General features: G+C 37.8%; 1 protein-coding gene and 1 non-coding gene across 5 annotated transcripts; one reads left to right on the top strand and one right to left on the bottom strand.

Annotated features, from left to right (window-relative positions):
- Positions 1-31,556: 31,556 nt before the first annotated feature.
- PTN (pleiotrophin) lies at positions 31,557-140,222 on the top strand. Of its 4 annotated transcripts, none has more exons than XM_045388325.2 (6): positions 31,557-31,810; positions 42,236-42,390; positions 113,099-113,214; positions 114,428-114,601; positions 116,720-116,881; positions 139,495-140,222. In XM_045388325.2, the coding sequence occupies exons 2-6, from the start codon at positions 42,380-42,382 to the stop codon at positions 139,545-139,547; spliced, it is 516 nt and encodes a 171-aa protein (XP_045244260.1). In that variant the 5' UTR covers positions 31,557-31,810; positions 42,236-42,379; the 3' UTR covers positions 139,548-140,222. The 4 variants fall into 4 exon arrangements, with proteins under 4 accessions (XP_045244260.1, XP_045244259.1, XP_005550933.1 ...); XM_045388324.2 differs by having other exon boundaries at positions 139,492-140,222; XM_005550876.4 differs by lacking the exon at positions 42,236-42,390.
- Positions 87,126-87,203, bottom strand: LOC123572630 (small nucleolar RNA SNORD81). Its single transcript, XR_006697184.1, has one exon. It is a non-coding gene; the product is annotated as a small nucleolar RNA SNORD81 (small nucleolar RNA).
- Positions 140,223-144,179: the final 3,957 nt, after the last annotated feature.

Genomic DNA, 144,179 nt, shown 5'->3' with positions numbered 1-144,179 from the left:
TAAAATTGCATCTTTTTTTCTGAAATATTTAAAGGCCATGACCCCAATGCAAAGGACATGCAATGTTCCTATCTTCCAGGTCAAATAATTTCTCTTACATTTTTAATTGCTCTAAGTTATACCACATTTTAGTTTGCTTTGTATTTGAACTCTTTGATGGTTTTATGAATTTTTTCCTCTGGGTGTTTGTTATTGTCTCTTTGTTCTTGTTAAATGATAAAAAACACATATATGCAAACTTTTTTTTCAACATGTGACTAATATCATTTAGCTTCCTGTTTATTTTTGGAATTGATTCCATTCTTTCTTCTGAAAACACTGGCTTGTTCTAATTTTGATGCATTGTTTCATAGGCATGGTATATACTTATCACCCTAGGATTTTCTTATCACTTCTTGACTCACATATTTCTTAGCTTCTTGATTTGCTGGAGTATAGCCATAAATTACTTCTTAAAACTAGGCCCTAGGGAAATAAATTTTCTGAGTTCTTACATGTCTGAAAATGTCTATTTTGTCCTTAGAGTTTGTCTGGTTTCAACATCATTTTTATCAGCAATCCAGAGAATTTTAATGAAGGAGAAGAGGGCCCATGTGCCTTGTGAAAAGTAGAAGTTAACTCACAAATATAACAGGTTAAAATCAACGAGTCACACGTTATAAAGCAAAATGATTATAAAAATCATATTGAACAACTTCACTTTATAGAGAAGACTGTGATTTAAAAAGATTAAAACATTTCCTAAGACTACTCAGCCGGCTAGTGATAGGTAGACTTTACCAAAGCACAGGGACTCCTCATCTGCAACTTGTATCATAATGCCATGTTCAAATGCTTTGGATTCCACCTGAAGGCACTATTAAGGTAAATCAAAGAGATATTTCTGGTAAAAGAATATGCTGAGCCAGAGGAGACCTGAATTCCAATCCCAGCTCTGCTTCTGAGAAGCTGGACCTGTTTCTTCCTTTGCTTGGACCCATATTGCCTTGTGTGCACAATAAGAATGTAGGATTAATGGTCTCAGGAACTCTCCCTTCTCTCAAGTGGTGGAATTCTCTGAAGGGGATCTTTTAATAGACAACTAATTATAAAGAAGGGAAAAGCTTCAAAATTATCTATATTCAAGGACCTCACACTGGAAATCTCCACTAACACCAGCCCTCAAAGTGTATTGTTTGAATGATATTTGTCATAGCATTCATAATTGGTTGGTATTAAAAATGCAAAATTAAAAAATAATATATCTACACTCTACAAGGGTTAAAGCCCATAGCCCTTGTAGACTGCAATCTCCTCAAGAAATTTTTTGTGTGTACTCATTTTATGCTGTGGAAAAGAGGACAGGAGAAAGAAGAGGAGCCTGAATGCTTTTGTCTCGGCTGTCTTAGTCAGTTTACCTAATTCTTTTTATTCTGACTATGAAATCCTAACCTACAGTTTGCCTCAATCCTTTCTTTCCCCTCTATCTTGTAAAGATAGAGTCAGCCCCATGTTGCTAGTTCATTGATTCTATAGGCGATCACTTCAAAGGCTTAAAAATAAAGCACTCAGTTTCATACACATGGAAAGGACCAGAATTTACACGGAACACAGATGCTTAATAACTGTTATGTGTTACAACTGCATGGAGGATGTGATAATGATAGGAGGAAAGGGGTTTCCCCTTCTCCGATCAGTCTAATTAGGTAGTGGGGTTTCTTTTCTGCTTGGCACTTTCTGAATCAGTTTGGACAGACCTACATCGCTATTACAAACTGGGTGATTTTGGTCATGAAACATTCTTTCTGAGCTTCAGTTTCCTCATCTGGAATATAGAAAACAATAACATCAACCAAATGAAGTTGTTGTGGGCATGAAATGAAATATCAGCCGGAAAAATGCTAAGAACAATGCTGAGTTCATAGTAAATGTCTGATAAATTGTAGCTGTGGAAATATGCTGGAGATGACTACATTGTTGAAAGCCTTATGATATTTCTAGAGCACTGTCCTTTATGCTGTGGAAAAGAGGACAGGCGAAACAAGAGGAGCCTGAATGCTTTTGTCTTGGATGTCTTAGTCAGTTTACCTAATTCTTTTTATTCTGACTATGAAATCCTAACCTACAGTTTGCCTCAATCCTTTCTTTCCCCTCTATCTGGTAAAAATGTTTTCAAAATGAAAGATGTATAGATTTTGACAGTAATAAGTAAGGTACAATCCTGAAAACTTACATTGAGAGAAAATGTGGAATAAATATGCCCAAAAGTTTGAAATGAAAATAGAAGGAAAACAATCATCAGCTTGTCCTAAACCTAGTTTCATAATATGTCAGTCTGTGGACTTCATTGCTTTAAAAAGAAACCACTGTGCTGTCTCTTTCAAAATGCAGGGACACACATCCCATGTTGACTATTTAGTTTTCAAGTCTTTGAATAGCTTTCTTATTCTAAATTTGCCTGTTTTGAAACTATCTTCATTCTTCTGAGAATCATCAGATTTCCAAACTCAGATGTCTTAGAGCCAAACTTTTCAAGATTGTTTTATAACATTAAAGCCTCTGACAATATTCTAGTTGTAGTGATATTCTATAGGTACTCCAGATATCCCATAGGGTTCAGTTTCAGTTTCTGTCTTGTCACAGTACTGGAAACCTATCTTTACATTTCGTCTATCCATAACTTTTCATCTCAGCTCTGGAATTACATTTCGCCTGTCTCCTCTGAATTTAGTTTCCTTGTACTTCCGCAGAAAGAAAAATGCCTCCCTAGCGCCAAGTTGAAGTTTTAAACGAGGACTATAATATGTTTACATGAATTAAGGTCTTTCCATTGTCACTGATGATGGGTATGAAATACAGGTTTTTATGGCGGTTTTCAATTACCTGTGCAGAAAAATCAATGGCAGCAGCTTGTGCTGGCTCAGTGAGCTGTTGGCTGACTGTAGGGAGAGGTTTCAGCTGTTGTGTCTGCCAATGACACCATCATTCCTCCAACAGAGGCCAGTAAGACTGAGATTCTCAACTCCTTTGGCAGTTGCCCCGTTAAAAAGTACACACTTAATAACCAAATGTGAAGTGATTGTTTAGGTTGTCAAGAGAATGCTTATACGGAAAGTGAAATCTTCTAACCATAAACCAAATTTAATTCATATCTTTCATTCTATTTATCTTATATAAAAAGAAGTAGGGACTTAAGGTTGAATGAACAACAACACTAAATTTCATCAGAGTGTTCCACAGTAGTGCTAGTCATTTAAGAAGTCCACTCAAGAAAAATTGATTTCTCAGAGATTTATTAGCTCTATTGTAATTTTTATTTTTGAAAAACTAAACAGGCTGTAGTTACCTGGGTCATAAGCTGGTTTATTGTACACTGTGATATAAATTGTTTGAACTAGAAACCCCAAATGGGTGTCTCTGGTTGACTCTTATTTTATGCCTCCAGTGAATTTTGCCCTTTGATGTTAATGTCCTGTATAGTCTTCTCACACTGACTTTGGTTTGTCCCTTTTGCTAGTCACTGGGGCCTGTCCTTCGGGTATGTGCCTTCTTATAACCCAGCACCATGATGAGAAAGCCCAGGCTAGCCACATGGGGAGACATGCAGGAAAAGATGCCCAGCCAGCCCGCATCTGTTTTAGCCATCTTAGTGATGGCATCATCAGATAGGTGGTTGAAGAAGCCATCTTGAATATCCCAGTCCTAGCATGTAGCAGAGTAGAACTGCCCTGACAAGCCCTGTCCAAACTGCAGAATCATGAACAAATAAATACTGAATTCTAAAGCCACCAAGTTTTGATTGATTTGTAATAGCAATAGACAATTGAATCAGATTCTCAATATCTGAAAAGAGACAGCCCAATAGACTTGACTAGTTGTGATGCATCGTTTATGTTAATGGGGTCAATTTATTCTGCATCGCCAAAGTCCCCATTTTGAAAATTAAAAGAACAAAAACAAACAAAAGCAAACAACTAGAGTACAGAAAAGTTAAGCTAGAAATTGAATTTAAGTCTCACAGTCCCTCCCAGTATCTGCTTTATGTTGACTCTAGCGGTCTCTAATACTTTCATGGAAGTAGATCGTGATGAACAACATCTGGAACATAGTAAATGCTGAGTTAGTATGAATTTATTATTATTGTACTTTTTCTTCTAATGTTCATCTAAAGCCATCGGATCCATGATTATATCCACATCAGAGCATATAGTATATGCTGATAATAAAGTCTTTGAGAGGAAAAGGGTGAAGGGAAGGTCTGAAAATACATCGGTAGGATAATGGCTCCATCTACTTTCTCTCCTCATCAAAACAGCAACTGTATCAGTAGCTCCTCCCTAGAACAGAGTATTTCATCTGAATACTCTGATTCAAGGGTTCTGCTTCAAGTCTTGATGATGACTTAGGGAGCTGCAGTCTCATTTTTTCAGAGCACTTAGATTCCAGCTTATATTTTTTCTTCTCCCTTTATCTTTCTCTCTCCTCTACCCTTCTTTCTTCCCTGTTTATCTTCCTTCCTTCCTCCCTCCTTCTTTCTGTTTTGATAGAAAATCAATCAATGACTTGAAGGAGTTTTAGGCTCCTAATGGAGAGCTACTTTAGACTCTTGGGAAGGAGGGAGCACGGGGTTATTTATGAGTTTCTAAATCCCGGGTATGTCAGCCTGAAAAGCCTCTAACTGTGGAGGGTGGGGGGGTCAAAAAAAATCACAATATTTAAGGTTAAACTACTAAAAGTTATTTTATATTCTATGTCCTTTCTTATGATATAGCTTTGAGGTTAAAAAAACAGTTTTGACATATTTTATCAAATTTACTATTTACTTAACATGGTTAACCAGTAATATTCTAGTTACTGAAGTCATCATTATCCAAATCTCTGTAGTTGTAAAGATGCATAAAATCAAGAATCAAAAGTTGCCATGACCTAGCACCATTCACTTTTGAGCACATGGCTAATAAAATTAGTTTCCATTCAAAGAGCCTTCTGTTCCTGGCACAAACTTCCATCCTCAACCAATCAAGATCTTATTGATCAGTCTCTTGCTAATTTTTTGAATGCTGTAATGCCCTAACAACCCAATATACTACAAGAAAAGTCAATTATAGAGACAAATCATGAACTTTTAAAAAGATAGAGGACAATGATGGGTAGTCTGTGGATATGAGAATAATGTGACTAGCAAAGAATATGAGGAAATTTTGAAAAATTAATGAAAGATTTACATATAACTAGAAATATAATCATGCTGCAGAATTAAAATGTGAAATGAGGCGTATTATATTGTCCTATATAATGATGTTGGATGAACAGAAATGAAAATGTAAAAAATAAATTAATGCTTGATTTATTCTTTGGGTTAATAATCAATGTTTATTTGTAGTTATGATCTAAATTTGATAAATAATATAAACTATTTTAGTTTTGTTCCTCAATATAGAAATCCTTAATTTACAATGAAATTTTGGCCCCTTATATAAACAGATATTTTATGGGTTCCAATTATTCTCAGATAATGACACCCTCTTGTTTATACTAATGGTATATTTAAGATTCAACTGGCAATACAAAGAACAGAGAAAGATGACCACTTATTGAGTGTCTTTTATATTTTGTGATGTGCACTAACTACATATTACACTTATTTTCTCGTTATTAATCTTCACAGCAACCTTCCATGGTAAGAAGCTATCAAAAACCCCATTTTATAGATGAGGAAACCAAGGCTTAAAATTTAAGTAGCTTGTATAAAGTCAAATAGTTATGGTGTGAAAGAGAAGGAATTATGTTTGTAAGTTGTTTATTAGCGGTATTCAAGAAGGAACAAGTAAATAAACCACCACCTTACTGCTCAATTTCTCTGCCAGTTGAGAAATTAAAAATTAATGAATGAATAAATGTATAAAAATAAAACAAGACAAAGAAAATAAGAACCCCAAATATTACCTTTATTACTGATAAATCTTTATGTTGGAAATTGTGGTTGCTATGGAAGGCCCAGTAGCCTTCCTCTTAGTGACTTCTGGAATGAGGCAGTCCACAGGATGACGTTACACGTGTTCTCTAAATCTTCCCAACTGATATGATTTGGCTGTGTCTCCACCCTAATCTCACCTTGGATTGTAGTTCTCATAATCCCCACGTGTCATGGGAGGGAGCTGGTGTGAGGTAATAGAATCATGGGGGCGGTTACCCCCATGCTGTTCTTGTGATAGTGAGTGAGTTCTCATGAGATCTGATGGTTTTATAAGGGGCTTCTCCCCCTTTGCTCAGCAGGTCTCATTCCTGCCACCTTGTGAAGAAGTTGCCTTTCTTCCCTTTGCCTTCCAGCATGATTACAAGTTTCCTGAGGCCTCCCCAGCCATGCTGAACTGTGAGTCAATTAAACCTCATTATAAATCATCCAGTGTCAAGTATGTCTTTATTAACAGCATGAGAAATGACTAATACCCGACCTTGAAGTCCAAAAGAAATGTGAATTAGTATAATTGGGATTTTAAAAATTCATCAACAAGAGATATGGCATTGACTGTTCAGGAAAAATGAAGCTTTTAAAACATACATCCAGACTTTAATAACATTTCATCACACACACAGCTCATGTGCCATTATCAGAGATAAAACACTTGGCTGAATGAGACATTGATACGACTTATTGGGAATACATCTTGTGCTCTTAGTAAGTGCCTCTTCTAAACAGTATGATGAAAAAGTGCTTGAAATAGTATATTTCTCACCTACTAATTTTACCTTATTGAGCCAAAGAAATAAAAATGTTATCTAAAACAGTGGTCCCTGACTGTTTGGGCACCAGAGATTGGTATCGTGGAGAACAATTTTTCCATGGACTGGTGAGGTGCAGATGATGGTTTTGTGAGGAAACTGTTCCACCTCAGATCATCAGGCATTAGATTCTCATAAGGAGTGCACAGCCTAGATCCCTTGCATGTGCAGTTCAAAAAAGGGTTTGCACTCCTCTGAGACTGGAATACCACCACTGATCTTACAGGAGGCAGAGCTCAGGCAGTAATCTTGCTAGCTGCTCACCTCCTGTTCTGCAGCCTGATTCCTAACAGTCCATGGACCAGTACAGGCTGTCGATGGCCCAGAGGTTTGGGATCCCTGATCAAAATACATAGTCAAGTTCACTGTATATGAATTAGTGATCAATAGATCTTGAGAAGAAATTCTGAATTTGTGTGGGAACATCAACCCAAAAACTCAAAGAGACTGGAATAGAAAATAAAATGGAAAGAATACGACTGTTTTAAGAATGTTAGCACAGGCAGAAGCAATGAAGTGATCTGATGAAATGAATAGTAAAATAACAACTTTTCCATCACAGTAGCTTTTTATTAAAAAATAAAATCGCTGAAACTCAATACAGAAGAAGTACTGAAATTCAGCATTAAGTAAAAACAAAACAAAACAAAAAACCCCACAAAAGTTGGTACCAAAGACATTTTTTGGGGGGAAGAGAACATCATGTGATTACAATTTGTTCATCCTGTTAAAGGTAGGAATATCTGTATGTGCCATGCAATCACTGTAGCAAATGTGTTCATTGGCTGCCCCAAAGCCTTGCCTTCTCCAGCCCCATTTCATTTGCCTGGCTCTTATTACAGAGGCTGAAAAAAATTCTATCTATCTTCAGTTTATTCAATTTTCATTCCAGGTCAGGTCACATATGAAAAGAGGGTCTCCTAGGAGCTTTTGGGATAATTTCTCCTTTTTCCATTAGAAAGAGGTACTCAAGAAGGAGCACTCTTAATACTATCTCCTGAGATGCAGCCATCATGAAACTATAAGGAACAGAACAGCAAGCAACTGACACCAAATAGGCTGTGAAATCTTTGAGATGCTGAATCAATGCAGCAACCACTTATTTCTGAAAGTCTTGCTATGTGAGGCATCACTATTAGCTAGGTTTTTCTTTTATTTAAAGCTGAAAACATTTCTAACTATTTCTAAAAGTGAAGGTCATATTTTAAAATGAAACTTATCATCTGAATTCCATCATGACTTTTCTCTGTTTCAAAAGGCAAATAAACACAATGATTTGTTTCCCACAGATCAAAGTGTTACATGATGTGGCAAACATATAATAAAAAATTTGGGAATATCACTAAAAAGAAATGGAGTACATTCTGGGTCTATCGGACTCAAACTCTAACTTGATTGCTTCTAGCTGTTTGACCTTACCTGAAAGTTAGTAATAATAAGAATCATTTACATCATAGGATTATTGTGAGAATTGCATGTGATATTTTTAAATTGCTAACCCCCATGCCAGGGAGATTACAATGATTTTACCCTCTTGTTATTATATACACTTGAATTAATTTGCAAAATAAATGTTCAATTTTTGTAGTCATTTTCTTTATATCAAATTGTATTTTTTTTCCAGTTTTCCAGAAAGCCTTTATTTACTTCTTAAATGTACTAATTTTCCCTTTCTTGACAAAATTCCCATGAGTGCCACATTTTTTTCTGAGTAGTTTTCAAATGCTTTAGAAGTAATCATTGCAGTCTTTTTACCTGTCTCTCTCACTCATCTACTTAGGATGAAACCAAATTAGTATAAGGGAAGTGGGGAAAAGGGTACATGATGGGGGTATAAATTAGCTGGAGGCAGTTATCCAACCCTACATATGTAAAAACAATTCCAGAGAAATTTCAAGTACCTAAGTAAGGGAGATTTCAGTGAGGGTGTGAAAATGGAGCAGAAGTTAGGGCACCATTGATCTTCTCACACATATAAACACAGGGCCAAAACAAAACAAAACAGCACTGGAAAGAAACTGACAGAAATATGTAAAACAAATAACAATAACTTCCCCTCTCCACAAAAAAAAATAAAAATAAAAAAAGCAGATTTTTGAGACATTGAAATTGCTGGCCTTGGGCAATAGAAAAAAATCTGCTTGCATGCCAACTAAATATTCATTAGGAAAATTATTAAAATGGTTTAGAGAACGGCATGGACAGTGTGAGTGGTAAGAGTGAAGAGTGACTGGAGTGGGAACAGGGATTAGTTAAGCTACCAACTTGATCACTTCAGTAAAGAAGATTTTTTGGTTAACAAAGACATGGCTTCCCTTTCCTCTAGTATACTTTGATGTAAGAAACCACCAAAATTTGGTTACTTCTCAGAGTAGGGGAGAAATTAAAGAATTAGTCATTAGCAAAGTTTCTCTTTTTCACTTTGGATTTAGAATAGAAGCATCAAAAGGCACCCCATTTACTATGGAAAACTCTAGTTTGGAAAGATTTTTATTATGGAGTTTGGAGCTTCTAGTATAAATTAATTTGGAGAGGCATTATAAATGGGCTGATTAAATAAATTGGTTCATGATTTTGGATTATTCATTGAAAACACACATAAAAGTTGAATATCAATTTGTCAATTTGTGTCATGGTATATACTTCTAAATTTTTCTTGAATACTACATTCTCAACTTGGATCTCACACAAACATCTGAGCTCAACATTTCTAAAAGTGGACTCATTTCTAATATTTCAATTCTGTTTTCTGGCTCAAAGGTTGGCACCATCAATCACAAAGTGGGAGTCGTAGGGGTGATTCTTGATAATTTTGTTCTTTCAGCACTCATAGACAATCATTCACTGTTTCTTATCAATTCTTTTCTCTCTCTTCTGTTGTCCCTCCAGCAGCATTTCTGGTTTACTTACTTAGATCCCCAACATTTCCCACCTGGATTATTTCAATTGGCACCCATGAGATAGGAGGCTGGCGGGACTTGTTTCCTGGTCATGACCTCACTGATTTAAGCAGGATCTGGTCAAAACAGATACAGTAAAGAAGTCGAGGCCGGATGCAGTGGCTCACACCTGTAATCCCAGCACTTTTGGGAGGCAGGTGGATCACCTGAGGTCAGGCATTTGAGACCAGCCTGGTTAATATGGTGAAACCCCATTTCTACTAAAAGTACAAAAATTAGCTGGGTGTGGTGGCATGCACCTGTAGTCCCAGCTACTCAGGAGGCTGAGGCAGGAAAATTGCTTGAACCTGGGAGGCAGCAGTTGCAGTGAGCCAAGATTGTGCCATTGCATGCCTGGGCAACAGAGTGAGACTCTGTCTCAAAAAAAACAGAAGTCAACCAAACCCAGCAGATGGCAGTGACCTCTAGTTGCCCTCACTGCTCATTAGGATAAAGACACCCCAACTGGTACCATGACAGTTTGCTAATGCCATGGCAATGGGCCATGGCAATGGCCTGAAAGTTAGCTTATATGGTTCTGGAAACTCCATATCCCTTTTCCAGAAAGTTGTGAATAACCTGCCTCTTAATTAACATATGATTAAAACTGGATATAAATATAGCAGCCAACAACCCACACATTGACAATGCAGGCCACACTCACTATGGGTTAGCTTTGCTCCACAAGGAGCAGTACCAGTACAATAAGAGTTGCTTTCTCTCACCACTGGCTAGCCCTTGAATTCTTTCCTCAGTGAAGCCAAGAACCCTTCCAGGCTAAGCCCCATTGCCTGCCCTGCATCACAATGGTGACAATGAAGGGATGAGACAAGATGGCAAGGTGGCAAGACAGCTATTGGTGATTGGTGAGATGGTGAGACTGCAATCAGCAGTTGGCAATAAGCAAGGAGACAACATGTTAAGACCAGTGATCTGTGAGGCAATGAGTAGCCAGCAACAGATGATGAGACAGCAAGTGGCCAGCAAAAGATGGCAAGACAGATGATCGAAGCTGCAGAGCTCCAACACAGAGGCTGTAGATGCAGAGCTGCAATGTTAGCCAAAGTCTTTCCTCAGCGCCATTGGCTTTCCTGGCAGGTGGCGGCAGCAGAGCAGAGTGAACAGGCAAGTGGCCACAGTGCTGCCTCGTATCATACTCACCACTCTGGCCAGTTGATCACAGGACCATGCCCCAATTCCCTCATGGCAGCCAAGCCTGTCCAAGCCAAGGAAACCTGGGGAGGAGACTCACCTGAGCTCCACATTGGAGAATGGTTAGAGCCATTTTGGCTCATGTGGATTAGTGAGTGACCCCTCTGCCCCTCCTTCAATATTGGGTGAGCAGGAAATAAGGTCTTTGACTAGGTAGTCAATTTGAAGTCACCTGCCATTTGGGGGCTCTAGACAGAAGCACAACTAATCAGCTATGACAATTGGTCATTTCTCCTCTAATGACATTTTTTTTTATCAGTTATTTTATTTCCCCCCTGAAATATATGTTTTGTTTCCAGATTTTGCTTTGGCTCCCTGCTCCTGTGTTTGTATAGTTGTTTAAGACAGGATACCTGATTGTGAGAGTGTTCATTCCAGGATTGTGGGTTAGAGGCCTACCTTCACTGTTGGCCACCTTGTACATGCTCTGGAGCTTTGGCATTTTGACTTGGAGACCTACTCTAGGGAGGCATTGTGGGTTTGAGGATACCCACTCCAGGATCATTTTGATTCTTGTTTTTTTCTGTTTCCTTCCCTAAAGTCCAAAATGCTTAATCCTGCATTTTCCCTTTTCCTTCTATGTTTCGGTTAATGAAAATACTTCTTTTGCCATATTTCATGGAGAACACAGTAGTATCCTACTTCCCACTCATATTTCATAATCCACTTTCTTAATGCTTTGTTATCTATATTTACACATTCTCTGCAGGAAGTGGGAATTTGAAATGGAAAGTGATGAGAGCTAATTTATTTCCCCTCTCATTAGACTTAAAAAACTTCCATGTCTAGTAGAGATGCTTGTCAGACAAAGAAGCAACAGTGAGCATCCTGAAGGACCTGCCACTAGGGTGCCTTTTAGACAACTGGACCAAATTTAAATTAGAGGGTGATATGGTTTGCTCTTTGTCCCCACCAGAATCTCACCTTGAATTGTAATAATCCCCATGTGTTAAGGGAGAGACAGATGGAGATAATTGAATCATGGGGGTGGTTTCCCCCTTACTGTTGTCAAGATAATGAGTGAGGTCTCATGAGATCTGATGGTTTTATAAGGGGCTTCCCCTTTTGCTTAGCTCTCATTCCTCTCATTTGCCTGCCACCATGTAAGATGTGCCTTCCCTCCTCCTTTGCCTTCCACCATGATTATGAGGCCTCCCCAGTCATGTGGAACTGTGAGTCCTTTAAATCTCCTTTTTTTTTTTTTTTTTTTATAAATTACTCAGTCTCAGATATGTCTTCATTAGCAGTCGGAAAACAGACTAATGCATCTTGAATAATTCTCATCTTGAATTGTAGTTCCCATAATCCCCACATGCCGTGGAAGGGACCTGGTGGGAAGTAATTGAATCATGGGGGTGGTTACCTCCATGCTGTTCTCGTGATAGTGAGAGAGTTCCCATGACATCCGATGGTTTTATAAGCGGCTTTTCCCCTTCTGCTCAACACTTCTCCTTCCTGCCATCATGTGAAGAAAGACGTGTTTCCTTCTTTTTTTTTGCCATGATGTAAGTTTCATGAGGTCTCCCTAGCCCTGCATAACTCTGAGTCAGTTAAAGCTCTTTCTTTATAAATTACCCAATCTCAGACAGTTCTTTATAGCAGAATGAGAATGGGCCAGTACAGAAGGATTAAAAGAAAACAAACTCATTTTCTATTGTGACATCATTTGGGTCCAATACACATTGGAAAACCAAGAAATTAGACCCAAAAATGGTTGTTTATGTCATAACACTATTTTACAATTGGACTTATTATGTAAAAAGGAAGGAAAATGGGGAGGGATCCCTTATGTAATGGCTTTTATGGCCCTTTACTGGACAACTGTAGGATGTGTTTGGCTCATGTTACTTTCAGACACCAAGAAGCTGCACCTAGGTGACCCCTCCTAGTTATTCCCCCTTGATGTTCCATACTCCCCTGGAGCCTCCTCTGTCTCCCAATTCTAAGGGGAGGCCCATCAGTTCTCTAGTGCAGGATTCCACCACAAGGTCATCAGGCACCCCTTCCCCTTATCCAACTTGCCCCAGCCTATACCTCTCACTGCTCGAGGAAGTAAGCCTTATCAGTACCACCAGGAGGGGACCCCTATATCAGCCCCTAAAATGAAACCTGTGTCCATTGTGGGAGGTAGCTGATGGAGATGGGAGGGACAATCAATCAGAGTACATGTGTCTTTTTCTATGTGTGATTTGGCTTTATGCAAGGAGAACTTTGGCCAGTTTTTGGAGGATCCAGGGAAGTTCATTGAGGAGTTTGTTGAGTTGACTATGTCATCTGACTTAATTTCACATGATTTACAAAAATTATTGTCCACCTGCTGTACCATAGATAAGAAACAGAAGGATCTGAGTACTGTCCATAAATATGCAGATGGAGTGGCCACATGTAACTTAGACCATGCCAGTTATCATGTGGAAGGAGATACAGTTCCAGACATGGACCCTCAGTGGAAGTACCAGAGGGTTTCCAAAGATCTCAAATGCAAAAATCACATGGTAACTTGCTTAATAAAAGATACGAAAAAGCATGTAGTTAAGCCAGTTAATTATGACAAGATTAAAGAAGTAACTCAGAGAAAGGCTAAAATTCCTGTTATATTTTGAGGCCATTTGGTTAAGGCATTCAGGAAATATACTAATACAGAAACAGACTCCCAAGAATGGCAGACTTTCATGTGTATGCATTTTATCACTCATTCTGCCTCTGACATTAGGAAGAAGTCATCAAAGGCAGAAATGGACCTCAAATTCCTACGAGCCAACTCTTAAACATGGCCTTTAGAATTTACAATGAGAGCAGAGCAGAGGAAGAGGAGAAAATCAAAAGAAATAGGCAAAATACAATTGTTAGTTACTGTTTTAAGCCCCCTGACACCTCAGGACTACTCAATCCAAATAAGTGTCCCAAGAGAGATGTCTGGGATGTTCAGATAAGAACCCCTAATCCATCAGCCCTTAAGCCAGAATCAATATGTCTTCTGCAAACAAGAGAGCCATTGGAAAAGGGACTGCCCCCATTGCCAAAGGGAGCCTTGGCTACCCAAACCCATCATTTGCAAGGGAGCAGAGGATTTAAACAGCCCAATATCTCCCATGACTCCCATTAGATACCTTACCATCTCTACAGAGGAACTTTGGGCAACCCTTGGTGTGGCAGGTAAAAATACTAAGTTATGACATGCTCTTTTTGTGAAAAAGACTGTTTTTGCACCACTTAAAAGTACTTAAAGGTTAAATAAAATTATGGACATGAGAAGGTGACTTATGAAATAAGGCGGAAAGTAACTAGTAAGTACGAGAGAGAGATATATGAAGAAAGATAAGGATATGAAGGTGTATTTTTGGTAAAGGATGACATAAATGTAAAAGAATTTTGTATGAGAAAGGATCTTGTAAGATAAATTATTGTCCTACAGTAAAATGACTGGTTATTTATAAAAGAGGTGGTATAGGACTAGTCAGAAAGTTCAAGTATGTTGTAGATGGTCTGTGTAAGTCATGATGAGGTTCATGAAGGGGGATTTATGAAGGAATTTTGTGTACGATTAAGTTGGCTGTCATTCAAAGGCAGTTGTTTAAAATAATCTTTCTAGAAGATAGTCTCCTATTTTAAAATAAGGTTTTCTTAAGATATAGATTTGCTGTTAATAAAATTTCAAGAAATTTTGCTTTTCAATACTATAACCTATTTTTTTTATTACATTTCTCAGATTCATATCTCAGAAATTCAACTGTCATGTCTCTCTACTTTTAACATATTTTCCTTTTGAGAAAGTCTAAAATAACTGTCTTCAGCTTTTTCATCAGCCTTTGTAATTTATTCTTCTCCAGTTCTAATGGTTGTTATAGGCCTGATGCTAAAGTATTTTGCATTAGAGGACTATAAAAGCAAAGTTTTCCTCCAGTATAACTTGATTCTATACTCTTGTTTTTTCTTAACGTGTAACTTTAGTTTTGGCTGTTGGTTTTTTACTTATATTGCTTAAAACAGTTTTAAGGGTAAATTAGTGCCTGCCTACCTCCATTTCTGTCTGGCCTAAAACATTTAATTGGCTATAAGAAACCTGAAAAATTAATTCAGGCTATGGCAAGAAACAGGATTGGACATTCCTAACTATGCCTCCCATTGGAATTTAGGCCAAGTTCAAAAGGTCTTCCAAGAGTATGGAAATTGAGTTGCCCTTTGCCACAAAGGAAAAGATTAGCTCCCCTGCTCAACCAGGAGATCTAGTCCCAATAAAAACCTGGAAAGAAGGATTTCCTGAGGATCAATTACAACTAAAATGGAACAGCCTATGTCAGGTATTTTTAAACACCCCTAATGCTGTTAAGCTTCGGAGAATCACTAGCTAGGTACACCTGTTCAGGATTAAGCCTGTTTCTTATGAGTCCCCCCAAGTTCAAGAGGAGGACCATTACCTATATTAATAACTCTGAACAAATGGAGATTAACATTCAACCAAATGATGAACAAGCTACCTGGATACATAGATATAACCAGGGCACTGATCCCAACTATATCTGGTCAATTATTAAAATTGCCTTTCAAAGTCTTACCAGGTTTTGACTTTTTCTAGGACCTTTGTTATCTATTGTGTTGCTACTAATTTTTGGCCCTTGCTTGTTTCACCCCTTTGTAAAGTTTGTGTCTTTTGGGTTACAACAATTCCACATAAAGATGAAGCTGGCAAAAGGTTTTGAACCCATCCCATCTTCTGACTTGGAAAATGAAAACATTATGCCTTTGGTCCCCTTAGATCAGGTATCCAGGAATTGTTGCTCCTGCAACCTAGGAGGGCCTATGCCCATTAAATCAACAAGAAGCAGTTACAGAAGATGGACCTCTGTCCTTCTGAAACCTCCTAAAGATTAAGGAAGAGTGTATAATTTCTGAGGGGAGGAATGAGATAGAAGGCTAGCAGGACTTGTTTTCTAGTCAAGACCCTGCTGATTGAAGCAAATTCTGGTCAAAAAGGATGCAGTGAAAAACTCAGCCAAAATTAGCAAATGGCAATGAAAGCAACCTCTAGTTGCCCCACTGGTCATTAGCATAAAGATACTTTTACAGGCACCGTGACAGTTTACAAATGCCATGGCTGTGGACCATGGCAATGGCCTGGAAGTTATCTTATATGACTCTGGAAACTCTCTGTCCTTTTCCAGAAAGTTCTGAATAACCTGCACCTTAATTAACATATGATTAAAAGTGGGGATACTATAGCTAATATCATACTGAATGGGCGAAAGCTGGAAGCATTCCCCTTTGAAACTGGCACAAGCATGCCCTCTCTCACAACTCCTCTTCAACATAGTATTGGAACTTCTGGCTGAGGCAATCAGACAAGAGAAAGAAAGAAACATATTCAAACAAGAAGAGAGGAAGTCAAACTGTCTCTGCTTGTAGATGGCATGATCCTATATCTAGAAAACTGCATCATCTCAGCCCAAAAGCTCCTTAAGCTGGTAAGTAACTTCATCAAAGTCTCAGGATATGAATTCAATGTACAAAAATCACAAGCATTCCTGTACATCAAAAATTGTTGAGCAGAGAGCCAAATCATGAATGAACTCCTAATCACAATTGCTACAAAAAGAATAAAATACCTAGGAATACAGCTAACAAGTGATGTGAAGGACCTCTTCAAGAACTACAAACCACTGCTCAAAGAAATAAGAGAGGACAAAAACAAATGGAAAAACATAACACTCTCATGGATAGGAAGAATTAATATCATGGAAATGGCCATACTGCCCAAAGTAACTTATAGATTCAATACTATTTGCATTAAACTGCCATTGTTATTATTCAAATAATTAGAAGAACAAAACTACTTTAAAATTAACATGGAACTGCAAAAGAGCCTGTATAGCCAAGACAATCCTAAGCAAAAAGAACAAAGCTGGAGGAAACATGCTACCTGACTTCAAACTATACTAAAAGGCTATAGTAACCAAAACAACATGGTACTGGTACCAAAACAGACACATAGACCAATGGAACAGAATAGAGATCTCAGAAATAAGACCACACATCTACAACCATCTGATCTTTGACAAATCTGACCAAAGCAAGCAACGGAGAAATGATTCCCTATTTAATAAATGATGCTGTGAAAACTGGCTGGCCATATGCCGAAAATTGAAAGTGGACCCCTTCCTTACACCTTATACAAAAATTAACTCAAGATGGATTAAAGACTTATGTAAAACCCCAAATGATAAAAACCCTAGAAGAAATTCTAGGCAATACCATTCAGTACATAAGCATGGGCAAAGATTTCATGACAAAAACATCAAAAGCAATTGCAATGAAAGCAAAGATTAACAAATGGGATCTAAGTAAACTAAAGAGCTTCTGAACAGCAAAAGAAACTCTCATCAGAGTCAACAAACAACCTATGGAATGGGAGAAAATGTTTGCAATCTATACATCTGACAAAGTTTTAATATCCAGAATCTACAAGAAACTTAAACAAAATTTCAAGAAAAAAAAAAAAACCCCAAACAACCAAAGTGAGCAAAGGACATGAACAGACACTTCTCAAAAGAAGACGTTTATGCAGTCAACAAACATGAAACAAACCACAACATCACTGATCATTAGAGAAATACAAATCAAAACCACAATGAGATACCATCACACCAGTCAGAATGGTGATTATTAAAATGTCAAGAAATAAAACATGCTGGTGAGGCTGTAGAGAAATAGGAACACTTTTACACTGTCAGTGGGAATGAAAATTAGCTCAACCATTGTAGAAGACAGTGTGATGATTCCTCAAAGATCTAGAAACAGAAATAACATTTGACCCAGCAATCCTATTACTGGGTATATGCCCAAAGAAATATAAATCATTCACTTATAAAGATACATGCATGTGTATGTTCATTGCAGCACTATTCGCAATAGCAAAGACATGGAATCAACCCAAATGGCCATCAATGAAAGACTGAATAAAGAAAATGTGGTACATATATACCATGTAATACTAGGCAGCCATATAAAGGAATGAGATTATGTCCTTTGGAGAGACATGGATGGAGCTGTAAGCCATTATCCTCAGCAAACTAACACAGGAACAGAAAACCAAGCACCACATGTTCTCACTTATAAGTGAGAACTGAACAATAAGAACACCTGGATGCAGGGAGGGAAACAACACACACTGGGGGCCTGTCCAGGTGGTGGGGGGAGGGGGAGCATCAGGATAAATAGCTAATGCATGTGGGGCTTAATACCTAGGTGATTGGTTGATAGGTGTGAAAAACCACCATGGCACACACTTGCCTATGTAACAAACCTGCATGTCCTGCACATGTATCCTGAAACGAATAAAATAAAATGAAATGAAATAATAAAGTAAAATAAAATAAAGCGGGTATACATTCAGCCACCAATGGCCCATATGCTGTAGACTCTGGGCACACTGCCTATGGGTTAGCCCTGCTCCACAAGGAGCAGCACTGGTTCAATAAGAGTTGCTTTCTCTCACCACTGGCTAGCCCCTGAGTTTTTTCCTGGGTGAAGCCAAGAACCCTCTCAGGCTAAGCCCCAATTTTGGGGCTCACTTGCTGTGCTTCATCCAGGCTTCATCTTTTCCTTCTACTCTAACTACGCAGTGCAGCCAGAATGTGACCTTTTACAAATGCAAATCTGATATATAGTATTATCTGGCTTAAAGATATCAAAGCATTCCTATAAACATAAAATTAAGTCTAACTTTCTTAATAATACTGGCAAGGTTGCCAATGCTTATCTTTTCAGATTCATCCCCTACAATCTCTTGCTATGCATGTTACATAATGAAAAAATGGCAAAGCTATAAGAAGGAGTTAGTTGTCTTGTTTCAGTTTTGATTACTTTTTCACACATATGCTAAGATAGAAAGGAATATATATGCATATATATATATAGAGAGAGAGAGAGACTTCTTTCAATTCATCCTTTCATTTTCTTGTCTAGATTTCCACTGTAATCTCTATCAGTGTCAGTTGAAGACATCAATCCATTCAATATAAACGAATTAGTAAGCAAGGTAATATGGGTACTAAGAATTTAACTTCTTATAACAATTATTATTCATTTGCAGTTTGAAAAAAATGCAAAAATCTGAAAATCATATGCCAGAATATATTATGACAAGATTTATTGTGACAATAATAATATATTATGACATGAGAACAGGTCATGAGGTATTTACAATAAATGAGGTATTTACAATACTTTTAATTTTCAATATACTAAGCCTCACATTGCATACTGGATATATACTATATTCACCTCAATTCTTGGAAAGCTTTTTTCAAACTATTCAGAATTAAAATAAACAAGTTGCAAATTGTACATGCTCTGTTTTCAAGAGAAGAAAGCCTCAATACCAACTGAATGTGAATGGACACTGAAAGGTAACCACTCAGAAAGCAGCTGATTGAGGCACTCAATTACCACTAAATAATTCAGCATCTCTAATGGAAATCAGATCCAATGTTTCCCCAGTGAAGGAACAGCCTTTCTTGGTTACCCAATACTCAGCTAGCTACTCAAGAGCTTTGGAGAAAAACAATAAAGTAAAAGGTAAGAAATATTTTAATGGTGTTCACATTCTCTTGGGTGCTTTCCTGGCAAGAAATTCCCAACTTCCTAGCAGCTGCTGCCATTATGGGGAGACGTGGAGAGTGAGAGAAAGAAATCAATATTTAAATCTGAAACAGCCAGAAAGTTCAAGGAGGGGTGCCAGTATTAACTGGTTTGTGTATGTGTTTGGCCTTTCAAAGAAACCTAGTCTTAAGAGGAGAGAAGACATTTTAAGTAAACAACTCATTAGGAATCACACAGCAAGGTTTGGTTAGCTCATTACAAACACATTTAATTTAAGGAAGAATATTCATGTGAGACTTTTGTCTAGAAATTTCAATAATAGAATGAACTGTTGCATAAAGTAATGTGTTTTTTTCTCTCTCTCTCTCAAAACAGGAAGAGAATATTGATTTCCCAGTCTTGGCCACCAGCCCCACCTCTTCTCACTATAAGTATTGAGATGAATGAATTTATGTCTCTAAAAGCACTAAGCAATCTTAAAGAGAGTACGGCTTTATAAATAAAAGAGCTTTATTATTATCGGGTAGAAATGTTAGTGAGAAAGTTGGAACTCTTATCAAAGGGTGTTGGTGCCCCGACATTTGCTGTCAGCTCTGAAAAGGTGGCTGTGAAACTCATTGTATCCAATTCTGGTTGGCTTGGGGCCCAGTATACAGTGGGATTTCTGGCCAATGGCCCCGTACAGTGGGATGGCTGGCGCCTGGCCCAGGGATTAGAGTGCTTTCATTTCTTTGTCTCATTGATATTAGTCACAGAATCTCCCTTTTCATTTACAACCCACCCGCCCCCACCCCCTGCCTGCTGCCCCATGCAGGCGGGGGACAAGGGGGTGCAGAAGCAGAAGTTACTGCAAACTCTGAGCTCTTGTACCCCAAGAGAAAGAAGAAAATGTCCATTTCCAATTCAGCCATCCAACATCTGTATGTATTTTGTTATGCACATTTATCAGGAAGTGGATAGTCTGGTATGTCCTTGAAAGGAGAAGTGCCCTAAAGATATAAGATACTGCAAGTTAACCTTGGATAAACAAGGTATTCAGTATCTTACAGCTTCTTTTTATTTCTCCCTCTCTCTTCCTTTCTCTTCTTTCACCCTCCCTAATGAACTAGTGACTATTTTGAAATTTCATCTAAAAGAACAGTTTGGTGAACATAATTTGTGGGCACATTTTCTTCAATTCCTGGGTGTGTGTGTGTGTTTACGTGTGTGAGTCTGTGTGTGTACTCTTTGAAAAAAGCCATATATATCATTTGTTGACAACTTTCCTTCATGTCTTTCCTTTATATAAGCATATGTAATTGTGTATTTGTGTGCATGTATGTGGTGTATGCTTTGCACAATCCATCAGTAATAATATGCCCTAGAGCCACATTCTGCTTGAGTCTTGGAAAATGCTCTGCTGAGTTCCATAGGGTAAACTTTGATCTTGAATAATAATAATCTTGTCTGAGATATTTATGCCCAGAAACTGAAAGTAATTTTCTAAATAAAACCAAGAACATTAATTCCTAAATAGCAACTGATCTAAAAATAAACCACAGAGTTCCAATACATCATAACAAAGTGACCAAGCTTTCATCTCTTTGCCTGATTCCCTTAAAAGTCAATTTATATACAAATAGAAATATTAATGCCTTAAATAAGGTCTTAATTGAATACATGTAGATAACCTTGCTCCTTTTCATTACATTACAGAATTGCCATTAGTGAGAAATCAGTTAATTCCAGGTACAAAAATACTCTCATTTTCTGGAACCAGCTGAGTGGTAGAGGCAAAGAGGGAGAGAAGAACCATTAGATAACACATAAATGCCCTGATGAAAAGTTGTCACCCTCTTCATTAGAGGATTAAACTTTAGCTTCTTCAGCTATGTAGTAGGAATAATGATATCTAACCTTTCAGGGTGCATGATGTGCATTAAATGATAAAATGTATGTGAAAGACTTTGCAAAATTTACATTATTCAGAGAAGGCAGTGTTGTTGTAGTACTTGAAGATGTCAATATTTAAGGGGGTGTGTTCCTGCGACTGTATCTTTAAGGGCTTCTAAGTTCCTAAAATTGTAATAAAGTGTCTAGTTTCATACTCAGAACAGCAGGAATTTTAAATATTGCCAGTCTTATCATATTTTAGAGATAAGAAAATGAAGGTCAAGAGCCATTAGTGATTTATCCAAAGTCAGAAAACAACTCAACAGCAGATCAAGGGAATTCTACTTCAGCTAATTTTAACTCCAGATTCTTGTATCTGCATGCCTTTCAAAGGACAACTCACTGTTTGTCTTTTTTAATAAAGAGTGAGCTCTGAGAGAGGTAGTGCCATACTGGGCAGCTCAGTGTGGCCAAGTAATCCTAGAAAGGCTTTACGGTTTAGGGAGAACTTGACTAAAGGGTAGCATTTAGGTACATGTAGCAGATCAGGAAAGCCCTTATAGGTATGGAAAATAGTAAGAACCTATGAGGCCTGAAAAAGCACGTTGTATACAGAGGCCACTGGGGAGAGTTGCCTGGCTATGGCTATGAGACATAATGCACTGGAGATTGTACAAAAAAACATGTGCATTAGTAAAGGCCAAATTTTAGATAATTCCTTTCGAGTAAATTTTGCCTAATGCTATAAGAGTTTATAGTTTTGAAAGAAAGACTGACAAGTTCTTAATAGATTTCTTTTCTTTTAGGCTGACTCCATGCTTTACACATCTGCCAAATTAATCTTCCTAAATAGAACTTGCATTGTGTCAGTCTGTATTGGAACACTCCCAAGTCACTGCAGTGTCTATAATAAAAGCAAATTCAAGATCTGCCACAAGGTAAACTTCACCCCACCTCAGGTTTGCTTCTTGATCTGATCCCTTTGCTTCAGCCAAAATGTCCTATGAACCATTTCCAGAACTCCTCCTGGAGTTCTGGGGCTTCCTAGTCTAGAATAATAGACATCACCGACTCCACTCATCACATTGTTTCTAAACCCCCTTTTCAAAACCCAGTATAAACTCTTTCATTTCTATGGAGTCTTCTTTCATTTTCCCTAATCTTGGATGCTTTCTCTTTTGGACCAAGAAAACAACCTATCACTGTAAACTCATATGCATTTTTCAGTACTGCCATGTACGTAATCTCTTTGAGGACAGAGCACCTGCTGTCCTGGATGAGCTAGTCCTGAAGCAGAATCTCAAGAGGGCTGACTGGCCAGGCACTTATACACTGCAGACATCCTTCCTGGTTAATTCCAATTGAGTATCTGTTAATAATAGGAGTTCAGAGTCTACTTGGAGCAATGAACAAATAAAATCTATTTCTTAAAATGAAGAAACTACTATTGAAAGTCTCAGGATACAACTTTTCCTTAACAGAATGTATGTTTAAAGGATTTTTTACTTCACAGCATACTTTTTTTTCTCTCACATGAATGGAGTTCCAACTTAATGCAATATCTGGCCCAGAATGTGAGTATTTTTAAAGATTCTTTTTAATTTGATAAGTGATAATACAGTGTGTATTAATTACCAAGCAGCATTCTAAACATGTTAAATGTTTAATTTTTAGCAAAAGAATGCGACAAGGAATATTATTATCTTTACTTTACAAATGTTAACCTAAGGCACAGAGGGGTTAAGTAACATACCAAAAGTCACACAGATAGTGTGAGTAAAAGGCCTAGGCTTTGAAATCAGGCAATCTGACTACACAGTCAATGGTGTTAACCATTACACCATGTTATCTCTTTATTTTATTTTATTTATTTACTTTTTTAGAGACAGGGTCCTGCTATGTAGCCCAGGCTGGCCTTGAACACCTGGACTCAAGCAATCCTACCTCAGCATCCCCAGTGGCTGGGACTACAGTCTTGGGCCATAGTGCCCAGCTTATTTTATTTCTTAAATAAATTTCATTGAGATACAGTCAGGAATTTTAGTTACACACAATAAAATGCACCCATTTAAGTGTACAGTTTGATGACTTTTGACAAGTGTATATTCCATGTAATCACCACATTAGTAGAATATTTGGAAGTTCTATCAATTTCTCTCCCCCTCCCCAACTTGCAGTCCCAGGCAACCACTGATCCATATTTTGCCAGTGCAAACCCTTAGGGTTGCTTTTTCTAGAAATTCATATAATGAAATCAGCATATACAGTATGTGCTCATAAGTGTCTGGCTTGCTTTTCTCTGTGCAGTGTTTTTGAAGTTAATCCATATTTTTTCATTTATCAGTAGATTATTCTTTTGTTGATGAATAATATCTCATTGAAAGGCTCTACTAAACTTTAATAATATGTTCATCAATTGATGGATTTCTAATTTGGAACTATTATGAATTAAGATGCTATGGGCATCTATGTACAAACCTCTTTTTGGAACACATATTTCTGTAGAGCAAATACCTAAGAGTGAACAGTCTAATATGTCTAGGAAAGTCTAATCATATGGTAGGTGCATGTTTAATTTATAAGAAGCTGTCAAATGGTTTTCCAAAGTGGTTGTACTATTTTACATTCCTACCAACACTTGGGATTTCCAGCCCTTTTAATTTTAGTTCTTTGGGTAGGTGTGTAGGTGGCAGCTCATTGAAGTTTTAGTTTGCTTTTCTTTGACAGGGCAAATGAAGGTATGCATTTCTTATATGCTTATTGGCATTTATATATTTTCTTTTGCAAAGTGTCTATTGAGGTCTTTTGCCTATTTTTTGTTGGATTGATTGGTTTCTGATTACTCGGTTAGCTTTGTCAGACATGTATTACGAGAATACTTGCATTCTCTGGATTGCCTTATTATGATTATTAATTAATGTCCCTTCCTTCCTTCCTTCCTTCCTTCCTTCCTTCCTTCCTTCCTTCCTTCCTTCCTTCCTTCCTTCCTTCCTCCCTCCCTCCCTCCCTCCCTCCTTCCTTCCCTCTCTCCCTCCCTCCTTCCTTCTCTCCTTCCTTCCTTTCTTCCTTCCTTCCTTAGCTCCTTCCTTCCTTTCTTTCTTTCTTTTTTCTTGACACGAAGTCTTGCTTTGTCCCTCAGATTGGAGTGCAGTGGTGTGATCATAGCTCACTACAGCTTTGAACTCCTTGGCTCAACTGACCCCCCCACCTCACCCTTCCTAGCAGCTTGGACTATAGGCATGTACCACAACACTCAGCTAATTTTTTCAAAAAATTATTTTTTGTAGAGATGAGGTCTCGCTGTGTTGCCCAGGCTGGTCTCCAGTTCTCAGCCTCAAGTGATCTTCCCGCCTTGGACTCCCAGAGTGCTGGGATTACAGGTGTGAGCCACTGTGCCTGGCCTATTATGTTTAATGATGGCTTTCAAAGAGTAAAATTTTAATTTTGATGAAGCCTAATTTATCAATATTTTAATAACAGTTTGTAATTTTTACATGCTAGCTAAGAAATCTTTGCCTACCCCAAAATAACAAAGATTTTCTCTTATTACATTGTAGAAATGTCATAGCATTTGCTTTTATGTTTAGCCCTTTAATCCATTTTGAGTTAATTTTTCTCTATGATCTCAGAGTTTATGTCTTTCCATAGGGATATCCAGTTCTTTCAGCATCATTTGCTGGACAACCTATCCTTTCCCCATTGAAAAATGTTTATTTCTATTTGTGAACTGACCATTGTTTCCTATTGTTCTGTAAGTCTATCTTTATGCCAGTACTGTATAATAATCTTGATTATTGTAGGTTTATAGTGAGACCAAGTAGAGTCCTCTATCTTTTTTTTAATTTCAAAAATTGTTTGCCTAGTCTATGTCCTTTGCACTTCCGTATAAATTTTGGTTTTAGATTGTCAATTTCTATAAAGGCACTTATTGGGATTTGGCTTTAATGATATTTATAGATAAATAGACAAAGAATGTATGTCATAACAATCTTAAATTTTCAAATTGCTGAACATGATGAATCTCTCTATTTAGGTGTTTTATAAGTTATCTCAGAAATGTTCTGTGGTTTTCAATGAATAAGGCTTGAAAATATTTTGCTAAAGTTATCCCTAAGTGTCTCTCTCTTTCTCTCTCTTTCTTTCTTTCTTTCTCTTTCTCTTTTTCTTTCTTTCTTTCTTTCTTTCTCTTTCTTTCTTTCTTTCTTTCCTTCCTTCCTTCTTTCTTTTCTTTTCTTTTCTTTCTTTCTTTCTTTCCTTCTTTCTTTCTTTCTTTCTTTCTTTCTTTCTTTCCTTCTTTCCTTCCTTCCTTCCTTCCTTCCTTCCTTCCTTCCTTCCTTCCTTCCTTCCTTCCTTCCTTCCTTCTCTTTCCTTGTTTCCTTCTTCTTTCCTTCTTTCCTTCTTTTCTTTCTCTCTCTCTCTCTTTTGTTCGACAGAGCCTCACTCTGTTGCCAGACTGGAGTGCAGTGGTGTGATCTCGCCTCACTGCAACCTCTGCCTCCCAGGTTCAATTGATTCTCCTGCCTCAGCCTCCCGAGTAGCTGGGATTACAGGCAGGTGCCACCACGCCCAGCTAATTTTTGTATTTTTAGTAGAGATGGGGTTTCACCATGTTGGCCAGGATGGTCTCGATCTCTTGGCCTCATGGTCTGCCCACCTCGGCCCCCCAAAGTGCTGGGATTACAGGCATAAACCACCAAATATTTCATATTTTGATAATTGTTCATCATTAGAAATAAAATTGATCTTTATAGTATTGACTTGTATCCAAGTGAGGTCACAAATTAGTTCTAGAAGCTTTTCTGTGCATTTTTGATCAATGTCTACGTATATACTCAAGTTATCTGAAAATAAAGTGAACCATGCCCCTCCTTTTCATGTTTTTTTTCTTTTTCTGGACTTATTTTATTGGCTAATATTTCTCATTTAATATAGAATAAAAATGGTAAGAGTGGCAATTCTTGCCTTGTTCTTGATTTTAGGTGGAAAGCATTTACTTTCCCTATTAAGTATCCTTTAGCTTTCTGTGGACATCTCTTATCAGAATAAGAGTAGCCATTCATATTCTTAAGTTAATGAATTTTAAATTATGAATGGATGTTGAATTTTGTCAGATGCTTTTCCTATATATATTAATGTATTCCCTTTTCCCCCTGCTTAATCTTTAAATATGAATTTTACTTTTTACATGTAAAACCAAACTTGCACTCCTGAAATAAATATCCAATATGATGCATAGTATTACACTTTTTATACATTAATCACATTGATATGATGATATTCGTTAAAGACTTTTGCATCCATGTTCATTTTATATTTTGCTCTGTATATTTGGTTTTCTTGTAATGTATGATCAAACTTCTTTTGACATTTCAGGTCTAGTTTTCTGTGTAAGTCTGAGTGAGGTCATTGTCTAAGACCTCCTCTTTCAGAACCTTGATTTTAGCAGTTCTTGGCAAAAAAGACAAGATTGAGGGTCTTAAGTCAAGCTGCTTAGATTCATAAGACACTGATAAAGTCCAAATTTATAACTTTTTAGGGAGAAATTGTAGCAAGCTTTGTTTGCTTCCCAAATTCTGTTTGCCTCTTCCTTGTGCTGACATAGCCTGTGTGGCTATGTGACTAGAGAAGCTGACCTACTCTGCACTAGAATTTGGGTCTATTTTAAACTTTTTAAGCCAAATATGATTGGAGCTCCTTAAAATCATATTGAAGAGCATTGGGCTGCAAATTTGAAAATGCCGAATCAAAAGATAGAAAGACTTCAGTTCTTGAAGACTTTGAAGCATTGACTATCCACTTGTGTTGTTTGTGAGATAAATTCCTAGAATTTCTAAGCCATTGTTGTTTGCTTTATGTTTTTTAATGAAAAATCATAATTATTATAAAAATGTATCTAATATAGAAGTAAATTTTGTAATCTTGCCACATCAATAAAAAACAAAGTAAAAGATTTGTTTTTATTACCTTTCAAATATTTCAGAGAGAGGGAGAGAGATGTATTAATGGGGCTTCTAGAATGCTGTGAAAGTTTGATGAATTGTCCTTTTACATTCTAGGGATATTGAAGAACCTGGAGTGGCAATCAAGAATTCTAAACATCTTGTCAAGTAGGCAATCAAAGAGACAAGCTGGCAAATTTTTCATCAGGTTCCTTCACCTTTTTTAACTTCATGTTGATCACACTGCTCCTTGCATTTGCCACTGCAAAATCAGCAGCCTCATTTTCAAAATACCCTTGGGACATGTTATAATTTCTGTGATTTCAAATCACCTTGCATTAGTTATATTTTGGCCTGGTAACACTCATGCAAGGGGCATGTTCATTACACCTGGAGAGGCTGAGAACTGACATTAGCAAGCCGAAGATACTGCTGACAGGAGCTTGTGTAGGCAGAGAAAGTACTAAAGAGCAAGTTTGGAGTTGATTATTTTGCACAAGAAACAGGAACAAGGGGAAGACTTTTGAGGAGTGGGTTAGTGCAGTAGCCTCCTACTGGGCTGTCTGCTTCCAGCCTCATCCTCCTGTGCTCTATTCAACACAGCAGAGAGGACGTTTTAAACCAGAGTCAGGTTTAGTCACTCTTCATGGCTTCCCACCTCATTCAGAGCAAAAATGAAATTCCTTACAGTGGACAAAGGTCTTAGGTGATCTGGCCCATTACTTTCCTTAATGCCTGCCTCCTCTCACTGAGTTCCTGCCACGGTGGCCTCCTTTTCTTCCCCAAAAAACTTGGGGCAAGGTCAGACATCAGAGTCTTTGCCTTTGTTGATGCCTTTGCCTACAAGCTCTTCCCCCAAATATTTACTTGGCCAGCATCCTCAATTCTTCTAAGTCTTCTGTCAAATATCATCCCAATGAGATTTTCTCCCCCAAATTGACACTTTATCTTCCATCATTGCCTTATTTTTTCATGTTACTTATCACATCTATTAAAAAATTTTAATTGACTCATTAAGAATAGAAACACATAGGGCTGGATGCGGTGGTGCACGCCTATAATCCCAGCATTTTGTGAGGCCAAGGTGGGTGGATCACCTGAGGTCAGGAGTTTGAGACCAGCCTGACCAACATGGAGAAACCCCATCTCTACTAAAAATACAAAATTAGCCAAGCGTGGTGGCACATGCCTGTAATCCCAGCTACTCGGGAGCCTGTAGCAAGAGAATTGCTTGAACCTGGGTGAGCCAAGATCACGCCATTGCGCTCCAGCCTGGGCAACAAGAGTGAAACTCCATCTGAAAAAAAAAAAAAAAAAAAAAAAGAAAGAACAACAACATAGGCTATCTGAGAGTAGGGATTGTCAACAGTTTTTCTTCATGGTTCTATTAAGCTAAAGACTTAAGTGCTTAAAGGATATTAGCCTAATGAATGAAATAACTTGGACTCTGGAATCAATAGACCCTAGACTATGCCCTAGAATGAAATTTGGATTTGAAATTGAGTATTTCACTGTGTATTAAAAAAACATATTCTACTTCAACTTTCATGAAAATGCTGGATTGAATTAAATTTTGACTAATCCCAATCTCATAAATTTCTATTTATTAAAAAAACACAAACTCTCTTTAATCTGTCTTTGCATTTTTAAAATACCGTGGCGAATAACATTAGGTTTTCTTAACTTCAATCCTGTTAACATTTTGGGCCAAATAATTCTTTGTTGTGGAGGTGTCAGAGGCGGTTGAACCAGAGCAACTCCATCTTGAATAGGAGCTGGTTAAAATAAGGCTGATACCTACTGGGCTTCATTGCCAGGAGGTTAGGCATTCTAAGTCACAGGATGAGATAGGAGGTTGGCACAAGATACAGGTCATAAGGAACTTGCTGATAAAACAGCTTGTTGTAAAGAAGGCAGCCAAAGCCCACCAAAACAAAGATGGCCAGGAGAGTGATCTCTGGTTGTCCTCACTGCTCATTATATGCTAATTATAACACATTAGCATGCCAAAAGTCACTCCCACCAGCACCAGGACAGTTTACAAATGCCATGGCAATGTCAGGAAGTTACCATATATGGTCTAAAAAGGGGAGGAACCCTCAGTTCTGGGAGCTGCCCACCTCTTTCCAGGAAAATTCATGAATAAACTATCCCTTGTTTAGCATACAATCAGGAAATGACCATAAAGGTGGATAGCCAGCAGCCACTGGGGCAGCTTTGCCTATGGAGTAGGCATTGTATGATGTTTAACTATGCATTGTATGATGTTTAACAGCATCCCCAGCTTCTACCCACTAGATGCCAGAGCAACCTCTTCCCCCAATTTGCGACAACCAAGACTATCTCCAGACATTATTCACTTTTCCTGGAGGGCAAAATTGCTCCCAATTGATAATCACTGATGTATGCAATTTTAGTATACACCTATCTGAATAAAGGGTGATATTTTTGATATAACATATGTAATTGAGTAGAAATCATAGGACTCTCCTGCTTACTTTATCAACCCTATAGAGAGCACCTCAATCAAGCCAGCATTGTTCACCTAACTGGTAGCTAGCTGTATGTTACATTTGTGTATATATATATATTGTATATACATTTGTATGTACATATGTTACATATGTTAAAATAAAGCTGAAGAACAGAAAGAAAATGGATAGCTCTTTGTTCAATGCCTTAGAAACTTTGCCCCTGTGGAGTGTTAATAGAATGCTGAGACATCTTTTTCTGTAAAGGGACTGGGCAAAATACTAATAAAAATGACAATGTGCATTCTGCCACACTTTATACAGGTGAAATCCGATGAAAACAAACAATGCTTTCTTCACACGGAAGTGGAATCACAAAAGGAAAATAGGTAACCTGAAGCCTGTGTATAGAAGAAAGGAACACAGCTTCCTTATTTAGTTATTTCATTTGAGAATTGTATGTGGTATGTGTATGAAGGGTTTGGGAAGGGGGATAAACTGTATGTGTGTAAGTGCATCTCTGATGCTGTTCCTTTTGAAAAGCTTGACTGACTGCTTGATTGAGTTTGTAGAGCCACCTCTTTGGTTCCAGCTAACTTCTCCAAGGGACATTTCTACAGGTAGCAGTCAATATAAGAGCCCCAAGTCTCTAAAAACTACTTGCCACAAGACAATGCTTCTAGTTTGGGGGTTTAAGGATAGTTCTAAGTAAATACGTTGCTTAATAAATATTTGTCAAATTGAAATGAATGGATGTAACCTCAGAACTATGAAAAATGCGAGTCTCTTTTACAAGCAATTTGGGATGGACGCCATCAAATGATAAGCTGAGCAGTAAAAGTGGGTAAAAGGAACTAACCAAGGAGCAGGAAAAGCTGATAAGTGGCAGAAAATCTCAAAATTTACATTTTTAAAATGTTTGGGTGAATTTGTGTAATACGTCTTAATCCTTTTACACAATACTTTTATCTCATCTATATCATAAATATTTACCTATGCATTGCCTTAGCATCTTTCCTCAATTGAATGAAATGAAAATTCCAGAGAGATGCAAAGTCCAGCCTCCAAGTTTTACAAACCTCAGAGTTTGAGCTACATTGACGAATCCTCTAAATTCTTGGGTGTCAAAGGCATGTTACTGAATAGGTTGCTAAATGTGCCAAGGAAACCAAAAAAGGAAAGAGCTCTCCCTAAAGGTAAGTAGCACTTAATTGGGAACTTTCAGACGTCTGTCACTCTGTGACAATTGAGAAAAAGTACTTTGTACATTTTGTGCTTTGCAGGTGAGATGTGACTGACAGCTGGGTAACTGCCTCTGTGTATAGGGAGGGCTTTCGTGGGTGGAAGAAGAGGCTGGTTCGAAGAGAGTGCTTTTTCATCCTGAATATCATTAAAGGATTGTGGGGGGCCAAAACTGTAACCTAAAATGCCATCAATTGTCCATTTAAAATATTCTATTTGGCAAAGTGGCTTTGCACTCATCTGAAGAATAGATCATGGGTGGAGTTTGGAAAAGAAATGTTGTGTTTGGTCTCTGCTAGAAACAAAACAAGGTACCATCTCATGGCCTCTTGGTTCAAATCCGTTTTCTTTCTTGCTCCGCGGGGAGAGACTGCCCCTGGAGTATTCTGCTTTTAATAAGCTTCCCAATCAGCTCTCGAGTGCAAAACGCTCTCCCTCCCTCGCCCAGCCTGCGTCCTCCTGGCCCGCTCCTCTCATCCCTCCCATTCTCCATTTCCCTTCCGTTCCCTCCCTGTCAGGGCGTAATTGAGTCAAAGGCAGGATCAGGTTCCCCGCCTTCCAGTCCAAAAATCCCGCCAAGAGAGCCCCAGAGCAGAGGAAAATCCAAAGTGGAGAGAGGGGAAGAAAGAGACCAGTGATCCGTCCAGAAGGCGGGGAGAGCAGCAGCAGACCAAGCAGGAGCTGCAGCGAGCCGGGTACCTGGACTCAGCCGTAGCAACCTCGCCCCTTGCAACAAAGGCAGACTGAGCGCCAGAGGGGACATTTGCAACTCAAAGTAAGTGAGAGGAATGTGCGATTTCTCGGAGGGCTCTTCGATCGAGTTTGCCTTCACCTTGTGCCACTTTTCCGGGTACCAACACATGATGGTGGTAGGAGTGAGAGAGGCTGCCCGGTGTCTTTGCTGATAGGACTGCTTTCAAAACTGACTTGCTCCAGAGGCCAAGGGAGGCGTATTTTGGGGGTTTCAGGTTAGGTTAGTTAGGGTGTGCTTAGGTAAGTGAAAGGAAAGAAGTTTTTGTGATGTTAAGCGTGCATTTGGACCGTGTTCCAGCGGTGGGCTGGAGAGTGCATCTTTGCTTTTCGTAAAACCTGGAGCTTTAGTAGGTGTGTCTCTGGCTGAGTAGTTGGAGAGAAAGTACGGCAGCCTGAACAAGCAGCTCTCATTTTCCCAACCTCTCTCTGATTCTCTGATTGCCCCAGGGCCCGCCAGCCCATGACTCTTAGCTGGCATTTCTAGGTAAGCGCTGCGGGTTTGTTCCTCCCAGTGCTCGCTGACATGGAACCTCTCTCACAGCACTAGTGGCACCCGTCTTCCCACCTGACAGCCCAGGAATGGTTCCAGAAATGGTTAGAACCGAAGTTTAGAAGACACATCTGGAGTCCCGTCTCTCGTTTGAATGCAAATTTAAAGAACTGCCCTGTACATAGACCCATTAAACTTTTAATTTGACCCACATAAATTTAGGATATATTTGTTACTAATTTACTAGATTTTTAGAGTTTCTGAGTTGTTGTTTCTAATAAGTTAAGAAAATATTTTTTGAGAGGAATATATTCAACTCCTTTCTTACTTAATAGATGTAAAGTGAAGCCTTCTCTCTCCTCTCCATACACACACACACCCCTTTCTCCATGACATAACACAACACACACACACAGGAACACATACATGCAATTTATATACACTCTAGTGTTAACTCACCCTTGTGTCTATTAAGAGCTGCTTTGTAAGTTTGGGGACACATTCAGAAAATAGGAGGGATAGGGGTCCTAAGAGGAGAGAACATTAAAGCTCCAGTCCTTGAACATTTCTCATGTTAAGAGTCACCAGGCATTTTGCTTTAGCAGCCTGAGAAAGGGGTGATGTGTGCATGTGCGTGTGTGTGTGTGTGTGTGCTGGAGAGAGGGGTACGGGAGGAGATTCAGGAATTACCAAAAAGAACTTTTGAACTAATAACATAATGAAGCAATTTTATGATCGTAGGCAAATGTGGAATTGATGAAACAGCAGGGCCCATGTTAGCCCCTTAATTATCTGGGAATGCGTTGATATATAGGAATATTAAAAGGTAATGACAATGAAACAAAACAGAAGTCTCCCAGTGCAGAAAATAAAGCTGTGTTTTCCATCTTCGTTATGTTTCCTTTTAAGTAAATTATGCACTTTAAAGGCCAAGTCATTTAAAAAATATAGTCCAGTTAAATTCAGAGGAAATTTGAATTTCTTTGCTTCCTTTGGGACATGAGTTATTTCAGACTGGCAATATTTGTACTCTTTCATTTAAATTAGAAGGTGAGATTTTAAAAAATTGTATTATTTAAAAAAAGAACAACTCTAATACCATTCTTTTGTGCTTTAAGAAACTTGGGCCTTAAGTTCTCTAATTGGACTTTAAATACATAGAAGGTGATCTTTTCTCTGCCACTGCTCACTGGTTCCCTTTAGGACATCTTTTTCTGCATTTAGTGAAAAGTCACTATAAGGAACTCCCACCTGAAGCCACATATAACAGCATTAGGTGCTGTGTTCCAGCTGTTTGCTTCTGGATGCAAATGCATTATGTTCTCAAAGCTAGAGCTTGAGATAAATAAAAGCCCTATTAAATATATGACTTTTTAATTATCTGACTTTAAATGAGATATTGTAGAGAATTAGAGTAATAAGGTATACCTAACTGTACTTATAGTCTAATGTATTATATATAATTCTCTGTTTTTTAGACCTCTTTCCATGAGATCATGAGATTTGGAATAATAAACTTATTAATTTATTGATATTTTCCATGTGCCTTATTTTGGCTTCACTTATAGCAACACATAACAAGATCTGCATTTTCATTGTTTTTAAAATTTCAGTCAAATCAATGGCCTGGTTTAAAATTTCATAAAACCTAGTTGTTGAAAACAACAGAGAGAAATAAGATCCCCAGATAGTTGAATCATTTTTTTAAAATAAAATCAATCTTAGATATCAAATATTTTAACTTCAAATATTTTATTTTTCCTTTGAAGATATTCTTGCTTTCTCACTTATATGACATTCTCACATGAATTCTGATCATCTTCCCATTGTGATGTGGTGTTTTTAATTACTATTCAAAACTTTCCCACAAAACTGAGTTTACCTGGCTCGTTGAAAATGGTGTGATAAATTAACAATAGATTGAAGGCCTGAAGTCTAAATTTGGAATAAAAATTCCAGTTCTCTAAACGATTATGCCTTTTAATATGGCAGCATAATGATATGGGGAGTTGTTCCTGACTTCTTTCCGGAAGGAGGTGTCCAGACTGAAACCACCCAATGTGATGAGTGCAAACGTCCTCCACACCTGAGTGCAACTCGGCCCAGTTTGAGATGTGCTTTTCTCTGGAGCATGAGGCTGAGTGGGAGCCCTCCAATGGCCTTTGTTCCATGGCTTTGCTAGTGATGTTGAGTTGGGCTTCTTCACAAGGGTGAGGAATGTTTTTTCCTCTGGCTTCTTTTCTAAATGAATAATCGAAGAGATTTTGTCTCCTTCTGGCACAAGGTCATATCACTGCTGTGGGAGGGGAGGTAAAATGATACTCAGATATGAACCTTTTTTTTATGAGCTAGGCTTGCTTTTTTCCATCCAGAGTCAATTGGCTTAAGTGGAATTTGGGCCATGGCCTCATGGAAAGTTGTCTTTCCGTCTGATGTTTATGGACAATTCAAGTTTCCACCCACTGGGCAATTTTTCCATCCACTTCAAGCCAGTCTAGTGTGCGGCATAGTTTTCATGGTGTCATTAAAATATTTCTAGATTGTAAAATATAACAAGCCTCTTTTTTTTTCTATTTTGGCATTTAATAAATAAGAGATTAAAACAGTAGCTTAAAAGGGTAGCTATGCTGAAACATTATCAGAGGGTATTATAAACATGGTAATATTGTGGACTTAATTATGTAGATCACATTCACCACAAATCCCTATTTCTTCAGGGTGGACAAGGAATACAATGACTCCTTCATGTTTGAGATATTTTTAGAAATAAAATTTAATTCCTTTTTCTAGGCTTTATTTATTGAACCATTTTTTTTCATAGTGGTTTAGATAAAGTGATATCTCAAATAGAAAAAAACATCATATCCAGTTTTCTAAAAATAGAATTCTTAGATTTTTTTTAACTTCACACATGGTGTAACAAAAAATCAATTTCTATATATTAATCTTGAAAGAAGTAAGTCATAGTAACTGATAATTGGGCTCTTAATTCTAAGAATTGCTTTTAGCAAAAGCCAAAACATCATTTTAAAACACAAATAGCATTCTGGGTCTCTAACCCTTTGCTCCCTTTTCTTCCTGCTTTTATGTTGACCTATTTCTCCTCCTTTCTCTCATTTCTCTATTAATTCTGTTGCCACTATTTCCCACCCAACAGGTCCCAGAACGTCTTGCCCAATTCCCTCTTGCTATGATGGCATACATTTCTCTATGTACAGATGTACCAGGAATGTTTGTCCATATGTTGGCATTCTTGGAAACTTGGACCTTCCTAGCTGGTGTTTTCAACTTGGACCTTCCTAGCTGGTGTTTTCAATGCCCTCTCTACTGATTCAGTGGTATTTTCCCCTTTTCTTTTTTGACTCAAGACCCTGGCTAAGGGTCAGCCAACATTTTCATCACTGCAATGTGTTGACCTCATTCTCTTCTCAGCTTCCCAGTATCAATGTAGCGGTGCAGCTAGAGTTACTCATCTCCATCACATCCTCTTGGGGTCCTACTCCAACAATACAATTTTTCTTGCTCCTATGGCCAGCCAGTTTAACAATATTTATTGTATGTATGTTGGATGCCTAATACTACATTGTGCTGGACAATGTAGCATGTTTAAGAAATAGAACATGGTGTCTGTCTCTATGGTTCGACAATATCTAATACTTTGTGTTTGGTAAGTGGTGTGAACTTGTGAAATTCTTTATTAGAAATGTATTTAAAGGAGATCTCAATTAAAATCCATTATGCCCTCACCCATCTCTGGAAAAGATGCTTTAAAAGTCACAGGTTGCTAACCCCAACCTTTTATGATTATCTCATAACCTCCTTGATATGTTATTATCTTAATATTTTCCTAATTTCTTTGGGCACTCCTTTTTTCACCTTTTGTTTTGCTTTTTTTTCCCCTCGTCTTCCAAATGTGTACATTTATTTCCAAATATTTCAGTTCCCCGCCTTCCTCTCTCCTCTCCAAATGCTTCAGTATTGTCACAACTGTTCTTTGAGCTTTAACTCTTTCACAAGGAAAATTCTCAAATCTGAAGAGAATTGGAGGAAGATTCTCTGTAATGAGCTCTAGACTCACATTTTTAATATTTTTTCAATGAATACTGAAGGAAATCATTCGGGCACAATTCTATTTGGAGGAGGAGATTGAAGTAAAGGACTTCTTGTTATTTTATTTTTATCCCTACCAGACTTTTATGGATAGTGACTGCCGTACTCTATGGTAGGTGGTGTGATGAGGGACACAGGACAAATAAAAATGTCTTCAAGCAGCTAATGATCTACTCAATATATACGTAAGAATATTAAAACACTAATTACTACAACACAAGTTAGAATAAGATATGTACAACTGTTGCCCTAAGCAGTTCCAATGTCAAAGGGATCACATTTTTATGAGAAAAAGGAAAGGGGAGCTCACAAAAGGCTAAATGGTACCCAACATCTATTTCAAAAGCATTATGTCTGTTAATTCCTTTAATGCTGTTTATTCTGGAAGATAAATTGAACTCCTAATTCCTTCGTGTTTTCATTTCACATTTGCCACATAACGTAGCAGAAACAAATTATTGGATGTGCCATCTTAAGAATTCAGACTGAGTTTTATTTAGAATCAATACAATTTTTAAGACATGGCACTCACTGTAGATGTCATTTTCAGGAAAATTTATACCAGACGAGAAGAGTGTCCTTTAATGAAAACATATACATGAAGGAAAAGAAGGCAAATCCTTGTACTTCAGCTGTGGAATTTGGATGAAATCTTGAGTCAGAAATTGAAGGCACCAAAGGTTTTCCAAGGCAAATGCCCCTCTAGGTGGAGCTGTATTTCTCCCCTTCTCTTTTCTTCAAAGTCTCCCCGTCACCGTCACCCCTTATAGTGACTTCAGCTCCTCCTTTCTCACCATTTGACACCAGCCCCACCCCATCCAACCTATGTACCCTATTAAGGCAGAGGCTGTCTCTCATTCTCTCAAGAACCCTAGCATATTTAGCATAGAACCATTGAAGATGGCAAATGAACGAGAAAATAAATAGGCAGCTCTAAATGCCTTTCATTCTCTTTGCCCATGTTGTTCCACCCACCTTGACCGTCTGTGTTCTATGCCTAATCCCCTCGCCTTACCAAACAACCTGGTGCCTATTTCCTGTTTAAGCCCAAGCATTCCCATGCTCAACTTTGAACCTCCAGAAACTTCTCCCACTCTCTTTCCTTCACTCTCTTCATTCCAAATGTCATATAGGCTTGCCAGTTCTCTAGAGTGTCTTCCTAATCATATTTCACCTTGATAATTTTAAACTTTTCATAGTTTCTGATTCAAGACTACCTCCAGAATGCAGAAAACTTTACTTACCACTTCTTTAACAAACCATGTTATTCAAAGTGACAAAGCTAGTCATTTGAAGCATTATTTTCATTATAACTTCTATGTAGCTATAAGGTCTTTTTTTCAGAATGTTTCACATTTATTTTTTCATCATATTTTTGTAACTCTACTCAGGTAGACTGAGTGGGATTTTTAAAAAATTGATACAGAAATGCAGGCTTAGAGAAGTTAAGGGGGCCACATTCAATGACATACAGATATGAAAACAAAAGTCTTAAAATTCCTGGTTTGAGTTTATTCCTCGGTAATATAATGCCATCTTTCTTAGGCTAATAAATTGATTTTATCTCCCATTTGTCTCTCATGTCAAACCCCAAGTCCAATGTATGTACAGTTAGAGGTCAAATAACCTACAGAAGCAGTTGCCTGTCTTCAGTGTTTATCAGATTAACTAGGGTCATGTGTAGGTGCCAGCTGCCTGGAGCCCATCTTCAGTGGTTCTGATTTAAGAGGTGGATTTGAGAAAATTGCGGACACCACCTGATTTGCTATTGACTTCACTGAAGTTCCCTTAAGCGTAAACTGGACATATGACAGGGCATGTGGATACAGATGATACATTAGAAAAAGTAGCCTTGGCCAGGCGCAGTGGCTCACGCCTGTAATCCCAGCACTTTGGGAGGCCGAGGCGGGTGGATCACGGGGTCGGGAGATCAAGACCATCCTGGCTAACACGGTGAAACCCCGTCTCTACTAAAAAATACGAAAAAAATTAGATGGGCGTGGTGGCCTGTAGTCCCAGCTACTCGGGAGGCTGAAGCAGGAGAATGGCGTGAACCCGGGAGGCGGAGCTTGCAGTGAGTCAAGATCGCGCCACTGCCCTCCAGCCTGGGCAACAGAGCGAGACTCCGTCTGAAAAAAAAAAAAAAAAAAAAAAAAAAAGAAACGGTAGCCTTGGTGGCTCAATATTTGAGCTACAAGGTCCAAAATATTGAGGTATAAACTACTACACTTCTTAGTAGCTCTGTGACCATGAGCAAATATTGTGGTCTTCCTTATTTCAATGTTTTTATCTCTAACGTGGGAGCACATACTTACCTTCTAGGACTGACATCTGAATAGTAATGGAGAAAATCAATGTGAAGTACTGAACATACAGTCTGATTGCTGGGAGTGTTTGAGCAGGAAGGTGAAAATGATGATCATGGTGAAGCAGCACCAGATGCAAGTTCTCACTTCTTCCCCCTCCTGAGTTGCTTTTCTTTCTCATGCCCACTTGGCATCTGCAACAAACATACAAGCAAAATCCTAGGCGGAATTCCATGCTTCTTGAAAGATCTCGCACCTCCACATGCTCATACCATTTTCTTCCTTCTTTCTAAATGCAGATTGAAAATCCTTTCTTCTGGAAGGAAACATATGGAGCATGGAGCATGTGATCATGCTCAAGGCCTGGGGGTTGGGCAGGCAAAATCTCCAATACAGACTCTTTGACTTTATGCTTTCCCATAAGGTCTAGGAGAGCATTTTGCATATAGGAGACTCCCAATCCAAGAGACAGGCACCTTATTGCTGACCTTAGTGATGCTCATAACCACATTCTCTCTGACCCCTGCTGATAGAGGCTTCAGTCCAGGGAAGGAGTTAAGGTTTGGAGTCAGGAACCAGCATCTCACCACAGTCCACCTGCTGTTTGGTATGGGCTGTTGAATGTGTTACTGAATCTCCTGGAATCTTAGGTTTTTTAGCTGTAAGTGAGAAATGATGATGATGTCACTTGTTTTGCCAACCTCATAGGTTGGTGGTAAAGGTGAATGGTCACGATGTAACGTCTGTAAGCTCCAAATTGTTATACTGAACATGAACTGAACTTAATAAAGTCAGTGGGGCAAGTTCTGCCTTTCTGGTTCCCCAATCCTGCTGTTGTCATTGTCATTTTCTCAGGACACCCAGAGATTGCCTCAGATGCCTGAAGGTAAGTTCGACTGACAACGTGAGGAGGAGGTAAGATGTGTGACAGGAATGAAGAAAAAGAAATGAGTCATACTAAAGAAAAAAAAGCAAGAAGACATCTTAAATGAGGCTAAACTGAAACAGGCATGCTTTCTTTTACTTCAGATCATGTTATAGTTCCTTCTGGAGTGTCTTAAAAGCTACATGTCACTTTTTTTGAATTGGTTATTCTCACTAAATATAAGCTTTAGTAATTGGCTAGCAGCAGTTCATTTACATGATTGCTGGATAATTGTGCTTCTCAAACTTTCATGTGCTTACCAGTCACTCAGGGTTCTTGCCAAAATTCAGTAGGTCTCCAATGAAATCTCAGAGTCTGCTTTTCTACCAAGTTCTCAGGTGACTGCAGTGCTGCTGGCTTGGTGACCTCTCTTTGAGTAGCAAGCCACAACAGTTTAATTCAACAAACTTGAGGGAATAGGAGACAAATCAGAACTCTCCAGTCATGATGTCCATAGCTTAATAAAAATGATCAGGATCATTGTCAGTAATGCTTCTTGCTATATGCAAAATCTTCTCAAACTTACATCTTTGACCAAATAATATTTACAATGTATGATTATTTATGAAAGAAAATTGCGGACACCACCTGATTTGCTATTGACTTCACTGAAGTTCCCTTAAGCGTAAAAAGACCCTGGCCAGATGTTGCACTTGGGCCTCCTTCCCAGTGCTTCTGCTGGGGTCTTTCTCCGAGAGGGTGTCAGTGATCCAAATGTTGCCTTCTTCATTTGCTTTAAAAGCTAATGAAAAGTGTTTAGAAAACTTCATTCTTAATATGAAAAAGATATATGTGATATGTTGACTTAGTATTAGAGTCTTCCCTTCTTTCACATTTTAACTCCTATAACTGCATTAGACTCTTTCCTTCCATACCATAATGGAACTAGACCAGGAATCATCCATCTTTGTGACTTCCTTGAAGACATTGGGCTGCCCAGAGAAAGAACCAGGGCTTTTTGCTTCAGAGTCCAGATTTAATTAATAAGGAGCATTGGGGTAACAGTCTTAGGTAACGGAGAAAATCTTCACTCAGGCTAAAACAAATAGAAGCTATCTTAGTCTGTTTTCTGTTGCTATAAAGGAATACCTGAGGCTGGGTTACATATACAGAAAAAAGGTTTAGTTGGCTTATGATTCTGCTGGCTGAAAGTTTCCAGATTGGGCATCTAGTGAAGGCCTCAGATGGCATCCACTCAGGTAGAAGGTGAATGGGAGCAGACATCACATAGAAAGAGTGGAAGCAAGAAAGACAGGAAGGTACCAGACTCTTTTTTTAACAATCAGCTCCCAGGGGAACTAAGAGTGGGAACTCACTCACCCACCCTCCCAAACCCCACCAGGGAGGGCATTAATCTACTCATGAGGGAATCCACTCCCATGACCCAAACTCCTCCCATCTGGCATCACCTCCAACATTGGGAAGTCAAATTTCCTCATAAGGTTTGGTGGGGACACACATCCAAACTGTAGCAGAAACCACACAAAACTTGAGAACAGTGTTTTCATAACGGCTTTCCTATTTGATGTGAATATGGCTTTTTTCAAGACGTAGCCATGGCATCATTGTACCCAGCAGCAGAATCATCTCTAAGGTTTTAACATATGGTGACCCTCATTTGTGAGCTTACGAACATCAGATCGTTGACTTAAAAAGCATATCTTGCATCTTGAAAGAACCTGATTTCAAGGGTCAACTCCTCAAAAAATATTTATTACAAAAACAAATTGCCCTCTCTGTGCAATGTATTTCTTTAGATACGTTTCAAGGGATTCAAATGAGCAAGCCTGAAGCTGCTAGAGGAGAGAAACGGGTAGTTTATTAGGCTACTTTTAACACGTGTCTATGCTTATATCTTGAAACAATAAAATAAAGCCTTTCTTCCCCTTATCTTTTCTTATTTACAATATACATTTCATTATTGAATAATGTCTCTGGGAATATGCAGAATCTCAAATATAGTTCAATGCAGGTCAAATGTGTGAAAAGTTTGATTAATTTTAACCATGTGAAAAATAATGAAAGTTTTTTTTTCCATTATGAGGTTGCTTATTAGGAAATCACAAATGTACCTGAAGAAACACATTATTTTTCCCATTCTACAAAAATACATGTTCGTGGTACAAGATATTCAAATTTTATAAAAAAGCAAACTTACTTATAATTCTTAAAATAGTCTTCACTGTTAGCACCCTGATACACCTTTGCAGTTTTTCTGATGTAACTTTTAAAAATAGATGCATAATTGGGTGTCCTGCTTTTTAACAGTGTTATTGATGCATGCGATATATCTTAACAGCTATGCACATGTTAACATGTGCACTTGATTCTACCAAATGAACCAATTAAGATGGAAATTCAATTTATTTAGCTTGATATGGGTAAATTAGAATCATAAAAAATGCTAAGTAAATTAATGTTATGAACGCTCATAAAAGAGCCAGCACTGGAAAAATGCAAACAAACAAACATCTCATAAAGCAAACAAACAAATGCAAATCTTTGTCCCTGCAAAGGATGTGCTGTTTAGATGGGAACAAATAATCCTGGGGAACTTAGTGTGTACCAATTAAAGGTCAAGCTGAGTACACATTGTCTTTCTTTCTTACCCTAAAGGACCCTTCCGTATATCCAAGGGTAAAAGTCTCCCCAGGGAAGACACAGCTGCCTGGTCCCACCCAGGTTGGATCCAACCTCTTAGCTCCTCTCAAGAGCCTGAGAAACTTGTGAGTTGCTGTGGGGCCCAAGGGAGTGGGCCTGATGCACTGCAGGTGGGTAAACTGCAAGATCAGCAAACCTCTTTGATGCGTTGTCGCTCCAGGGCTTGGCATCCTTCAGGGAGTTATTTGCTCTGTTATTATTTGGAATGACTAGTGAACAATTGGCTTGAGTTTAAAGTGAGTCAGATCAAATTTGGGTTTGACCACCACATTCCAGATCGCAGAGGAGGAGTGAAAGTCAAATGCGTTTAGTATCTGTGCCAGTATTGGGATTCCCACCAACTTTGGCCTGAAGTGATTTTTTAGCCTTTTTAAATTGCTGCTTTTGTCTGATGGTTAGGGAATTACAGTTGGCCTTCTGATATGTGATATCTGGGGATTTGAAGATGTGCTTCAAGGCTGTCATAAGTGAATTTGGTTTGGAGAAGCAGATTAGAAGCAATTCAGCAGGAGTAAGTGGGTAGATGTGGATTTCTACCAATTTCTCTCTAAACAGACAGATCCACTTTTCCTAAAAGCAGGCTGACTCTGTGGGTTTCTAATGTCTTATCCAGTGACATTCCTTCACAAGATGTTAAATGGAAGCCCTTTATATCAAAGGCAGCAAGACCAATAAGACAAAAGAAACAGCCTTGGACTTGAACTGAGGCTTTAGAGAAAACATCCAAGAATTCCATTGATAGAAGCCCTGTACCTGAAGAGAGGAACTGCAGACCTCACAGAAAATTCTATCAGATAGCATTGAGGCTTCTGCCACTAAAAAGGAAGTATTAAGCATGCCATAGGGCCCTTATGGCCCATCTGGCTGTCATGGTGTATCCTATGGAGATTCCTGTAGGGTGAATTTGCCTTCTTTGTTTTCCACATCTGCTCGGCTCCAGGTGCGTCTTGCCATAAAAGTCCCATGAAATCACTCCAGCTCTGTGGAGCAAACCTGGTCCTCTTCTTGTTCTTCTCAGAGGGAGTGTTTCAAGACAAAGTGGTATCTGCTGTTCTAATGAAGAGTTCCTTCCCAAAACAGGGCCTGAAGAATCTTGGGTGCAGAGTCTGGAGTTAGAGAGTCTGGTCCCTGAAGCCAACTCTTCCATAAACCTTTCTACCCTCTAACACATTGTTTTCATTCATGCATTCATGTCCTCCCCACCTTTAGTGGCAGATCATGAAAGCAGGAGACTGAAATGTGCTTTTTGTGGGCTAGAGCACATCAGGGTTCCTTCAGCCAGGGCTTCGCTGCACACACGCCTTCTAGATTTGGGGGCTGGTTTTCTGCCTTGATTGCTATTTGCTGTAATGTGTGATGTTCAACATTCTGTTTCAGTTCAGAAAAAGTTTAGGTTTGGTATTTCTCTTCTTCTCCTTCTCCTTCTCCTTCTCCTTCTTCTCCTCCTCCTCCTTCTCCTTCTTCTCCTCCTTCTTGTTCATTTTTTTTTGAGACAGGGTCTTGCTGTGTTGCCCAGGCTGGAGTGCAGTGGTGTGATCTCAGCTCACTGCAACCTCCGCCTCCTGGGTTCAAGCAATTCTCTTGCCTCAGTCTCCCACAGAGCTGGGATTACAGGTGCATGTTACCACACCTGACTAATTTTTGTATTTTTAGTAGAGATGGAGTTTCACCATGTTGGCCAGGCTGGTCTCAAACTCCTGAGCTCAGGTGATCCACCTTCCTCAGCCTCCCAAAGTGCTGGGATTATAGGTATGAGCCACCGCACCCGACCGACTAGCATTGTTTTCATTTGGAGGTTTCCATAAGAAGCTACTTCAATTGCTAATCTTGCATCCCTGTCTTTTATATTTAAAGGAAGTCACTATATTAATTTTGAGTTTCACTGGCTATGTTTCTTGTTGCTGAACCCCATTGTTTGTTCCTACGATTGTGTCTAGGTCCTTCACTTTACCACTTCCTGAATATGCATTGAGTATGGATATTCCTGAAAATGATTGAGTACCCACTATATGCCAGTTGCATATAGTACTCAATCCATGCTTATTGTTGCATAGAATTGTAGTAACCTTTTACTAGTTTCTATTCCTCTCTGTCCTATGTCTGGACCTCCAGAAACTCTGGCAAGAATTAATATTAACTGGCTGGCCTAGTGCAAAATTGTGACATGAGTAATCATTTTCTTTGGCATCTCCAGCTTTTTTCTTCTGCTCTGTCCTTTGTACTTAGAGGATGGTTCCATCATCAGTGCTCAGGTACCTGGAGCCAAGCTTCTGCTGTTGTCTGAAGGCATACCTTGTCCTCTACCTTCACCCTGGACAGTGGCGTCCCTAACTTCCCTTGCTGTGTTCTGAGGACCCATGGCAATAAGTCAAAATCAAGACCTGCCAGCACCTCTAAGACGTTGTTCATAGGAACTACTAAGAGCAAGGAGACTTGCTCCCTTATCACCAGCTAGTTCTAGAAGCTGAAGACCTTGCTTTCTGTTCTTATTATTTCTCATCATTTTAAATTCCTGAGCACAATTCACCAGCATTAATAGTACTGTCATAATAGCTACTACTTATTGAGTGCTTTCTATACAGTGGGTAGTTCAATACTAGAACTTTACATTCAGTGCTGGGTTAAATGCTCCCAACAGCCCTATGGGGTAAAGGCTATTTTTCTTCCTAAATGAGGGAACCGTGTCTCAGAAATAACTTGTTCAAGATCAAAAGCTAGTAAAAAATAAAACTGAGGGTGTAGTGCAAATATTTCTAACCACAAAATTCTTAAATGTCATACTCTTCTACCTCCATTCCCCTATTCAATGTCAAGGGTCCAGGGAGTACTTGAAGATATTTTGGTTCACGATTCCTTTCTTCTCTCTAGCCAGTATCCAGGAATATTTCTTCACACTATGTCATTTATTTCTACCTCCTTGTAATCAAGAGATTACCGTGTTTTGGATAAAGAATGCTGCCATTAGATTGCCCTCCTTGATTGCATATGATTGTTTCATTCCCATTGTTTTCTCAAATACCAGTTTGCCTGGCATGGTGTTTCAACATGCCTGCGTTGAGGAAAGGGACCACTGGGAGTACAAGCAGGAGGGTGTCTAGGAGCTGCTCAGTCTGTTTCTCCAGCCTGCTATCACCTGACTAAATTGTTTGTTGGATTGCTGTGTTCTATCCCGGGGGGAGGCCACAATGCCGGGTTTGTTTGTGTTGAGAGTCTCTGGCTTTGATTAGCAGCTAGCTCCAGTGCAGCTGAACATACAATAGGGACCAAAGGATGGGAAAAAAAAATCCTGCTACAGTTTCCCATTGGAAAGCATTCACTGTCAAGCTTGGACATCCAACAGTGGGACACAGATGAACAGAGGCTGGGAAAGGTTAGGTGATGGATTCTCCATGCCCTGCAGCCTGTTGTGTGTGATAGGTCATTCCTTTACATGAGCCTTGAGCCTCTATTTCTCTAAAATGTCTTTTATGATTCAGGTTTGAGACCGGTATTGATGTAGTTTGACAAAGGGCAAAACCTAGAAAGCTGCAAAGCATGAAGGAATCCCAGGATTACAACAGCTAGGGCAAAAGCCGTGAAAATGATGCATCTATCTTAAAGGGCTAGTCACACAGTAAAATTTATAAAAAGGTCTTTAATCTGGCAGCATGGAAGAAGTTAAAATAACTATGACTATAATTCTACAGCTGAAACAGGGAAGTAAGACTTTTTATTTTGTAATATAGTTAGTGATTTCCTTTACCAAACTGATAACATAATTTATATTTTTTCTCACTGAATTAAATATTAAATCTACTGCAGGTACCCATACCCACCATCCAGTAGCTGAATAACAAGGTGTCTACCTGAAGTCAAGAGTCTCTCATATATCCTTAGAGGGCTACTTCAGTTGTCCAGGATTTTTAATCAATAGAATATCTGTCTGAGACACTGGGCATGTTCCAACAAGACGCTGTCCATGATCCTGGCCTGTAGGCATCTTAGTTGCATCCTCATAAACGGGACAAAGCAGACTTAGAGCTAGAAAATCGAATATGAAATGAAATGATAAAAGAGTGGTTCGGTGGGTTTTTTTTCAGAGAAGGAAGACATTCCAGCCTGGAGCAGAAAAGGGTGGCTGCATGTAAAGGATAGGATTTTCTTTTCTTTTTCTTTTAGAGATGGGATCTCGCTACATTGCCCAGGCTGGTCTTAAACTCCTGGCTTCAAGCGAGCCTCCTGCTGTCGCATCCCAAAGTTCTGGGAAAGGGTAGGATTTTCAGAGGCAGAGTTGCATTGTGTATGGCAGAAAGTCATGAGGAAAGCATCTCCGGTAATGCATGAAGAAAGAGGGAAGCCAAAGAGATGATCCAAGGCAAGACCTCAGAGGTAGAAAACAGAAGGGCCTGATTTGTGTAGAGAGTGAGTGGCCAAGAGTAGAAACGAGGGTTAGAAAAAAAAAAAAGGAATGATAGCAAGACCCTTCAAGTGGAAGCTAACCTGCCTGAATTATGTCAAGTTAGATGGTAAGGAATCACTGAAGGTTCTCCACAGCAGAGAAGAAAAGAATTGGTAAAAGTAAGGCATAAAAAGATTATTTTAAAAGAAGTAACAGATCAGAGGTGGAGAGAATCAGTTACATTTTAAAAAGTAGTGCTTTGTATACCACCCCCACCCCACCCCTTGATCCTTTCACATTCTGGAAATCCTGTGCATACTTCAATGTTTTGCTTAAATACTGTCACCTCCGTGAAATTTTTACCTTTATTCCCCTAGTTAAAATGATTACTTACCCCTTTCTCTGTTTCACAACTTTCTATGGTTTTCCTTTTATAGTCATTCATTCATTCATTCATTCATTCATTCATTCATTCACTTAAAAATATGCAATGAACACAATGAGCTGGGCTCTATGTTAAGTATCAGGAATACAGAAATGAATACTTCACAGTCCTTGTTTTTGAATTGGACATCTAACTGGGGGGAGCAGGCAGGCACAGGAACAGCTAATCAGTGCAATTTCAGTGCAATGAACTAGATATGCACATGTGAAAGCCCATTGGAGAGACATTTTAGTCAGCTGAAGGTGGATTCAGGGGAGGCTTCCAGGAGATAGTGTCTCCTGACTTGTGTTTAAATATTGAAAAATATAAGGAAGAAAGTGTGAGTTCTGGTAGAGGCAACGGTGTGAATGCTTACTCATTCTTATCTTGTAACAGTTACCTTAAATGACTATCTCTCCCCACTTCACTATAGATCTCTTAGCTAATACTTTATACAATAACAAATGAATGAATAAATAAGTGAATTGCTGATGCCTTGGTGTAAGTAGGTAGTTAAGACGGATTCTTTCTGGACACACCATGAGGTAAAATAAAGGCTATCTGTAGTCTAGACATTACAATGGGAGGTGAGTACATGAAGGGTGAGTAAAAAATGAGATGTTGAAATTGATCAATTTGGGAGAATTCTAGTGCCATTGATAGAAAGGGGAAATCTAGACGAAGAGCTGATTTGGGGCAAGAGCATGTTGCAAGCCTAAAGGAATTGTGGAGAGACAGGATTATCCTAAGAACCGAGCATGAACTAGGTGCAGGTTTCTGAGGTCTCTCTGAACTGTGGACACCCACGATGCCTGGGAGGCCTTTTAATGAGAAGTAGCCTCAGGCTTGTAGCACTTGGTAATTGGTGACTGGGTTCCTATCTAAGCTGTAAATTTCTAGTCTCATTACTGCACCTTCCTCCTCCTGAGCATTCACAGCATACTTTCACTAGAAAATGTGGTAAGACCATATTAACCATTTAATTTTCTGAGAAAAGTTTTTTATTACTTTGCTTCTTACTTTAAATGTTCCTTGGATGCATCAGCTTTCAAGAAAACTCTATAATCACGTCTAGACATTTCACATGCACTGGAATGGTTTGAGTCCATGTCTTCCAAAAGAGGCCAACTGGCTGAGGAGAGGTTTCTGTAATTTCAGTAACTGCATTTTAGATTTGCACTGATTCACCCATGCAGAGATGCCAGCTCTTTTCTTGAAACTGCTCATTTTCCTGTACTCAAATGAATGACCTTCTGCCAATCATGCATGGAGTCATTATTTCTGCAGCCAGTGGAAAAGGTAGTTACTCATGGAACTCAACCCCAGGGTGACAGTGAAAGCCAGATTGTTATGGCTTGGTAAATATTGATGAAAATATGTGGAGAAAAACAAAATGCTGAACTTTTATCAGAGGTAGAAACAGTCTCTTATGCTCCTTGTTGAAAGGGCCACTGTGCTGGGTGTTTTGTGATGGTGATGTTGCTTCTTGCTGTCCATAGTCAGCACCTCCTCCTCCTCCACATGCCCCGCTGGGATGTGAAGACACTCCCTTCCTTTTCTGTATTTTCTTTATCTCACTCCAGGGATCCTTCTTCCTAGGGAGGGCAGAATCAGTGGTAAATGGATCATTTTCAGTTTTCTTCCTTTAAAATTATTTTTTCAGCTTTACTAAAAGAAAAGAACGCTCAGGAAGTAAATATTGTCTGGCTTCCAATCCCCAATTTAATTATCAGTCAGAAGAGGCAGGAAATGTCCTGGGGACAGAGATCAGACAAGATCTTTTCTAAGAAAGCCATTTAACACAGGGCATATTATACTTAATGTTGTTCCAGATTCAGATTTAGTCAGCAATTCCTGGTTCAGATAATCTGGGGCCTGGGAGGGTAAAATCTTGCAATTTCACTGAAGCTTTGCCTTATCTGTTTCCTTTGACCAATCAGGAAGCTTCTACAGGATGAGCCTATTACAGTACAATTAAAACTCTTTTATCTGCAGATGACCCAATTGATATTTCATACTCTGTTTCATACTCTGAAACAATTCATACTCTGTTTTGGCCTTCCATTAACAGCTAACATCCATGTAATATTTTATTATTGACAAATTGCCTTCCTAGATCTCATCTCATTTTATCCCCCAAACAATTCTATGAGATCCATTTTAGTATTATTACCCTCTCCATAGATGAGAAGAAGGAGGTTTCCAGAATGGAGAATTCTCCAAGATTTCTTCAAAAAGGGAGCGTGACAGTTGCCTCACTGACCTTACAGGATCTTTGGAGGGAATTATCATAACCTGTGAAAGTATTTTGCAAAAAAATTTTTTTAAAAGTTGGCATTTTGTTATTTTCTGTGTATACATTATTTGGCTTAAAACATCAGCGTACACAATCATAGAACATTGTCTCTTAAAGAACAGTTTACCTGTTCTTTAGAATCTTATGGGGCTGTGGTCTCAAAGTGTCCCATACTTTATCTATGAATCAGAATTTTTAGGTGAGGGCTTAGGAAGGTTAATTTTTATTTCTATTTTTTATTGTTTTTTTTAGAGACAGGGTCTCACTGTGTTGCCCAGGCTGGAATGCAGTTGCTATTCACAGGCATAATTCACTCCTGGGCTCAGGCGATCCTTCTTTCTCCACCTCCCAAGTAGCTGAGACTATAGGCGGGCACCACATTGCCCAGCTTAACAATGTTAATTTTTAGCAAGACCACAGGACTACTTTCAGACACACTAAAGTTTGAGAACCATTTTGTGTGTGTGTAATACATTTGGCATATATCTATTGAAAATATGACCTACTATGGCACTAGAAGTCTTCCAGAATTTGTTGGACTATAATAGATTCTATGTTCTAGACCAGCCTCTACAACTGGCTAATTTTGTATTAAGTCACCTGAATTTTTCAGGCTTGTATTTCTTCATTTGTAAAACAAATGACCTACACTAAAATATCTCTAAGATTCCACTAATTTCTTTGATTCAGTGTCTGTGCTCTTCCTAGATTATGATCTGTGGATTCTCTTCTCTCCCCATGGAATACTCTTCTGATTGTGTTTAAGTTGGTGGCTCTGCAGCATCAGCTTTACCTAAAAACTCATTAGACATGCAAATTCTCAACTAGTAACCCTAACTCTGAGGGTAGGTCCAGCAATCTGGCTCTTTAATAAGCCCTCATGATGATTCTAATACATGATCAAATTTGAAACCATTGAGATAATCCTGATTAGTAAATTCAAGCATATAACTACACCGTTATAACATTTTGTTTTCTTAAACTTAGGCTATGGCTATGACTATCTACTGCTGTCTGTCTCACAGGGAAAGACATTAAGAAAGCAAAATCCCTCTTTATTTTTAATATATGACTTCCAAGGGTAAAAACTCAACTTTCCATGTTGTGAAAGTAGCTTCTCTCATACATTAAGGCATTCAGACATCATTGGAAAGTTTGGCAAAGAAATGAAGTTTTAAATTACTGACAGTCTTCACTTTACCATAGTAAAATTAATTCACACCAGTCCCCCAACAACATAATTTATTAGTATATTAACTAAAAGTATATAAAATACTTAAATTGCATAAATACAAATTTCACTGTTAGCTGCTCAATCTACAAATCACCACATACATAGCAAATTTGCTTTATAATTAGTGACCCATCACATCCCTTCTTTCATAGTCTGTCTGTAATTGGTCACCGTGAATCTGTTATTCACTTTAGGCACAGGCAGCAAACCATGTACTTTTGTTGCCTCCTTGTCTCACAATGATAAATTCACAAGATGGTTTTCAAAAATTGGTAATCCAAAGAAGAAATTGGCCAACAAAGATGAAAGTGCAGGCAAGAAAATAGGAATAATTTAACACTGGAAGTGAAACTCAAATCAAACATAAGTGGAGTTACAGAAGTAACTGAAGGTGGGAACATTGATGCTGCTGCCACTGGAGAGACTCTCCACGTGCGGCCAAAGGCACTTAGGAAAGGCAAATTAATAGCTATAAATACGGAAATTGGATATGACTAAGAGGATGAAACTGTCCTGAGGGAATTGATGCTGACAGTAACTCACTACAATGGATTCTTGGATTTATTTTATGACACTGAAAGAGTGAAGAATAAAATGTTGGAAGCTAATCCAAATGTAGAAAGGTGTATGATGATTTGCCAAGGCATGGAAAAATGCTTATTCTGCATTGTAATGTGTACTATGAGAAAAGAAAAGCAAGCTGTTCTAATGACTCTTGATAAATATTTTACAAAACCAAACATTTTACATCTCAATATTTCTAATGTTTTATGTGGCAGTATACTAAATAAATATCAATTTTACTATATTTTAATTTTTCTATACATTTATGAATACAGAGTTTTTAATGATAGGTCCTAGAAAAAACATAATTTTCCTATTGATAGTTAAGGTTGATCTTAAAACAAGTTGAGTTTTATGGTCGTAAACTACTATGCATAGCAGGAACTGCCTGAATATCTTAAATTTCAAATATAAACACTATGAAGCAAGTGTATTACTCCAGAACTCATACGTGACTCCTAAAAAATAACTGTATGAGCCTATATGTTTTATATTTTTAAAATGGGCTATAGATGTCACCAATTGAAAACCTCCATCCATTGCTTCCCTCTATTAAATATTTATTGAATGCCCACATGTTATTCTTCTAAGCCCTGATAGCACAGGAGTAAACACCTATTAGGTATCTGCTTTCATTCTCAATTAAGGAAAAGCAAATAAGTAGAAAAAATTTCAGCAAGTAGTAAGGAAGAAAATAAAAGAGGATAATGAGATAGAAAATGACTGTATGTACGAGGGAAGGAGGGGTGGTTTAGGAAGGAGAGTGCCAGGGAAGGCCTCTAAGCTTCAACCAAACAGGTTTCTGTTCATGGGCTGAGATAAAATAACTGTTTCAGTGATTAAGTCCAAAGTTCTTACTTTATAACTTATTGTACAATGTATTTTTGAAAATTAAATAGTTAAATATTTAATCAATATTAAACACTTTTTTATTGTTAATTATCCTAGTCACATACGGTCTATTTTAAGTAAAACAAATTTTAAAAGCTAATAATTAATTTATAAATAGAACATTAATTCTATGCTATGATAACTTCCATAATTTAAGCGTTAAAAAATATTTTATTTTTGCTGATTACATATGTTTAAATCTGGAGTCACATATTTGAATTCCAAAGACTGGCCATAGCATTACTGAGAAATGATTACTAAATAGTGTTGTGACAAGAAGAAGAAATTATTTCTGGTAGTGATTAAACAGAAGAAAAGCCACCCAGTCTTTAATTACTATCAAGCAAAAATCACATTGTTATACAGAAATTATAAACCTACATATAAAATATCTTTGAGCATCTACCATCCAAGAATTTGGCATCAATGATAAACACTATTAGTGCCAGAAGAAATATTGCCACTAATTTTGCAATTAACACATGAGCATGAATAAAGACATTGGATTTCCTTTTTTAGGTGATGAAATATGAACTGTGAGAGGGAGAAATCAATATAAAAGATGTGGTTAAAAACGATATTAAAGCCAAAGAAAGATGCAAACCATATTTGGTTTAAAGGATTTTATTCTTTCAAAACAAACATCTCTTTGATTCTTAGCCAAGCTGTGAGCAGGTATAAAGTCTTCCTGTAAGCCAGTTTGACAACTGGTATTAACCTCAGAGTTTAGAGGAGAGAGAGTGTGGTGAACATGCGAGGTCTTTGCTTGTTTAGCTGTGCATGTGTTATATAATTCAGGACCTCCTGGAGCATGAAAACAAGCTTGGCAATAGCAAGGGAGCCCTGATAGCTGTTGGGTTGTTTCCTTAACTGTCCATTAGCCTGGATGTTCTGTATGGGACACCTGTGGACACAAAGTACATTGTTGAATATTCATTATAGAGCCACAACACAGTTGACCTCAAAGCTTACTTTGAGTCTGTGAAAAATAAAGCCAGAAGTTATAACACAGAGGGTTCTTCCAATCTCAGCTTGCTCCGCAAGATGAATAACCACCATATCAAGATGTGTGAAGAGGAATGACAGAGTATCCTGTGGGGCAGGTTGACAGTGAGCTGCAGGACTAGAGAAGGCAGAGCAGGTTTCCGTAAGGCAACTGCTGTTAGGAATAAAATTCAATTGACAAGCCAGTGTCAGAAAATCACAAGAAAGCGTATAATGCAAAATTTTTTTAAAAATCCCCAAACCTATAATGTTATAAAAGTTCATTTTTCTGTATTCAGTATTTGGAGTCCTTTTAAAAAATCTAAATTTTGCTTTAGTTCTCTTTCTTCTAGCTAAACACTTTCCCAGGGAATTTTTCCCATTTTTATTTCTGTCAACAATAGCTTTAAGTTTGCCATGGAGCAAAAGTGCTCTAAATCTCTATAATAAATACAAGTCACTACATACTTGATTGTGCAAGGAACAGTGTTAAAGAGAAAAGCACAATGCTAAATTTTCCTAGAATTGTGAAATGATCCAGTTACAGTTGCACTACAGTAGATTAGCTAGTTAGAAAATGGAGTCTTCATTTTAAAGTTGACACTAAAATGTTCTGCTTTAGAGAAAGATTTTACAGTCCTATGTGTGGGTCTTATTCTTTCTATCAGGAAGGTAAGAAGTAAGTATGAGCATTAGGAAGAGAGAGTGCCTGTGAGTGTGTGGGTGAATTTTGGTGAAAGATGAGTAGAAACAGAAACAATTAGAATACTGTTTTATTCTTCCATGGCATAAAGGTATAAAATAATAATCACACAATTGAGGATGCTCAATGATTGTCATTTAAATATGAATGCATATATTTATGGCTTCCAAATTAGCAGAGACATATCGTGCAAGGGAATTTTGGAGCTAGAAGGAGAGAGAGATTTGTTTTCTGCCTTTTCGAATATCCTGGGAACACAGACATACAGACATGCGGCCTTTTAATTAGCAGAATAGTTGTGGAGGGGATTACCTAGAAGTATTGAGTATGGACTGAAAAACTGACCTAGACCACGTGAGACTCCCTTTGGCCCTTGGATGTTACACTATAAGCTAGTTGAATGCTATCCTAAATGTACAAGACCGTAATGTCAAGGAGTCCCAGCAAAGCTGTATGAAGCTGGAGTACAGGTACCCGCCCAGCCCATTCTGGCAAAAATACACAGGTCTTGCCCCTAGCTTTGGGGTCTCCAAGTCGTGGCAGTTTGTCCTGCTTCTCATCTGTACAGGTTTCAATACCTTTGTGGACACACAGAGACATTCTGAGATCCTGATAAAATGGAAAACAAAACCCCACAAGGGAGACCTCCTGAGTTTTCCATTTCAATGACTATAGAGGAAGCTGAATGGCCAAAAACCGATCTGTCCGCTGAACGAGGAGGACTGTGGTCTTGGTGAAATGACAAAGAGATGTTTGCTTTCAGTCCCTTGGAGTGCCTTGATTCAATGTCAAGTTTTAAGGAACGTCTCCCCAAAGAACTCTCAGGTTGTGGGTATTAAAGTAATGCCCTTTTTGGAGACCTAAGCTTTCTGAGAACAAATAGAAGAAAGCAAAAGATAGCCCTTTGTTATATCTCACATTTACCAAACCAGAGACTGATAAATGCTTTATCTGTGTGACTCAATTAGTTCTCACAAGAATTCTGTAAAGTGTGGAAACTAATTAATCCCATTTTACAGATGAGGAATTCGAGGCTGAGAGATGTTAAATAAACTGCAGAAGATCTTTGGGTTTCAAACACAAACACTTTCAAAGCAATTATTTCCTATTACTCCAAAACTCAAGTAGTCAGCAATGATGTGGTATCTGTTGAACTAGAAAGCTTAGGTCTTTTTAGGTGGACAAAAACTAGAGAGTGGTGGATAAAGTAGAGAGAAAGATAGATGGATCAGAAAAAAGTCTCCCTACAGTAATTTTAAAAGGAAGAAGCATGACAGTAGTCACTAAAATGCCAGAAAGCTGACAAAAAATCTTGGTGTTGGTGATGGTGGTGGGGAGGGAGAGTTTATTCTACTTATAGAGGGCAATGCTTACTGCTTTCACATACCTTATCTCACTTGAGGCACTACTATTCCATTTAGAAATAAGGAAACTGAGGTCTCAGGCAGGTTAAGTAGATTTCTCAATGATTTCAGCCAGTAATTAGCAAAGGCTAAATTTGAACTTAGGCTGTCTGACTCCAAAATCAATGTTGTGTTTACAGCTTCATGGTGAATGAAGGCAGACACCCAGAAAGACGGGGGAGGAGGATCATATCATTCAGATAAGGCCTGTAGTCATTTGTTCATTCATGTATTCATTCACAGCATACACATTGACTTGTCTCACCTTTCAAAGTCATGGAAATGGAAAGTTAAATGAAACGTAGAGCCTACCATTTGTTTTCTTAAAATTATATATGATGAGTGCAAGCATATAAAAAAGTTAATATTTAATATGGAGCCACAGATGATAAAATGCTGTATGAAATAATCTGTAGGATTCTACCTGACTTTTCTGCTCTTTGAAGTCTCTAGAATTGCTGGAGTTACAATTAGGGCCAGCATGAGAGAGATGAAGTCCTGAAGTACTTGGTTCATTCACAGCCTTTTCTTCAATGTGCTCTTGGCCACTAGATTACTCTGTTATTGTATTTATTTTTAAGATGAGTCTCACACTGTTGCCCAGACTGGAGTGCAGTGGCATGATCTCAGCTCACTGCAACCTCTGCCACCCAGGTTCAAGCAGTCCTCCTGCCTCAGCCTCCCAAGTAGCTGGGATTACAGGCACGTGCCACCATGCCCGGCTGATTTTTAAATTTTCAGTAGAGACAAGGTTTCACTATATTGGTCAGGCTGGTCTCAAACTCCTGGCTTCAAGTGATCCACCAACCTTGGCCTCCTAAAGTGCTGAGATTGTAGGCCTGAACCACTGTGCCTGGCCATGATTCCTGTTATGAAGAAAGGGTCAAGTCTATCTTGTCTAGAAAATTTTCTTTCATCCCTCCAGCCTACATGGCCACCCGCTCCTTGAACTCCCAGGGCACTTACTCATCCTGAACCTCCCTCACCTGTCCTTGGTCACTCATGCCTCGGTTGACGCATCTTCCTACAAAGACTATAAACTATAATATTTGAGAGAGGGACGATGCCTTCCCCCACCCCCTGAAAAAGGAAACCAGAGTGCTCTACCATGCAATATTGTTTACATATTGAATGTCCTACATGTAATTATCATTTAAGTACAGGATTCTTTCCAGAAGGCCCTATACAATTCAGAGAAAGAAAGAAAATAAGCACATGATGACCTGTCAAAGCATTTGTTGATGTAGGACTAGAACATTTTACAGTTTCTGAGATGAGAAGGAACTCAGTAAAGTTCCAAAGTCTATAGGATTTCCCGAAGATGGCACTCCCATGTGTGTGGTCAGGAGATATGAGATATTGGGGTTGCCACATGGGGGATCTCTGGGATTCCTCCCACACTCTTTACCCACATACTCACACCGACTGCTCGGTTAGAAAATTTAAAGAAGTCATTATGATTCTGGAGATGCTTGGGCATTTATAAAATTCTTGATATTAAAATTTAATTTTCACTAACTACATAAGAAAAATACCTAAAAATCATATTCCGATTTCTGCACTGAGGGCACCCAAAGATGGAATGAAGAAAGCCCCCCATGGCTGGAGGCAACTCCCAGGAACAGAGGAAGCACAGCCTGAATCTGAATGGCCAGCCTCTGCTCTCCCTGACTCACCCAGGCCGATTTTCATCAAGCCTGACATACGGAGTGATAGATTCACAAACACAGCCTCAGAAACGCTCTAGGTGTCTGATGTAATTTCTGATTAAGATTGCATGCATTTGTGGAAATGAGAGAGAAAGGGGGAGAGAAAGAGAGAGACCACCAACCTGAGAGGAACCCCACCTCCAATGGAGAGGCTGGGCTTGGGGACAGACAAAGCAGTTAATTGTGAGCAGTTCCACTAAGGGGCCTGGGAAACTCTAACACTGAGGGGTGGCTGTGACCCATTTGGCACGGGCGCTGCTGCCTTGCATATTTCCACATCCTAGACAGTCAAACACCTGGGTTACCTCATGAGTGCAGCCCTGTTCTTAGAGATTTATGATGTTCACCCAACCTGGCAGCTGGCTAATTTGCTGGAAAGGTAATGCTCTGGCAGCCCAGTCTGCAACCCAATGCTCCCCAGGAGGGCTTTCCTCTCCTGCTTATGCTCTTGCTGAATTGCCTGGCCATTTTCTGCAGAAAGCAAAGTAATCTCCACTCTCTTTTGGGACTGCTCGATCCTCTGGTATCTGACATGGGTCATTTTCAAAATCTGCCCCCTCCTGTTGGAAAAGCATGAGGCCCCTGTTATTAATGAAAGGTGACCTTGGCCTGCCTTTATAAAGTTCTCTTCCATTACATCACTTGACAGATGCAATCATGAAAAATGCTTCACTCTGAATTTCTCAGGAACACTTGTTAGGCCTCCAAAGAGGCTTTCTTTTAAGACTTATATTCCCTGAATATGGACGATGCCCTCAAGATCAAAATTCTAGGGGTAGAAAATGAGGTGTAGGATTTGCACCTTGCTCCAAGTTTGCGCAGAAATGAATGGAGAGACTGAGAATGGAGCTGAGGCAGTTTGAGTTTAGGGTCTTCAGAATTTTGATTTCTAACAAGTTCCCAGTTGATGGTGATAGTGACCGTCTGGGAAAAGTATTTCAGACCTGCAGAGAGAATCTTGGAATGAGCTGCCTTGAGAGCAACAAGAGCTTTAAGAGCTGATTCTTTTCAGAGGTTTACTGACTATATTCAGTGGAGGCTGAGGATTCTGAAGAGGTGCCTCAGGGTAGATGCAGCAGGCAAGAGGAGATTCCCCAGTGAGCACAAGAAATGATCAGAGCAGATATTTTTATCAGTTGTGTATTTTGGAGTTTTAGACATGGTTGTATTTGATAGGAAGTTTTTGCTACTTAAAATAAAAGTGAAGCTACCAATCTAGTAGAGTGCATTTTATTTTCAATATGCAAATACAGAGGCAGAGGCAGAGACTTAGGATCACAGAACTGCATACCTAGGCCATCCCAGCATGTAATGCCACCTCCCACCAGCTATACCATGGGATATTTTTACTACATTCTCGTGTCCCAGCTCCAAAGTCGCCCTTTTTTTTTTTTTTTTTTTTGAGACGGAGTCTGGCTCTGTCGCCCAGGCTGGAGTGCAGTGGCGCGATCTGGGCTCACTGCAAACTCCGCCTCCCAGGTTCACGCCATTCTCCTGCCTGAGCCTCCTGAGTAGCTGGGACTACAGGCGCCTGCCACCACGCCCGGCTAATTTTTTTGTGTTTTAGTGGAGACGGGGTTTCACCGTGTTAGGCAAGATGGTCTCGCTCTCCTGACCTCGTGATCCGCCTGCCTCGGCCTCCCAAAGTGCTGGGATTACAGGCGTGAGCCACCGCGCCCGGCCTCTATACTCTACCCTGGAGTGCTGGGGATGTGACCCTGCCAGAGAATATTTCTGTTTCTCAGTTGGCTCCACAGCAGGCTGTCAGTAAGGAGTGTGAGAGGGAAACCCAGAGTCACTAGGTGGTTTAAGATCCTGGGTGTTCGAATCCGGCTAGATCTCCCCTTTGCACATTTCAGGAACTCCCTTTCCAATGTCCCAACTTGCCCATGAGAATTGGTGAAACTGTGACTTCAACTTAATTTGTAATTATGTAACACACACACTTAAATGCTATGCTTGCTGTTCAATAATATCAGCCCAGAGATTACAAGAGATGAGATTCATTGAAGGCTACCAAGTAAGTCCTCATCTGTGGCTTGTGATAAGAATTTACACTTGAGCTTGCACTTTTTTTTTTTTTTCCTGTAAGTGTTCTGGGACATTCAGGAGACTCCATCCCACACCACAGTCCTCATAGTAATCATTACTTTTGTAATGGTCAAGGACAGCAGCCATCTGGGCTCTTAAGGCACTTTCTTCAGTAGGTAATTTATCACAATCAACCACAGGTGTTCATTTGATTAGTGGTGACACTATTGCATGGCATAATTATTAGCATCCTATTTTGCATTGGCAAGGAGCCCATCACCGTTTAAGCCCTAGAACACAGCCAAACCAATCCCTCTATTCCACCTATGAGAGTCTGATTCCTGACCTTGTGCCGGCTACCAATTTCTATGTGTCAGGATCAGCCAAGAAATACACCACATCAATTACTTTAATAGAATAAACATGAATAATAGTTAACAATGTCTAAAGTTATTGATTATGTAATTGAAATAAAACATGGAGGAGTCATCTAGTATCACAAAGCAGCATGGGCTGGGTGTGGTGGCTCACACCTGTAATCCCAGCACTTTGGGCCAGGGCAGGCGGATCATGAGGTCAGGAGTTTCAGACCAGCCTGGCCAACATGTTGAAACCCCATCTCTACTAAAAATTAAAAAATTAGCTGGGTGTGGTGGTGGGTGCCTGTAATCCCAGCTGCTTGGGAAGCTGAGGCAGGAAAATCATTTGAACCTGGGAGGCGGAGGTTGCAGTGAGTCGAGATCACACCATAGCTTGCATTCCAGCATGGGCAACAGGGTGAGTCTCTGTCTAAAAAACAAAAAAAAAAAGCATCATGCAAAAAGCTGGATTTGGACCTGAGAGATAATACCATAAAAATAGGCATAATGTATACCGCACATCTGTATATACAGTTTCCCTTGACTTGTAAGCCCATCCAATCTCGCGAGAGTTTGTGTTATTGCAGCACTTTTCACTTGCTTCTGCCATGTAAACTTTGCATTGTGCTACACATATTTTTATATATGTCTACCATCCATCAATTGCTGGTACCTCATTGGTGATCTTATTTGTCTTTGCTGTATGCCCTAGTTCGTGGAACAAAGTAAGTTAATACACACAGAAAAGAGTAATGATCCATGATACTGCTAAGGCCACTTTAATGAATGGAGTGCTCAATGTATGCCCCATTCTGGAGAGCCTGTCTTCCTGTCTTGGGGTTGTGTCTTTTACGGTACTATAGAGCCTTCTGGAAATTTTAGTAATGCTTCATTGTTTAACGCTGAGCCACAATGACTCTAAAAATAGATATTTTCTTCTGCCTTTCTAAATGAGATTTTCTAGTCCCGCTCATCACTCAGCAGCTGAACAATAGAATTATAGATGAAAATGTCATAAATAATACATAACTTAAAATACGATAAAATAGGTGAGACTATCTTCTGCTTTCCAAATGTGATTTCTCAGACCCTTCTCAGAAACCAGCACATGATGAAAAAGGCTGAGTAATAAACCTACATCTGGCCCAGTCCGGTTGGTCTGTGCATGGTGAACATCCAATTCTGAGGAGATATTAAATTCCAAGAGGCATAGGTTCTTTTGAATTTCTAAGTGGATTAAATGAAGCTTATCAGTACAACAGATAGGATATCTGTAGTACATTAGCTTTTATAACCTTGGAGGAGGTAAGAGAGGACCTTGCCTCATGATTTTCAGATTAGTTACTCGTGTGAGTTGAAATTTTAAAATCTAAGTGTGAATTTATTTATTTAATCCTTTGATAGTTATGAAAGTGTTGGCTGGGAGCAGAATTTGATAATAAGGGAAAGAGTGAGTACAGGTCAATTTTTTAAAGTTGCAAACAATAAAATTTCCTCCAGCTATTATAGTTTAAACAGTGAGAGATGGATTAAGGGGGAGAGCTAGCTCCCACAATTACTGGGATAGCTGAATGAATAAATTCAAAGCTGGACTTCTGGGAATAGCTCTTAAAAACACACAGCAGAGACACAGGCCTCACCTGCAAACCAGATGCCATACACCGTGCCTGTGTCTCCTCATGACTCAATTCCCTTATGAACGCATCTGAACGGCAATTCCCTAAGTCATCTCCAAAGTAGTTGTGAGTTAGGCTGGGATATGTAGTTGTTATTTCTTTTTAAAAGTTTGTTTCATTTTGTTTTCTGCTTTTTACTTTTCCCTTTCTGCTTGCTGGAAGAGAGTTGGAGTGGATATTGAGCAAGCCAAGACATGATATATACTTGGAGATGGGGAAATCAGAAGGCCCTCAGTGAAATGTCTCTTTGGAGACATATGTGGGGAGGGCTGCCAGGAGGGCTCAGTTTCAACAAGATGGGTGAGAGTCAAGGACCCGAAGGGAGTTAGAGGAATCTACTAAAAACCCTGTAGGAAGTACCTACAAGTATTTTGTAACAATACCACATTATAAATAACACCTGGCAGAGTATATAAGTTATTAAATATCACAGTATAAAATTATTTTACAGTTTTCATGATTATCACAATAGTACTGTGTGACGGGTAAAGAGTAGTAAATTAGTTTGAATTAGTTTTAATATCACCTAATTCATTCACTACCCACTTTATATGTTTTATACATTTGTTGTATAGGTAGTTATTTTAAACTGGAGTGTAACTTTATTGAAAATTTAAGAGTTTTCCATTTTTTTCTTTTTAAAAGTGGCATTTTCTAGCCTTTTTCTTACTTTTTTGTCTGTTTTTGGACCAGGTGTTGAAAATCTCTCCAGTGGTTAATAGCTTCACATTTTTCAATAAATATGAGAGAGGGGTGGAGGAGTGGTAAAAAAAATTAAATGGCAACAGTTTTCCAAAAGATGAATATTTAAGCTGAATCTGAAAGCTGAGAAGACTGTGGAGACTGCAAGTAAGCATCAGGTGAGGGAAGTGAACGGGCAGGATAAGCCACCCAGGCAAAATGTCAGCAGGCATAGTGTGTCTTTGAGCATCTTCTATTTCTCATTTTAGTAGGCTCCTGCTGCTTAGTTCCTTGTCTCGTTTACCTGTTCTCTGTCACTGGTAGAAAAGCAAGTAAAGCACACTTAAGCAAAGCTGTTTTAAGAAATGTGCATCGCGGAAACTCCCAAAAGAGAAATGGACGGATTCGTTTGAATGCCTCATTGCTACACAGCCTAATTTATATTCATTTTCACTGGAGAATGATTAAAACTGTATAATTAAAAACTTGCCTTTGCTATTGGCACTCAAAATTGACAATAATTAATTTCCTGTCTTTTAAATGGGGAGACATCACAGTTCTCTCATTGGCAATGTCAGGTAGGTTTTATGGATTAGGGATTAGGGATTTTATGGATTATGCATTAGGGATTAGGAGTTGCCACCTGTGTCTTAAAACCAAGTCCATCAACTTTGTATGACGTGGTCCATTGATGATATACAGGCATTCCTCATTCTGTCGGGCTTTGCTTAATTGTGCTTCTCAGAGATTGCATATTTTACAAATGGAAGATTTGTGGTAATCCTGCATTGAGCAAGTCTATCAGCATCATTTTCCAATCGCATGTGCTCACTTTGTGTCTCTGTGTCATATTTTGGTAATTTATACCATATTTCAAAATTTTTATTATTATTATGTCCTTATGGTGATCTGTGATCGGTGATCTTGATGTTACTGTTATAATTGTTTTGGGGTATCATGAACTACACCCGTATAAGATGGCGAACTTAAAACAGATAAATGTTGTGTGTGTTCTGACTATTCCATTGATAGCTCATTTCCCCATCTCTCTTCCTCTTATTGAGCCTCGTTATTTGCTGAGACAAAATAATGTTGAAATTCAGCCAACTAGTAACCCAACGATGGGACAATGGCCTCTAAGTGTTCAAATAAAAGGAAGAATTGAACGTCTCTCATTTTAAATTAAAAGCTAGAAATGACTACTCTTAGTGAGGAAAGGCATATCAAAAGCCAAGATAGGTCAAAAGCAAGGCCATTCATGCCAAACAGCCAAATTGTGAATGCAAAGGAATGGTGCTTGAAGAAAATTAAAAATACTACTCCAGTAAATACACGAATGAAGGCAAAATATCCTCATTGTTGATATGGAGAAAGTTTGAGTGGTCTGGATACAAGATCAAACCAATCACAACATTTTTTTCCAGTCCAAAGCCTAATTCAGAGAAAGGACTTAACTCTCTTCAATCCTTTTTTTTTGAAATGGAGTCTCCCTCTGTCACCCAGGCTGGTGTGTGGTGGCGCGATCTCAGCTTACTGCAACCTCTGCCTCCCAGGGTCAAGCAATTCTCCTGCCTCAGACTCCCGAGTAGCTGGGGTTACAGGTGTGTACCACCATGCCCAGCTAATTTTTGTATTTTTAGTAGAGAGGTTTTGCCATGTTGACCAGTTTGGTTTCAAACTTCTGGCCTCAAGTGATCCACCACCTCGGCCTCCCAAGGTGCTGGGATTACAGGCTTGAGACACCGTGCCTGGACTCTTCAGTTCTATGAAGGCAGAGAGAAGAGAGAAAGCTGCAGAAGAAAAGTTTTAAGCCAGCAGAGATTGGTTTGTGACGTTTAAGGAAAGTAACCATCTCCTTAATATAAAAGTGCAAGTGAAGCAGCAAATGCTGATGCAGAAGCTGCAGCAAGTTATCCAGAAGATCCAGCTAAGATCATTGATAAAGGTGACTATACTAAATAACACATTTTCAATGTAAATGAAACAGACTTCTATTAGATGGCCTGCAGTAGTGGCTCATGCCTATAATCCCAGCACTTTGGGAGGCTGAGACAGGTGGATCACGAGGTCAGGAGATTGAGACCATCCTGACCAACATGGTGAAACCCTATCTCTACTAAAAATACAAAAAAAAAAGAAAAAAGAAAAAATTAGTCGGGCCTGGTGGCCTGTAATCCCAGCTATTCAGAAGGCTGAGGCAGGAGAATCACTTGAACCAAGAAGTTGGAGGTTGCCGTGAGCCAAGATCGCGCCACTGCACTCCAGACTGGTGACAGAGTGAGACTGTCTAAAAAAGGAGGAGGAGGATGAGGAGGAGGAAGAGGACAAGGAGGAGGACAAGGAGAAGGAGAAGGAGAAGGAGAAGGAGAAGAAGTCATCTAGTACTTTCATAGCTGGAGAGAAGTCAATGCCTGGCTTTAAAGCTTCGAAGGAAAGACTGACTCTCATTAGGGGCTAATGCAGCTGGTAACTTGAAGTTGAAGCCACTGCTCACTGATCATTCTGAAAATACTAGGGCCCTTAAGAATTATGCTGAACCTACTCTGCCTGTGCTCTATCAAAGGAACAACAAAGCCTGGATGATGGCGTATCTGCTTATAGTGTAGTTTACCGAATATTTTAAACTCACTGTTGAGACCCACTACTGAGAAAAACTATCCCTATCAAAATATTATTGCTCATTGACAATGCACCTGGTCACCCAAGAGCTCTGATGGAGATGTATCAGGATTGTATTAATGTTTCCATGCCTGCTAATACAACATTCATTCTGCAGCCTATGGATTAAAGGGTCATTTCAACTTTCAAGTTATACACATTTTGCAATACATGTTGCAAGAAATGAAATACATTTTACAAGGCTATAGCTGCCATAGATGGTGATTCCTCTGATGGATCTGAGCAAAGTAAATTTAAAACCTTCTGGAAAGGATTCATCATTCTAGATGCCATTAAAAACATTCCTGATTCAAGGGAGGAGGTCAAAATAACATTAGCAAAAGTTTGGAAGAAGTGGATTCCAACCCTCATGAATAAATTTAAGGGGCTCACGACTTCGGTGTAGGAAGTAATTGCAGATGTGGAAACAAGAGAACCACAATTAGAAGTGGAGCCTGAAAATATTGCTGAATTGCTGCAATCTCATGATCAAACTTGAACAGATGAGGAGTTGCGTCTTATGGGTGAGCAAAGAATGTGGTTTCTTGAGATGGAATCTACTCTTGGTGGAGATGTGAACATTGTTGAAATGACAACAAAGTATTTAGAATATTAATAAACCTAAGTGATAAAGCAGTGGGAAGTTTTGAGGGGAGTCACTTCAATTTTGAAGGAAGTTCTCCTGTGGGTAAAATGTTATCAAACACCATCACATGCGACAGAGAAATCACTCATGAAAGAGTGAATTGATGTGACAAACTTCATTGTTGTCTTATTTTAAGGAATTGCCACAGCCACCCCTGACTTCAGCAACCAACTGCCCTGGCCACTCAGGAGCCATCAACATCTAGGCAAGACCCTCTACTAGCAAAATGGTCATGTCCCATTGAAGGCTGAGATGATCATTAGCATATATTAGCAATACAACATTTTAAAGTTAAGATAAACACTTTTTAAAGACATACTGCTACTGAACAGTTAATAGGCTGCAGTGTAGTATAAACATAAATTTTGTATGCACTGGGGAACCAAAAACATTGTATGACTTGCTTTATTGTGACATTCACTTTAATTGCAGTGGTTTGGAACCCAACATGCAGTATCTCCAAGGTATGGCTGTAAATCAGTTTCCTCAGCCATTCCAGTTCTCCGGGTCACAGAAAATTGTACGTAACCCTCACTCTTTACTCTGCTACAGGATCTATTTCAGTATGTACTTTGGATCCTGTCTTTCGTATTTTTTTCTTTCAGCCCCTGCATCAAATGGTCATTTGAACTGGTAGAATACGTGAACCTCTTAGGTTTAGAGGTAACTTAATTTTCATCTGGGCCTGTCAGGGGTCAAAATGTCAGTCTCAGACAATTTAGGGAAACCAAGTAAGTTTAGGGTTATCTGATTGATTCAAATCTTCCTATCCCTGCTTAATATTTATGAACCCTAGAAATAGTGTTTATGCCCCACGGAACTTACCGAGAGCCAATGTGCTGAGGGGAGATGAAGACATGAAGACTGGATCAGGAGCATCTTGTCCTTGGTCATCATCTGCCTGCCATAAAGGTTTAATCCTTACCACCTCTTAGGATACAGACTGTGATTATTACCAGAACACCCTACCATGATATTAATATCTGTCACAAAAATTCACCTTACCAAGCTCTGAACCACAATACCCAGTAGCAGCCTGGCAGAATCTACCACGAAAAAGAAAGAAAGTAGATGGATATTCCCTCAAGTGGTTTCAAAAGGTTTTAGTCATCCAAATTGAGAAACTAGCCACCACCGTAGTTTGTATATATGTACATATGCACATTTGTATTTCTGTGACATAGTGATGTTAAATAGCAAGATTCATTCTGTACTGATTTTTCTTTTCCTATTGGTAAGTCCAGTCTTCCTATAACCTTCCTTCCTTATAGGATGGCTAGACAAAAATCATAATTTAGTTCTCAAGAGAGGGCAGAGCACAGGAAAAGAATAAAATTCATGACTTTTGAGTAACAATTCATGACTTTTCAGGGCATAAAATTCATAAAGAAAATAAACAATGAATTAGCTCAGTGAGAAGTAGTTCTTCCTCCCTCTGGGCTAGATAAAGATGCAGGCTGTAAGAAAAGCAGTCAGAAAGAGTAAGATTGCAAAGACATAGGTGTGTCCCTCAGTAGGGATCCTGTACCCTTCCCTTTTAATAAAAGAGGACAGAAAATGCTTTAGAGATTTCATAAACAGATGAAGCTGTTTCTCCCTTCCAAAGAACACAGAAAATCTTGTAATATCCTTTCCCTCTAACTCATGGCAGGAACAAGGGCAGAAGTAGAAGCAGCTGTGGATGGGATTGGAAGTGGAGTGCAAGGGTGCATTCTGCCTCTGGCTGTGCCCTTCATCAGTGACTTTGGGCAAATTACTTAGTCTGCCTTTCCATTGGGCAGGGTTGTTGGCATTGGTTTGTGTTTGTTAAAGCACACTATCAACTTGAATCTCAGAATCATAAGTCATATTACATACAGAAAACAAAATGGATTACTCACATTAAATATATATATATATGTGTATACATATCTGTGGATGTAATATATATTTATTAAATATATATATATATATAGTCATAGACATATTTAGTTTGAGTTCTTAATTATGGACTGAATTTTAATGAGCTGTTTGTGGTCAGAAATAAAAATTTAAAAAAATGGATTGTTGGAATAGAAATCAATGTGACTAAATCAGCTCTTCATCCAACTAGAGACATTCTTAAATCAAGTGTAGGTGGCCTTTTCATTAAAAATTTGTGTAATGATTTCTTCTATTATAGCAAATGTATATTGAATTACTCCCAGGTACCAGGTTTGGAAACTCAGTGAATGGCAACTTTACTAGTACAATATGAATAGGTACCTTTCCTGAGTTGCCCTAAAAAGAAACTTAGATTGTCAGGAACCGAACAGCTGTCAGATTCTGTGCTTCAGTGGGCCCAGCATAATGAAGTGTCAATGAGGAGGGACAAGAATAAGAATAAATTTTCATGGAGGCTGAAACTATCCATAGGGAAGATAAAATGTCACATGAACCAAAGCCCAAACTTTAAATTTGATATTCAAAGTAGCTGCCACATATGCCATTGATAGCTGATTGAATTTCAGTTTTTCTACTGAGCATTGACTGCTTGTGGCATGTATGGAAAATTGGCACATCTCAAAGGGTTGCATGTGGACCTCAAACCCATTATTTTCATATGAGGAATCTGAGGCACTGGAAGGTGAAGTGACCACCCAAGATTGTGTACCAGGGAATAGTAAAGCCTGCCCTAAAGGTTGATATCCCTGTTTCCCGCCACATTTAGTCCTGGCTACCTAATAATGGTCTGCTCTCATGACATACTAACATGAATGTGATCTTTCCAAAACAGTAAGTCAGATTTTATTTTGAAGATGTATTTAGCTCAAGGGTTGTCATATTTAGTGATGTAAACTAAAGATAAATAAATTCTAGCAAGGAGGTAAATAAATTGTGAATACATTTCCAAATCTGCTGGAAGATGAAAACTCAGCTATTTTTGTTATCCTTGGTTCAGATTTTTCTGTTTCTACAAAAAAAAATTGGTGAGTTGAGCTGTATTGGCTTTGGCATTTTTTCAAAGGATTTCTTTCATTTTGCAGAAGACCTCATTTATTCCTAGCTCTCCCTGCTCCCAGGGGGTTGGAAACTCAGCCAGGGCATTTGATTTATATAATTAGCCTTTCGTGAGTATGGATGGCCTCTCACTCCAGCATGAAGTGAGGTGAATTTGAGGAAAAACACTCTTCCTTTATCCTTCTTTCTACCCTCCCTCCCAACTCTCATTCTCATTTGTAACCCGATTTACCAGGGAAAGCAATGATTCTGCAATCCAATGTGATCTCACCCTGTCAGAGCTTTCAGCTAGAGAGACTTAGAGCCCATCAATTTCATAATAATGGGTGAATAATGACAGTCCCCTTGGTATTGCTCTCACCCAAATCCCCATTTAAAGAGGGCGACTGGAAGGACAAAGGCTAGTGTTTCAGGAAGGGCAGATTCAGGATAGATCAGCCATGGAAATCAGCATTGGCTCACATGTCCAGGACCTAATGAGAATCTGGCAGTGGCCCAAAATGAGTTGAATCCACTTTGCCTCTGCATTCTAGTCCCTTTTTGGGTTCTTTTCATGAGAATCTGTAGAATTATACGGGGAGGAGGTGAGGAAGCAGTGCAGGGAGTGGGCACTCACAAGAGAGTATTTGCTACAGATTAATCTCCAGTTTCCTTCTTATTACAGTGACAATGGATAGAATCTCTGATTCTTCTATTAGGAATTCTTCCACACTTATTTCTATGTCCTATTTTGGAATTTTTGGAGATGCTGAAGTTCCCTGCTCCAGGTGGTGGTAACTCTATACTTGAAGTCCATAAGGCTGCCATTTGATTTGAGCTCATTTGAATTTGCCAATTTGACTGTCAGCCTCTTTATCTTTTTCCAATAATAATACATCATCTTCTTCATGCATATTCTTATATTCTTGAAATCTGACATTCTTAGAAAATATAGTCAGAGAGTGTCAGTACAGATGAAATAAGAGGAACAATGCAAAAAGCTATTTAGGACTAATGCCACATATCCTGATGAAATACTTAAAAAATCTATTTGAAAGTAGCTGGAATATGTCATTGAAGAAGTAGGAGAACTTTATTTGCTGCAAGAACAATCTTTATCCAGCTCTAATGGTGTAGGTGATGTCCTTTTGGTAAAAGGAGAATAGTCTGAAATGTGATAGAAACAGCGTCTTGCCCCACCGTATTTGATCTGAAGCATGTGGTAGTTACTCTGATTCGTATGGAATGAAAATGCTTTGGTGTACTAATCTCAGAGCCAGCATTCATATGATAAAAACAAAACAGGATTTCAGATATGATTAATAGGTTAAAGAACATTTTCATCTTGTGGAGGGGGAAGATGGTGAATGCTACAGAATTATTGAGCTCTACTTAGTTTTGAGGTTGATCTGAATTTAGTGCTGATTTTTATATTTTAAGCTCTAACATTCTCAAACCGAGAGGATATACTCTGTGTATGTCAGCTTCTGTGTTGTTATCAAGTTGGCTGAAAGTGAGGACATTGGCCTGTCTGATTTGCGTCACTTTCTTATGTTGTGGTTTGGTTCTGAGCACATCGAATTGCTCAACCATGCTTGTTAAAATACAGACTAATTGCATGAGTAGTCTAAATAATATAGCCACTATAACTTTCTCTCTGATATGTAAAATAATTTCCTTTAGATCAGTGTTGAACTTTATGGGAGTCTTCAGTTCCCAACTCTTAGCAAATGTCTTTTTTCTGTCAGCTCCCAAACAGTGCCACCAGGATGCTTTAAGAAGACAAACTCAGAGGTTCTGTGGCTTTTCCTTTTGCTTCTCCTCTAGATGCATGCTTTTGTTTTAAGAAGATGTAAAACAGGTAGTAGGCATTCATTTTTGCAACTATTAACCCCTCAGTTTGGAGAGATGTGCTATGCTGCTTTTCATCTTCAGAGTTTTTATTTTTGAGAACTCTCAGCTTGCATTCCACATGAACTTCCTTACTTCTCTCCATGTCTTTCCTTGGCATTCCTTCTCTTTTGCCCTCCCTGTTTTTTAGTTTTCTTTTTAGGCAATAAAGCTTTCTTCTTCATCTCCTGCTTATTGATGAATGAGTTTCATTCATCTTTTTCTCTCTCTTTTTTTGATGGGGAAGGGGAGCGGGATGGTCTATGAATAGCGTAGACTTTGCCTGCTCCCATTTTTCCACTTGGCTATTCAGTTCCATGGAGACAGAAAGTGGAAGAGAGCAGCAGGGTGGGAGGCACCAGGGTCAGAGGTCAAGAGTGGCCACCTTTTGAATTAAAGTTTCTGATTTCCACTGTGGATAACATATTGTAACCCAAAGTAACTGTGCAAGTACTTGGCTGTCAGGAGGCTCAAAGCAAAGGGAAGGAGGAGAAAAAAGAAGGGAAAGATCAGAGGAAGGGAGAATAATGCAAATCTTGGGGTCAGTTAACAATATTTGCAGTGTTTTTTAAGATAGTGTTTGGTAACTCCGTATGGGAGTCATTATTCTTTGAACCATGCTGCGTATCTTCCCAAGTGTTGGACTTGGAAGTACATTGTGCAGTCTAGGTACAGAAGATTACAGCTTTCCCACCTTATACACAACTTTATTTAAAACAATTTAATTATGTGGCAAACTATTGTGCAACATAAAATCTTTTTTTGTGTTGGGGGGAATGCAACATACGCAATTTATTGTTGCTTTTTACAGACTTTGCAAGACCAGTACTGAAGAGGCTGTTAGTATCCTTTTGGGCATTATATATGAACTTAAGCTTAGCTGATTCAATTTCTTAGTGGTTGTCTCATAGTTAAACTGCAAGAAATTCTATAGAAATAGTCAACGAATGAAATTTGTTTGCTTTTTCAAACTCATTTGTGCTGTTTAACACACTAAATATAATTTTGATGAGAATTGGATTAACATCAGAATCAAATTATGATTTTCCTACTGACTTTTTAAGGGGTTACTTTCCATTTTATTTATCTTTATGCCAATAACACAGACATCTACATTGTTTAATAACTGTGTGTAGAAATGGTAAATGATGAGCAGATAAAATTTATGTTTTTTTTTTTAATATCTTAAGTACTTTTATATGCTAGGATAGTACTTGGTTTATTTCAAATAATCTTAATGCAAATTGAGAGTCATACTAAGAGAAGTCTCATGTGATCAGCCTTCTAGTTTTGTCTGGGGGAAAGGAGTCCATTATAATAATTATTATAATCTGACTGAATCCCAAAATATAATGATTCAACCTGAGTCTACAATAAAATAAAAGGATATTACATAGAAGAATTCTTTTCAAAGTGTATGGCTCATCAGAATTACCTAGGAAATAAATTTTTTCTTGCTGGGTCTCATAACTGGTGATTCAGATGTGAAGCTTATTTGTAAACTGCTGTTACAGGGAATAAATCTTGCAAGTAAAGTCTTCAAGTCTGAAACACATAGTGGAATTCAGAGCCATATACAATAAAATTCCATTATGACAACAACGAAAAGTACAGTGAGAATGTTATAAAACAAAACATTTTCATGTCTCATGCAGCTGGCCTATGGAAACAGTGCCTTATTGATATGATTACAATAAATACTATACAATGAATAAACATGAACATCAAGTGCTTTCTTTTTGAGACCATACAAGTAATAGTTATTGTTTGATGAAGGAACTAAATTGCATACAGCTTACATTGAGAACAGGGAAAGCAGAGCTGAACTGATAGACTTTTGAGTTATTTTGAGCTATTTATGCCACGGTGTCCTACCATTAAATGGCACATCCTATATGTTCCAGTTACCCCCCTACACAAGAAAATGAGACAATTCAAATGTAAATGCCTTAGAATTATAAAAGCAGCAGATAAATATAAGATGGAGTTCACTATTACATTGTTCTTAACAAAATTTCACTACAATAACAGCACTAACAATATTGGACAACTTCTGACATTCCTTATCAAAATATTAACCTGGAAAACATACCAGGAGAGTAGAGAGGAGAGGAGGGCACTGATAGTTTCATAAGACTCCTTGTGATATTTGGTATAAGTTGGCAATAAACCCAATTCTTTTGCATCCATTTCCGAATTCTTTTCTTCATTGCTTTGTCTAATTTATCATTCTGATTTTTTTTCATTGAATTTTGGCTGATTGCTAAAATCTGATTGTTGCTTATTTTTATTTTAAAAGCAACCACATTCTTCCTTTTACCAATAGTTAAATATTATGTTACCATACTGACAAGGTTCATGCAATTTGGCCACTAGAACTTAGAGGACATGGTACGTTGCCTCTGGTTTTTTTCTTACTAGCTGTGTCGAAATCTTGATGGCATTTAGCTGCTCTGAGGATTAGGTTTCATGTGTGGAAGATGGGGATAATACAAGCTGTCCTGTGTGCTTCACAAAATGGTTGGGATCAAATATGATAATAAGCACAACTTCTTTTTAAGCCATAAATTAGTATATAAATAAAGTGACTTATTAGGGTTTACTTTCTTTCTTTACTTAACTGATTTCTTTTAAATCTCCAGATAATTTTTACTTTATACAGAAATAACTGTTAACGCTATTGATTTCTTGAAAAGAATGCTTTTAAGATTTAATGTTGAAAAAACAATAACAAAAATAGTCAGTTACTAGAAGTCTTAAGGAACATATACTAACATTTTAATTACTATCCTGAATTTTTGACACACAAGAGTAAAGAGATTCACTGTTACCTCTACCTAGCTAGATCTTACTCTTCAAATGCCAAGATACATTTTAAAATTTTTACATTAATTAAAAAGCGAACAAAACAGGATAAAACATGCTTTCACTACTGAGTTCAAAGAACAAGCAAACTGTTAGCATGTTTGATTTTTTTGTTTGTTTGTTTTAATCTAAGTTCCCAGAGTCCTGCTCATTCTGTGTCTATAAAGGAGCTCATTGGTACTTTCCATGGGAATCCAACATTTAAGCTTCTGTTCTGCATGGTGTTCTGCACTGGTTAGGCTTGCTATACATTTTTTTGACTTAATATATACAATTTCTAAGCTTGTCTTGGCATCCAAGGCAAAGTGATGGACTCTTTGAGTTGTTACTACACTATCTGAATTGACCAATATCATTCATTATTCCTGTCTCTTAAAACATCTAGTCCAATCTTTACATGAACTGGTTCACCTGTCATAGTTGTTCACGATGACAGCTCTCACTGCTGTCTCCTTCCTGATGGATTTGTGAGCATTTACGGTAAAGATGCTATGAGCAGCCTACCCTGTCTGCCATCTCCGGTGGTCTTTACACTGCCCTTGGGTTGCTCATGGCCACTTAGGGCCATCTCTTTCCTGCATTCTCCCCATACCAATCTTTCCCTATAGTCCTGCTTTAGTTTCTCATGCAGCTCTATTCCCCACATTGCCTATTTTATTTTTCACTCTGACACATATTGCAAATTGTTTAGGAGACTCTAGTCATGTAAGGATGTTGTTAGCAGAAGCTACGTTTTACTAAATACTGTACTATACCCTTTATACATTTTATCCCTGGAACCTAGGCCTGACTTCTTTGTAATTACCCAAACTATCCTTTAAGAGGCTGTTTGGACAGCATTAAGAATGGGGAATGAATGAGAATTCAGCTTAAGGTATAGGTGGAAGGATGAAAACATAAAGGAGCTGATCCCCAATAAGATGGCAAGAGTAAGTTAAATGAACTTTGTGCGATGTTCAGAATGAGATTTTGAAAACGGAAACTTCAGCTGATTGCAAGGTAATACTCAGAAATTGGAGTTAATGATTCTTCGGACTGAAGCAGGGTGGAGGCAGGGGAAAATCAAAGCTCTGTGAAGAGAATTTGAGACACAGAGAAGATATGCCTTTGTGTTGTTACTAGGGAAGTGTGTTCTTCAAACCCCCATATTGTTTGGGAGGCCCACTGTGCCGAGTAGGTCTGCCAGTTCCAAGCACCTCTTTGTCTCTGCTATCAAACTCGCTAATATCTGCTCATATCTTCCAGGTTTGGCAGGCTTTACTGTCTCTGAAAAACTCCCTAACTCACCCCTGCCTCCCAAGGAAGAGTTAGGTTCTTGCTCCTGTCTCTTTCCACAATGCCCCAATATCCTCTCTGTTACTGTCAGCTTGTTTGTCAGTTTCTTCTACCAGGCTGTGATCTTTGAGGGCAGGTACTGCCCTGTGTTTTGCCCTGTCTCTGGTCCCTAGCACCTGGGCTGACACCTACAAAACACTTCATAAATATCCATAAGAATGAATGTATGAAGAACTAAGAGAAAATCAAGTTCATTTGAAATACCTGATGAATTTTTATGCTTCTCATATTATGCTGCTAGAATCAGCCACCTGTGCCTTAGGCCCTAAGGCCACTCTGATGGTCACAAAATTCTGAGTCAAATGGGGTAAAAGATACAAAAATGTTCAAATTGTGAATTTTAATGTAATACCAATGTTCTATCCATCTACCTGTTCATCTACTTGTCATCTATCTACCCATTAAGAAAGAGAGATTAGTGTTGCAAAGAGAGAAGTGACATTGCTCTCATGGAGGGCAGCCACTTCATCTTGGGCTTTTCTTCCTCATGTGCTTAGCCCAAAGACTTAGGATGAAAGGCCATGGGTTGTCCATGAAAGAATTTTAAATCTAGACCCAAAGAAGGAGACTTTTGAGTATTTGGCATGTATGATGATTTGGGTCTTCCCTGGCCTTTTAAGTGAGTGATGCCGCTTACTTGGAGGCTACCATGATTCTAGGGTCAGGACAGGGTCTCTGGCAAAAGAGTCAGATCTGAATTTTTCAGGGTTGATTCTTAAGCACAGTAACAAAAACTGGACGTGTACAATCAGAAGAGACAAAGATGTTTGTCTCTTTCACAAGAGTAGGCACAGGGGCGAGGAGTCAGGGAACAGTCTCTCTTGAAGGTTAAAGCTTGTACATTTGATGGAAGTGTGTCTTTCATACCAGAGCATGGTTTTTTGTGATATCAGCACTTTCTGTCTCCTCTTTGGAAATAACTGCCCCTCATATTTGGTGGGGTCGTCAGGAAGGCTTCTTTTTATTCTGCGCTGTGCCATTAAATGTTCTCAAAGGAGCGTACCATGGGGACCCTATGGTGAGGAGTGCAGCACTGCCTACTTCAAGCCCTAGCTCTGTTCCTTATGAACCTGGTCTAATGACTGGATCTTTCTAAAACTCAGTTTCCCCATTTGTAAAATGGGGACTAACAGTCATCCCCTAATGGAGCTATGGTAAACTTAGCTGAGATACAAGCATATAAAAACATTTAGTGTTATGCCTAGAGCCAAAGAGAATAACCACCACCATCAATAACAACAAAATGCAGTTAATGTTAGCTATGATAGTTGAGAGCTTTGTTGTAGTTAGACGACATTCATTTTAGGCACCAGATGCCTAAAGGACGTGACCTCGGGAGCTAGCAAAGGTTGGAGGTAGGGCTAGTCATATTAGCGATGAACAGTATTCTGGCTGTGAATACGATGTGCCCATGGAGACATAGCATGGGTCCATAGAGGAAGTATGTAGGAATGCTCAGTGCAATTTTTCATTAAACCCCACGGGTAATGAATGTTTTCTTTGTTATCGGTACTTAATAAAACACTCTTTAGAGTGTTCAATTGCTTCAATTACTCCAAAGCTCATCAAGTCTTACCTGGAACTGATTCTCACAATGAGTCTAACCCCAGCTTGGTGCTATTAACCAGGCCAAAAGCCATGTAATTTCTCCGAATCCCTGACTGTATTATAGATCTTGCTCCATTTCTTTGCTTGCAAGCTGAATTTTGGAAAAGAAACCAAAACAGAGTTACTTTTTTTGAAATTCCTGGCAGGAAACCCTAACCCCTGCAGAGAGGTGGTGCCAAGAGCAAAGGGAGTTGACAGAGTTGGATGCTTCCTGCTATTTTGGGCAGGAAGGCAGGAAATAGTCCTGCTTTACAATAATTATAGGCAACAGAGCTAGGAATAAAGTAGAGCCTCTATGGAAACAATCTGTCCTCAATACGGTGTGCTGAGCCACCAAGACTGTGCACAGAATTTTGACCAGATCTCGCTGTGTCTCAGTGACCAGCCACCCAGTGCCCATGCATTTTTTAACATGAATTATAAGAGGTCTATAACACTTCAGTTATTTTTATGTTAAAACCTGTGGAAGGATTAGAAAATTTGAAAAAAATCATAAATTTCCACATTAGAGAAGCTACTATATTAAATAGCTTGGAGTCATTTTTCTGTTTTTTATATCTATCTATCTATCTATCTATCTATCTATCTATCTATCTATCTATCATCTATCTATCTATCTATCTATCTATATTTTTTTTCAAGATGGAGTCTCACTCTGTTGCCCAGGCTGGAGTGCAGTGGCACTATCTCTGTTCACTGCAAGCTCCGCCTCCCAGGTTCACACCATTCTCCTGCCTCAGCCTCCCGAGTAGCTGGGACTACAGGCGCCCGCCACAAAGCCCAGCTAATTTTTCGTATTTTTAGTAGAGACAGGGTTTCACCATGTTAGCCAGGATGGTCTCGATCTCCTGACCTCGTGATCTGCCCGCCTTAGCCTCCCAAAGTGCTGGGATTACAGGCGTGAGCCACCGCGCCTGGCCTCTGTTTAATATTTAATCAGAAACTCAGTAAACTTTTGGACAGTTTCAGGTCAATATTTGGCTAAGTTAAAAGAAAAAGAAAATCTAAAGCATATTTACTGAACTAATGAATACAGAGTTGAGGATTAGTTCAATCAAAATTTAATCAAAATTTGGATTAACACAAACCTCAGGACTGTCAAAAATTCAAGATTAGAAACAATGATATTTTTATACTTAAGAATCCTTACAGGCTCTTAAAGTTGCATGTGGATCTATGTTTTATCAATTCTTGCTCCTTAATCCTTGACCCAGGTACTTTATGTTGGAACTCAGTAGGAAAGCTTCTGGTCCCTGTTCTTGCAGAGTGAGCTATTTCTGACACGTGAACAATTAGAGATAGACGTGGAGCAAGCTCGTGACAGGGTTTGTGGGTGCAGACAGTAAACAACGCCTGTAAACATTCCCCATTCCTGCCCACCATGGGAAAGCTTCTAGCCCCTTAGATATCCTCTTGATCTAAATATCAGCTCTTCTGGATATCTTCTATTTGCACCTCCAGCTCTACTCTCCTACCACCTTTTTTCTGCTCTATCAGGAGGCTGACCTTCATGGAAAAAATCAATAGATTCATTTGCCATCTGGCTTCTGCTTTGCCTTGGCCAATGGAGGAACTGTTGGGAATTCAATGTGTTGGATAAGAATGCGCCTGGGCTATTTATTTCTCTCCCTCACTGCCTGCTTTTTTGTTGTTGTTGTGTGTATTTAGAGGTTGTTCCTCAGGCTGCTTTCTCCTTCTCTCTGTAGATTCTGACAATGACCCCTTCTAGTTTCCACCTCAGATCTAAAGGTGGTAAATCTTTTTTTTTGTTGCTCATCTAAGTATGTTCCAACAGTCTCTCCTTGGTGTTCCTTAACTCAGCTCATGCAATTTTAAATAATGCATTCATGAAATTAGCCTCAATGCATCCACTTGAGTATGCCATCTGCCTCTTGCTGGGACTCTTCTTCCAGTGCTGCTATGTAAAACTTCTATTCTATTTAGACAGGTTTACTCACAGTGTCTTAGATATCCATGGTGGCTTCCCCACCTCCACATATGTAATGGCCTATGCCCCTTTATCCCACAGACTATACCCAAACCAAATTTAACTATGCTTATGTGAGCAAAATGATGGTACAGATTTTTTGGAAAAAAATGATCATGTACAATTTTATAACATGTCTGATTTTTAAAAGTATTTTCGTCAACATTATTTTGTCTGTCCATATCTTATGCAAGCTTCTTTGGGCAAAGTCTGTTTCTTTCCATTTTATGAATTTCTCTGTGGCATCAAGCTCTTTGCCATGCACACTGGAAAATGTATTTGCTGATTTAAATTAGCTCTGATTTGGAATACTTTTTGAATCTTTTGTGCATTCAAGTAAGCATAAAATAGCTCAACTTTCCACACTATAACAAACTTCCCAGACAACTACAAGCATAACCTACATCTATATAGGACTTCTTAGGCCATCCAATCTGCTTCAATTTGGGGGGTTTGGTAGAGAGCCAGGAATGTTAGGATCAGCTCCGATCCTCAGAAAAATAATGGAGCCTCTGTGTTTCACTAGTGTGCAATTATGGCCTAAGTGGTGTGGTGCCTGGTATTGCTAAGCCAGAAATTGTACAGAGTCCCCTCTGTTTCAATAAGCTTCAACTTATGCAGTGTGAAATCAGAGTTCTACTCTCCACCCCCTGCCACCACAGAAATCCCCAAACAATTGGCCGCAATATAAATAGGGTGAGGGTTTTATTTTTAATCACTAGTTTTTTAATAGAACCTAGAAGAGAATACTCATTGGAAAGGCAGATAATATCAAAGTGATCTCCTGGCATCTGGCAATTGGTAGAGATGTGAGCTCCAAAACCAAGTTGTCTCTACTCTTTCTCCTGTCTTCACTCTAGTTCCCCATTCCCTTAACTCTCTTCTTCCTTTGTCAACCTTTCTATTTATACATTAGTATTTTAACATGTCTACTTGAATTTTTCTTGGTTTTGGAATTTCCCCAGGAGTATGGTATTTTAATCTTTTACCTCTCACAGTTTTTCTTGATTGCTTACTGAAATATTTATTATCATGATTATTACAAATGATGATAATGGCAATATGGTTTACAGCTTATCAGATAATTTCACAGACGTTTATCTCACTTGCTATAATTCTATCTGAAATGGAGAGGACAGATTCTTTTAATACTTATACTTAAAGAGAGGGAGATTCAGCAAGATCTGATGATTTGCTTTGGAATTTTCATTAAGTAAGTGAGAAAGAACTCTGAGATCAGAGGAATGAGATTTCCAATTAAACTCTACTGCCTCTCCGTGGCATCATGCTACCTGGGCTTTTGAATCTTGTTCACTAATCACTCAAGGTACTAGTGACCCTTCAAGTGACCTTTCTTTTCTGCTTCTTTTCAAGCAGAAGAGGTGGGAGCAGGGGCTGAGGCAGCTGACAGTTCTCTAGCTAGGTTCAAGTTTCTTCATCAGTTTGCTCCACAGCTTTCTGCAGGGCAGAGCTCCATTTAACACTGGTGAAGTGGAAAAAATTAGTATATGAAGTACTGGCCAATACAAATATAATGTGAGCCACAGGCATAATGTTAATTTTTTATAACCACGTAAAAAAGGAAAAATAAACAGATGAAGTTAATTCTAATAACATATTTTATTTAATCCAATATATACAAATATTATTTTACTGTCTAAATTAATACAAACTTGTGAATGATATAGTTTATATTCATTTTTTTATACTGCTTTTGAAATTCAGTGTGTATTTTACACTTACACCATGTCTCCATTCGGACTAGCCACGTTTTAAGTATTCACGAGTCACATGAGACTAATGCCTATTTGATTTAAAAATGAGGCTCTAGAACAGAAGAGAAATTGCATCTTGGCCAGGCAGCAATTGGTAAGGTGCTCCTAGGTCACATCCCAGTCCTCGATATTTCAGTAGAGCTACGATGGTGTCTGCTTTGAGAATATCAGGCAGATAATCAAAATATTCATATGAAAGTCCAAGCAATAAAAAAGAACATTTTGAATAATATCTACTATACTTTAAGCTCCACAAAAGTCAGGACTGAGCCTGTGTTACTCATTGTTCTATGTGTAATGACTGATTGAATGAATAAGTATATTTGAGATATTTTCACATTCTTTTTTTGTTCACAGAGTCTCTAAAATCTGATGTATATTTCACACTTATAGTACATTTCCAGTCTGACTACTTACATTTCGTGGGATTAATAGCCACAAGTGGCTAGTGACTACTGTGTTAGACAGGAGAGATCTAGATTGTTGGGATACAAGACTGACTCTGTCATCAACATCAATCACCAGATGGGTGACCCAGGGCAAGTTATTTTATTTCTCTTTTCTTGTTTGCCAAATTCTCTGAAGGCATGAGTTCCAACTTAAAGTTCTGTGAGTCACTTTATATAAAAAAAAGTAAAACAAAACAAAACAGCAGTGATATCTGATGCCCATACCTAATCCCAGACCCACTTAAAACAGCCATCTTTATTACTATTTCAAATAATTTGGCTAATGGAAATGGTATACATCTTTATTTGCCTTCCACATATTCCTCCAAATGTACAAATACACATGCCACAAGAATACATAGCTAGAAGCACTGAGAGGAGCTCAAGACACGACATAACTGGGCTTTTCAGTAACTGCAACTTGGCCTGTTTTCTGGTAGCTGAGGTGGATGGCAGAGAAACTTGCTAACAAGCCAGACTCTCTTGGTAGGGCATGAGATGGCCTGGTAGGGAGTGGGTGATTCTAATTTGGCTTCTGACTAGATACTTGACTGCCAAGCAAAGCAGACAGAGTCTAAATTTAAAAAGGAAACTTAAATGTCAGGACCAAGGCTATTGTCCATCGTGATACAAATTGTGCTCTGCACAAGGCTGCCCAAGCCAGAGAGAGAGTTGGGAGATCTTCTCTGTATGATACCCAGTGTACTCCTCCGCGGGCTTGTGTTCACCTGGAGGAAGAGGTGCCTTCTGAAATTTTGTTCAAGGGCACTTCATGGGCCATCACCAGCCCTACTAAGGACCTAAGCAGACTGTATTCAACATCTGAGCTATGGCTAGAAGGAAGAACTCCCCGTCCAGCTAAGCCACAAAAAATACAACAATAATAAAAAGAAATCAGTTTGCAACTAAGGTCTAAAATATGGACGCTTTTATATATCTAAATTTTTGCCTGAATGAGTATTATTCCTTTCTAGGAAGTAAAATAAAAGGGGGAAACGATGGTGAAACTCTGCAAATACATGTATAAGAACAAACTGAAGATATAATTGTAATTCTCCATTAACATTTTTTGCTTGCGTGATATATCAAAACTTTTTTTCCTTCAATTTTAAATCATTCTGTTTAAAAAGGGAGGTCATAGCACAGAGAGTCTTTAGGGCAGTGGAACGTCTCTGTATGATGCTATAATGGTGGATACATTCTACATTTGTCCAAATCCATAGAATGTACGACACCAAGAATGAACCCTCATGTAAATGCAGACTTTGGGTGATGATGTGTCAAGGAAAGTTCATTAATTATAACATATGTACCACTCTGGTGGGAGATGCTGATCATGGGGGAGGTTACGCATGTGCGGGGGCAGGGAGTATACAGGAAATCTCTATTTCCCACTCTGTTTTGCAGTGAACCTAAAACTGTGCTAGAAATAAAGTCTATTTTTAAAAAACGTAAAGTCAGGACATGAGTTTGCCATCTTTATGATGCTGAGTATGGTAGAATCATCCACAGCTTCACATTCGAAGATAAAATATTTCTGTCATCCTCAGCACCCTGCACAAGTAACTCCACTCTAATTACTAGCATTTCAAGTATGCTAGCCCAGAAACTTTATCAATCATATGAGGAATAACTTCTAAAGGTATTTAGGAGTGTTCGCTTTTTAAATTCATCCTCAGTATAGTTATACTGCCTGGGAGGTGGAAGGATGGCTGCCCCCTCTGCACACACACTAGCTTCAATCACCTGTGTCTCATCCCATCAGTCAGGAAGTAGGAGCGAGTCAGGAAGTAGGAGCTAGTTCCACTCCATCTGTTTATGGATTCTACCTTTTCTCTTTCGTCTCTCACCTTTACCATTGAGCAGTTTTAGGTCTAAGCCAATTCAGCTGTTCAGCTCCATCACAAGACCCAGTTTATGTTAACCCATTTAGAAGACCAGGAGTGGTTCGAGGAGAGGAAAGCCTTATGGCTTGTTACATTTTGAGAAGAATGCAAAATGGTAAGTGTCATGAGATGGCAACTATGTAAAAAAGAATGAATATGCATGTGGGTAAAGGATAGAAGGTAATTAGAAATTAAAACAATTTTGGTAGGGTGTTAAGAATAAAGATTCAGTTATTTTCTTTTTCAAGTTTTTAAAATATTGTGTTATTCCACATTTTGATTACTTTTTTTCCTTTTGGAAAATGACCCCACCAACATGCCAAAACTCACCCACCCACTTGACTCTAAATGGAATACAGTCAGCCCTCCCTGACTGTGGGTTCCACATGTGTGGATTCAGCCAACCCTGAATTGAAAATATTCAGGAGAGAAAAATAGATGGTTGCATCTGTACCGAACATGTACAGACTTTTGTTCTTGTCATTATTCCCTAAACAATACAGTATAGCAGCCATTTACATAGGATTCACATTGTTTTAGGCATTTGTATTAGTCTGTTCTCATGCTGCTAATAAAGACTTACCTGATACTGGGTAATTTATAAAGGAAAGAGGTTTAATGGACTCACAGTTCCACATGGCTGGGGAGGCCTCAAAATTATGGCAGAAGATGAAAGAAGAGCAAAGGGACACCTTACATGATGGCAGGCAAGAGGGCATATGCAGGGGAACTCTCCTTTTCAAACTATCAGATCTTGTGAGACTTATTCACTACCATGAGAACAGCACAGGAAAAACCCGCCCCCATGATTCACTTACCTCCCACCAGGTCCCTCCCATGACATGGAAATTACTGCAATTCAAGGTGAGATTTGTGTGGGGACACAGAGCCAAATCACATCAGTATTATAAATAATCTAGAAATGATTAAAGTATGCAGACGACGTGTGTAGGTTATATGCAAATACTATACTGGTTTATATCAGGGACTTGAACATTCACAGATTTTGGTTTCCACAGGGGTCCTGGAACCAATCCCCCACCAATAACAAGGGATGGCCATGTTTTACATGAGTAGCAATGAACATAAAGTAATAAAGTAGCAAAATTCATGTGCACTTTTGTTGGTTCAGAGCAGGCAAAGACTGATGGTTTCTCACACTTTATCAGAATCCTAGTTTTATTCTGCAGACACAAGGGAACACAGAGACTAAATGCCATTGGGTTACTAGAGGGGGATGCCAAAGAATCTAATTCCAATAAGGGTGAGTGGTTGAAACCCTGGCCAAGTTACATCTACTTCTCAAGTGTGTCGAAAGAACCCGCAGTCATTCTAATTGCACTGCCTCTGGCTAGAAATTTATGTTTCAACAATTCAGATGGGACACTCAATTCAGAGTATGGCATTTTCATAGTATATGAAGGAGAAGTAAAGTAAGACAATTTCCCTCAACTTACTTCAGTAGGAACTTTGAAAAAATGGAGTCAGCACTTATGTCAGAGGACATAAATGTTCCCTCAGGCTCACTCGGGTACTCTGAGTGTCTGACTAGATCTGGGATGCCGTTGGGGATGTCAACTGGCACTTGATACTCAAGTCAAAACTGGTGGTCAAGGACAATGAGAGACCTGTAGGCAGTGGTCACTAAAGCTGTAGATGCCCAGCCTGTGAGTTACAGGTGCCCAGCTGCCTTCATGTGAGCAAATAGTGATTTGATGAAGATGTGAGCCTTGCTCTACATTTAATTTTCAACTTTCATAAAGACTGTTGGATATTTAATAATAATCATGTTGCTTTGATACAACTAGACTGAGGCACAGTTTCAGTCAAATTATTTTGTGAAATGAAAATGACTGTAGTGCCATTTTTCTGAAAATAAACATATACTATAAAATATAGTATTTATAAAATGTAGAAATTTTTGAAAAGTAATTTTTAAATGCCCCACATTCCACAGATAATTTCTTTCAAAAAATGCTCGTATTGCATATGTGTGTGTGTGAATGTGTGTGTATACCTATGTACTTTTTTTAAACAAAATGGGTTTGTAGTATACAGACAGAATCAACAACTTCTCATGGGAATAAATATATATCACAATTTTTGTGCATAACTATAAGTCACATTTTATAGATGTATTTAATGAATCCCATTTTGGTTATTGACAATTTTTCGCCATTCAACTTCAACCATTTTGAAACCATAGTTCAAACTTTTATAAAACCAGTTTGAATATTGCTTAAAAAATACCTTTAAAATGTTCCACATTGTGTGATGAAGAGAAATGTTTGATGTGGGGGAAAAACACTTATTTCAAGTAAAAATATGTTATTTTTTATTTTTCTTTTAATTGGAAGAGAATAGGAAAGGGGAACATAATGCTATGTTTTGCTGAAACATTTTAAGTCAGCCCTGAAAATGAAATGTGGTTTTGAGGGAAGTCAAAAGTCCTTGAATGTCATCTTCTGGCCACCCCAGCTCACCTCCAAATTCTTCAAGTTGGTTTTGAGTCAGTCGCTTGTCCTATGTATTTATTTCTTGCACTATAAGAAGAGATAATAATTTGTCTACTCTACTTGGTTATAATAAGGTCCAGGTGATATAATAAATGTGGTAATACATTGTACGCTCTAAAGCATTACTTACATATTATTAATATAACCATTATTTATTTATAATTCCATATGATCAGATAACTGGAGGAATCTGATGAACCTACTACTATTGATATTTTCTTGCAAATGTGTTTGTAGGAAATGGATTATATTTTTTTACAGATAAAGCAAGCTCATTTTCAAGTTAACCAGAAGTACCCATTAAAATCTCAATCACAGGTTAACCCTTGTTTCCTATTTAGAACACCATTTGTTTTTATTGCCATATGATATGGTTTGGCTGTGTCCCCACCCAAATCTCATCTTGAATTCCCACATGTTGTGGGAGGGACGTGGTGGGAAGTAATTGAATCACGGGGGCAGGTCTTTCCCATGGTGTTCTCATGATAGTGAATAAGCCTCACGAGATCTGGCAGTTTTAAAAGGGGGAGTTTCTCTGCAGAAGCTCTCTCTTTTTGGCGGCTGCCATCCATATAAGATGTGACTTGCTCCTCCTTGCCTTCCACCATGATGGTGAGGCTTCCCCAGCCATGCGGAACTATAAGTCCAATTAAACTTCTTTGTTTTGTAAATTGCTTGGTCTACAGTATGTCTTTATCAACAGCATGAAAATGGACGAATACACCATATAACAAATTACTATAAATGTAATGACTTAAAACAATTCCTATTGATTAACTCACAGTTACGTAAATCAGAAGTTCAGGTATGATGTGATTGAGTTCTCTGCTCAGGGTCTTGAAACTGAAATCAAGATGGTGGTTGAACTGTGCTTCTTTCTGGAAATTTTGGGGAAGAGCAAACTTACAAGCTGATTCAGATCATCAACCATATTTAGTCTGTTGCATTTGCAGGAATGAGGTCCCTCTTTCCTTGCTGTCAGCTGTGGGCCACTTAGCTCATAGAGACCATCCTGGCCATATGATCCCTCCATCTCAAAGCCAGCAGAATTTCCTTGGGCCAGCTCCCTCTCACACTTGAAATTTCTGACTTTCTCTGTCTCTGACGACAAGACCCAGACTTAATGGCCTTATGTAATTAGGTCAGGGCCACCTAGATAATATCCCTATTTTAAGGTTCACTGATTTGGAACCTTAGTGTCATCTGTGAAATCCCTTTACAGCAACACTTGGATTCATGGCTGCTTGATCAATAAGAGAAGTCGTGTGTTCTTAGGAGTATCTTTGAATTCTGCCTAACACATACCTGAAATCCAAAGCTGTCTTCCAATGATTCACAGGACTGCTCTTTCCCTTTGATAAAAAAAGAAACCCTCCAGTGTAAAAGTCATTTGAAAGATAAAGTGCTAGGGTGCTTCGAGATCACATTTCAATACCAAGGCTCTAATTTCATGACAATAGCTATGTTCCTTTCTTTCATTGATCCTAAGAGAATATGTTTAGAAGTCAAACACACCAAGTTCGAATCTTGCTTTTACCACTTCTCCTGAGTTGAGTGACATGCTGAACCTGTTTGATTCTCTTTGCCATCTGTAAATGGTAATAATTCTACCTACTTTGCAAGGTGATTGTGACTATTAAAGAAGAATATGTGTGTATATAAACACATCTTACTATAGTACCGGCATGTAAGTGCAAAATAAATAGTAATCTTAACATTGTTTCAGTGGGGAGGTTTATATTATTATCCAGTGTGGAGGCTTTCATTATTGTCTGATTTGAAGTATTTTCTTCTCTTGGCATTTTAAAATTAAGTCCACCATCCAGCAGAAGGTATGATTCTGCCCTTTTTGTACTTTTACTGAAAGTCTTTTCCCATAATAATATCATTATTAATGAATACATTATGTATAACTTCAGTTTTCTTGAGGAATAATAGGTCTAAAGTTTTCAAACTTCAAATAAAAGGTTTCTTCCCCCTAAATAAATGTTTATTTCCATCTCTACACTTGATCTTAGCCAAAAGGCTGAGAAGCAATTTTTTTCTTTCCATCTTTATGCAAATATTTATTCTTTGATTTTAAGGTCCCAATGCTAAATTTAAAAAACACATTTAGCTTTAGATAAAATTCAGTAAATACATCTGATGATAAAAATCTGTGCTGTTTTCATTGGAGGCCCTTGGAATGTGGTCAAATATCCTTTAAAGCATAAACAATAATTACAAATTGCATTTAACATATTAGAAAACTGGGTGGGCAAGGTGTGTTTCATGTCTGCTGATAACCAAGGGACAAAATTAAGATGAAGACCAGGCAGAGCTCCTGAGTTACTCCCATTATTTTAGCAAATGTTGGGCCAAGAAAATGAGGCAGTATAACCAATTCATAACTTTGTTGCATCACAAAATTTTTGAAAGCCAATATATCCAAACAATTAACTCATCTGGGCAAATTATTTGGGGCAACAGCTTGTTTATTAAGCAATTCATTTATTAAGACTCACTTTAAGACCTTCACCTCACTGAACTATTATAATATGAACTTCGCTGAATCCTAATCAATTCCCTGCTTTGAAAGATTCAATTTATACCACTTGAGACCTGACCCCAAAGCCCTGGAAATATCTTCTTTTACTTATTCCTTCTGAGACACTAAGATGTAGTCAAGGTTATCCTCTTTGCTGCTGCTGTAGGTTTAATAAAATTAGCTTTGCTTAGTCAATAGATGTTTTTGGTTGGTTTTCTAGGGGAACTCAACTGTTGAAAGTAATTATCATATATATCTTTTATAGTCTGGAAAAAACATTATTAAAGAAGATAAGTCATCTAATAGCACCCCCCCACACACACACACACACCCTGGCTTCAGAATGAACTGTACTATAGACATTTTGGAGCACATACAATGGAAGCCCTTTTTTTTCTTTATTCTTTCTTGACACAATATCAGATCTTTTTATTGTCATCAAGTAATCAGTGAGAGAGTTCAAACTGAGGTGAGATCATCATGTATTTTTAAGACTTTTAATTATATGGAATATTTTGTCATATTGAATATAGGCATTATCACATGTTCATGAAAACCTTCAAGTTTTAGTTTAAGTTCTTTATGAATGAGGGTCATATAGTATATTTTATATGTCCACAGAATCTTGTATATAACAGAACTAAACAACCATTCTGGTTGTTGGATTAGGAGTTTAAGGACCAATTTATGGTCACTCCCCTTTTAAAAATTATCCGAAAAAAATGCATATTTTGTCTTATTTATTTCACATCCTGGGTGACCCTAAGCAGAAAAGAACTCCATGTCATACCAACAATAGCCAACAAGCTTTAAATATACATAGTGATCAGGTTTGGGCCACTTAAATTACTTTTTACAAGTCCTCTGGAAATAGAAGTTATTTGAAAGAAACACTATAAGTGGAGGTGACAGAGAATTGTTCATAAATTGTGCATGTGAAATGCCAAAGGAAGCAGCAGAAACATTTTTACTAACCAAACAGCAAATATCACATCATTTGGGGGAGCAAGCCTCGTTCATTCAATGTGCTGCTTTGTAAACATAGCACAAAGATTTCAATCTGTAAAATGGGATAGGTGATGATAACTTTCATGAAACACAAATGAGAGTTTTTACATAATAAATAGAATAATTAGGACTCAAATCAAGTTAACTTCTTTTCTGGCTTCGGTATTAACTATCTGTGAGGTTGGGAGTAAGTTATGCAATCTATTAAATCTTCAATTTTATAGTCTATTAACTGCAAATTAACAATGCCTGCCATATTTATCTCACAGTGATTTTGCAGAATTGAGCAAGATATTATCATACCATTTAGGGGCTGAACAGTAGTTAAGGCTTATTTAGTCCAACTAAGTATGGAAACACGCTTTGAAGAAGAAAGTTTAGTACCATATATATGGTAACTTCTGATTTTTAACTCATTCTGAAACTATTCTTCCAAATATTTGTGTATATTTCCCAATCGAGGTGCTTATCTCTACATTTGCATCACTCAGCCTGGTACCTGGTATTTATTATGCATTCACACTATAAATTTTTTCAGTCTAAATGAATAATTAAGTAAAAAAGAAATTATTTATCTTCGATGGATAGACTGGCTCACTTTTCTCCTGTTTTACTCTTATATGTGTTAATTTGGTTTACATATTCATAAGTTGGATATGATGTTCTTATTCTACCCCTCTCGGGTATTATGATAATTGAGGTGAAAATAGGAATTGATCATAAGAAGAATCTCTTGCTGGAAGCTGGTAACATAAGTTGCTGTCGAGATTTTCTAAAAGTGTAATGAAACAGTAGGCCAGAGGGAGCAAGGAACCATGAAGAGTGGGCTTTGTTTAGAGAGCTAAGGGTTCATGCCTTTATGTACTAATTTTTTCAACTCACAAACCTTGCAGGTATAGTCTTATAAAAGGTATTGCAACACTTTCCCATATTGCTGATTGCATAATGCCTTACAAATATACCTCAATGACTTTATCTATCTTAATATCAATATTGTGAAGTCTGTGGGTGCTTCTATTAGGGTAAACTGAGTTATTGAGAGTTATTTGACTCTACCCTAAATGACTCTAAACTAGGTGCATATGAGTTTTAAAAATAATTTCCCCATGTTTTCCTTTACTGTTTTTGGATACCAATATACTTGGCTGTAGCATTTATTTTCCTTCCTTCTATTTCCTACAGACTTGAAAACTAGATGACTAAGATTGTAGAACATACATAAAATTCAAAAGATAATGATTGGTATTCTAAGAGTATCAGCCACATGCTATTGTTTCATTGGGTTTGGCTGATCAGTCTTTTAAAATTCATTCACTTATTCACTATTTGCCACGTGCCTAGCCACTTTACTGGAGACAGGGGTAGGAAGATTATATATGACATGTATTTCTAGATACATGAAGTTGCTGGATTTACACTCTAATTAAAAAAAGATGTTACTTTATGGTCTAAAGGAAATACTGTGATCTAGGTTAGCAACTACTTTATTTTTATTTTTGAGATGGAGTCTCACTCTGTTGCCCAGGCTGGAGTGCACTGGTGCCATCTCAGTTCACTGCAACCTCCACCTCCTGGGTTCAAGTGATTCTCCTGCCTCAGCCTCTTGAGTAGCTGGGACTACAGCACACACCACCATGTCTGTCTAAATTTTGTATTTTTAGTAGAGACGGGGTTTCACCATGTTGGTCAGGCTGGTCTCGAGCTCCTGACCTCAAGTGATCCACCCACCTTGGCCTCTCAAAGTGCTGGGATTACAGGCGTGGTCTACTGCGCCTGACCTAGGTTAGCAACTACTTTAAATTCAGTTAAAATTTGCAACTGCAAGGGGTAATAGTCTCTAATCTATTTGAGTGTTAGTTCCTGCTTCATAGGCACGTCAGGTACATTATATTATAATCAGAGTTAATTCTGTGTCCTATTATCTATGTATGAGTTGCTAGGAATTCAACCTCATTTCTCACTGAGAAAAATTAAATGAAATTTAGTGTATAGAATCCAGCTCATTATAAGGAAGAACTTTCTAACAATTTGAGCTTCTCAAAAATGGAACGTACTGATTTGCTCATTAGCTTTGCTTTTTTATGTATACTTACCATCTCTCTCTCTCTCTCTCTCTCCATATATATATATAAAACTTGCAGTCAAGTAATACCTTCAGTGTATCTTATGAACCAATGTGAAACAAGTTACCTTCTAATATTTATTTCAGTTGTTGATTTAAATGTATTCAAATGCAGGATTTTAAGTTATTCTTAGATGTTAATTTATTTCAAGTCAGTATTTACTTCATTGAGAATATAGTTAATATTGATTCTCTCACCAATGTAATTCCACATTTATTCCAATTTTATGTGCCTGCTTGAACTAGAATCCTTTTGATGGTTTTTATTCTAATTATTAAGTCTTTACAGAACAGGTGAAGGAGGGAATCTTCTATCAGTTTCTTGTAGACACCTCTCCAAGTTGACTTCTCCAGAATGTAGTCATCTAACAGTGCATGTACCTCATAATATTGTCTAACTAAGACACCACTATCTCAATGGTATATTTTCAGAGAATTTGTCAAATAATTTCCTGAAACCAAGATACTCTATGGCAATAAAATCAGTATTATTAACCACTTTCTCACAGAACTAAATGAGGTTTATTTGTCAGGACCAAACCATTTTGATCTTTTAGTTACTCTTTGATAAATTTCCATGGTAGTTTTGCCTTTAGGCTAATTATTTCTGAGAAAGAGATAGGTCAGTGAGTGGGAGCATTTGATGCTTCCAAAGAAAGAAAGTTAAAAGAAAAGAAAAGACCTCTCTTTTGACATGGTGATTGTGCAGAACTTCAGAAGACCAGGAAGGGTCTTTCTGAAGGGTCGGGAAGCAATCGATTCTTACATACCATTATAAAATCTCATGCTCATTTTCACATTCATTTATCAACACTGCGTGCATTGAATCATTAGGTAGAAGGAGATGGAGTAGGACTATGTGTATGAGGAAGGAGGACGGTGAAAATGAGGTCCAAATGACCATGTTAGAAGGAAAGAAAAGTGGACTTTTAGAGGACACATTGAGTGATCAGAATCATCGTCCCTGATTTTAGCATTTCTAATTTCTAATAAGTCACATTTCTTTCTTTCTTTTGGCATACTTTTTAGTAGCAAACCTTTCACCATTGCGAAAAGTATGACGAATGCGAAGAATGTAGTAGAGTGGATGAGGATGGGTATCCTTATCAAACTATAAGGCCACTTGAAGTTTTAAACTAACCTCATGTAATGTTCTAGTTTTGGAAGATGTCACTGGGTCTCTAATGAAATAAGTTTGCCAGGCTTCTAACAAGATTTTTCTCTTTCCCAAAGCAACACTCTGAATAATCAATGAAGCCTTTCCTTGATTTCTTTTCTCGTTCTTTTCTTTTTTTTTCACTTCTTCTTTATTTTTTTAGTCAATGAGCTCAGCCCTAAATGAAAGCTGGAGTTGTATGAACTGAATCGGCTGGAAATAGTAGCTGAAAGGCGTGCAAATCAAAGCTGGCAAGTTCAGCTCTTCCGTTCTTGAAGGAGTAGCTAACTTCAATCCAAATGGCTTCCTGGGCAATTGTTTGATTATTCTACGGTTTTGTTCCTGGTATGGAACCAGGCATTAATAACCTATTTTTTTGCCAGTTAAACCAAGAAAATACACATCTCATCTTTACCTTGCAGTGCCTTAGTACCCATGTGGACACTTCCTAGCAGTGTGGGAACTGTGTGGGAAGGGATTTTACATCATTTGTGGAGTGGAGATAGGAGTGGAGGGGGTAGCCTTCAGGCTCTTTGATATTTCCTGCTCCATTCTAGCCTAGCACACGGCCTAAATTACAGACAGTGAAGAAACTAGGAGCTCTGGAAATCAAATAGCCTCATCCTCATTCACTTTGGTACCTATGCTAAGGGCCAGGAATTCTATTTTTGTGGGAGATACATATGTCTCCATACACACACATACACACCCACATTTTCTGGAGTGGAAATTATTTGCAATTTTGCTTTTGGAAATTATTTGCCTCCAACTAATTTACTTTTAGTTCATCACTAAGTATACTGAAAAAATCCTTGCAAAGAGCGAAAATCTAATCTAAAGATGACTTTTAAATATAGCAAACTTTCTGATTGTTAAATATCATACTGTATTAAATTAATGTGATGCTTTGTGATGTAGCCCTTTTTAATCACATTATCAATTCAATTATTGGTATTTTCTTGTTTTAGTTACATCATTTTTTTTTTCTTTGTGTCTCAAATATTTTTGATGGCCTCCAAAAAGCCTAAGGTGCTGGCTGCTCTATTATGGCTGATGGATAAAGTGGACATGATGAGGGAGCAAGTTCCTGACTCTCTGTTCTGCCTCTGTGCTACTGCTTGTACACCTACCTCCTCATTTTCTAGTTCAGAATAATAAATTATCAGTCACCTATGTAAAGTTTGTATATGATTATGCTAAAATATTAAAAACTCTCTGGATATATTTTATATACACATTAGCTAAGACACAGGACCCTAATGTCATGGTATGCCTTTCATTCTGTTGAGGTTTTACATAGCTTACACTTTTGTAAGAATACATAGCTTCTCTACAAACAAAAGTGATAGCTCTCTTCTACCACACAGTTAATGTTATGATAGGCGGAACATTAAATACAGACTTTCTGAATGTTGTAATCACTGATATTTTCTCTTCACATGAGCTTCTGAAAGTTTGAAGCCAAATGCAGGGTGAGTCATTATAAATAGATTTGAGTACATAACAGGTAGTTTGTATTTTGACCTTACTGTTTAATTTTATGATTGAGAGCACAGGTGTAGTTTGGTGTTAAGCAGGCCTGAGTTCAAACCCTGTTTCTAACATTTTGTAATCTTAGGCAAGTTACTTAAATTCTGTAACTCACATTTTCCTCACCTGAAAAATTGAAATGATTACTTTCTAAAGTTATTGTGAAAATAAAAGTTAGATATAAAACTCTTAGCACAGGCAAAGTCTTTAATACATATTGATTATTAAATGTTCCTATTCTTATTTCCCTTGGTCTTTATTTTTTTTTAATTTTAAATTGTTCTACAGTGCATGTATATCTTTAAAAGGTGTCTTAAGCACCTATTTGAAGAATTTGGGCTACAAATAAATTAAATAAGTCAACAAGCAAATAATTACCAAATATTGAATTTTTTTTATCCTTAAAGAAATTGTGGTTTAGAAGAGTTTCTCCAACTTTCATGTGCAGAAATAAGAGTTCACCTGGGGGGTCTTAATCTCATCAAAATGGAAATTCTCGTTCAAAAGTGCTGGAGTAACACTTGAGAGTCTGCATTTCTAACAAGCACCTGGGTGAGGCCCACACTACTGACCCTGCCCTGAAAGTAGCCTTGCACAGGGATTCTGAAGAGAGGTGTGGATATCATCCTCAGAGCTTTATAAAAGACACAGTAGCTGATTTTGTTTCTTAACTCCTTGAATCTTAAATGAAAGCAGTGAGATGGTCTCTTATATCTTACTCTTTTATGAGTAAAAGCTTTATTGCTTTAACCAAAATCTGAAAGAATCACATGGGATTCTATTTCTCAGTTTTTTTTTTCTTTTTTTCTGTCCTTTTGAATGATACCAGCCCCCTTAGTTGGCACTTGGTCCCTTGACTCTTGGACAGTCTTTTCCCTTATATTCTATGAGCTCCTGTAGACTTTCATTAGATCATGTGGCATGTTTATTAGGCTGTTCTAACATAACTTGGCTGAATCACACAGGCTATCCAGTAGCCAAGAAATAGTCTCTAGACCAATGTTGTCTTAAATGAATGACTGTTTCTGAGACAGCTATGTGATCTTTTAGCTTCACAATTTCATTAAAACTCCTCTCATTAAGGTTATTAGTGACTTTTTATTGCTAATCCCTATGGAGAACCTCTCTGAAGAATTTGGCCTTGGTCTTCTTTCTTATTTTTTTGAAAATTTCCTTTTTTTTTTTTTTGAGACAGTCTTGCTCTGTTGCCCAGGCTGGAGCGCAGTGGCATGATCTCGGCTCACTGCAGCCTCTGCCTCCTGGGTTTAACTGATTCTTGGGCCTCAGCCTTCCAAGTAGCTGGGATTACAGGCACGTGCCACCACACCCAGCTTTTTTTTTTTTTTTTTTTTGTATTTTTTGTAGAGACAGGGTTTTGCCATGTTGGCCAGGCTGGTCTTGAGCTCCTGGCCTCAAGTGATCCACCTGCCGCGGCCTCCCAAATTGCTGGGATTTCAGGTGTGAGCCACCACACACAGCCCCAGTTTGCATGGTTTCTGTTTGCTCTCTTTGCTTGTGTCTTCTGGCTGCTACCCCTAATTCCCCTAATTCACTTATATAAGAACTAGAATTCTCGCCTTTTGCTTCCTTCTTCAGTCCTTGCTCTATGTCTTCTTATTCTATGGTGTCCTTGGGCAATATCAAATCCTCCTACTTACTCAAATATATTTTGACAATGCTTTAATTTCTATCTCCAGACTAGAGCTCTCTTCCAGATCCATATCTACCAATTACTTCAACCCAGATGTCCTACTGGCACCTTAAATTAAATATATCCAAACAGATCTTTACTACCTTTCCTTAACTTTACTTGCTTATTTAAGCCATAATTATTCATATTAAAAGTAGAGAGAGTAAAAGAATACAAGCAATTAGATTTTCTAAGAATTAAATCACATTTAACATAAGTCAGATGCTTAGACTATTTTCCTTAGTATAGCTCACAGCATGCATTACTTAGGGAACTGTTTATGAACCCATATTCTATATGTTGACAACTTATCTCTGGATTGAGGATCAGAAATCTGGGAGATATCCTAGATTTCTCCTTTCATCAAATATTCAATTAATTTGATAATCCAATAAGTTTATCTCCTAAAAAAATTAACTTATTTTCTTCTCAGCAACTTTTTTCAAAGTCACAGTTTAAGTTTGTAATGTTTAACCTGTACTATGTCAAGTGGCCCTCTGTCAGACTGCCTGGCTTTAGCCTCATCAACCACCACTCACTCGGCTTATTGCCTGCTGAGTGTTGTTTCAGAAATTCACATCTCATAGTGGCCTTTCTTTGTTCAAAATTCTTCATGGATCCATATTTCTTAAAATATAGCGTCACTAAATTTTTTACATAACCCTTGTATATGACAAGAAAGAAACATAAGCTTAGTCTTTTCTACCTCTATAGTCTATTTCTTATTTCCAATTTTTCTCACGAATGCTCTAGCAATATTTAACTAATTGTTGACTTCTGAAATAGATCACACTTACTCAAATCCACATCTTTTTCTGAAGGTTCTTCCTCTTCTAACTTAATCTGCTAAGTTAGACTAAACTCAAAATTATGCTCCTCTGGAAGCTTTTCTTAAATTCTATGAACATACTTGGGTAATTATTAAATTCCAATTTAAAAGAAAATTTTAATACAGCAGTTTTCTAATTTCAGTGCATCTTAATTTCATCAGGAAACAGTATTGAGTTTGATCAAATATTTTTACTGTAACTGATTAGATGACCATGCAATTTTTCTCCATTATTTCAGTATTGTTTTAAAGTGGTAAAATACATGGACATTCAATTGTTAAATCAACCTTGCATCCTAGAGTAAACATCACTAGTTATGATTTATTAGCTTTAGTTTTGTATTTGTTGGACTTGCTTTAATAACATTTTTAAAAGATTTTATTGTTTATGTTTATTAGGATATTGGTATACAATTTCTTGTAATGTGTTTTCAGGTTTTGGTATCAGGTCAGGTTCATTCATACTGAGTTTTTTCTACTCATGTGAATTTCTCAGTTTGTTTTTAAACTTCAGATTATGATTCTGGATTGGCCTGTTTCTTTATTATTATTATTATTGTTTTGAGATGGAGTCTCACTTTGTCACTTTGCTGGAGTGCAATTATGTGATCTCAACTCACTGCAACCTCTGCCTCCTGGGTTCAAGCAATCAAGCAATTCTCCTGCCTCAGCTTCCCGAGTAGCTGGGATTACAGGTGTGTGCTACCATGCCTGGCTGATTTTTTGTAATTTTAGTAGAGATGGGGTGTCACCATGTTGGCTAGGTTGGTTTCAAGCTCTGACCTCAAGTGATCCACCTGCTTTGGCTTCCCAAAGTGCTGAGATTACAGGTGCAAGCCACCCTGCCCAGCCAAGTTAATCCTTGTATTTTGAAAGTTTGTTGTTTGCAAATCCATTTGATAGTGTTATGTTTTCTGGATCAATATAAACCTTTCTAATTATAAAATAACCTTCTTTATTTCGTTAACTCTATTTTGAAGTCTAAATTGACTAATACTGCTATAGCTACACCATCTTTCTTATGATAACTATTTATGTGAAATAACTTCTTCCATCCTTTCAGATTCAACCTTTTAGAAAATATATATATTTAAAATAGATCTCTTCTAGAAAGCATACAATTGAGTCTTGCTTGTTTATCTAATTTGAAAATCTGGCTTTCTGATTAGTAGTCATTTTTTAAAAAATGAATTTATGCTTAACATTTTAGTTTAGATCATGCAACATGTTGTTGCATCTATCTATCTATCTAGATTTATATTTTTTGGCTGGGAATGGTGGCTTATGCCTGTAATCCAAGCACTTTGGGAGGCTTAGCCAGGAGGATCACTTGAACCCAGGAGTTTGAGACCAGCTTCAGCAGCATAGTGGTACCTTGTCTATATGAAAAATAGAAAAATTAGCCAAGTATGGTGACATGTGCCTGTAGTCCCAGCTACTTGAGAGGCTGAGGTGGGAGGATTGTTTGAACCTGAGAGGTTAAGGCTGCAGTGAGCCATGATCATGCCACTGCACTCCATCCTGGGTGGCAGACTGAGACCTTGTCTCAAAAAAATTGTTTTTCTTGCTTGAGATAACATTATTTGACTATTCTACAATTTATTCATCAGTTTACCTGTTGATAGACATTTTGGTTATTATCATTTTTGGCTATTACAAATAAAGCAAGTTGCTATAAACATTTGTGTATGCCTTAGAGTAGACCTAAATTTTCATTTTTCTTGGGAAAAGCGGCTGGGTTGTATGATAGGTGTATTTTAATATTCTTAAAGGAAAGTCTAAAATGTTTTCAGTACTGGTTGCAATGATTTTATAGTCCTACCAGCAAAGTATGAGAGTTAAAGTTCCACATTTTTGCCGACACTTGGTTTGGTCAGTCTGTAAGTTTTGGTTAGTTGAGTGGGCTACATAGTGGTATCATATTGAAGTTTTCCTAATAGTGCTGGGCATCTTTTCACGTCCTCATTTGCCATCTGAGTATCTTCTTTGATAAAGTGTCCATTTTTTTGCCCATAATTTTTATTAAGTGTTCTTATGACTACTGAGTTGCAAATATTCTTTATATGTTATAGATAAAATTCATCTGACAGATACATATTTTGTAAACATATAGTTATATAATTTATATATGTGTACTCACCTTGAATCCTGTAACATTACTAAACTCAGTTATCAATTCTGGTAGTATTTTTTTAGTGATTCCATTGAATTGTAAATAAAATACTATTTCATTAAGGCTCTGATATTTCTAGGTATCAAATTGAGAAAACTGGTACAGCTTTTCAGACACAATCAAACTTTACTGAGTAAATATTTTCTGTGATTTTTTTTTTCTGTTAAAAGCAATAATTGTGAAGCAAGTTCACTGTGCACTGGTATACATCTGAGAAGAGGACTCTAAACACTTCAGCAATACCATGCACCAGTATCAGTCAACTTGCATGAGTCTGGTGAAACAAAACACTCACACAAGTGAAGCAAAGCAACTATATTACTCACAGATAGGCAGCAAGGGACAATAGATGCCTGGAATCAATGGCAAGCCAGGCCCCCAACCTCATGAAAACTGCCCAAGGTAGTTGAAGTCTTATGTATATGTGCCCCATATCACACTGCGGCCGAGGGTCCCTCAAAACCCATTTCACCCCGGTTTTATATCCAGGGGTAACTGGAATTTCCGAGCTAAAGCATTGCAGCATATCCTTTTCTAAGAGGGATGGGAACAGAGCCTGGACTGTTCTAATAGTTTCTCTTTATCTCAGGATGCTGCATTCTCAGCACATTCTGCAGTTGCTCTTGAACTACATTAGAGAAAAGAGGAAGATCTGGGTCTCTAGGGTCATCCAGGGACTTGTCTTGCAATAATCGATTCCTTTTCTGGCACAAATTTAATAGTCTGTAACAGATCAATTAACAAATTTAGATTCATCTTCAAAATTCTCACTTCCCAGATGGGCACTTTCATTAGGTGTTTGATCTTTGAAGGAGAGGTTTTTCTCTGAGTTGGGGCTTGATGCTGACCTGAGACATTTCTGCCTCACACATATAACCAAGAGCAGCCATGCAATAGCTATTTGTTACTTCCTCCCAAATACACAATAATGTGGGACACTCTTCATTTGCTTAGCTGTATGGCAGTGAATTTGAAAATCTGCATGCTGTTTTGTTAATTATGTTTTTAATTGAGTCACTTCATCTGAACAAATAAAGCCACCAGTTATTAGAAATGCCATCTGAAGTCAGTAGCTAATAAAGCTATACTGAGTTGTTTCAGAAGTGTACGAAAACGTGGTGGAATCATGACAGAAATACCTTTTAATTTGAAACTAAGATCTATACATTTTTAAATGTGGTTTCTTACTGAGTTAGGCTGAATGATTATGGATTTGTACTTTTAGTCAACGTGGGGCATTTATTTGCAACTTGCCAATACTAGAGAGTCTTGCCTTCAGAACCCAATTCAGTTTGCCAATACAGACAATTTTTTTTTAAAGATTTACTGCCAAAAGTTGAGAAGTGTCCTTTTAATTTCCCACAAGAGATTTTGGCAAGAATATTATCATAAACACTTTGCTTTTAGTTACAGCATTTTTATATCTTGCACAAAGACGTGGTATATAATCTTATTGTCTCAACCCTCTTAATGAGCCTGTAATCTTGTAGGGTTTCTAATATCATATGTAATTCCCATCTGTATCTCCCTCATAACTTGGGATATTATCTTGCATATAGTAGGTGGTCTACGAAATAGTTGCTGATACTAATGATAATTCCAGGGCTTCAGCTCATCTGTACTATACTTTCTTCTCTTATTACTAAACTGACCTATATACTTTGCATTGTTCTCTTGATTTCTCACCTGAAACTTTGGCTTGTTCTATTTCTTCCACTGGGAATGCTTTCCATTCTAGATTTACGTATCAAAGTCTAAACCATCTTAAAAGGCTGCATTATCACCTTCTGTGAGAAGCTGCCTCTGACATTTTTTGGGGGAACTATACATTTCTTCACCTCCCCTCTCTTCCTCAAAGAACCACAAAGGCTACCACTGATGGATAACCGAATGTATGTCCCACAGGATGCTAGGCATTTTATATGTTATCTCACTGTACTCTTCAAACAAATTATAAGCGTGCATATTAAAACTCTGCATTTCCATAGATGAGGATACTGACAGCAAAAGAAATCAACTACTTTGCCTACATATAAGTCATGAAGCCAGTGTGAAAAATTCTGACTTCAAAACCTTTTCTCTTTCCACCATATTAAAATAGGCCTCTAATGCCTTATGATGTTCTGTCATAAATTCTTCATGATTATAATCATACTTGTTAGGCTATGTGTTTGATCTTTGATGACAAGATGAAATCATTTCAGACTTTAGAAAGTATAGAATAATAGTTAACTATAAAATTTCTATTTTTAAATATAATTTCACAAATATTTTTGAGTACCTAATGTGAGCAAGGCATCTTTCATACTAATAATAGATTTCATATTTACATCACCATCTGCGAGGCATTTTTCCTATTCTATCTTTGAAGAAAATACTGTTCTGATCAGAACACATGGACACAGGGAGGGGAACATCACACACCAGGGCCTGTCGGGGGGTGGGGGCCTAGGGGAGGGACAACATTAGGAGAAATACCTAATCTAGATGACGGGTTGATGGGTGCAGCAAAGCACCATGGCACATGTATACCTATGTAACAAAACTGCATGTTCTGCACATGTACCCCAGAACTTAAAGTACATAAAAAAAAAACATTGTTCTGTGTCACTATTGTATCTCTTAACTAGATAGACCTTGACATTGGGTAGACCAGTGGCTTTTAAATGTGTTTTCCTTAGCTGGGCGCGGTGGCTCACGCCTGTAATCCCAGTACTTTGGGAGGCCAAGGTGGGAGGATCACGAGGTCAGGAGACTGAGACCATCCTGGTCAACATGGTGAAATCTCATCTCTACTAAAAATACAAAAAAAAATTAGCCAGGCGTGGTTGCGGGCGCCTGTAGTCCCAGCTACCCTGGAGGCTGTCAGGAGAATGTCGTGAACCCAGAGGCGGACCTTGCAGTGAGCTGAGATGGTGCTACTGCACTCCAGCCTAGGCGACAAAGCAAGACTTCGCTTCAGAGAAATAAATTAAATAAATAAATAAATAAATAAATGTATTTTCATTTTTTTGACAAATGGAATTTTACAAGGAAGTCAGTGAGTAATGAAGGAGGTGCTGCTCTAGGCACAGCTAGGGTAAGGAGGGGGCACTATTGGGTGTGGCGGGGAGGTCAGGGCACCTTCTCAGGCTCCTCTTAATGCCTTACTGCGGCCTTTGTTGCTTTCTTGTGGAAGCACCAGTGCTCTGTCTCCTAATGAAAATAAGAGGCTATTTGTGTGTGTGTGTGCATTTCTGAATTTTTGAGGGCTTAGTGCTTATTCTGGACTCCTAATTATAGTACTTTTGTAATAAACAAATAAGCAAAAGTGAACTGAAGTACCTAAAACACCCACAAAACTGATAAAAAATAAATACAAACCAGGACAATAACCACAGAACTATGCAAAGGCTATCTTGAGGAACTCTTGAATATGGCGGCTGACCCCTTGGTAACTTAGGATTTTAGTCATGTTCGTACAACTCACAGCCTTTTCCTTTCTCCGTGGTCTTTCCTTGTCTCTTCTCCGGACTACTTAATGACTCTGTCTCTATTCCTTTCCCATCACAGCTCCCAGGATTAACTCATTTCCAGCGTCTTCTTTTGAGGTGCATCCACTGTTTTTTGCTACTGTGTGCTCTAGACTCTACACATTTGTCACTGAAAATTTTATAAATGCCACCTCCACACGTTTGCTTTCGTGATCCTTCTACGTGAGTTTTCATGAAATCCAATGGTTTCCTTAGTATTTGGTAGTTCCTCCTGCATTCATTCTCCTTCCTGCCGCCTTGTCCCTTCGACTTCCGCCATGTTGGTAACTTTCCTGCGGCGTCCCCAGCCATGCTGAGCTGTGAGTGAGTTCGACCTTTTTCCTTTATAAATTACCCAGTCTCAGGCAGTTCTTTATAGTAGTGTGAAAACAGACTAATACAACATCCAACATTAATTCATGCTAAGGGAAAAGTAAAGCCCGTGAGGGAACAGAGATGTGTAGGTGGGTGTTATTTTAGATACCATAGTCAGTTATTATATTGACTACCAAGGCCATTTTTCTTCTTTATTTTATTCATTTATTTAACAAATCTATAAATGAAATCTATGTGTCAACACTGTTCTAAACCTTACAAATGAATAACAGAGAGATACTGTTCTCTCCCTTAAAGGATGTATTGATTACTGAAGGAAGATGAATATAAGTGTTTGTGTATACACACACACACTATTATATATACACATACACAAACACAATCACAATCACACGTGCATGCACAGAAAATTACATTATTATCCAAAGGCTTTTGACAGAACTTCATCAGTAGACAGTATTCTAAATATCAGTTATTCTAATAGGACCTCAAACGTCCATGAGTTGTGTTGCTGGTGGTTTTTACTTATTGGCTAGTGTATGTGAACTAATCAATCAGCTAGTAAGGAACTATAGTGAACTTTCAGTATCTACCTTTCAGGACAGCTTTGTTATTCTCTACTTCCTTTATGTATTACAATTATAATGTGGGACTTTATTTTTAGTGTAGTTTTTTTAAGAGAGAAATAACTCCTTAAAAGAAAGTCAATTGCTAGCATTGGTAATCAAAGAAGAGAAATTGAAGAGGTTTAAAGACATGTTAGTTACTAAATATAATGGTCTCGATGGCTCATGTCATTTCCTTTTCAGTTTTATATGCCACATTTTATGGAATCAATAATATGCCACGTGCACATGCAGGGTTGTGAGTGAGGAGGGTCCGTGGAATGGATGTGGCACAATGTATTCCAGAGATAGAGATACTATTATTTTGGCAAAGGCTTTGTTGAGGGTGAAAGCCTTGAGCTAAACCTTGAACAGTGATAAGGATTTGCCAGGAAAGGGGATTGGGAAAGAACTTCTAATCACATAGGATAGCATGAGCAAAAGATCAGATGATTAAAACATTTCCGGCTTTAAATAATTATAAGTACTTATTTCTGGCTAAAGATACATAGATTGGGTGCAGGAGAGGGAAAGACAGACTGAAAGGTGCCTCCAGGAAGGAAAGCTTTTAGTGGTTTAGAAGGAAGTAAGAAAGACAACAGGAAGATGAATTAGGAAGATAGTACAATAATCTGGTAAAAGGAAGAATTGGATTGCTATCTTTACCCAAGGAACATTCAGTGTTTTGCATGCTGGTATACGGAAATTATACCCACTGTGTCCGTTTATTGACTTTGTAAAATTAAAGAAGAAGGGGCAAGGGGGCTGCAATTGAAGTTAGAAAAGCTTACTGAGAAAAGATATTATGGGTCTGCGGTGTGCCAGGAACTGTGCTGCTTAATTTTCATATGTAATCTCTAATCCCAGAACTTTGTGGGGAAGATATTATACCCAGGTCTATTGCTAAGAAAAATAAGTTTCAGAGAAATTAAATGTATTGCTTCACATTCCCTAGCCGGAGAGGGGATTCTCACTCAGCTCAGACTTGGTCTAAAACTCTTATTTGCTCCCCTATACCACATTGCAGCAGATAGACATGAAAAGGAGTAGGAGGAAGCTAAGCAATTCTATGATTCTCAAAGTCAGTCTCCAGCTCTTTTCAATTATAATAAATCAAAGCGGTAAAGGAATAATACAAACAGCCGAGTCCTCTTTGAACCCATTTGGTTCCCCAGAATAGTTGAACAAACATACCTTTACTATCACAGTTATATTATAAAGAGAAAACCCAGTACGTTTCCTTTGAATACTTGTTATGGTTGCTTTATTTGTTTGTTTCTTACGCCTGTGTGCTTCTGAGTAATTAGTGATGAATTTGAAGTAGAAGACAGTTTTCATGAAACCTGCTCATCCTTGTAAAGATTAATGGGGAGCAGAGGTGATAAGGCTCCATGCTTTTAGTCAAAATGGATTTTCTACTATATTACCAAGTCAGAACACATGGGAAAAGAACACTTTGTGATACCATGTTTAAATTTTAAAAGGGTCATTATTTTTCTTGGTAAACATTTCTTAAAACTATGATTTGTTTTTAATTCTGAAATTATATGACATTGGATATTAATACAGATTATGAATTGGTACAATTTCACGTTTGATCAGATTGCCTACTAGTGAGCCAAAAAGAGTGATAAATTGTTTGATGTTGGTCAAAGCTAGGAAGATTATGTGGATGCAGAGCCTGCAGTAGACTGGGGAGAACAACGTTGATTAGGAGAAATGGATGGCTAATTACTGACTTCTAGAAGAATGTTAAAAGCCCGGGGGCCTTCTAGTCTCAGAAGAGAATAATGAGGAAGGAAAAGTGATAATTTGGAGTCCATGATGCAAAATATTTTCAGTAGAGTTACCATACCTCACTTGCTCTTTCTGTAGGTATGAAGCCATCCATAACCCCCTACCTAAATAGTCCTCCTTGGGTCACTCTTTATGATATCATTTTAATTTTCTTTTAACAAATTTACCATAATCAGAAATTACCTTGTTTATGAATCTCTTTACTCCTCTATTTGTTTACATGTTATTTTCTCACTTGCCCACTAAATATAAGCATTGTGTGGTCAGGAATCTTGTCTGTGTTGTTCAACTCCTTATTTTTATTGCCTAGAATAATGTATGCCACAAAGGATGCAACTCTTACAAATACAAAGTTTTTGAATAATTTAGTAAATGTATACACTATTTGTAATGATCCAAATATCACTTAATATTACCATGAGTCAATATTTGTAAAGTACTTAAAACAGATCCTTGAATATGGTAAGTACTATAAATAAATTTGTTAACTAAATGAATACTGTAACTTCTTAAACTAAAATTATTTCTGGTGAGTAAGAAAAGACAAGCATTTGACTGTAAGACTAAAATAATCAGGACATTTATTAATAGCTAATACCTTATAAAAGAACTTCTACCTATAAGTGTTTTTGTTCACTTTATAGGGAACTTCAGGGAAATTAAATCCTTGGCCTTAACTGAATCCCTGTCTTGAAATTAATTGACAATCAAAAAAAGGAAATGCAAAATAATTGCCCTTCCTTTATACTTCATGACATTCTGTACTTCTTATGAGAGGACAGTGAATTATAATTGGCTATTTACTTGTCACTGATGCTTTATTAGAGTTCAAGCTTCATGAGAACAAGCCAAAACATTTGTTTTATCACTTGTCACTGTTGTGTCTTGAGAATACCACCCAGTAGTTGGCATAGGGTAGGTGCCCTCAAAATATTTAATGAAATAATGTGTTAATTTGGAGTGGAAAGAGGTGTCAAGATAGTTTTGGAAACTTCCTGAATCTTCACATAAAAATAGATGGAGCAGGCTGGGCACAGTGGCTCACGCCTGTAATCCTAGCACTTTGGGAGGCAGAGGCAGGCGGATCACGAGGTCAGGAGATTGAGACCTACCCTGGCCAACATGGTGAAACCCTGTCTCTACTAAGAATACAAAAATTAGCTGGGCATGGTGGTGCATGCTTGTAATCCCAGCTACTTGGGAGGCTGAGGCAGGAGAACCCGGGAGGCAGAGGTTGCAGTGAGCAGAGGTCGTGCCACTGCACTCCAGCCTGGTGACAGAGCGAGACTCTGTCTAAAAAAAAAAAAAAAAGATGTAGCAGCTTGACAAATAGCAAGATCAAAACCCATGGTCAAGATTTAAAGCAAAAATGAGTATAATTTTTCTCTGACAAACATGAAAACAAAAGTGGATAGGAGCACACCACTGGTAACCACAAGACTTGCACGCTATTTGGTGTTTGAACAAAACAAGACAGGGAGAAGCAACAAAACATCAGACAGATCTGACAGGGGGAGAACCCAAAACAGCCCACACAAGTGCACTGCAGATCATGGTGAGCCAATGTGAGAATAAAAGCTGACCCACAAGGACTCCCTTCTGGGACAGGAACCCACTGTAAGGATAAACTGCTGTGAACAAAATCAAAATTGATCAAGAGAGCAACAACAGAAACAAAAGAGAAAGAGAAAGATGATAAAAACAAGAAGAGAACAGAACCTGAAAATCTCAGAAAGATAGATACCATATTTTCACCATTATATGAAAGAACAGAACAGATTTAGTGAAATTAGAAAAGCTATGTGAACATAAATATGAACAAGAGAAATGTATTGAGGTCAAATCTCACATAAAGTAACTTAAAAGGAGAGAATGAACAGAAAAAGGGGAAGACCATTATTTATATGGGCAATCCAAAAATTTCTGAATATGCTCAAGAAACAGAACAACAAAATTCTTTGTAACCTACTGTTTCAAAGTGAGATAGAAAACACTAAGAAAACGATAGAAAATGTAAAAGAGCATCACAAATCATAATTAGAAAAACTCAGCAATGAGGTGACAAAACTAGGAAAGAATAAGAATTATAAGAAATCTATTTTAGAAATGAAGACTAAACTAGAAGGAACACAATATTGAATACACACAAGTAATAGCTTAAGATAAATTGAAGATAAAAAAGCAATTGCTTTTAAATAAAAAATATAAAAAGGATTTGAGATAAAATGACAAATATTGAAAATAGGCAAAGCAAAGATTCCATCACTGTCTGAAAATATTTAACCAAAATGAAAAACACCTAGTTATTTTTCAGGAAAATTTTTGTACTTGAAAGAAAAAAATCCTTTGGGCATCTCAGCTAAAATAATACTATATTTATAAGGGAAAGTAAAATAGATTCTGAATAGTCATGGAAACTCTTCCCCGAGGCATGTCATAGAAGCTAGAACTCTTTTTCCCCAAAACCAGCCATGGAACCTAAAGATATTACTCTAACTTCCCTACACCTTTCTGTGTAAAAACTGGCCATAAATAAATTATCTGACCTACTTTGTTTGAGTATAAATCATAAGATCTCCATTCCAGAGAGGGCCCTGCCCGACTTGCAGAGAAAGCAAAGGTACACAGAGAGAGAACAAGAAGACTCTAAACAGGGAGGCCTTGCTGGGTTTCCTCATTCAGCCTGTTGTTAGCGCTAGATTACACCTTTTGCCTAATCATACTTCTACAAAGCTGTCCATATTTTGTTGAACCTAGGCATAAAAATAGATAGTTTTTCTCCTGAATCTTTCGGTCTTTGTTCTGAATGCTCCCATGTCACATAAAAATATGATCAAGTAAATTGATACGCCATTTCTCCTATTTATTTACCTTTTCTCAGTGATTTTTAGGTAACTTTTGCAAGGCAAAGGGGAAATTTTCCCTTGGCTCCTGTAAGTATGTAATGACTAAAATGTCTGATTACATAGATGCCAAGCAACCATAAAAACGAGAGCCAAAAGGAGATCACCTATGTAAAATCATTTTAACTGCTTTTAAAATTCATAATTGGTAGGTTCAGTATTGATATTATTATCATAACACTAATGTTTATGTAATGTAAGATAAATAATTAATTTTATGTTTAGTTCTATCATTTCCTTTGTCCTTTTCTCACTCTGCTCACAGAAAATGGCCTGGAAATAAAGATGAACTCATCAAAGCTGAGCATCATTAGTGCCCAGATTTTGGTCTTAAAATATCATTTATTATAATCAAAATGAACAAAGATTCTTGAAGGATAAACCTGGAAAATCTTGATATACCAGAAAGCATGGAACTTATAAAAGATTATAAGGCTAGTGTTAAAATAATTCATAAGACAACTTAATTTAGTGAAGCTTACACAGGCCAAAGATGGGACAATTAGAGCTTCAATAAAGATAAAAAGAATGTGATGGCTTAAAACCTATCAAATATGAATAAATGCATGAATTTATAATAACATTAAAAAAGAAAAAGTGATTGGCCATATTTTAATAATAGTAGAGAGCAAATTCATAATCTTGAAACCTAGATAAATAAAAGGAAAGAATCAAGCATTTATCCTATATATCTTTATGAACTTTAAACAGCTTAACAAAATATTAGATGAAGGAAAACATTTCTTTACGGAATTATGTCAAGTATTGTATGAAAATGAAAGACTAGAATGAGAAATACCAACATTTTGCAACCCCCATCCGTACTCACTAAGTACCAATGGCTGTTAACATCACAAAAGAGCAAAACCCAAATATTTTGTAGCTCATGGGGAAAGAACGCAATATTATTTACATTCTTACCAAAGGGATAGCACCTGAGTCTGATTAAACCTCTGCCTCCAGCTGCCAATTTGCAGCTGAACAGAGGAATATTGAATTGCACCATGAATTTGCAATCATCAAAATCTTGACTATGGGATACTAATGATTAAATGGCCTGGGTTTTGTAAAAGTAAAAAGCAAGACAAAGAAAGTGATGGAGGATAATCCTGTATAGTAAAAGCAAATTGAAAGATGTATTAGTTTAAAAATAAAATAAAATAAAATAAAATTAGACAAATCTAGGGAAGCACCCTTGAATAAAACCTTCAAATAATACAAATAAATAATTACTATATGAGTTACTTTTGGAGGAATGGGACTGTCATTGGGATGGGGAACATGTAAAGCCTTCTCACATGACTGGAAAAATCATAATAATTTGCTAAGCTCTTTAGTGGGTTTATGTAGTTTTTCTATAACTTGTGTTTTGTTTTACAATAAAGAGGTCAGAAAATTACTATTTCATGAGAGTTTACACAACTGAATCACACAATATCTAGAATGATCTAGCAATGCAAAACAAATAATGCAGAAGCATCATAAATCATTTCCTGTCATAAATCATTTACTGTCATTTACTGTCTCAAAACTGATTGTTTCTAGCACTTTGGTAAATTACATATCCCCAGGTATTGACAAAGGACAGAGACAATCTTTTATTATGGCTATTCATTCCTCTGTTTAATGCCATGTTTTGGTGATATTTTTCACTAGCAAAAAGTATAATGAGTAGTAGCTATTTTAAAATCTTATGTACTTTAAATAAAAAGTGGGAGGTGTAATAGTTTTATCACATGAAGGGTATAATATGTAGTTGCAAAGTGAGATGCTTTTTCTCATTTCATATAAGTTAAGTTGCATTTACATATTTCCTAATTATCAACATTGCAACGTTGGACCTCTTGACTTCAGCGAACGCAAAAGGAATACTGGGGATGAAGGTCCTTGAGTTCTTATTAAGCTTCCAAGGAGCAAAGGCAGATTTAATTTGTGCCCCGATAAGGCTGAACACAACTTTAGTTGGTCTCAATTAAATAATGTCTCTCTCTGTCCCTTTTTGTTTGTTTTGTTTTGCTTTTGGATAATACTAGATAAAACAAAGTGTAATGCTTATTTTTTTTTTTTAATAAAAAAGCACTTCTTTGTAGTAAGTAATAAGAGTAAAGGGGTACACTAATTTTATTCAGCAACTAATACTATATTTGTTAATATTCTGGTTATCTCTATGTCTATATCTTGTAATCTTCATGACAAGTCTCTCAAGTAATTGTTACAACCACCCCCATTTTGCAGATGTCAAAACAGTTCAATCCGTTGTGATTTGATTATTTGTTCAAGGACACTCTCAAAAAGTATGTGGTATAGCTGAAGTTTGGGCCAAAACTTTTCCCTCCAGATCCTGTATTAATCCCCCAAACAATTGCTAACGTACAGTTTCCAGCATCATTTCCCTGTATTTACTTTAGATATTATCATTTGAAAATTCTAGATCTCATTAAAATACTAAGGAAAAGGGGAGCTCTCTTTTCCTAATCAGCTATTTATCCAGAAAAGAGATCGAGATTTAATAGATAAACACATTCCCTTAAAGTTGGTTTCTTTAATGTCCTTTAATCATTGAGTTTCAGATTTCATTGAGATAACTTAACAATAATTTCCAGGCACCAGCACCCAAATATGGTAGTCTTCAACTTAATTGTTAATATGCAATTAAGTCTATTAGGGCAAGTACAAGAATGATGGCAATAGAAAAAAGGGGGTGAGAAATAAGTAAATTTTTCAAAAGAATGGAGTCAATTTAGTAAGGCTTTATTCTTGCACTATTTTATTTTCCTCAGATTAAAAAAATATGACACGATCCTGATCACTTCCTTAGAATCAATGTTTTTGCCTCTGCTCTCATTTGGCACTCACTCTGTTGGAGAACAGGTAGGGTTAAACTTCATACAGGAAGAGCTTTTGCCCTCATTTGGTGCTAAGGACAAATAAATAATCAACTGTGCAAATATCACAAGCAAGGGGAACTGTATCTACCCATATGTTAATTACTCAAGTATTTACTACAACAGCAAGGCACCAGCAGGCTAGTTGGGTATTGTTTTGGGCATACTTGAATTTTTGGATAAATTTAATCATTGCATTTTTAAACCTCCTTACTCTCTTCTTTTTAAATAACCTTTATTGATTTATCTACCCAGAAAAATCTGAGCTCTCAAAATATAGGCTTAAGTAGAATGATGGGCAAAATAGAAGGAAGAGGAGAAGAGGTTAAGAACAATGTTCTCCAATTCAAAGCTGTTGGTGAACACGTATTGTACGCAGGTGACCCACTGTACACAGGGACTTGTGTGCATTTTTTCCATAGATTTAAGTGCTGAAATCTACCATTTACTCAATTCTTAATATTCTTAATTATTCTAAATTAACATCAGAGGCAGATAGAGTGTATTTCCGTTCTACCATCTCTCCAACTCCCATCCAGTACTTATCTTTCCTTCTTTCCAGTCAGCTCATATTTCAGTTATAATGACTTGTTTAGTAGACTATTCTATACTAAAAAATTTATTTGATTTGGAAATTCTGACCTGTGTGTTTTTTTCCCTTGAAATCAGTGAATAGAGCTGGATTAAGAGAAATCTTTTTGAAAATAATGATGAAAACAAGAGTTTAACAATATAAAACTAGAAATGATGAGGTTAAAACTTGCCAGTGATAGCACCTTGCCATGAATAACTCTGTGTGTGCATGTGCGTGTATATGTGTGTTATTGTATTATTTATGGAAGGTAGAGTCTTTGTATTTCTGTCAAGTTATCATATTTCTCCAGTGGGCTCTGAGGTGCTTCTGGCCGCTCTTCCTGCTTGTAGGTATCATAGGACTATGGAGGAGCATCCCATGGCTCGGGCAGCAAGTTCTCCCAAGAGTTCTGCATGCTCCATGGGAATTTCCAAATTCTCACAGTAATCTAATTCATAATAACCTAAATACTTCTGATATTTGTAAGTAATTGTTGAAAATGCAGGTAAATTTTAACTTGGAAAGAAATATATTGTAATTCAAAAGTTCTGAACCAAAAAGTTGATTTGATCTTTTAAAAAATTGAAATGAAAAGTTTCTGCCAAAGTGGCAGAAAGTAGGCTCTCAGGCAGCCTCTGGGGAAAGCTCAAAGACTTCCACTTTGGTTTACTTTACACCTAATAATTTTAAATACATTTGAATACATTATGAAAAGATATAGCTGTACTGATGTGCCAGTGCCCAACTCAAAGAACTCTGAAAAGACTTGCAAACTGGTGAGTCTAGATTGGCTTCTTTTATCATTCACACCCAATTAAAAGCAGAGGAAAAGCCTCAGAATCAGTAGAAATTTTCTGCATGACCATTCATGAGGAATTAGGTTGGTGCAAAAGTAACTGTGGTTTTTACCATTGCTTTAAGGGTGAAAACCATGATTACTTTTGCACCAATCTAATATAATAAGAATTTAGCCTCAGGAGGAAGACCAAAGCACCTTATCTTATATTGTAGAAAGTGCTGGAGATGGTGAGTAGCTAATCTAGGCTTGTGATTCAGGGAAAAAACTAAAGGTTCAAAATATTAATTTTAATTGATAAGTGAAGTATGCTTCATCAATATGCTGGAATTCAAAGTCATCAGTTTTAAAAAACAACACTAATTTACATTCCCACCAACAGTGTAAAAGTGCTCTTATTTCTCCACAGTCTTGCCAGCATCTATTATTTCTTGACTTTTTAATAATTGCCATTCTGATTGGCATGAGATGGAATCTCATTGTGGTTTTGATTTGCATTTCTCTAATGATCAGTGATGTTGAGCTCTTTTTCATGCTTGTTTGCTGCATAAATTTCTTCTTTTGACAAGTATCTGTTCATATCCGTTGCCCACTTTTTGATGTTTTTTAAAAATAAATTTGTTTAAGTTCCTTGTAAATTCTGGAAATTACAGAATTTAAGTTCAACCATTGTGGAAGACAGTATGGTGATTCCTCAAGGATCTAGAACCAGAAATACCATTTGATCCAGCCATCCCATTACTGAGTATATACCCAAAGGAATATAAATTATTTTACTATAAAGACACATGCACACGTATGTTTATTGCAGCACTATTTACAATAGCAAAGTCATTGAACCAACCTAAATGCCCATCAATGATAGACTGGATAAAGAAAATTTGGTACATATGTACCGTGGAATACTAGGTGACGATAACAAGGAATGAGATCATGTCCTTTGCAGAGACATGGGTGAAGCTGGAAGCCATCGTCCACAGCAAACTAATACAGGAACAGGAAACCAAACACTGCATGTTCTCACTCATAACTGGGAGTTGAATATTGAGAAGACACGGACACAGGGAGGGGAACAACACATTCCAGGACCTGTTTAGGGGTGGGGGGTGAGGGGAGGGAACTTAGAAGACCGGTCAGTAGGTGCAGCCAACCACCATGGCACATGTATACCTATGTAACAAACCTGCATGTTCTGCACATGTATCCCAGAACTTAAAGTAAAATTATAAATAAATAAATAAATAAATAAATAAATAAAAATAACACTAATAAGAGGCAGCATATCCAATGCCACAGAAAAGTAGGAAAATTCACTGGCAAGGATATCACCTCATAGATATTTTTGAATGAGAAAAATAAATTAGAGAACAGAATAACCTCAATCCCTTATATACATGAAATGTTTTATTGTTCACACTAAAGAGAATGTTAAAACACGTAAACTAATCTATTACTACTTCTGGAAAAAAATTTATCAGCCTGTGACCATAGGTCATTACTACCATTTTTACATAAAGTGTAAAACACCACTAACACAGCAAATGGAGCTCAATAACTGCCAGGCAAGTTGCTGCAGCCATAGTTTGGTATAGCCATTGGGAAGTGGGTTGTCCTGGAGGTTGGACTAGACCTTCTCAAGGGTGTTTTGGCCAAGTAACCATATTGACACTAGGCTGTCACAGGTGGCTTCAAGTTCTAGGAGAGTCTTTCCAATGATATCTTGGGATTTCTGATTCACATCAAATGTGAGCATTTCCTATTATGAGTGAGTGTGAAGACTTTACCATATCTTAACATTTGAGGATTTTTAGCACGTGTGAGTTTATAAGTGTGTTTGATATGTGTCACAGGTGTGCTAGCTCTACTTCTGGGATTCACTCTTTGGTAGATCAATAAGTAATGGAATAGTGATAAAATGATAGTGATGATTATGACAATGATTTTAAAAAGGTCAGAGATATTGGTTGTTTTGTATGCATCTAAATAGAATCAGTAAACATATATTTGTATAGGTAATTCATTCATCATGTCTACTCAGATTGGTCTTGTGTACTGTGATGCCTTTGCTGTGGTTGTTTCTAAGATTGTCAGAAATTTTGAAGATGGCTATAGTTGTCGATATTACCAAGTGATGCTATCAGCAAGGCTGTAGAACTGTGTTCAAATGCATGCCTTCAAAGTTCTTTTGCTTCCATAATTTCTGAGTCATACTTAGCAAATGGTTGTGAAGTCTTATGTGAAGAACTGTTGCATTTTGTCAGTGAATACGTGATTGATTGCAGAAGAGCACTTATTTCAATGGCTGTTGGTGAGAATAGATGAAATTCTACCCAAGATAATTGATATGAATCTTCCTGAAATCTAACATTCCAGAAATGGAAAGTGGAGCCTTTCATCAAGGGGTTCAATGAGTCTTCCTCTCTGACTTAGGTTAATGCCACCTTCTTCTCTTTCTCTGTTTATTCCTAGAATGCAGGCTCAACAGTACCAGCAGCAGCGTCAAAAATTTGCAGCTGCCTTCTTGGCATTCATTTTCATACTGGCAGCTGTGGATACTGCTGAAGCAGGGAAGAAAGAGAAACCAGGTAAGCAGTAGGGTTCTGAAGGCAAGATGCTTCATTGATTAATGTCCATCTAGCCTAATTACCTGCTTTTCCTTCATCTCTTCTACTCTGCCTCTCTCCCTTCCTATTCCTGTATTCCTTCAATCTTCCCTTTTTAAAAATAATTATTTAGAGGAACCTAAGAAATATCCTGTCTCCCATTGCAAGTCCTGGATTGCATGACGATGATGGTCATTAATATAATGATCAAATTAGCAGCTACTATGTATAGAACATTGACCAGCAATCAGGTGCTTTATTATGTTACCTCTCTACCTCAAAAAAAAAAAATGCACTGCAACTTGTTTTTCTCCTTAATTTCAGATTTACAGAGGAGGAAACTGAGGCACAGAGAAGCTAAAGCACCTTCTCTACGCCACTCTCAAAGTCATAAGTAGGCTGTGGAACTGACAGTCTGTTTAAATCTGTGATCCACCATATATGTATGATGTCATTCCTTCTACAAGACAGAGAAAGGAACAATAACTTGCACTGAAATGGCTCATTTGACAACTGTTATTTCTTTCTTTTTTTTTTTTTTGAGATGGAGTCTTGCTCTGCCACCAGGCTGGAGTGCAGTGGTGCAATCTCAACTCACTGTATCCTCCATCTCCCGCAATTCTCTTGCCTCAGCTTCCAAAGTAGCTGGGGCTACAGGCATGCACCACCACGCCCAGCTTATTTTTGTATTTTTAGTAGAGTTGGGGTTTCACTATGTTAGCCAGGATGGTCTCGATCTCTTGACCTTGTGATCTGCCTGCCTCAACCTCCCAAAGTGCTGGGATTACAGGCATGAGCCACTGGGCCCGGCTGACAACTGTCATTTCTAATAGAATATTTTCTCAATTTTTAGGCTTAACTATTTTTGATCATCTCTTCTTTTATAGAAATATTTGCTTCTAAAAGGAGATGCCACTAAGTCACTTAGCAAAGTCTCTGGCACATAGTAAGAGGGAGTTAAATTAATACTAGTTTTAGCTCTTTTCTCAGTTTTCTTTCTCTCTTCTCTTGATCATTCTTTGGTTCAATACTTTGGTTAATATTCGTCATATTTCTATTATTCACTGGACAATAAGGATAGAGATTTAAAAAAACACACAGATCCTACAATTAAGGTTCTCAGGAATGAACTTGGTTATATCTGGAAGTTAAGGAGTTTTCTGTATGTTGATTAGGTTTTCTTCCTTTCATTCAGAAAAAAAAGTGAAAAAGTCTGACTGTGGAGAATGGCAGTGGAGTGTGTGTGTGCCCACCAGTGGAGACTGTGGACTGGGCACGCGGGAAGGCACTCGGACTGGAGCCGAGTGCAAGCAAACCATGAAGACCCAGAGATGTAAGATCCCCTGCAACTGGAAGAAGCAATTTGGAGGTAAGCTTCATGCTACTGAGTTAATCTCCTACCCTAAGATAATTCTCAAATTTTTCCACCAAATGTCTTTTTAAGGATGAGTACTTTTTATTTTAAATAACTTTATCTTATCAGACACAAAGTGACCAGATATCTTTCCCAACCCCAGTGTTTCTCAACTTTGACACTGGTCCCATTTCAGGCCAGGCAATTCTTTGTTGTGGAGGTTGTCTTGTGCATTTTAGGGTATTTAGCAGCATCCCCGGCTTCTACTCACTAGTTTCCAGTAGGATTCCTCACCCACTCCAGATGTGAAAACTAAAAATGTCTCCAAATATCTATGGCCAAATGTCTCCTTGTGGTCAAAATCATCCCTGATTGGGAACCACTGCCTTTCCAAAGGGACATAAAATATATCCTTGATTCCTCCTAATAATGTTCGTTGATATATCTTCTCTCTCCTTTCTTCTATTTCTAAGTTCCTTTGATTTCTCCTTTCCCCTTTTCTTGTTTATTCCCCTTCTTCTCCATGTCCCTCCCTGTCACTTTCAGGCCTTCTCTCTCATTTGATCCCTCCCCACCCTCCACACAGGTTCACAGATTCACTTATTGAGTCCAGCAGGGCTGCTCACAGTCACTTTTCATAGATCTTTCTCCCACTGGCTAGAGTCAGTCTTATGCTGGCCTGATCTATCTATCTGAGACAGGATCTGTCAACACTTTCAACTTTATATCCAATATTGAACCCTCAAATAACCTCTTTCTTCCACGATCCAGAGTTTTTGTCTTTGGGGACATGATTCCTGAAATGTCCTACCTGTGTTCTGTGGAAATGCACTGTGGCCCATAGACAAGTGAGGAAGAACAATGGATGTATACACGTACATCTTTTTCTCCCTCTGTAATCTTTGGGGTATTTTCTATTTGAATGGAGATAGATAAGTTCTATAAAAGTGTGATGGAGAACAGGTACATTTGGTCTTAAACTGTATCTGGGTACCTCAAAAACCTATTTTCAAAAAGTTTAAACGGTCTATCTTAAAGACTTATATTGAAAATATTAAATAACTCTCAAATTCAACAGTAAACAACAAAACAACAGCAACAAAAACAAAACAACAAAACAAAACAAACAAAACTTAACAGTTCAGTAAGAAAGTGGGGAAAAAACATTAACAGACCTTTTACCAAAGAGGATATATAGGCAACAAATGAATTCCTGAAAATGTATTCAACATCTTTTCCTTATTAGGGAACTAGAAATTGAAACCATAATGAGAGATCACTCTACATCTATAAAAGTGGCTAGAATAAAAAATAGTGACAAGACGAAATGCTAGTGAGGGTGCAGGGAAACCAGATCCCTTATATGTTGCCAGTGGAAATTGTAACGTGGTACAGCCGCAGTGGAAAAAGAGTATTGCAGTTTTTTACAAAATGAAGCATGCATTTACCATGTAACACAGCAGTTTCTTGGTCATTTATCCCAGAGAAATGAAAACTTATGTTTCCACAAAAACCTATACATGAATTTATGCAGGAGTTTTATTTGTAATAACCCAAAGCTGGAAACAACTCGGATGTCCTTCAACTGATAAATGGTTAAACAAACCAGGGTACATTGGCACTGTAGAGTACTACTCAGCAATAGGAAGAAACAGACTATTGATGCACCCGACTTGGGTGGATCTTCAGGTAATTATGCTAAGTAAAAAAGAAAGCCGATCTCAGAAGTTTACATAGTGTAGAATTCCATTTATGCAACATTTTTCAGTTAGAAAAATGATAGAGCTAGAGAACAGATTAGGAGTTGCCAGGGATTAAGGAAGTGGGGAAGGAGGAAGGTGGCCAGGCCATGACTATAAAGAATGACCCAGTGTTGTGTTGGGACTGTATATTAGTGGTGTATATTAATGTATATTAATGGTGTATATTGATGGTGATTGCATGCATGTACACATGTGATAGAATTGAACAGAACTCAATACACACGCATACATTCTGTATTGTTTCTTATAGCTGCACATGGATCTATAATTATTTCAATAAAAAAAGTTACAAACAAAAGAGTGCCTTTATTATCCTGGAAGTACAATAGGATCTATCAAGGATTTCTGTTTGGTTCTACCCTGCCTTTAGCGGAGTGCAAATACCAGTTCCAGGCCTGGGGAGAATGTGACCTGAACACGGCCCTGAAGACCAGAACTGGAAGTCTGAAGCGAGCCCTGCACAATGCCGAATGCCAGAAGACGGTCACCATCTCCAAGCCCTGTGGCAAACTGACCAAGCCCAAACCTCAAGGTAAGTCCTTGCCATTATACCACAATTTTAATGGATTGATGGACTCAGGCAAGATCTGGAAAACCCACATTTTCCAGAAGGAACTATTAGGTGAATTACCTGAAGAAAGTGACTGAAAAAGTCCCCTACACTGAGAACCACAAAAATACTTTAAAGCAGGCAGTCTGTGAGTGCAAATTGAAGTCCTCTGCATAAATGAGGGGATTGGTACAGTCTCCTAATCCAAATAAATAACATAGCAAAAGAAGCCGGCTAAGACAGTTGTATGATGACCATATATTCCAAACTCTTAATTGGAACTGTATCCTGACAAGAAAAACAAACTCAGAATGTTTATAAAGGGGACAATTTTAACTCAAACTTCTCCCAGATTGTCTGAAATATAGTTTTCACAAAATCAGGAAAATTATTTTACATTTTCCCTTTATTCACTGCATAACTTAATGGGTTCTGCACTTCTTTTCAGAGCCTTTATATTTTTTTTGAGTTCAATTTGATTACCAGCTACATTCATCACAGAATTTTTTAATGACAGGCATCTGTATCTCCCAGAAAGTCAGGCTCTGCTCACTTGCTGGAGAAGGTAAAACCAATCATTTTGGCCATGAATTCATACATACAAGGATCCCAGCTGAGGGAAATAAACTCTTTTATCATGGCTGTTATGGTCTGAATTGTGTTTCCCCAAATTCATATGCTGAAGTTTTAACCCCCAGTACCTCACAATGCCACTGTATTGGAGACAGGGTCTTTAAAGAGGTAATTGAGATAAAATGCAGTCACATGGGTAGGCCTTAATCCAGTGTGGCTGGTGTCTTTGTAAGAAGGGAGATTAGGACACAGAAATACGTAGAGGGAAGACTGTGTGAAGACAGAGGGAGAAGAATGCCATCTACAAGCCACAGGGAGAACCTTCAGAAGAAATCAGCCCTACAGATGCATTGAAGAAATCAGCCCTACAGATGCATTAGGCTTGTAGCTTCCAGAACTGCAAGACAATAAATAAATTTCTGTTTTTTAAGCCACCAACTCTGTGGTACTTTGTTATGGCAGCTATAGCCAACTAACAAAATGGGCCTCAATGAACTCAATTCAAATACCTTCTTGGCCTTTACTCATATATTTCAACTCTAAGATGGTCCTGAAAATTCATACTGCCAGAGAAATTGTAAGGAGAGATTCAGAAAAATGACCATGTAAGAAATGCTCATAATAAATAAAAATAGAAAAAAAATCTGCAGAAGCTGAGGGAGATTGGCTGGTTTCCTGCTGGTGACCAGAAAGGACTTTATTTTTCACAGGCCTGGCTTTTTGGCCTCTGATGGAGTTGTCCATAGAAATGGTTATCTCCAACTTCAGGATGGCCAGGTACAGGCTGGACCTGCAAATGGTGAATCTAGGATTAAGGCTGCCCTTTCCAGATCTTGGAAATCTCTACCTGTTGTCCTATGGTTTTAGGAAGGCATGAAGCAGGGCTGGAGTGACTGGAGTGAGTACTTATGCCGACTTCCCAAATGTCATTTGTCCAGAGACAACCACATAAATCTAAGCCAAATCAGGGCCATAACTACTAAGTGAAACATTTCCAAAAATGGCACAACTCAGAGTTACTGTCATCAAAATAATTTATTTTTAATCCAGCTGTAGAACCAAACTATGCAGCATAAATACAGAATTGAAAGGAAAAGAAATTAAAGAAGCTTCCACATTCTGGCACAGTGATGCTCAACCTGGGCTGCACATCAGAATATTGTGTGGGAACGTGCAAAATTCCCAGTGCCCAAGTATAGCACAGACTAACCCAATCAGCATCAGTAGTTTAAAAATTGTAAATACATCTCAGAAGGTTTCAAGATGCAGCCAAAATTGAGAACTGCTGCCCTAGTATGGAATCCGTTGACAAGAGACCACACACACATGCATGCACATGTCACACACACACACACAGACACACACACAGACACACACACATGTGCACTGTCCTGTTATTTCCTATGGGAAAGAGAAAATTCAACTTAATAATAGGGGAGAAAAACTGGGGACATGATTAGGTGGAAGATAGTGGGGCTAGATGAACACATAAAATGGTGAAAAGTTTGGAATGAATGGAACACAGCAGGGAACATGATTAAGAGAGACCCCTAAAGGATATATAGGAAATAAGTGAAGTCTTCCTTTTACCTGAACTGTTGTATATTTCACCTTTATACAGTATCTCATCTAATAATGAACGTTAAGTTTGTTTCAGGCTTTCAGCTTGAAAAAATGACACTAAAAATATTTCAAGTGGGTAGACATTCTGTAATATTCATATATAAATAAATTATGGTTTATAATTAATTGATATAATTAATTGAAAATGTGATTACTCTGAGTTTTATATTTCGAACTACCAGTTATGCAATTTATAAGTCATTAAAATTCATCCTTCCCTTTGTGTATAACATATCTTTGTTAAAACTAACCAGTCTTTTCCATCCCCACAGTGGAGAGTTTTATAAATGCTGTTTTGGTACTGAGACACTCTGCAAAAAGAATATATATATATATTTTTTTGATACAGTCTCACTCTGTCACTCATGCTAGAGGGCAGTGACGCAATCTTGGCCCACTGTGACCTCCGCCTCCTGGGTTCAAGTGATTCTCCTGCCTCAGCCTCCTGAGTAGCTGGGATTACAGGCATGTGCCACCATGCCTGGCTAATTTTTTTGTCTTTATAGTAGAGACAGCATTTCACCATGTTGGTCAGGCTGGTCTTGAACTCCAGACCTCAAATGATCCACCCGCCTTGGCCTCACAAAGTACTGGGATTACAGGCGTGAGCCACCATGCCTGGCAAAAAGAATATTCTTATTGTAGGAGTTGAACCAGGAAGATGTGTCAGATATAAAATCTTTGTAGGGGACACACACACACACACACACACACACACACACACACACACATACACACACATTCCATGGCATATTTTTCCTAGTTTAAACCAAAATGTAATGAGTGGCATATGTGAGTTGTATTTATTTTTGTACTATTTTTCTCAAATAAACTTGGATAGATATTACAGCTTTTCCTTTGCACATCTCTAACTTTAAGATAGCTCACATTCTACTAGTCAATGGGAAAGCAAATAGTAATGAATGGAATCTGTACTATCATTATCGCTATTCAGTTTCTACTGCTATACATTGCTCTAGGTGTTTTCTATACAGTAAAGTCCATATGGGACTTAGAAAGTCCCATATATCCTTGCAGGTGGGTATTATTATGAAGGAAACTGAAGAACACTGGTTAATTTATTTGACCAGGGGTATATCTCTAATAAATGACAGTGCCAAGATTCGTCTAACTCTAAATTCATATGATCTTTTGTATTCTGCTGATTTTTCACCTAAATCACAAAGGGGTATGAACTAACCTCCATGGGTTTTAATTTCCTTTGAAATAGGAGAAGGTGAACTTTGCCTTTTTTCTTTTTAATTTTTGTGGATATATAGTAGCTGTATATATTTATGGGGTACATGAGATGTTTTGATACAGGCCTGCATATGAAATAAGCATATAATGGAGAATGCAGTGTCCATCCCCTCAAGCATTTATCCCTGGAGTAACAAACAACCTAATCACACTCTTTACGTTATTTTAAAACGTACACTTATTATTGACGATATGGTCACCCTGCTGTGCTATCAAATAGTAGGTCTTATTCATTCTTTCTACTTTTTTGTACCCATTAACCATCCTAACCCCCCATCACTACCCTTCCCAGCCCCTGGTAACCATCCTACTCTCTATGTCCTTGAGTTTGTTTTGATTTTAGATCCCACAGATAAGTGAGGACATGCAATGTTTCTCTTTCTGTGCCTGTCTTGTTTAACTTAACCTAATGACCTCCATTTCTATCCATATTGTTGCAGATGACTGAATCTCATTCTTTTTAATGGCTGAATTGTACTCCATTGTGTATATGTACCACATTTTCTTTATCTGTTCATCCATCGATAGACACTTAGGTTGCTTCCAAATCTTAGCTATCGTAAACAGTGCTGCAACAAACGTAGGGGTACAGACACCTTTTCAATATACTGATTTCCTTTCTTTTGGGTGGAAACCGCAGTAGTCATTTAACGAAGCTTTTCTCAAAATGATGCATTTATAAATTATTTCTTCCTTCAGGAAAGAGTACATCATCAAAATTTTTTCTTATTTTAATTCAATATGTGAAGGACATAGAGAGAAGTCGGGAACTCACTAATTTTTGGACACTGGGGTAGGAGTCCACTGGGTAGCTCCCAGTCATTTAATTTAAGCCTTAAAGCAACTTTAAGCATACATTTTATTTATCCTACTTTATACATGAAAAAGCATAGTCTCAGAAATGTTAAGCAACTCACTTGAGGTTTCACAGCTTGCAAGCTGCACAACCAGATTCAAATTTAAAGTCAGACGGATACCAAAGACCCACTGCCCTTTCAATTGTACAATACTGCTTCTTGGTATTATAAGCTCAGGCAACTCTGGTCATAGTTATTAGATGAATCTTTATGTCTAGAAGCTTTAAATGGCAGAGCTTCTGGGGACCTTGCCTAATGTCTGGTCTAATACCCATAGAACAAATGAGGACAGAGAAAATCAATGACTTATCCGTGTCCATTCTGTTTTCTGGTAGTGAGTCAGTCCCAGGTTTTGTTCTCTTTTGATGTCATTTTTCTGCCTTATTTCAAACATGAGAATGATAGGAAAGGGACTTTTTATAGTGATCAGTAAAAGGCATTGCAGTCATGAGGAAAATCAGTAGTTTTCAAAATTTGAGTTTAATTACAGTCATGTGTCACTTAACAACAAGGATATGTTCTGAGAAATGTATCCTTAGGTAATTTCATTCTCGTGTGAACATCATAGGGTGCACTTATACAAACCTAGATGTGTAGCCTACGGTGCACCTAGGCTGTAAGGGATAGCCGATTACTCCCAGGCTGCAAATCTATACAGCATGTTACTGTACTAAATACTGTAGGTTAAGTGATAGCTATTTGTGTATCTAAACATGTCTAATTATTGAAAAGATACAGCAAAAATATGGTATAAAAGAAAACATGGTACCTCTCTGTAGGGCACTTACCATGAATGGAGCTTGCAGGACTGGAAGTTGCTCTGGGTGAGTCACTGAATGAACAGTGAGTGAATGTGAAGGTGTAGGACATTAGAGTACAATACCATACACTCTCTAAACACGGTACACTGAAGCTACACTAAATTTACGAGAAGATATTTTTCTTTCTCCAACAATAAATGAACCTTAGCTTACTGTAACTTTTTTAGCTTATAAACTTTTTAATTTTTTTAACCTTTGACTCTTTTAAAATAACGTTTAAAGTTCAAACACATTGCATAACTATAACAAATATATTCTTTCTTTATATCTTTATTCCATAAGCATTTTTAGTTTTTTAAAACTTTTTGTTGAAACTAAGACCCACACACACATTAGCCTAGGTCTGCACAGGGTCAGGATCATCAACATTACTGTCTTCCACCTCCACATCTTGTCCCACTGGAAGGTCTTCAGGGACAGTAACACATCATCTCCTATGATAACAATGCTTCCTCCTGGAATACCTTCCAGAGGACTTGCCTGAAGCTGTTTTACAGTTAGCTTTTTTACTTTTTTTAGCAAGAAAAAGGAATACATTCAAAAATAATGATTAAAAGTATTGTATAGTAAATACATAAACCAGTAACATAGTCATTTATTATCACTGTTAAGTATTATGACTGTACATAATTGTCTGTGTTACTTTTATAAGACTAGTAGTGCAGTAAGTTTATTTACATCCGCATCACCATGAACATGTGAGTAATGTGCCGCCTTCCAATGTTAATCAGTGATAGGAATTCTTCAGCTCTACTGTACCCTCATGAGACCACAGTTCTATACATGGTCCATCTTGGTTGAAACATTGCTATGTGGTGCGTAACTGTATTACATATAATCTAGTCACTCAGCTCATCATCAGAAAGTGCCTTCTTTTCCTGTCTTTATCATTCTAATCAAACATACGATCAGTATCTGTTTTGTTTGTTTGATTTTTGTTTGTTTTTCATTTTAGAGAACTTCTTTGCTTAGTTCCTGACCACTTTGGTTTTGGGAAATAGCTGTGGATTAATATGCAAACCACTTGGTTTTCAGTGTGAAAATCATACTCTTTAAATTTTAGAATGAAACATAAATATGTTGGCAAGTCAGTGAATACCCAGCATTAAATTGAGGAAAGGCTGGAGAATATCTTTGCTACTTGATTGGTAATAATAAAGCTAAAAGATTAAGTGACTTGGTTAGGAGATAGGGAGAAGCGTAATATCGAGTGTTGCTATCCAAACACCAGGAAATTACTAAATATCCCACAGACTTTGGTTAAAAATTGCCTTAAAATTCATCATAGTCCATTCTAACAACATTACCTCTTGAGGTATAGAAGCAATCCTTCTTTTGCTGTGTCAATGTCATACAGATTCCACACTCTAGCCTCAGTCTGCAATTTCGATACTAGATGTGAAGTTGGAAACCCTTGGTTGAAGATTGTCTTGGGTTAGAATCCCACTTAACCTGAGGAGAGCTTTTAGTTATTCACTTTGATATTCTATACTAAGAAGCAGAGAGAATATTCATGCTCTTATGCAGAAATAAGAATTGAAAGGTGCACATCGGGAATTTAGCTTTCCCAGGGATGGAGGCAATATTACTCTGGGAAAGGTTCATTGCCTGACTGAAAGATTGTAGCTGGAATTTGCTTAATGATTACCAGAGTCTGGCAGGGATAAATTGGTGAACAATTGTGTTGGACACTTGAGATTTTAATTTCTTAAGAAAAGAGATTGAGTTTAATTAATATAGATTAATTAAATTAGTTAAAACATTGTATCTGTCAAAAGCTTTTAGATACAGCGAGATCTACTCTAGCTCGTTAAGCAAAAGAGGTCTATTCAAGGGTATTATATAGCTCAAAGAATCTCTGGGAGGGCCAAAGATCTGGCTTGGATTGCTGCAAGACCAGGAATAATGCAGCCAAAGTCAACAGATCTGCAAGAAATATCTACTCACACCACATGTCACTGATCTAGCAGAAACCCTTCTGCTGCAATTACTGTCTGTTCAGCACATACAATACTTAGAACTGAACACTGGAAAGTCCACCACAGGTGTCCTTCCAAAACCAGACACTTCTGTCCCCTTTCTCGAGGGACTATCAAGTCTCCCCACATTTGACCCCTATTTCTAATTGGTCACTTCTACCTCCACATCTCATTTAAGCGTGCCTGCTTGATACAAACTTGGTCACATGGAAAATCCTGCTATGAAGGAGCCTGGAAAATGAGTATTTAACTTTCTAGATTCTACCTCTAAACACAAGAAGGGAAGCTTCAAGGGTCTTGCGTGGCATGTAGTGAACAAATCTACCACAGTGTGCAAGAATGTCAAAATATGGTGGGGTATGTCATTAGACTTACCCTTCTCTCCTCTGGGGCTAGATGACGCATTGATGCCACCCCATGGGGAAAAATTGCCAAGGGTAATCTTATATTAGAACTGGTAATTACACCATTGTACACAGAGTTGGATCTCTCCTCATTGGAATTACCAGTTACTTTTTATTTTCTGCAGGAATAATTGATCTGCAAACAATGAAGAAAGTTGGAAAATAGAGTCTGTCTCTGCTAACAGCTTTGCATAAAATGTCAGAGTAGGCCAGGCACAGTGGCTCACGCCTGTAATCTCAGCACTTTGGGAGGCTGAGGTGGGTGGATCATGAGGTCAAGAGATTGAGACCATCCTGGCCAACATGGTTAAACTTCATCTCTACTAAAATACAAAAATTAGCTGGGTGTGGTGGCGCATCCCTGTAGTCCCAGCTACTTGGGAAGATGAGGCAGGAAAATAGCTTGAACCCAGGAAGCAGAGGTTGCAGTGAGCCGAGATCGCGCCACTGCACTCTAGCCTGGCGACAGAGAACTATTCAGAGGGCAAATCACTCTTCTGCAAGCCACACGTGTTTTTCAGTGGTCCCTTTAGATGATGGCTCACGATGGAATTAGAAGATGGCAAGAACAAGCATCCCTGCCCGGATGGACCCATCTGTCGGGGTGCTGTGGCTCTTCTATAGGCAGTCCTGTCTGCGTGGGTCAGGGTATGGTGCAGCCCATGGAGCAGGCTTCTGGTATTTGTCACTGGAGTGCAGAGCCAAGCTGAAGCAGGGGCTGTGGCTTGTGTGAGAGGCTCCAGTGAGAGCTAAGAGGATCCTTCCAGCCACAGCTGATATTGCCTAATATCATCTTGGAACATTCTAGTATCTGGGGTTATTGTTCACCTGACAATTATTAGTTGTTGCTTTTTAAATCAGATGCATAAATGAAGGGTACTGTGAAGCCCTTTTTAGTACAGATAAGTCAGGCTCCAAGTTTGTTGGGAAAAGGGAAATTCTCAGATTGTTTCTGGGACAGCAGAGATGGGAACACATGGAGAGATGTCTGTGCTACAAGTGAGTCAGGGAATGAATGTCAGTCCCTCCTGTGGTCCATACGAAGTCACACACTGCTGTTACCAGATCCTTGTTCAATTTTCCTGCTCTTGATAACCTCAATTCTTTTTCTTTTTTCCTATTTCTAAAAGTTTTGCCATCTTGCTGCTCTTTTTTGGAAAGCCGCCTAGCCCTCTCTTATGTTTGACAATTCATCTTTAAAGATCAAAAGAACAGAAACTGTTTAAGTGCAAGACTCAACTGTGTGCAGGACACAGCTTTTGGCAGCTGATTATTACATGGGAAAAAAAGGGGTCAGGAAAGTGATATTCCCAGCATTCTCAATTCTCTCCCCAGCTAAATAGATTCTTTTGTTAGTTCTTTTAAAGATAAAAGAAGTTCCCCCCAACATTTCTGTCTATGTTCTGGGCTCTGACATCCCTTAGGAGTGAGCATGGCAACACTGTATGGATGGGCTTTGCTAGGCTGGGAGACTTTTAACTGTGTTGAGAGAGGTGAGGGGGCAGAATCCCACCACAGGCTGGCCTGGGACTGGTTCCCTCCCCTCCAAGGCCCCCTAAAGATGTTGATGATTACTGCCCTTGTACTTGGCCAGAAGAGGCAGCATGGGGTACCCTGTGGGAATTCTGTTCCTCTTGATCAGAGGAAAACACTTGTACTCCGTTGGTTCTCAAGTTTTTATTTCTTTTTTATTCTGCTTGAGAAAACGTCTTTCAACACCTATGTTTTATTTTCCATCCATAATACCGTACTGGTAATGGAGAGATCTAATTCTGTCCTTTTCTTGGTAGAATGATACTTATTTTGTCGTCTCTAAATTAGAGTTGACAGTGAATACACCATAGCATTGTTATAAAGATAAAATGAGGCACTATAAGTAAGAATGCTTGGTAAATATGCAGTATTTTAAAGACTATTTCCTTTCTTCCAGATGAATTTCCTGAAGTAGGTGTTTTTCCTTTAGCACCTTTTCAGGCAAAAGGAGAATGACGGTGATTACAACAATAGTGATTATAGTTTATATTTATGGAGAGCTTAGTGTGTTTTGAGTAAAGTTTAGTTCATTGCTCACACAGGGTGTCATTTAATATTCACAAAGCTCTGTGAAATAGTCACTGTTACATCCAATTTTATATACAAGGAAACTGAGGCTATAGAGAATTTAGACAATGATATGGCTCTGTTTCCCCACACAAATCTCATCTCCAATTGTAACCCCTAGTGTTGAAGGAGGGACCTGGTGGGACATGATTGTATCATGGGGGTGGTTTCCCTCTTGCTGTTCTCCTGATAGTGAGTGAGTTCTCATGAGAGTTGATGGTTTTAAAGTGTGGTACTTCCTTGCTCTTGCTGTCTCCTGCTGCCATATAAAATATACCTTATTTTCCCTTCACCTTCAGCTATGATTGTAAGTTTCCTGAGACCTCTCCAGCCATGCAGAACTGTGAGTCAATTAAACCTCTTTGGTTTATATATTACCCAGTCTCAGGTAGTGTCCTTACAGCAGTGTGAAAATGAACTAATACATATACCTAGCACAAGGTTATACCACTAATATGCAGAAGATTTAAATGCAAGGCAGTCAACTCTAGAGCTCCTGCAGCATGCACAGCTCCTTCCTCTGTGTCAATTTTATACAGGTATCTAAGTTTCTTACCTCAGAAAGCGAATGAATTTTAGGCCCGCCCTGAATCCTTACCAGGCTGTCTTGCTAATGTATCTTTTTGGCTGGGTACTTGCCTGATCCTTTCTCTAGACGTTGCTTACAAGCTCTGCTCCAGCCATACCAAACTCCCAAACTCCAGGAGATGGCAGACTGGGCCATGATGTCTTATGTGTCCATTTCTTTGCATCTGTAGTTCTTGAAACCTAGAACTGTTTTCCTTCTTCTATTCTTTCATACATTTCTACTGTTCTTTCAACAAATATTTTAGTGAGCAAGTGCTATGTGCTCTAGTTAGCACCAGGGATAAAGTAGTGACCTTACTGGTCTTACAGTGTAGTAGGAGAAGCAGAGGGATAAATTCCAATGTACCACATAGAGTGGCAAATGCTATGAGAAAGAGAAGTGGAGAGTCCTTTAGCATTGTTTCTAATGTATTCAGGTTTTTATAAAATCTATTAAGAGCCTGCAATGGAGCACACAGTATGTTAAGTGCTAGTGATATTAGACAAACATGGTTCCTTCCCTCTGACTGCTATGTTCTACTGGTGGTGGTGGTGAGTAGACAATGAAGGAAAGAGAGAAATAAATAATAACTAAATCAGCAAGTACATCTTGGCATAAATGACCTTAAAAACTAAACAGAGCCAAGTGATAGAGTGATAGGAAAGGAGTACGTGAGATAGAGTAATCCTGGAAAGCCTCTTGGACAAGGTAACTTTTGAAGTTGGTTTGGAAGCGAGAGAAGGGACTAGCCATACTGGTGTTCTAAATGAAACAAGGGGAAGTTCAAAGTCCTTCAGGTCAAAAACTGCTTGTTTTGCTCAATGACTAGAAAAGGGATCAGTGTTAAAACTTGCCAGATTTCCCTTCCCAAATATTAAGTCACTCTGAGAGGAGATGTCACTCCTCTGATAAGGCATCCATTATGCTGTACCGAGGGCATGTTTGCCTCTCCTAACAGGAAAACTCTTTGAATACTACCTCTTATTCACCATTGAAAATTAAGTTAATGGGTACAGCACACCAACATGGCACATGTATACATATGTAACAAACCTGCACATTGTGCACATGTACCCTAGAACTTAAAATATAATTAAAAAAAAAAAAAGAAAATTACATCTCATCGTCCCTCGCCCATGAGAAAACTCAAGGAAGAATACTGACTTGAATGAATGAATGATGTATCCAACTAAACTGTCCTGGTAAAGCTCACTAGACTACATCATTCACACTGGCTTCAAAAATGTATAGAGAAATCACTGTTAAGGCACAATGAGCTCACCTGGGATCAGAGTCATTTTTGTGTTTTACTTCCCTCCTTATTAAAGAATTTTTGGTCCTAATTGCTGGGGCAGATGTGAGAACTAGGAACTATAAATATTTGTAGGTTTACTTCAAACTGTGTGTCTGCTTTCATCTCCCGGGGCACATTCCATGCTCAAGGGATCATTAGCTGTATACTCACAAAACAGCTATAGAATAATTAGTACTAAGGAAAGCTGCATATTAGTTATTGGGTTTCGGGACCTTCTTTTTCCTTCCTGAAGCTTTTGCATTTCTCTCTTCTAACTTCTGAACTGAGGCTTTCTACTTGTATTTTAAATTGTACCTGTTGTTATTTATTGAGTATTGTAAAAGTATATCCTATTTATTGAGTATTTATGATATGACAGGCATTATATAAGCCCTTAGCCTGCATTGTCTCACTTAAGCCGCATGGCAGCCTAAAGTAGTTATCTTCGTATTTTACAAAATAACACACTAAGGTTGCAACTTTCACGAAGTTACCCAGACAGTGAACGATCAGACTTGAACTTGAAGTCAGGACAATCTGTTTCAAGTTCTTTTCCATTGTACCAGTGCTTCCCAAACCAACTGATCACTGCCGGATCTCTTTAGATATTCTAAAAGAAATTAATAATTTGTTTTTTGTTTCCGTCATAATCCTAAACATTCATATAAGCATATTCAGAGTTATTTATGATTGATTGAGTCCTGTTGGATAATTAACAAGTCCTGAGCTTGTCTTTGTATAAAAATTACTCTGAAAACAAATGATCACTCTTAGTGCTGCATTTTCAATCCGGGGTTCTTTATAGCAGCTATGTTCCTTGAGAGTAAGGGTGAACAGCAAGGTGCCTTGTTAACCCAGAGCTCTCCCAGGCTGGGCCCTGGCCTGGATTCATGACTGTCTTCCCCTGCTATGAGATTCCTAGCAATTCTGGTACTTCACCACGATTCAAGGGATGGCTCTCCTGGTAACTGGAACTGCTGGTGGGGACACTTGGCACACTCCCAGTCTGCTTTGCTTCTCACTGATACAAACCTACAGGGAAATCAGAGCAGGCTGGTTGTTGCTCAGTGCACAGAGGCCGTGAAAATAAAAGAATAAAGACTTTTTCTAGAGGAGCAAACAATTTGTACAACTCATCAGGAATCCAAAGAGCAAGAAGAAAGCAAAGTTGGTCTAGTATCCTAGTGTTCATGCATGCAGGCGGCAAGGCCCACAGATATTGATGGCAGGTTAACACATTCATGGCCCTCTCTCTTGCTAGGCTTTCAAAAATTATTTTTACTCTTACAGAAGATAGAAAAAAATGTTTTTGGATCTTCACCTAGATGTACAAGAGTAATAAATTAAGCTGCTCTGAAGGCTGCTGTCTAAAAACATGTAAAGTATGGACAAAGATCTTTAGATCTACCTTTTGCTGCTGCTGCTATAGACAGACTGCTGGGTCTCTTGGGAAAGAAGAAATCACGTAGTGGGGAATAACTCACCTGCTTACAGCTGGGAGGACATGTTTGAAGAGCGTGAAAGAATTAATGCAGTAAGATTTGTGACATTACTGGTGAGCATAAAACTTCATATTACTTAGCACCTAAGTTACATATTTAAATGACTGAAAATTTAAAAATTAATTTAATTCTGGAGGACAAATTTAAAAATAACAATAAACTAACATCCTATTTTGCACCTCTACAGCTGATGAGAATGCTCTGAAGTTACACAAAAATGAAATATAGTCTGAAATCGAATTCACGGATGCATTCGTCTGCTGGGGCTGTCATGACAGAGTACCGTAGACTCAGTAGATTAAATATAACTTTATTTTCTCATAGTTCTGGAGTCTGAAAGTCTGAGGTCAAGGTATTGTCAGGGTTGGTGCCCTATGAGGCCCTTATCCCTGGTTTATAGACAGCTATCTTTTCCTTGTGTCCTCACTATATATGTCTCTGTTCAAATTTCCTCTTCCTGTAAATGCACCAGTCACATTGGATTAGGGTCTATCTGAATGCCCTCATTTTAATTTAATTGCATCTGTAAAGACTCTATCTCTAGAATATGTTCTCACTCCGAGAAACAAGGGTTAGGAGTTCAGCATGAATTTTTGGGAGGGATGCAAGTCAGGCCATAATAACTGATTCTATTTAACTATATCTATATCTACAATTTTTTGAACCAAAAGAAACATTTATTTGGTTATGAATAGGAAAGACATTTATGGGACTGTACCTACTACAATTTTAAATATATTGGAGTTCAAACTTTGCCCTTTTCTCACAAATTACAATTTGATTTCCTAGGGGTACTGGCTATATTATATTAAAGTAAACGTTAGATATGATCATAGAAAATAATGATTAGCTAAGTGGGAACTACTTATTACTGTTTATAATACTACATTTAATTTCTAATTTACAATAATTTATAATAAGGCAAATTTTCTACCTCTACCCTCATTATTGCAGAAATAAGCTCTTAAACGTTTAAATGTCATATCAGAGATAAATCATTCTTTTGTGTTTGGGTTTAGAAGTCCATGAATCTGTGTGGTGTGGGATGGTCACTGTCAAGAAATGTAAAATCTTGAGAGTGGTCTACAGATTGAGGAAGGGCAGAGGCTTTTGCTAAACAAAAGAAACTCAGCATTAATTCCACATCTGTGGTTTTCTCTCTCTCTCTGTGTATGTGTGTAGGTGCATGCACACATGCATGCATGTGTGTGTGCATAAATAACAAATAAGGATGATATGCATGTTTTGAGCTACAAATAGGAGTTTAATTGACAATTTTCTACTTGGTATACATGTGCGTATGGGTCAGATCAGGGACTGATCCCAACATGCTCATGTGTGGCTAATTCCCCCACCCCTGACTCTACTGTATAAAGAAAGTGCATTCTAAACGGGCCCTTTATGACTTGGAGAAGCTGCAGATACCTCAATTCCTTCTTATAAAGAAGGACAAATGGAGAGACAGGAGTGGGGAGAGTTTGAAAAGATGGTAGAGAGGAGTGTTTGGGTGAAGAGAGATGGATTAGTCTACTGATGCAACTGGTGAGTTCATTTGAAAAATAACTGACATGTTGGGGACTTTTATTAATTTTGTTCTGCATGGTTGATGGAGTAATTTCATCTTCACTAAACTTTCTATTAAATCTGCTTTATTCACTAGTGCTTTCATAGCTAAACTTTCTATTTTGAGGAGATGCAGTTAAAAGCTGAGCCGGCTCCCAAAGTGAGTGGGGACAAAACAGGTCCTGAAATTGTCTAGATGTGTTTTTTAGTCTGCATCTAGACACAAATATGTGTACTATCTTTTATTCACATATACTTGATATCAGAAAGCAAATGAGTGTGGAAAAGCAGATAGTTGAGCAGGAGTAGAAGGTATTGTTATGAAATAGATTGATGAATGAAGAGGAAGTTGGACAGTGAGGGAAAGAAGAGATGTGGAGGAAGCAAAGTATCAGCATGTGGGTAGCACTGAGGGGCAGTATACATATACACATGTTTTCCACACATATCATAGAAGTAAATGCATTGAGTCCATAAAAGAAGAAATGAAGCAAGTGATACTACAAAATAAGAAATCAAAGAAGAAACAACAAAATTGTTACATAGGCATTAGACTGAAGTATATCTGTGAATAATGCATTAAACAAATGTTTAAAAGATTATACTTTTGATTTTTAACAGAAATATTTTTCTGTATTGTGCCACTTAATTTATGCTACTCCAACTTAAACTGAAATATTTGGAAATTGAATGAACAGTGCCATGTTAGGCAGCCTAGCCAACCAGTACCTGGATTTTAGTTCCTGAATCACCGAGCCGTATGTTCACAATTCGACAAGCCTTTTTATCAGTTCTGAAGCATAGCTGGCATGGGGCGAGGGATTAGGCAGTTGTAGATGACTAGGCAGTTAATTCTTAAGCACAGGTGAGTTACTTTAACTAGGTTCACAAAGCATTAAAAAGATCTTGGTGATATCCAGGCTTTTGAACATATTTACATTGTGATAGTACTGTTTGACAGGAATATGATCCTTTTTCTGTAATAAGTCGTTGTGATTTATTGAACATGTCTTCAAAAGTGAACTTTCAGTGGTCTCGATGGTATGCTTCCAGCTGTTCCTTTCAGCTGTCTCTCTTGACCTCTGCAATGTGCATTTCTAAATGATTTTAGCTTCTTTTAGCTAAAGTGAATTCTGTCTCTTAGAAGGTGCAAATTTTATATTTCTATTCTAATCAATACTTCCTTTCACTGCTTTAATGACCCAAAGACACTTTATTTAAGTCAGCAGCAAACAGGGGCTGACTCACTTTAGTTAAAATCTGGGCTCCCCTCAATCTGAAATCATTTCATCTCCTAATTTCCTTTTTAGTTTTTCTGTATACACAGCAGGCCATCTGAAAATAAGTAATCAAAGCAAGACCTTTTACTGAGAAAAATGAGATAAGCTTATTTCGGAATTCTCTACTTTCTTACTTCTTGAAAAATATCTCCCCTTAAGGTCTTTGAAAAATCTTTAGATAGATGTCTTTCTCTTAAGGTCCACTTCCAATCTGATTTCTCTGAGATTTTCTTAATGTTGAAAGTGGGGAGTTGATGTTTACTTATACCAACTACATGGCAATTCTATTTCCAAAGGGCCTGTGAAAAGATGGAAAACAGATGATGCATATTGTTTGATTATTTGCTGTTCAAGAGTAACTTTGCTGTGACAGACTCATATAAATTGCTGATAAGAATTTAAATTACTACTTCCTTTCAAAGATTAAATTTCCCAGTACATATCTAGAGTTTTTAAAATGTCCTGCCCTTGGATCCAGTACATCCTTTTATAATAATCTATACTAAGGCAAAATTTAAGCATTCAATGATTTGTGAACAAAATCAGCATTGCATCATTATTTATAATAACAGAGGTCAGAGCTATCCAACTGACCTACAAAAGATGAAAGGTTACAAAATATATGGAGTAGGATAATATAAAGGAATATTACTTTGTCACATTTCAAAGTATATGCAATGGTGTGGAAAATAGACACAATTGAATTTTTAGCATAAAATACTCTATCAACTGTCAAAGTATTCCTAAGTAAAGTCATAGAAAGAAAACATAAATAGAACTCATTGTTAAAAGTGCTGTTTCTACATTGTGGAGTTAGAGTAATCTCTCTCTATGTATGTGTGTGTGTGTGTGTGTGTGTGTGTGTGTGTGTGTGTGTGTGTGTGTATATATATCTGTGTGTGTGTGTGTGTGTTTCTTTGGTTTTTATGAGTCTGTAATACTTTTTAAGTGAGACAAGTAATTAATACTTTGTAAGAAAAATGAAATAACCTCGAGAGGGGGAACCCTCCTTGTCCTTCAGGGTAAATCTACTGTATGTATACTCTTTCTGTCTAGTAATTAGTAATTAATCCTCCTTCTAGCTGCTCTATTTTTCATAATACATGTCTCTGGATTGTAGTAGTAAATTAGCAACAAGAAAACTAGGTCTCGAAACCATAAAAATGGCTGCCACGTACCCATGATCTTTAATATAAGTATGTACTTTAAAGCACTTTACAATTTTGAAAGACTCTCCCATAAAGCCACCTTGAAAGTGTTATTTGTAATGTCAGCTGTGTGAAGGCAGAGTTTTGTCTTACTCACCTTTATACCCTAGCATCTATAATAGTGGAGATGGAGTGCATATTTGCTGAATCAATATATTAATGTGTTTTGAACATTAGTGGTAAGATGAGATTGCAGAGGACGTAATCTCACATGATACTAACAATGGCCCCCTGAGGAGGATATAGGTTTTATTATCCACAGTTTATAGGAAACAGAGGCAGAATGATTGATTTGCACAAGATCACAGAGCTGGTAAGTGGCAAACATCTATTTGAACCAATTCTCTAGATTAGGACTTAGTTCTTAGATGATTCTAACAAAAACTTCATGATTTTTTCATTGTCTCACTGTACCTAAAGGCCATGGTGTCACTTAATACATTAGCATTTATCAAGATTTTGTTTTCTATTCAGCATGGAAAAAACCACACGGGCTCAGAACTTACTGTAATATGGCTCATCTTAATTTCTACTCATTTTTCTTACTGTATTTACTGGATTAGCCTATTCTCGTGCTGCTATGAAGAAATACCTAGAACTGGGTAATTTATAAAGAAAAGAGGTTTAATTGCCTCACAGTTCCACATGGCTGGAGAGACCTCAGGAAACATACAATCATGGTGGAAGGCACCTCTTCACAGGGTGGTAGGAAAGAGAATGAGTGCAAGCAGGGGAAACGCCAGACACTTATAAACCCATCAACTCTCATAAGACTCACTCACTATCACAGAACAGCATGGAGGAAACTGCTGCCATGATCCAATTACCTCCACCTGGTCCTGCCCTTGACACATGGGGATTATGGGGACTACAATTCAAGGTGAGATTTGGATGGGGACACAGAGTCAAAACATATCACTGCCTGTCCTCTTTCTTATCAGGAGTTTTTATGCATTGAAAGAATTTCCTTGGGTAAATTCTGAGTTTTCTGGATAGAATATGGTGAACATGGCCCTTTGGATCCTATGATTCATAGCAATATAAGAAGCCGGAATCCTTTCTAGAGTACTTTTTCTTAGGAAAGCCTTAGGACTTTCTGAACACTTTCAAACATATCTTAAAACAATGTATTTACATTTTTAAAAACCCACAAAGTTACAGAAATACAAAAATACACACCTACTATTTTTTTCTCATCTCTGTATCCCAATTATTATGAATACTAGCCTCTATCAGCTCAAAAACTGGCCAAAGAAAGGATGAAAGTTTGAAAATCCAGGAAGTTAAAATGTACCCAGGACACTGCTGTGAGATTCCAGTGCAGTGATGTCCTGGTAGGAACAGAACAAGTCACCTTTCAGGCAGGTGCCCTTTACTCTCACATGTTGACAATGGCTCATTCTCTGTTTGCATCCATTTCTGCTTTGCAGCCTCAATCCAGGCAGGGACAAGGGACATGTGGCCCTGGGTGTCATTTGATGTGTGGTGTGTGTGTACTTCCTTCTCTTGATTTGGCTCTGTTCAATGTGAACTAAAGTGCCCTACTGTTCACATCAGGGTAGGAATCCTATTGGCTCTCAGAACCTTCTAGAGTAGCCACTATATGACTTCAATAAAAAAGCATTTGACTTTAACTAATTATAGCCCTGCTCCAGGCTAATTTGTGACCCACATCTCATAGTAAACATTTCTCTCACTCTAACCTTGAAAGGCGACTAAACTGGGACAGTTTTACCCACAGAGTTTAATCAGGTCTCTATTCTAAAGACAAAGTGTTAAGAAACCTGGATAAATTTCATATACATGTGTTTGTAAATTTTCTTCTTCCTAAAATATTTGTCTTTAAAGATAGACTGAAATTTGACCAGATTCTAATTGGATTTACACTCCCTACTTCCCTTGAGAAACACTCTTTTCTACATAGTAATGGGTTGAACTATTTCCCATTCAAGTATTCATTTATCCACTCTGCATGCAGCAAGTATTTCATGAGTGCTTGTTATGTCCCAGGCACAGAATATACAGATGCAAAAATACAGATAGGGTCTCTGTTGTCATAGGAAGGGAAAAACATACTAAATAATTAGAGACAAAATTAATAGTTCAGTTCTAATTTTGGAAAAATCAATGAGAGGCACAATGAGAGTGTCTGTGCATGGAATCTGCTTATCTGAGAGCTCTTGGAGGGCTTCCCTGAGAAAATGAAGCTGAGGCTAAGATTTTAAGGATGACTAAGTACTGACTATGCAAACTGGGGTAGTAGAAGAAGGAACACTCAGGCCAAGAGGAAATAATATGAAAAGGATAAGATGAAAAGAAGCAAAGAAAATTCAAAGAACCTTCATAAGGAAGATGGGTGAGACATATTATCGCCATGTTATGGATCCATTTGTTTTCACTAAAGCTTTACTAATCAGCTTTTATACACAAGACCTTGTGCCATGGGCTGGAGGTACAACAGAGAGTAGAAACTGCACCCTCTCACAGCTTGTATTTTGGTGGCAATTACGATACTAGAGTTAGGTGCTCTAACAAGAGCAGGAAAGAGAAACAACTTCTAACTCAGACTGAGAGGTCAGCAAACTAGAAGTGATGTCAATGCTGGTACCTGAAGAATGGGAGGCATTAATGAGACATATGTAGTAGTGGAAGTGTGGGGTTGATGGAATGAAGAGTAAATTTGAAGGCCAGAGACTAGAGAGAGAGAGACAAACAGGAAAGATTTATTTGGGGAACTAAAATAAGCATAAGTATGAAGATGGAAGTAAAGAGGGATGATGTGAATGTTTCAGTTTCTTCATCTACTACATAAGGGAGTTGGACCACATTTTTTCTAGATCATAGATTTTGTGATACTATTTTAAATCCCTCATGTATACTAGGTAAAGATTGAGAGGTTGTTAATAAGTTTTTGAGGCCACAGAGATAAGCAGTGACAAAGCTCATTTAGTCTGTCAGTTGAATGCACATAAAAGTCACAAAAAACTGCTTTTGATTAGAAGCAATAATACTGACCTGATTTTTTTTTCACAAAAATTTGAACACTTTTTTATGTAAGAAACTAAACTGACCTTATTGCAAATATGAATTCTTCCCTCCTTCCACTACTTTTTACTGAAGAGTCTTCATTTTTCTCTTTAGATTGAGCCCAGAGTGGACTCAAGTTCTGCAGGGTGTCCAGGCAGTACCATGATGACTTGCCACTTGTGTCAGAAAAATAAGTTGATTGACATTGTGCAGATTTAATAAGCAAGTGGTTGATTTCCTGGGATTTAGAAAGTTGTCGTTAATGAATAAAACACCAATGTCAGGCTCAGATAACAGAGAGAGTGTGCTGTTGCCTTTACCAAGAAGAATTTGGTGACAGATTCCTATTCCCAAAGTGTTCTTTGAAATGGGCAACCTTACATTAGCGGATAAAATAGTGTCCTATGTTCAGAATAATTTTAAGTTTTATGAAACTTTTATACAAAAACCTGATTAGTGCGTCATCCGCTCAGACTTATGTATGAAACAGGAACATGTTAGCCAAAATATGGAAATTGCTACTTAGATATCCACTCTGCTGGAGATCTAAAAGATAACAAGTTCCTGAGGGTTTCCCAGGAAGGGACATGAGGAAACTGAGACAGGAAAAACCAGAGTTAGGTCTCAGTTGAAGTCTGACATTGTTCTCTGAAGATACCATCCTAATATACAGCTGTTGCCTAAAATGTTGACCAAAAATTGGGAATTATTACATTTTCAGACACTGAATAATTTTTCAGAAATTACACGGAATATCTCCTTTGACCTAAAAGGTATCTTTCACTTGGAAATTCTGGTTATTACACCTCTCACAGGGTGAAAGGTAGATATTTGAGAAAACGAACAAAACTAGAGAGAATGAAAGGTTAAATTTCTTTAGTATAGAAGTGGGGCAAACTTAGGAAGACATGAATGAAATGAATACAATTATGGGCAACAATTTAGCCTGGGTTTAGAAACTGCTGACCCAATTGCATATGGTGTACCCTTGAAATTTGAGTAAAGGAAGATTAGAACAATTACATTGAACAGAAATACTACTAGGGAGTAATGGATGTTGGAACCTACTTGAAGAGGTCATGGAGATAGTACACAGAAATGGAAAAGTTTCCAGTTCTACTTAAGTATGAGCTGAGAAACATACAATATTTCTGGTTGGCATCATATCATATCTTCTGTCATCATAAGTCTTACGGTCCTCTTGGACACAGGCTGTATGCTCCAGTGAACAATGACCTAATCCCAGTTGGTCATTGTTTTTGTCCCAGTGACCCTATGTTGCTTAGCACATTCGTTGACCTGCTCAATCAATATGTCTTGATGATCATTAGGGATTTTAATTACACAGGGTAATGATTTCTTGTTCTTGCTCTATTATCACACTAATGATAAATGCTATCCTTAATTGACCACATGCTATTGTATCATATTCTGTTCTCAGTAGATTTTATAGAACGAGTTTAATTTGGATATAAACCCTGTGGTTACTATCATATGCTATGATACTTTTCATATGCCTATTGAAAGATGAGTAATCTAAGAAACAAATACATTAATTAACTTTCTCAGTGTCTCACAGTAACTTAATGATGTGGCCAGGATTTAAACTTCAGCAGTCTGACTCCAGAGCTTGTACTTAACCAGTCTATTTCTACCGCTACTATGGACAAAATTGGAAAAGTGGCTCAGAAATATTTTGCAATATCCACTCATTTGCTAGCCCAGTGACTCTGACCATTTTTGTCTTTGGAGCCAAATTAGATGTGTTCTATTCTATATTGCATTATCCTGTTAGGAAAAGAGAAGTGGAAAGATGACTGAATGGAAAAGAATGGAGTCTTTTGATTGAAATCCTGAATGTTTTCCTTTCCTACAGCCTATGTTGACACATTCCATTTGTTTTACCCCAAACTAGGAGTTCCTGTAGGCAAAGCTTCAGAGAGAGTACATTTGGTTTATAGCTGCTTCTTCCTGTATAGATAGGTGGCCAAATATATAAGCAAAGGGCCGACCTGGAGTGGAACCACTTTGGAATTGTTTGCTCAGAAAATATACTACTAAAGAGTCCCACAGAAAGGGAGTGGGGGAAATGAGGTGCCAAGCAGAGCTCTCATAGCTTTCCATTGAGCAGTGACCTGGGTAGTTTACTAAGAGATGTCTGCTGTATTTCTATTTTCTAAGCAGGACCCCAAGTCAATATCTTGCCTATCAAGCAAAGGCAACCAGTAAGATAACAGGCATTTATAGAATTAACACAGAAGCAGGCTATGTTCCTCCTGCCCACTCTCACAGGCACTCTTTTGGCAAAAGCAGGCAGACAGACAGACAGACACACACACACACACACACGCACGCACACACATAGTTTTTTCTCAATTTACCAAGAAAACTGCCAAGAGCAAGCAACTTGTGTATCAATCTGATTTTTTCATTCCTGGTCAATTATAAGAAATGTGGCTATTTCTTCCCTGTAATTTAATAACTTGACATTTTTCTCTTTTTCTCTTTCTCTCTCTCTTTTTTGTAATCACAGCAGAATCTAAGAAGAAGAAAAAGGAAGGCAAGAAACAGGAGAAGATGCTGGATTAAAAGATGTCACCTGTGGAATATAAAAAGGACATCAGCAAACAGGATCAGTTAACTATTGCATTTATATGTACCGTAGGCTTTTTATTCAAAAATTATCTATAGCTAAGTACACAATAAGCAAAAACAAAAAGAAAAGAAAATTTTTGTAGTAGTGTTTTTTAAATGTATACTATAGTACCACTAGGGGCTTATAATAAAGGACTGTAATCTTATTTAGGAAGTTGACTTATAGTACATGATAAATGATAGACAATTGAGGTAAGTTTTTTGAAGTTATGTGACATTTTACATTAAAATTTTTTTTTACAGTTTTTGGGCAACAATTTAAATGTTATGACTATGTAAACTACTTCTCTTGTTAGGTAATTTTTTTCACCTAGACTTTTTTCCCAATTGAGAAAAATATATACTAAACAAAATAGCAATAAAACATAATCATTCTATTTGAAGAAACTATCTTGTTTTCTGCCAATAGATTTTTTAAAATGTAGTCAGCACAATGGGGAAGCAGAGCATGCCCTAGTTCAATGTCAACTTTTTTTTTTTTTTTAAAGAAAAGCATTAAAACATAAAATTCTTTCACTTTGGCAGAAGAATTTGTTTTCTTGATGAAATTATTTTTCCATCTGAGGAAAAAAATACTAGGAAAATAAATCAAGGTGATGCTGAAAAAAATTTGCTTTTGTGTTCAATAATGTGATTTTTGTAACCCTACTCCTTTAGTCATTTATACTCCCCCAGTCAACTTATTAGCACAGAGAAATTGTCATACAAACTAGCTAAGTCACTCTTGGGCACAAATGTCACACAGTTTTTTTGTACTTTCTATCAGTAATTAATAGGTTAAATTGGTACTACTGAATTCAACAAAAGTTTCACAATAGTCTAGGGTTTGGTGGAGCAGGAAAACGCTCTTACAGTGGATATATTTGGGTTCGCACCAGTCCAAATCAGGATCACTGTAATGATGTGCAAAATGGTAGTTTGGGCTTAGTTTCCATAAACCAAAAATCTTCACTTTTTTACATGCCATGAGTGCCAAAGGCAATCTGTATAACTTCCTTATCTGTTGGTCTCTAAGCACAATTTTTAAGTAAACAAGTCTGTTCTCCTATTATTCAGGGAATAATAGAAAATTCTCTGGGATTATCTTTAAAGTGTTTCTCTTGACATACTCTTTAATTCTAAAGTGATAAGACTCAATAAACAAACACCAATCTACCAAGATAATTGCTAAGTCCGTTTTGGGGAAATGATGATTTCAGCCTACCCTGGGCTAACTATAAAATACACAATTACATGCTGGTCTAATGATGCAGCCAAAGGGTCTTAGCAGCTAAACTACTTTTGCCATCTAGCCTATGACTCTACCTGAGCTAGGAATGTTGAGCAGATCCATTTCTTCCTTCTACATCAAAGCCACCTGTCAGTGGGGAATAGAAAAAAAGGATGAACTTCCAGGCATTTTATGGACTGGTGCTTAATAAAAAGAGTGCCTTGTAAAGTGCAAATGATAGAAACACGAATAGTAAATGTAGTCCTTTTATAAGCTGACCTTAATTGGAAAAAGTACTCATGGGGACGGATGGAAGAGAAGAAAGAAAGGCAGTGTCTTCAGTGGATTTTTTGACAGCAAACTTCCAAAAGGATGGGAGGATGGAAGAGCCTATTGCAAATTTTGATAACCTCTCAGCTAATGTTGCTCCTCTAACACATTTAGCCAAAAGCAGCAACCCGTGAATCAGTAATGAGTTAAGGTGAACTAGAACTAAATCTCCCAAGGGAAAAACAGTCCTGTAAATAACTGTGGCATACTCCTTTATTCACAGGGCATGGCAGGAAGCCAAAAGTGAAAGATTTCTCTGCTGTGTCAACTACGATACTTAGCAAGCCCTAGAATAGCTTCCTGATTCTCCCCTAAAGCAAAGATTGGTATGCTAAGCTCCCTTATATAGAGTGTGAAATTCAACATCCCTTAAGTCTCAAGAATTATTCTACCCCAGCCTCAGCTTTAAACATCTTGTTAAGTCACACTGAAGTGTTGAAACATAAATGCAAAAGGACAAGCTCTCCACATCTCTGATTCTCACAAATAGGAAAAAATAGACCGTCATCGGGCCCTTCACAGTGTTCTCGAGCAAGCTCTCTGTTCTGGGCTTTATAAACTTCACCCTAAAGTTCATTAAGCCTTGAAGAAGGGAAGGAAAAATGCAAAGAAGTCATCTGTGTTCCTTTACATGGCCTTAGGGGGAAGACAAACTTTCTGTCCAATAATTGAGAGGGTAAAAAGCAACTTTACCAAGATGCAGGCAAAAACAAATCTTCCCTGATGAGAAAGTGTCCTCATTCAGCTCAGAGTTGGTATCTCTCACACTTGTTCTCTGATAGACTTTCTAATTTATTCAGGATATATGAATGCTGTCACATTCTTCTATATATAGGTTGTGAAGAAGAGGATCTTGGATAGACATTTTGACTTCATATATTCCTGGAATGACGTATTAACATCTTCTTAACTTAGTAGAAGTGGAACTCAACCAGAGTTTAAAGCTCTAAATATTTTTTAAGAGAATTCTTCCTAAATTGGGAAGATGTGGGTATGAAAAAAATTGAATAATTATACTTGACCATGAGAAATCTCATTGAGAAGGAAAAGGCTATAGTTCTTTTCCATTGAGGAGACAGATACTTCTTTAAGAATAAGAGATACAGATCTTTTTTTTTTCTTCTGTAACATCTATTGGCTCCATAATTCTGAAAGTCTTAAATGAATTATTATATAATTTCCTTAAGTGAATAACAGAGGTAAATAGGCTATAGAAATCAGTGAAAAAGGAAATAGAAAATACTGTCTTTTGCAAATTGAATTATTTTAAAGTAGTTTCCAAATATAAAAATTAGAACTTTATCTACATTGAGTCGTGGGGTTTTCTAACAGAGTGAAGCAAAGGGACTTTCTTTTCATTAACCTTTCCAAAAATAATAAGGCAGATCAATATCCTTGGATGTAGAATATCAAAGCATTCAAGCTACTTTTTAAACAGTGATAAGAGTCTTGGAATACATTAATATAAGAAGAAAAGGGCATAATGTTATTCTAAGCATCCAGCAAGGAATGCCTGCTTCAAAATTTGCACTCTATTTTTACCAGAAATAAAATATATGGAGCATTTTTAATCAGAGGAAAACATGTCTTACTCTTAGAAATGCACTTGTCCTCTACTGTTTCTGTTCTTCCCAATCCTTTGTTCTTCTAAGCAGAGAAACAGAAGGAAGTCAAAAAGCTTCATCCTGTTGGGGTCACAGGTAAAATAATGTAATTCATAAGCATTCCAGTACTTATTAGAAAAGCAGACCTACTTTAAAAACTATTATTATTTAAAAAGAAAAATAAACAATTAGCTCCCAATGTTTAATTTTTGTAAAGCCATATTTTTTTTAAAAAATGAAACCATGACAGGCAGAACATTGATGTATTTCTTACACATGTATCTATTACAATGATTGTATTAAGTTACTCATGGGGTTGGCTAAAGAGGTTTATATGTAGATTATCACTTCATATTTTCTTTTGTTCTTTGAAAATGTGCATGGAAGCCATATTATACCTTATTAGAGAATGAAAACATGAAAAACTTGATCATCCTATCCCTGAACTCCTGGGATAACTTAGAGAACACATAGAGATTGTATCCACACATTCAACTTGCTTTTAGTGGAGATACAGATGTTACATAAGATAAATAATCACAGAGAATAATTTTTTCCCTTTTTTGATTGTTTGATTGTCAGATCCATCAAACATAGGACAAAACTTCAATTATCTTTGTTTATGAGATTCTTGGATAATTACATGAATGCATCCCTTACTGTGAATAATCAACAGATTGAAATATTTGCAATGAATGACATGAATTTTAGACTTCTAAATCCTAAAAGTTGCATGCTTTTAAGGTAGTCATTTTTGCCTGATAATCTTTCTGTTCAAAAAAAAAAAGTACCACACTATTTTTTAAAGAACATGAATGTAAATTAAACTGCTTTTGAAGACTTATTCCTGTCACCATGAGTATCAGGTTATTATTTTTTGTTATCATGGCAGTTGTAGTTGTAAATATTTTCTTGTGTGTTCCTCATGGATCATAGGATTGAATGAATACTCCACCAGGATGTAACCTTGAACTCAATTTGAGGGAGTAAAAAACTAGCAACAAGACCCTTCAGAACGAATGTATCTTCTTTTAAATTTTGTCTCTTAATGAAGATGGAATAAAGTATATACTACTCTCTGAGCTATTGGATAGTATCACGTGGTGACTTTTATAAAGAAATATACAATTAAATTTCAGGATTAACGGTGAAACCCCGTCTCTACTAAAAATACAAAAAATTAGCCGGGCGCGGTGGCGGGCGCCTGTAGTCCCAGCTACTCAGGAGGCTGAGGCAGGAGAATGGCGTAAACCCAGGAGGCGGAGCTTGCAGGGAGCCGAGATCGCGCCACTGCACTCCAGCCTGGGCGACAGAGCGAGACTCCATCTCAAAAAAAAAAAAAAAAAAAAAAAAAAATTTCAGGATTAAGCAAACATTTTTTTTCCTGGCCTTTTAGAAAAAATAATCCTTGCTGTCCTTATC

This window comes from Macaca fascicularis, chromosome 3 (genome assembly GCF_037993035.2).
Source record: "Macaca fascicularis isolate 582-1 chromosome 3, T2T-MFA8v1.1".
NCBI classification, from domain to species: Eukaryota; Metazoa; Chordata; class Mammalia; order Primates; family Cercopithecidae; genus Macaca; species Macaca fascicularis.
This window is presented reverse-complemented; position numbering and strand designations above follow the sequence as displayed.

What these genes read in the sequence shown, in the direction of transcription:
- PTN (XM_045388324.2), top strand. An exon ending in AGGGAAGAAAGAGAAACCAG is followed by an intron (nt 113,215 to 114,427) that starts GTAAGCAGTAGG and finishes CCTTTCATTCAG; the next exon opens with AAAAAAAAGTGAAAAAGTCT. An exon ending in GACCAAGCCCAAACCTCAAG is followed by an intron (nt 116,882 to 139,491) that starts GTAAGTCCTTGC and finishes TTGTAATCACAG; the next exon opens with CAGAATCTAAGAAGAAGAAA.